At 36.0% G+C, this 144,179-nt stretch overlaps 5 protein-coding genes across 11 annotated transcripts; 4 read left to right on the top strand and 1 right to left on the bottom strand.

Annotated features, from left to right (window-relative positions):
• The first annotated feature begins 32,224 nt into the window (after window positions 1-32,224).
• Window positions 32,225-53,951, top strand: Hacd2 (3-hydroxyacyl-CoA dehydratase 2). The gene is made up of 6 exons (XM_089642803.1): window positions 32,225-32,631; window positions 33,291-33,410; window positions 34,823-34,943; window positions 35,740-35,945; window positions 44,557-44,696; window positions 51,959-53,951. The coding sequence occupies exons 1-6, from the start codon at window positions 32,437-32,439 to the stop codon at window positions 52,278-52,280; spliced, it is 1,104 nt and encodes a 367-aa protein (XP_089498929.1). The 5' UTR covers window positions 32,225-32,436; the 3' UTR covers window positions 52,281-53,951.
• A 17,884-nt stretch (window positions 53,952-71,835) lies between these two features.
• Window positions 71,836-76,640, top strand: LOC149425992 (U3 small nucleolar RNA-associated protein 15 homolog). Its single transcript, XM_089645441.1, has 4 exons — window positions 71,836-71,981; window positions 72,372-72,470; window positions 75,092-75,274; window positions 75,431-76,640. The coding sequence occupies exons 1-4, from the start codon at window positions 71,886-71,888 to the stop codon at window positions 76,607-76,609; spliced, it is 1,557 nt and encodes a 518-aa protein (XP_089501567.1). The 5' UTR covers window positions 71,836-71,885; the 3' UTR covers window positions 76,610-76,640.
• Window positions 76,641-79,509: 2,869 nt separating this feature from the next.
• On the bottom strand, window positions 79,510-102,291 carry LOC149425991 (arrestin domain-containing protein 5-like). 7 transcript variants are annotated; one of them, XM_089642769.1, is made up of 8 exons: window positions 102,218-102,291; window positions 101,161-101,469; window positions 99,994-100,149; window positions 98,083-98,294; window positions 96,092-96,274; window positions 92,129-92,317; window positions 88,245-88,533; window positions 79,510-84,349 (listed from the first exon to the last, which is right to left on the bottom strand). In XM_089642769.1, exons 2-8 carry the CDS (start codon window positions 101,273-101,275, stop codon window positions 83,652-83,654), a joined length of 1,842 nt encoding a protein of 613 aa, XP_089498895.1. In that variant the 5' UTR covers window positions 101,276-101,469; window positions 102,218-102,291; the 3' UTR covers window positions 79,510-83,651. The 7 variants fall into 7 exon arrangements, with proteins under 7 accessions (XP_089498895.1, XP_089498876.1, XP_089498850.1 ...); XM_089642750.1 differs by having other exon boundaries at window positions 102,163-102,278; XM_089642724.1 differs by lacking the exon at window positions 102,218-102,291 and adding an exon at window positions 101,719-102,126.
• A 16,486-nt stretch (window positions 102,292-118,777) lies between these two features.
• Window positions 118,778-135,554, top strand: LOC149425990 (arrestin domain-containing protein 3-like). The gene is made up of 8 exons (XM_089643994.1): window positions 118,778-118,915; window positions 119,989-120,297; window positions 121,601-121,756; window positions 124,772-124,983; window positions 125,406-125,588; window positions 128,495-128,683; window positions 131,093-131,381; window positions 134,947-135,554. Exons 2-8 carry the CDS (start codon window positions 120,183-120,185, stop codon window positions 135,552-135,554), a joined length of 1,752 nt encoding a protein of 583 aa, XP_089500120.1. The 5' UTR covers window positions 118,778-118,915; window positions 119,989-120,182.
• Window positions 135,555-140,313: 4,759 nt separating this feature from the next.
• Window positions 140,314-142,832, top strand: LOC149425989 (uncharacterized). Its single transcript, XM_089642713.1, has 2 exons — window positions 140,314-140,952; window positions 141,748-142,832. The coding sequence occupies exons 1-2, from the start codon at window positions 140,731-140,733 to the stop codon at window positions 142,684-142,686; spliced, it is 1,161 nt and encodes a 386-aa protein (XP_089498839.1). The 5' UTR covers window positions 140,314-140,730; the 3' UTR covers window positions 142,687-142,832.
• The last annotated feature ends 1,347 nt before the right edge of the window (window positions 142,833-144,179 follow it).

The following is a 144,179-nucleotide window of genomic DNA, read 5'->3' as shown; positions in this document are numbered from 1 at the left end:
TGATTCCGATCCTGAAGATGAGTAGAGTGTACCGTACCTACATGTCTACACGTATACGCATCCTAAGCCTTTTTTATTATTATAAAATATTATGAATGTGTCTTTCAGTAAACACCAATAATGATTGGTAATTATTATTATTTTTATTTGTAATAAAAAATATTAAAATTTGTATTGCATTCTTGGTTTTCATATTTATTTCTACTAAATATTACAAACATTGCGTATTTTTACGTTGATTAATGTTTTTATAATCTTTTTTATTTCCTCTAAACACACACATTGTTTATTTCTGATATTCGTCATAATATCTTTTATGTGATTATTATTATCATAAATATTTCTTTTGTAGCTTTGAATATCTGTACTTCAGTAGGTACCAACAATAATTTGTAATTATTATTATTTTAATAAAAAAACTACCTAAAAAAACTTTTGTCTCATTTAGAAATTATTACAAGAAATAATTATTGGTATTTAATAATTAAAATAATCTTAAAGCTATTTTGAAGCATTACAGTCAACAATTTGACAATAATCTTAACAAGCAAAGCACAATAAGTCATTATTGACCGGTAAAAACCACTAAGTCCGGCTAATTTTTTTGTAAATCTTTAATTAAAGGTTGCTGTTATTGCTTTCAACTAATATTGTGTATTGATAAGGTACTTAAGGGTTCAATCCAAATTATAAAATTTAAAAAAATATATATTTTAGCGATATTCATCCACTTATAGCCTTTCCAAAATCGCTAAATATTAAAATGCGATTATCTCAGGATTGTGTTTTAGTGACTTAGTGGACTTTGCCAGTAGGCCGACGATATGTACAATTGATTGATAAAAATGCCAGAGAGGAGTGGTTAGGATCGACTAAAAGAGTATAAAGAGTAGAGTAGTTCTAAAGGTTGTGGCCTTCGCTAATTAAATCTTAGTGGTCGTCACAGCCCGCGGACCACCAACAGCCCGCAAATGAAGGCAGCGCGTTGACCCCGCCCTCCCCAAAGTCGGGAGAGGGGGATTGCACAATAAATACGGCGAGCCAGCCTTCAGCAGGACTCTCTCTGCCTTGGACCGCCACCAGCTACTCTACTCCTGCTCTTCCTGACTGCTTCTCTCTGGATCTCAACTTGGATCTTCTTTGATTTGGCTTCCCCCTGGATTCCTGCCTCTGCCTGCCTCTTTCCGTACCGAGGATAAAGCAGATTCCGGCCCCAAACTGAGCAAGGATAAAGCAGATTCCTGTACCGACCGGAGCAAGGATAAAAGCAGATTCCTGTACCGACCCGAACAAGGGTAAAGCAGATTTCTACCCCGGACCTAGCGGCTAACTACAGACTGACCGGCCCCCTAACATACAGTCTGTGTAAAAGACCTAGCTGGTCGATTACACTACCGGAGAACTGGATGTAATTTGAGATTTTCATGACCAAAAGAATTATAGTGATTTATTATTGAGGATTATTCCGTGTTACGCTACCTCCTTCTTTAGCCAACATTTCGGACAGCATTACGGTGTCCATTATCAGGACAGATTTCTACCGGAGAGCTGTAGATAAATTGAATTTGACAAACAATGCTTGCTAAAAGCAATTAAAGATCTCTTCAATATAAAAAAAAAATCTCAAAGGTTGTGTTAGCGTAGGCGTATACCTCAATACGCAATGCAATACAATCACCCAGCCAATAGTTTTCTTTTGCAGCCAGAGGTTTTCATAAGTAAAGCCTTTTTTTCCATTTCATCTACTATATACTTGGGATCTCTAATCTGCTTATTGGATCCACTATTTCTGGCAAAACGCAATCTGTATGAAAACATTTCAATTGTTGTAACATTTTATTACGCCAAAACAAGTCGTCTTTTTTGTATACAATGGGTTCTCGGGACCAGTCCATACTGCAAATAAACAACTAGATTTTTCTGCTATGTGTAACTGCCCTTGTATTTGATAAAACCAATCATGGTTTTCATTTATTGTTATTTCATTTTTTGAAAATTTATTTTAAGGAATCTAATTTTCTGCTTTCTAATTGCATCTTTTATATCTATGCCAGATGCTGACGAAGGGCATTTAATTTCTATTAGTAAGTTATTTGATATTCCATCTGGTGTTGCACCCATATAATTATATTCACAATCAATAAACAGTCCACATTTAGAAATTTGAATAGACATTTGATTGGCAAGTTGGCGAATAGCTAGCTGTCTCTTCATTATCTTCTCCATATTTTATGGATCGAACATGTCCTAGATTTTTTCCGTACAACAATGTTTGAATTAAAGGAGCGCAACTAATATTTCTCCTTCTTTTACAAATTTTACCAAAAAATCTAGATGTGATCATTTTTCTGCGTAACTCGAGCCATTTTCCGCTATCCGCTTGCAAAATAGCGTCCCATTCAATTTTGAATCTTTGCAGATGTGTCATAGACAAAGATTCCATAAAAGTCTTCTTAGCTTCCGTGAAAACATCTGCATCCATATCGGGAAGTTGTGCGTTGCTGCCATAATCTGGGTCATTATTTGATTTGGCTCTCTCATATGTTCTTTTTGACCGCTTAGCTCTCAAACGCTTAATTTCTAACTGCTTAACTCTTTGACCGAAAATGGTTTGATTTGAGGTACAATTTATAAAATTTGTAATATACGGTTTTGAAATACTTTTCTGAAATAAGCTTACAAAGATTACTTGTTCTTTGGTCTCATCAAAACATGTTTTAGAAAAATGTTTCAAAATATTTCTCATTATTCCAGTCAATACAGAGTCGTCTTCACTGATGTCATAAAAATTGGCACATCAACGATATTCAGTGCTGTGTTATTAATATGGTCATATTGTGAAATCAACGATAAGAATGATTCTTGCGTACTGAATCCTGTAAGAAGAAGTGTGACGATGTGTTCGTTCCTCTCTAGGACGGCAACGTGAAGAGCAGTTTGGTTCTTCTGATTTCTAAACTTGGCACTGTCTTCAAGCCACAGTTGACTAATACATTTTGCATTTATTTCAAATGCTTCCTTTGACATTTCAATTTCGTTCAGTTGCACATTCATAAATAACCTGATTATCTTGTTGTCCAGATGAATTAGTATTTTAGGAACAAGTATTTCCTTGATCATTTGGCACGGGAGAAGTCTGTGTTGATGGTTTAGCCAGTGGACGACCATTTGGGTGCAGCAATATTCTGCGTAGGTTCGGTGGATGAATTGGAAATCCCCATCTCCAATGGGGTCAAAGTTCTCATCATAAAATTCAGGAAAGAATAATCTGGAAGCAAGTTTCATATTCAAGATATTTATTTATTTCTTCTTTGTCTAACTCTTCACCTTTGGATGTTTTATCGTGTAAATAAATGTTATATTTCATATCTATAAATTTCTTGTAAAGATCTGGCTATATTGATCTGTTTAATTAAAAGTTCCGGAGACTGTTGTAACAAATCACTTTGAGGCCTGAAGACTTCGGTCAGCATCTTAGCTGCAGGGGAACCCCCAGAAACGGTCCATGTCTGACCCAAGTACTTCGTTTGCTTATCGTAGCACCTCTCTGGCATACTCCATGAGTCGCCCCTCGTCTTCTTCTCCGTAATCTCCCAGCTCAAGGGAGAGGCAGGAATGCCAAATTACCACTAAGAAGCTCAGTTGCTCTTCTTCATTAATGGGTAAAAATGACGTAGAAAGTACACATGTTCTTTTCTAATGATCCTTTTAAATATTTGCGAGCGGTCAAGAAAATTCAGACTGTTGGTATATTTTTCAAGAAATTAAGGAGCCGGACGATCTTTTCTTTGGCACTATCTTTACCTTTGACATAATCATCCAACTCATCAAACCCATCTAACATTATAACAACCCGCTTGGAATTCATCTTACTTTGTAATAACTTTAACAACCCATCAGCCTGAGAGCAATCATCACTTGACAGAAAATTTGCTACGCTTTCAGCAGTCAGCAGATCTGATAATTTGTCCCTTATATGCTCTTGGGAATTCTTTAATTCTATGTAAATGACCAATGGTGATTCTATGAGTCTTGACAACCTTGCAAGGGAAGTTATTTTCCCAATCCCGGGCTCGTCTGTTATGATTACCAGGTTTCGTTCTGTTTTGCTGAAAGTTGTTTCATCTACAGGCTGGCAGGACTCTGTGGACATGCAAGGAAATAGACTTTCCACAGACCCATGGGAATATCGCCACTCTAGTTTATACCTTTTCTAATTTTTACATTTTTTTTATAAAATAGGCATGTTTATTCTGAATAATATCCACTTATTCTTCTGTGGGCGCAACAAGTACTTCTGTGGAGTCTCCTCCTTTCGTACAATTCTTTATGAATCCCAAGAAAGTCGACTTATCTGTCTCACTACAAATAGCAAATAGATCATCGGCGTGTTTACTTAATACGAACTTTCTTATATCAATAGATAATCGGTGAGAAAATTTCCTTTATAAATAAAATCTTCTGTCAAATATTTTTTTGCAATAGATATCTCCCCCAGACATATCAAGCAGATAAACACATTTGGCTTGGTTTTTCTTGCAAGTATCTCTAAAGGAGAGTTCTGCATCTCCCTCGGCGAGGATGATGTCCATCTCCTTGAGCTTCTCCCAGCCGGCCCCAGTCTGCAGGTCCTCGCGGCTCAACCCGCTCATCACCACCAGGATGTTAGTGTTGGGTGACTTTAAACAGCTCACAATATAGTCCTTACTAGTTTTAACATCTAAGGTAAAAAATGGCATTTGTAAATCATTAAGAGTGGGACGCGTATCCTTTATGTTGATCGCATAGTCTTTGATAGTTGCAAAATTTTTCAAGCATTCTGAACTTATGATCTGACTGATTTCACAAACGGAACAGTCATCTCCTAAAAACTCTCGGAAGCTATACGCTTTATCCGTAGTCATTATTACATCACCTGGGTTAAACATTATATTCTGTGAGTAAAGAGTTAGGTCGGAGAAATGAACTTCACTGGCAAAGTTTACAGTATTACTGAATTTAGGGGAGTCGGGTAAGTCCATTGACTGCGACACAATCAGTACAAGTTTTAGCGATTTCGTATGTGATATATTATAATTATATACTTCTTTAACCTTTTGAACGCGTACATATTTTCAAATACCTATGCACGCAATTTAATGTCAAATTATAGCATTCTGGCATGATTTATTAGACTATATAGACAGAACATATTATTCTCCACAATATGAAAACAAATCCTCGTGTGTCAACACTCTTAGATGTTTATAAAAACAAAAACATAAAATTTCATACAAAGACGTACCGTATCTTTTAAATGTGGTCCCGCCATTCACTCGGCGTGTGTGTACTTAGGCCACTGCATTGATAGACACAAGTGGGACACCATGATCACTTATCATTTTTAGTTATGAAAAGTTATGAATGACATACTAGTACTAACGCCATCCGTTGACAAAAATGTAAACTAAAGGACTAAAAGGCGCGAAGAGGCGCACTTGATTATCGACCTTTTTTTATGAAATACAATTTTATTTTAGAGAAATTCTTGTAGATGTCAGCATCGTGATAGTTCTACGAATCTCCAAGTGAGCAAGAAATACATTTATGACGAAAGAGCGCAGGAATATCGGCCGTCAAAGTTTCCGTATCAACTGTTGATACAGCCGCGTGTGAGTATAGACTTTTTGCCGTAACAACAGTTGATACGGCCGCGTGCAAAGAGTTAAGCAATTTGAGTATTAATGTAATGGAGGATAAAGTGCAGTCTACTGCCATCAAATATTCTCTCAAAGGGCAAACCTAAAGTGTTAACCCTTTAAATGCCAGTAGGTAGAAGTGTAGCTGTGCACAGCAGGCCGTAAATTTTTAATCAAAATAAATCATTTTTAAATCTTATTTTTATAAATTAAAAACATTACACCTTGAAAGGATATTTAAATGACTTACCAAATTTATTCAATATTCAACGTTTTTGCTTCCCTTCACTTAGATAAACATATTTAAAAAAAAACGAGACATATGTATGATACAGAGGCTCAAAGAAGAGCGAGTAAACTGGCTATTTTTCTATGGCTGGCAGCAGGCCCTGCTGGGCACGGCCAAGAATGCGAGATATCTCGCTCTTGGCACAGAAGCGGTTTTAATAAGGTTTTGTAGGTGAGATTGTTTCACGAATGTGTAGTGATTTTTACTGATATATTTGATAGAACCGTCGGAGGAGTCATTGTTTCTTTTAATTTGATGAAGGATGTTCCGAAGTCGGGTTATCTGAAATACAACGTCTTACTACTTGTGACTAGATAGAGAACTTGTTCTTTGTCGGAAACCAGGAATTTGTTGAAACCGTCGGAACCCGTAAAATCCAACCAACACTTTGGCAATGAATCAAGATAGCTCTGTCATTCCGCATAGTAGATGAAGTCAGCAGCTTGACTAAAGACTTTAATCTATTCCTCCACAGCCTGCGTGAAGTCATTCTTCAGCCACCGCATCAGCTGCTTCCACTAATGATTCTCCAGACTCGCATGTTATTGTTCGGTCAAAATGATACAAATTAAAATCGGGGAACAGTTTGGTACTTTCCACTTTAAGCTTATTCTTTTCGATGAATTTAGATAGTATGGCTTGTCGTATAAAATCCACAAACGTTGTGGCGGAGTTCGTGCACGATGTATATTTTATACGCAAGATGCCTTGTATGTCTGTATATAACGCTCCAAAGCATTTGGGATCGGTTCCGCGATGCGCCACGACCACTTGTTGCAAACCGATGTGGACGAACGCCGCACCGAAGTAACCCTTGGACGAATTCGTATTACTGACTGTGATCAGAGGTTTCCAGCCATCTTCTGCCATAGTAAGATCCTTCACCTTACTCGATAATATCCTGGCACCATAAGCTGCGTCCAGTTCTCCAGATAATTTCTTGGTGTACACCAGGTCGGCAAACATTACTAAGGTCTGGTCACTCAGGTGCGGCTCCGCATTCAGAATGTCCTCTGAACACTGCTCTGAATCCTCGAGGAGGGTATCTACCAGTTCTTTTAATTGCTCCGGCTTCATCAGCAAACTTTTGTCTAACTCTTTAAGAGTGTGGCGTTTCAATACTACGTGCCACTGCCTTACATGGCACTTTTTCATTGATATTTTTTTACAGTATAACAATATTAATACGGAAGTTAAAAATAAATTTTCTAAAAAATCCCTTAATAATAATGAGACTATTTTAACATTCATATGTGTTTTTTTTTTTTTTAGCAACGGGAATTTCTTTCTGTAGCTGGCCTGCCAGAAACAGAACTGCCCCTTAAGTTTTTTGTTCTTTGTTTTTTTTTATTTTTTTTTTATTATTTATACCCTCTAAACTGCTCAGGCAGTTTGTCAGCTTTGTCAATTTTGGAATTTAGTTTACTCCAGGAAACAGTAATTAGACATATGTTATATACAAATATTAATTATTTAAATAATATGAATAACAAATATAATGAATAAAAAAGAATAAAGATTACTAGCGCTCAGATATCCCAACACCATTTAAAAAGTGTAATTGATTAAGTTCTGGTTTGAATCTTCGGTTACAAAACAAAGACAAGACAAAGGAAAGATGAACAAATTAGAGGTTATAAACAAAATACTTGTTTCATTTAAGAAAAAGTTCAGATGTGGACTTCCTTGGTCGAGTGCTTAAGATTCTCGACTACGAATCCAGAGGTAGTGGGTTCAAAAATTGTAGGGTGCAAATAAATTTTATTTAATTTACAGTAAATTAATATGCTCTCAAAAATCTCATATTCGTTTATCTCTTCAGTTGAAATATCCCTTATTTCTGAATGGTGGTCTTACACCAGGGTAAGACTTTCACAGTACCCAGAAATGAACGTTGAAATTTGATGAATTGTCCAAATTCTCCGAAACAACCCGTCCTAAGTATATAATAATAATACTACTTGGATGACTTGTATAGCGCCGTTTTTGTGCAAAAACACCTCAAGGGCGTATATGAGTGTGAAATTACAAAATTTTGAAATAGCACAAAATTCATCAGTTAAATTTTATTTACGCACACCGTCATTGGAACCCGCAACATCAGCTTGCTAGTCGAGAGCCTTACCCCTCGACCTCCAGCTTGCTAGTCGAGAGCCTTACCCCTCGACCTCCAGCTTGCTAGACGAGAACCTTACCCCTCGACCTCCAGCTTGCTAGACGAGAACCTTACCCCTCGACCTCCAGCTTGCTAGTCGAGAGCCTTACCCCTCGACCTCCAGCTTGCTAGTCGAGAGCTTTACCCCTCGACCTCCAGCTTGCTAGACGAGAACCTTACCCCTCGACCTCCAGCTTGCTAGACGAGAACCTTACCCCTCGACCTCCAGCTTGCTAGACGAGAACCTTACCCCTCGACCTCCAGCTTGCTAGACGAGAACCTTACCCCTCAACCTCCAGCTTGCTAGACGAGAACCTTACCCCTCGACCTCCAGCTTGCTAGACGAGAACCTTACCCCTCGACCTCCAGCTTGCTAGTCGAGAGCCTTACCCCTCGACCTCCAGCTTGCTAGTCGAGAGCTTTACCCCTCGACCTCCAGCTTGCTAGACGAGAACCTTACCCCTCGACCTCCAGCTTGCTAGACGAGAACCTTACCCCTCGACCTCCAGCTTGCTAGACGAGAACCTTACCCCTCGACCTCCAGCTTGCTAGACGAGAACCTTACCCCTCAACCTCCAGCTTGCTAGACGAGAACCTTACCCCTCGACCTCCGGCTTGCTAGACGAGAACCTTACTCCTCGACCACGGAGGCCATCAATAACTGGTACTTGTGTCTAATACTATATTTTCTTTTCCTTCATTTCTTACATCTGATGTCTTTCTGTATTTTGTATTCACTGTCCTAATAATATTATCTAGATTTTATTTATTATTTTGTTTTTGTTTGAAATGTATAAGCCGGTAACTTAATTGGTTTATCTTATATTGTTTCACAAAGCATACATAGTTTACATACAAAGATGGTTATATATCATAAAATACAACATGTTTTTATATAATTTGTGAAATAAGCAAAAGAATAAATAAATATTTATTCGCCTTCGTCGGGTTTTGAACCCGCTACGTCTACTTCCAGAGTGAAGGAGCTTACCGCTCTCTAATGGGGACGGTTGTTTCACATTTGAATTCTGTTAAAACAGATATATTTGTCTCTGATTAGTCAAATAATCTAATAAACTGCTAATCAAAAATGACTCTCTGATACCAGACTAGAAACTACATCAGTCGTATATAATTATTATTTAATACGTTAGAATAATACTTGAGACAGGAGTAATTCCAAACCTGTCAGTCTGTCAGTGCTTCTCTCTCCGGTAGTGCTCCAACTGTGATGTGATCCCATCTTATGGAGTACAGACGTCTCACTTCAAGTGGAAATGGTTGTTTGAGCGAAGACCGCCTCACCATGAATATACAACAATCTCTCTTTGCCACAACTGTTTACTTCTGCAAAAGCACTCCCAGGAATACCTGATTACTTCTGTCGGAACTGATCCTTTTAGTAACTGACTAACTAACCATCACATTGTTTCCCAGAGGGGTAAGCAGGTATGGTAGACTGCCACATTACTTTGATTAGGAACACACTGCTTACTTCATTAACATTTGTACATCATCTCTTGCATACTCTTCTGTTTTTGTCTTGACTCGACATCATCGTGCCATCTCTCTTCAGACATTCGCGACTTCTACCATTAACTTCGGCGTCATATATATACTCCTGATACTTCTCTTCTTTTCTTGCTGTTAAGATTTGTTTGGGCTTGATAAAGTCTTCAATAACAGACACATGTTTTTTTTGTTTTTACTGCACAAAACTGCATTTCACTTTATTTAATGTTACAAAGAGTTAAATTATTCCCGACCCGGACAAAACACTTTTACTAATGGTCTGTAGACCATAATGACTGCTTGTTACTATTTTATAGGAGAGAAGAAGTAGGAATCCAGTCGGCGAGGCTTTTTATAATCTAACCAAGTAAAACACATTGACAAGCTAATTGTAAACAAACACTGTCAAAGAAAGCCAATTGATAAAGCAAAACATCTGTTTTATCTGTTAGCCCTAGTTTTACCTCTGACCGCTAGGTGCTAGGCAGGAGCCTGTAAAGTAACTGGTGGTGAACTTTGCTAATGGTTCGTACATTTTTAACAATTGCTGATTACTCTTCCCACATGATGTATTACTCGGTCTTACGTAGGATCTCATTTCCACAGCATTCAGTCTACCTTCATCCTTCCTCTGCTAGTTCCATGGCTGCCAAACATCAGGGTCGGTATAAGCACGCCATTGTGGACTGCTAGCCTGGCTTGTATTGAAAATTTTTTTCTAGCTTTCAGTCCTTCATGAATAGAGTTCCCTGCATTAACTCTTCGGCCAATATCCTTACCAGCCTTTCTGTCTCTCGTCAAAATGTTGCTCCAAGTATTTGATCAAAACAGATTTCCACCATCCCGATCCTTGCCCCCGTAGGACTTAAGGGGGTCATTAGCAATAAGACAACAATTTATTTGTGAAAAACAATTTTTTATTGAAAATTATTTTTTTCTCATTTAGTTATTTGTTTTATTTCATAAAACTAAAATGCGTATAATCTTGTACATCTAAGATCAAGTACTACTCTTGTATTAAAAGCTTTTGCTTGTGTAGAAAAGGAGTGTAGGTATGATTTGAGATTTTCACGGCCAAAAGTATTATAGTGATTTGTTTTTTGGGGTATTATGCCGTGTTGTGCTACTTCCTTCTTTAGCCAACGTTTCCGACAGCATTGCAGTGTCCATCATCAAATTGCTGATTACACATCTGCCCTGATATATTACACAAAAAAAAATCACTATAAAAAGGACTGTACTTTAATGCATTCATTTTATGTACAAAAATGTGTTAATTACATTTTTGGAAATTGTAGTTTTTCTCCTAATAATTGTAGTCATTAGTAAAGTAGCTATGCAAAGTAAGCAGATATAATCAATATGATGATTGAGTTTGTTTTATACTTACATTAAATTAGTTTTATCTATATTAAAGACAGAGTTAAATAATTCAGGGAAAATTAATGATTATTTATTTTAGTAATTTCACAATATCCAGAGCAGGAAAAGTTGTTTTGCCAAAACCAAAATCTCGTGTCTAACCAATAGTAAATAAGTATTTATTCTTTTTATATTGTACACATGTTCATAGTTTTTATTATTATCTACTTTATCATTAAATTCAAAAGACATTGCATTCTCTCGTAATACCTTTCATAAAGTGAATGTACTTCATAATTAGGAGCTCATATTTATATATAAATCCACAAGTGACATTTACAGTTAATACATAATTAACTTCTAGTCCTGGTACCAGTCCAAAGCACTCGGAGGTAATACAACATTGTATTGGAAATTATAACACTTAAGCCCAATAAAATAAAAAATAAAAAAACAAATAATGCACAGTACGAAGTATAATGGATAACACAGAAAAGTAACATGATGTTTATTTCGACAGTAAACATAGCAGAGGAATTATCATGTCAAATAAGACACAATGATAACAAACAACAATGATATAATGCTTATTTAAACAGAATTACAAAATTTGAAATTAACACTTTTTAGAAATTAGCATTGAGCTCTGTCAATAGTACGTGCAGACTATAGACTATATATTGGACAATTACATTCTAGGAGGCTTCTAGTTAAAGGCGCATACAACACATTTATTGTGTATTAATTTTATTTTATAAATCTTTGGAGATGCTAATGTTTCCTTGTAATGAAGAAAACAAAAGTCTAGGCTTAAAATGAGCATAAACTGATATATTATATTTATTTATTGCATCTATACATACATAAATCATGTTTTTTTCTGATAAAAATCCACCTCACTAGGAATAAGCCTGTATCGAGGTTAACAATGTACATTTGAGTGAAGGGAACATAGAGTAATCACAAACATAAAGTAATACTACAAACAAACACAAAATATTTCAAAAAGAAAGAAAAATATGTATCAGATTAGTTACCGGAAGGGTAATTTGACAGTATATTGTAACAATATTTGAACCATGTGTAGATGTGTTGTGAATATAGTTACAAGAAGGCTATAGTATATCAATTTTAAAATTAATATTTACATCTAATTTATAGTTTACCACACTTCATCAGATAGAAGAATTTTAACTGATATATTTTATTTTTATTAAAAATTATTAAATCTGTAATCGACAACCCTGAATTATTGGCATTTATTTATATGAATGTACCTGCTAGACTAACTCGAAGCAAAGGACACTTTTAAATGTCCAATTAATTTAAACCTCAATACTAACTACTCTATTTATTCACCAATTCCAAGAATTGATCACCGCGCAAACTAACGCTGTGATTGTTTGGTGTTAATAATTTCAGACCTATTTGCTTGTTATTAAGTTTTATCATTTCTTGTGCTTTTTAAAAGAAATCTTGTCTCTATACCTTCCTACGAGTACATCTCATACTCCTTACTGTATAACTGTATGCATGTATGAACATATTTGATTTATATATTGTTATTTTTTGTTGTTGTTTTAAAAATAAAATCATTCTGTTGGCACTGTATTATGCAGTAAATCATGTAAAATGTGTATCATGTAAAAGCCCATTAAGGGTTTAAATGAATAAATAACTAATCATAAATCATTATTCCCAAGAATAAACAGTGTAGATAATAAAGACAGCTAGGGGGACATTTAGTTTATGGCAAATGGACTTGTATAAAATCGTATTATTTAAGAAAGGACAAGGATGAAAAAATTTTAAGACTACAATACTACTTGTCTGTCGATACAAACATCTTAACTAACTTTTTAAATTTAACTTTAAAGGAATATTATTTATACATTTATCCTGACGAAGAAACCATTGGCTTTGCAACATGTCGATTATTTTGAATTAATAGTTGTGTACATGAAGATAATTATTTTCATTAAATTAAATAGAACGGGGTACCCCAGTAAGGACACATTATCTTATATAAAAAAATTGTTAAATAAAAAATAAAAAAAATCCTTAAAATAGACACCACAATTTGCGATTTTTGAAAAATATTGTATTATTCTTTTTTAAATTCATAATTCGGATATTTTACTTTAAATTCGGATAAATCCTTCTGTATTTGACTTTCTTTAACGGCTGCTCCTTTATTTATGAAAGCCTCCACTATAGACCATTCACCCCGCCATATAGCATTACTAAGAGCTTTACCACCGTCTGCATTAACATCCACTCCCCTCTCCAGCAGCAGCTGCACTACATCCCACTTCTCCCCGTGCGATGCCCCCGTTAGTGCGGTCCATCCTGCCCTGTCTACTCTGTCAAGGTCTACCCCCTGCTGCAGGAGGTATTCTACTACGTCGAGACAACCCCCTTGTGCCGTCCAATGTAGTGCAGTTCTGCCACTTTTACTTGTAGCGTTGACGTCAGCACCACTTTCAACAAGATACTTTACAGTTAGTAACTGTCCACTCTCGGCCGCATGCATCAGAGCAGACCTATCATATCCACTGAATATATGAATGTCTGCGCCGCGCTCCACTAAGTACTTGACAATATTCAGTTGACCCCACCAAGCTGCTGTATGCAAAACAGTCCTCTTCGTACTATCCATCTGTGCCATCAATACAGTAAAGGGAACGGCAGTTTGTTCCTCGAGTAGTTTGACCGTATCGAGGTGACCCCTCCTTACAGCAAGATGAAGGGCAGTTTGCAATTCATGATCTTTGTGTTTCATTAATAATAAACAATAACGTTCAATATTATTTTTTAAGTTTGTGAATAATATTTCTTTAACAAGATCAACATTATTATCCTCAATAGCCTCTCTAAATGGTTTAATTACTAATTCAACTTCTTTTACTCTATCAAATATTCTTGAAGTATAACTTCTAATAAATAGATAAAGTGAATTAATAATAGTGAATTGTTGCTTGGTCACTTGAGATGCAGAAATATTACTTCGGTTAAATAAACTTACAAAAAATATACTTTCCGTGATTTCATCAGAACATGTTCCGATACATTGTAAAATAGTCGTTGTTATTCTCTCCAATACTAAGTCACCTTTGCTGATATTATATAATGTAGGCTTATCCAAAAAAATCATTGCTGTGTTATTATCAAGGTCATATTGTGTTAACAAAGAGACAAAGGCTTCTTGTGTACTTTCTATGTTCAATCCACTGAGTAGAAGTGTGACGATGTGTTCATTATTTTCAAGGACCGCGATATGCAGACCAGTTTGGTGCTTTTGATTCCTAAATATGGCACTGTCTTCAAGCCATAGTTGACTAATGCATTTGGCGTTTAATTCAAGTGCAGTATTTGACATTTGTATTTCATTTAATTGCACATTCATAAACAACCTGATGATCTTGCTGTCCGGATGAAGCAGTATTTGAGGAACAAGTATTTCTTTGAATAATTCGTACCTGGAAAAGCTTTTAGGTTGGTTGAGCCAGTGGACGACCATTTGCGCACAGCAATACTCTGTGTAAGTACGGTGGACAAATTGAAAATCTCTGTCTCCCTTTGTTTGAACCAAACCATGTCTGTTTAGTTTATTCAGCCACTCATCTTCAATGGGGTCAAAGTTCTCGTCGTAAAAATCAGGAAAGAATGTTCTGATAGCAAGATTACCGTGTGTTTTTGTTACAAAATCAATGTATTTATTTATTTCGTCTTTGTCTAACTCTTCACCTTTAGAGGTTTTTTCTTGTAAATAAATTTTATATTTCAGATCTATAAACTTTTTGTACAAATCTGGCGCACTGACTATATTCATTTGTTTTAATAAAAGTACCGGAGACTGTCGCAACATATCGCTTTGCGGCTTGAAGACTTCGGCCAGCATCCTCAGCTGCAGGGGAATCCCCATGAAGCAGTTCATGTCTGGCCCAAGTACTCGCTTTGCCTCCCGGAGCACCTCTTTGGCATATTCCTTAAGTCGTCCCTCCTCTTTCTCCCCGAAGTCTCCCAGCTCGAGGGAGAGGCAGGAACGCCAGAAAACATATAAAAAATGCCATTGCTCTTGTGCGTTAATCTTTACAAAACATGTAGAGATTTGTTTTAATTGTTCTTCTAATGATTCCTTCAAATATTTTCTAGCGGTTATAAATGTTTGAACTGCCGGTTTACTTTGCAAAAAAGCAAAGAGTCTGACAAGTTTATCTTTAGAACTTTCTTTCTTTTGAACATAATCGTCCAACTCATCAAACCCATCAAACATTAATATGACCCGCTTGGGATGCGTCTTACTTTGAAGCAAATACTCCAATAATCCATGTACTGGGCTGCCATCAGTCCTAGTGCAACACTCGCTCAGCAGAAAACTTGCTACGCTTTGTTCAGTAAGCTTATCAAGTAATTTGTCTTCTATATGCGCTTGGAAGTGTTTTAATTCTATATAAATAACCCATGTTGTTTCCATAAGTCTTGACAACCTTGCTAGAGAAGTTGTCTTTCCCATCCCAGGCTCATCTGTTATAATTACCATGTTTCGTTCTGATTTGCTTAAAGTTGTTTCGTCTATAGGCTCCCAGGAATCTGTGGACATACAAGGGAGCAGGCTCTCTACAGACCCGTTAGAATATCTCCACTCTAGTTTAAAGCTTTCCCCAATTTGTACGATTTTAACAAAATGGGTATGTTTATTGACATATTTTTGAATAATATTTATCTCCTCTTCTGTGGGCACAATAAGTACACTTTCTATGAAGGCTTCTCTTTTGATGCAACTCTCTGTAAATTCCAAGAGTAACTTCTTATTTATCTCACTGTTAATAACAAACAGGTCATCTGGATGTTCAGTTTCTGCAAACTTTTTCACATCAATATACGCTGTATGAAGAAATTTCCTGCCTAAGTAAAAATGTCTATTAAATAATTCTTTGCAGTACACATCTTGACCTAACACTTCAAACAGGTAAATGGATTTATCCTGGTTCTTCTTGCAGGTATCTCTAAAGGAGAGTTCTGCATCTCCCTCGGTGAGGGTAATGTCCATCCCCTTGAGCTGCTCCCAGCCGGCCCCAGTCTCCAGGTCCTCGCGGCTCAACCCGCTCATCACCACCAGAATGTCAGTGTTGGGTGACTTTACACATCTCGCAAAGAATTTCATACTAGTTTTTATGTTTAATTTAAAGAAAGGCATCTGTATATCACTGAAGGTAGGACGCGTGTCCTCTATCTTGATCGCATAGTTTTCAATTGTTGCAAAATTTTTCAAGCATTTTGAACTGAGGATATGGTTGATTTTGCAAACTGAACGATCCTCTCCCAAAAACCTTTCAAAACTATTCTCCTTTTCCCCAATAGTTATGACATTACCTCGATTAAATATCATTTTCTGTGAGTCTGGAGTTAGATCCGAGAAATTAACATCGCTGGCAAAGTTTACAGTTTTATTGAATTTAGAAGAGTCTAGTGTGTCTATTTTTTCTATTCGCTCTGACACAATTAAAACAAGTTTTAGTGATTTAGAACATACCTCTTCAATAAATTCTGTGCGGTCCTTCATAGTAATGGAGGAAGAAGTGCAGTCTACCACCATCAAGTAGTTTTTCTCAACGGGCCAACCATATTTTTTAAGTTTTTGCAGCTGGGACCATGCTATGAATGTGAAGAGTTTTTTATCAATATATTTGGTGGAAATGTCAGAGGAGTCATTGCTTCTTCTTTCTTCGTCGCTGATTTGATGAAGGATGTTCCGAATTCGAGACATCTGGAACGCAACATCTTTACTAGTTGTGACAAGGCAAAGAATGCGTTCCTTGTCGGAAACTAGGAATTTCTTGAAACCATCGGAACCCGTAAAGTCCAGCCAACACTTAGGCAATGACTCAAGGTAGCTCTGTCCCTCCACGTAGTAGATGAAGTCCGCAGGTTGCTTTAACTCTTTAATTTGTTCCTCCACAGCCTGCATGAAGTCCTTCTTCAGCCACCGCATCAGCTGTTTCAGGCGCTTGCAGAGTTCCGCCAATGATTCTCCAGACTCGCATGTTATTGTTCGGTTAAAATGATCAAAATTAAAATTGGGGAACAGTTTGGTACTTTCCACTTTAAGCTTATTCTTTTTGATAAATTCTTTTAGAATGATAAATTCACTTTTCTGTTCCTGTAGTATATGAATTCTAAAAAGCATTTGCAATTCGACTTCTGAGAAAATTCGAAAAGAAGTTTTAAAAATGTCTATGTTTTCCGCCACCTTATACCGAAGGAACTTTTTAAGCTCGTCAGGATTATTAACTGTTACATGTCCGTGGTAATTATTTTCCCAATTTAAAAGGTTAAAAAGTTTCTTATATTCTTTAATACTTCTGGCCCAATCCAACACTTCTCCAATAGTACAATTATCATTTTTAAAAGCATCGACAAAATTATTCATTGCATGAGACTTAAAAGTGTATGTAATGGTTTTATCAATCCACTTGAAGTTGGATACATCGTTATGAATGCGATAAATCCTACCGAGATGTACGCCGCAGGTGTTGATATGGTTCGGGGCCGACAAGTAGAGCGTAATGTTCAGCCCGTCTAAGCGGGACACATTCATCTCATACCTGTAGTAATGATCATTCTGTACTCGGTCCAACATGTCCCGGGCCCCCGGACTATCAAAACCAACGGTCTTAGCATGCATACCAATCTCGGAGTTCTTTTCTAAGCTACTTTCAGTTTCTATATGTTTAATAACTAAATACTTGACAGAGAATGCAGTTATCTGAGCAAGCCACGCCCCCAGAGAGTGACCTGTGATTGTGAGTGTGTAGTGCCTATTGAGTTGATTGTTCGCTATAAGAATGACTTGACGGATAGAATCCACAAACGTTACAGCAGAGTTCATGCATGATGTGTAGTTAGTACCGAAGATTCCCGTTACGTCTGTGTACACTGCTCCAATGCATTTGGGATCAGTTCCGCGATGGGCCACCACCACTTGCTGCAATCCGGAGTGATGGAAAGCTGCACCGAAGTAGCCATTTAACAAATCGGTATTGTTTGCGGTGCTTAGAAGTCTCCATCCATCTAGCTTACCCGACAGTGTCCTGTTCCCATAATCTGTGTTCGACTCTCCGGATGTCTTCTTAATATAGACCAGGTCGGCAAGCATCGCCAAGGTCTGATCAGTCGGGTGTGGCTCCGCATCCAGCAGGTCCTCTGGACAGTGCACCGAGGAATCCAGAAGGGCAACTACCAGTTGTTGCAATTGCTCATCTTTCATCAGCAAACTTTTGTCCACTTCCATGATAGCTCCTGTTCCTGAAACAACTGAAAGTGGTGTGTTAGAAACACGAAGCCAAGGGGGTACAGGACTTTAAGGTAGTCAACAGATGGCTGGTAATGATTGCTAAAGCTTGTTAGCATTTTGACCATTCCTTCACACAGTGCAAGTGTGTCAGCATCCTGGCAGTCTGTTATAACAAAGTAGAGAACAGGTCGGCGGACAGAGGCGCCATCTAATGTTTCAAAACAAGATACCGATTACTGATTTCGATGAACTCTTATTTCTGATTTAATTTGTCATTTGGACCAACCCTAATATTCTGTCTCTGCATGCGCGATACCATGTAAGAGACAGCATTTGTCACCGGTCCAAAATACCTTTGACCATTTTCCCTATAGAGATAGCCATTATGTAAATTATTGTATGTATCCGAGGTCATTTGACAGTATATTTGAAAGTTACGTCAAAGTTTTCAATTGACAAGGTACAAAGGTTCTCGTATTGAGTGTGCAATACCTACTCTGTACTGTAATAACTACTAGACAATAATATAGGGCAGGGGTCGGCAGACTTTCAAGGATAACGAGACAAATAACTATCGTCTTACATGAAAGAGTTCTGAAAATACGTGAAAACATCTAGCTCTGAAAGAGCTGAGTTAGCATCACTGATCTCATCTCATAAGGCTGATTAAGTGGAGGTGAAATTGGAGTTGATGTATTGATTTAACATTTATATTATATTTAAGAAGAACAAAATCAGTCAAGTAACGAGCTTATCAGTTTTAATATAAAAATGGTGATTGCCGGACAGGAAACACAATTCTCATATGAATGTTATCGCTGTTTTATTCGGTTAGGTTTCCTGCTGAGTCATGTCATTCATTTGAATGTTTCCTTATATGTTTACTGTTTCAACTGTTCCCAACCATATGAAGCCAGTAGGAGTATGCAGTGGTGGCTCCAGAACTTCTTTGTTAATGGGGACCGAATTTTTTTACATGTACTGAAATCTCACTACACGAAGAATATAAAAAAATTTGTCAAACAAAATGTTAATGAACAAGTCATGCACCAAATAACCTGTTTAAACGCTAATAATTTTTTAAAACCTCACTAGATATATACTAACTTATATCTTAAGGCGATGCCATACGTAGTAATGCAAAATCATGTGTTTTTGGTTTGAAAATTTTGTCGCCTAGAAATGTTTCAGATGCTTTAATTAAATACTGCGAGTAGAATACATCTTGGCCTTTGGAATAATCGAGGATTTTTTAGATAAGTCTTTTTATAAGCCCAGAAAAAAATTGTATAAAGGCCTATGAAAACGCTTTAAAGTTCAAAATCTCCTACTTACGAACCCATTTTCGGTTATGATTTTTTTGTATAATGTGGCGAATTAAGTTATTTATAAAATGATCGGAAAAAATTTCATATTTATGCCTGAACATCCACAAAATAAAATAAAAGGCACTTTTTGGCCATGTTTTTTTCTTGCATAAATCAAAACAGGCGGATGGTGTTAAGCGGGAATTTAAAGCTTGTCGCCATTTACGTAAGGGTTGTTATTGATAGCGGCTTAATTTAAAATACTACGCGACGTAGTGCATCGCCTTAATTTAAATGTGCGCGAATCCTGCTAGAAACTGGGGATTTTAAAGTCTGTCCACAAACTCTATGAGATTCACATACGATTGAGCAAGTGCGGTAGGAAGGAATCCCTAAGGAACCAATCCAACGCTCTAAATACGACGTCCCTAACTGTGATGTGCGCGCTGCGCATGGCCAATGCTCTCAAGAAGTAGCTTGTTGTGAATTATTATGTTATTGTGAATGTATGCTTTAAACTACAAGAAAGGTCCGTCCATTGGAACTATTATATCATATTTTGTATTATATTTCTAAAATGTTAATTGCTTTTTTGTTTAAAGAATTTTGATGACTTTAAGGAGTTTTCGGGAATACCTGGCGGGGATAGACCATATCATCCCGCTATGAAGAACCTCACTGGGAGAATGGCATCTCTAATTGGTGTATGTTGTGAGGCAGAATGTACAGAGATACGAAAGTAGCAACATTATTTATTACTATTAACCTTTTGAACGCGTTAATTTGCTCCGTTTTATCTATACCCGTATGCGGTACATATTTTCAAATACCTATGCACGCAATTAAATGTCAAATTATAGCATTCTGGCATAATTTATTGGACTATATAGACAGAACAGATTATTCTCCACAATATGAAAACAAATCCTCGTGTGTCAACACTCTTAGATGTTTATAAAAACAAAAACATAAAATTTCATACAAAGACGTACCGTATCTTTTGAATGTGGTCCCGCCATTCACTCGGCGTGTGTGTACTTAGGCCACTGCGTTGATAGACACAAGTGGGACACCATGAGCACTTATCATTTTTTGTTATGAAAACTTTTTCTAAAACTGGACACTTAAATTTTATGTCACTTAATATAAAAACAAAATTGAACTAACGCCATCCGTTGACAAAATTGTAAACTATGGCACTCGAAGGCGCAAGGAGGCTCACTTGATTATCAATGTTTTTTAATGAAATACAATTTTATTTTCGAGAAATTCTTGTAGATGTCAGCATCGTCATAGTTCTACGAATGTTCAAGCGAGCGGAAAATAAATTTATGTCAAAAGACCGCTGGAATATCGGCATTCAAAGTTTCCGTATCAACTGTTGATACAGCCGAGTGTGAGTATGGACTTTTTGCCGTAACAACAGTTGATACAGCCGCGTGCAAAGGGTTAAAATACTAATCTTGATTGTGATTCCATTGAAATGCTTGTAGTATATAAGTATATCATATCGGCTTAAGTATGGGAGCCGGAACGTCAATAGTGACCAGCTGCTAAACCTGTACACATCTCAAATAAGCCCAACAATTGAATTTGGAAGCCCCCTCTGGACTGGAGCCCTAAACTACTTGATAAACCTACTCGATTCTGTGCAAAGGGGGGCGGTCCGTCTGATTGACGACCCATTGTTAACAGACCGATTGCCATCTCTAATGCACAGAAGAATGTACACATTCTGAGTCTGTTCTACAGGTATTTTAATGGAGCCTGTTATGAGGAGCTAGCAGCATTGATCCCCGGTGCACTGGTGCACGTGCGTGGAACTTGACGGACACAAGCAGAACACCCGTTCACAGTTAATGTTGACTTCATAAGAACAGGTTGTTTCTTCGACTCTTTTTTGTGTAAGTCAGCTCGAGTGTGGAACGATCTACCGGCATCTATTTTCGCATCAATATACCCCTTCCTATAGCCCCTACCTTAACCCGCCTCAGAACGCTGCCCAAACACGGGTGGCGACGTAGTTCCCCTGTCTCTACAATGTACAGAAAGGGGTGCTCTTGTAAAGTGCCAGGTAAAACAAAAAATTCCATCTGTCTATCTGTAACTCGGGTTCAACAAAATCTACAACTCGGATTTGCCGTGCGGTAAGTGTCATTTTTAAAATTCGAACTGATTGTGTGAATAATTTAGACAAGCGATAAAGTACTTACCTAATAATATCATATTTTAACCAAAATTTATTTTAATAATTGTCATTTTCAATAAAGCAATTATAATATCCTGTGATTTTTCATGGGTCTGCACTAATTTTAAATAATTTTGTTTTGCTTCCATATTTGTTAGGCTCGAGCGACATTGTACCTTTGACTTACATTTACATTTGACGGCCTCCAGTGTGACGAGTACTCTCAGTAACATCCTGGTGTAAGACGACAATTCAGAATTGAAACATTGTTTGAAATGGCTTTAGCCGTGTTTGGTGACCAGATCTGAATAGCCAGGTACTACCACACCCCAAATTGGGGATGCCATGACTCCAGACCTCTTGTGCGGTATTCAAATCTACTCCGGGGGTGATTCACCATATCCAATGAGGATTATATTATTATTATTATTACATCTCCATGACAAATCAGCAACTAATGGTGAAGAAACATGCGTACTCTTATCTACTTACTTCTCTTCTGTTTTTAGCTCACCATCTCTAAATCTATAAGTGACTCTAAACTTTCTTCCCCGCTCTATTATCCACTGTCTCATATCAAAATAACTCTAGAGAAGGTCAAGATGAAGTTGAACACTCTCGAACACATACGCCTCAGGGATCTCATTTCAATAGCATTCAATCTACTTTCTCTGCCAGTTCCATGCCTTACTTCCATACTTCAGGGTAGGTACCAGCACTCCATTGTGGACTGCTAACTTCGTTTCTTTGGACATTTTTTTTGTTAGCAGTATAATAGTTGTCCTTTACAGTAATTAAAGCGAATGAAAAGGTTTTATCTATAAAATATTCGTAGCCAGCAAATTTATCTGAAACCGACAGAAACCGCAAAGTGAAAATATTGGTAATATTACAGAAAACTTGGACACGCTTAATACACACTTTTAATATAAAACCACTGTGTATAAGTTAGATAACGATGAGAAGTTCCGAAAATTGAAAATAATACATTTTAGTCGCCATTTCGTTAAAAACATGGATAATTTTACGTCTTGTCTTCACGCCGTATTTTGACATAATTTTGAATTGTTTTTTATAGGCTAGTGTTTTTACATTTATTTACGTTTTATTTAAACCCAAACTAACAACCTAAGAACCCGTTTTTGGGACATAGATTAATAGTTCAGTTTAAATAAGAAAAGAAAAAAAAACTAACCTTCAATCTTTGACAAATAACAATAGCCGCCAAGTGATTTTGACGAAGTAACTAAAAATGCATTATTTTCCATTTCTGGAAACTGAAATTACTTACTTCTCATAATTATGTAACTACTAGGGTTTTTTTTAAATAAAATGTGCGTACTAAGCGTGTCCCTATTTTCTGTTTATTTACCAAAGATTTACCAAAATATTTTCCGCGCAATCTGCTTTCTGACAGTCCAGTGAGTTTCTTGAACATGAGTATTTCATGAGTACATCCTAAAATGTAAGAGATTTTATTGGTTAATTGTATTTTAAGAATCAGCGATGCCATGATGCATTATTATGTTTCGGCTAAGGTTAGTATAACAGGGGGTATAATATAATATATTTATATGTTAGTGCATAAATAAATGGTTAGTGTTCTATTTGTAAGTTGCGCGTGGCATTTGAGAGCACGCACCACACGCCACAGGCCACGCCCCGCATCAGATGGATGTAATAATAACTACATCAGAGTTAGTTTTGTGGCTAATCCAAAAATAATATATGTAATAACTTACAGCTTGCTGGTTGTGAAATAAAGGTTTCCTTCGTACAGGTACAGGAACTGATTTGAAACAAACAATCTAGCAAGGTGTAGTAAGGGTCTACTGTGGTTTGGGACGCCTGGGTAATAAATCAACTATCCGCAACTATCTGTCGGAGGTATATGGGCATAAATATACCACTCTATATTGTATGGGCGATATGGGCATAAATAAACCAATCACGATATGGGCATTGGGCGGATATGGATTTAGTCATAAACATGACATAAATAAACCACTTACGGGTGATTGATTTATTTATGGATATACCACTCAACTCGACTCAACTGGTTCAGTGGGTGGTTCTTTGAATTAGAGGCATAAATATACCACTCTCTAGATCGATATCTTCGGGCTTTTTGTATGTAACGGAATTAGTAGTGAGTCTTTCGCGAACGAGTCGGCTCAGTGAACCGGATCTTTACGCGGATCCGTAAGATCCGGTTCACTGAGCCGACTCGTTCGCGAATTGTTGCGGAGAGTAAGTATTTTGAAACTCTTTGGTGCGGAATTATGTTTTTACAGAAATTTTCTAACAACCCCCCCCCCCCCCACGGATTTCAAATATTTCGTGGGGAGTATGTATTTTGAAATAATTTTTTGAGGGGAATTACGTTTCACAGAAATTCTGTAACAACCCCCCCCCCATGGATTTCGAATAATGAAAGGGGGAATCAAGCTCACTTAGAATATTTGTGGGGAATATGTGGGCAGAATTACTGCAACTGAAAAACGGCGACATTAGGCCAAGATCCGTTGGCAACACTGCCGGTGACCCGCTCAATCGAGCCGGTTCACTGAAGCGGATCTTTCAAGTGAACGGGAACTAGTGAACCGGCTCCCTCAACTGAGCCGCTTCGCCCATCTCTAAACGGAATTATACAGTACTTAACCACAGATATACAATCAGTACCTACCGTGCGGAGCAGAGCAGTAGACAAGGTAGAGGAAACTCAAGGCCATTTAAAAAAAGATGCGATCATAGACAACATAATTGCTCTCAGCCTACTCTATTCATTCACTAGTCCAAAAAACTATTATAAAAATAAAAATGTCCTTGAAGCAGAAAAATGTCGAAATGTTTTCCAAGGGCAAGGTTCATCTGACTAAGAAAATAAACTTTTACAGTGCATTTCCTTAAGATGAAACTTGTTAATCTGAGAAGAAGACACCCAAAATGACAAGAAATTTGCAAAAACACTGAAGAAAATTTCCAAAACATGATTGTCCGACAGTACGACGAAGAATTCCGACATTTTTCAGCCTCATGAACTCATGGTTACCTATGTTTAAAAATCTTTAATTTCACCAAAACAATAAGATAATACAGGATAACACTAATCAATAACATGAATAAGTTTATCGATTTAATAAATAACATTTATACGCTGTGGAGGAAGACATATGCCAAGTATGAAGCATTGTTCAAAAAACCGAACGAATAACCTAAAAACTGTCAATTCACTTTAAACTTGAACTTACGTAGGTAGGTTGAATATATGTTTGTAATTCGCTAACACTATACTGGCTTATATTGTATTTTTATCACGAACAACTTTAACACGCAATATTTTCGACGGAAATGATAGTATTTCGGCAGCAAATGACAACCCGCGTGTATAAATAAACCACACTCATTTTGTTTGAATGATTTGAAACTGTCAAACGGCAAAATTCCGTCATCTCTTTCTGTTACGAGTCATCATGGTAGAGAGCATGTAGAGAGCGAGAGATCAAACCAATCATTCTGCTCTCACCAATGAGATCTGAGCTTTTAGCCATATTATTCGTTTTCTATAAGAATTTTGAGGTGGGCGTGGCGGTTTCAAATGAGTTTCAAGGCCAAAGCTGAGAGAAATGCCCCTGCTTTAGCTTTAGCCTTGAAACTCATTTCAAAAAGCCACGCCCATTTCATTATTCTTATAGAAAAAGAAAAGTGTGGCTAAAAGCTCAGATGTCATTGGTTAGAGCAGAAGGATTAGTTTGATCTCTCGCTCTCTACCATAGTAACTCGTGTAACAGAAAGAGAGGACGGAATGTTATCGTTATACCGTTTTCGAATCATTTAAACAAAATGAGAGTGATTTATTTATACACTCGGGTTGTCATTTGCTGCCGAAATACTATCATTTCGCGTCGAAAATATTGCGTGTTAAAGTTGTTCGTGATAAAAATACAATATAAGCCAGTATAGTGTTAGCGAGTTACTAATATATATTCAACATACCTACGTAAGTTCAAGTTTAAAGTGAATTGACAGTTTTTAGGTTATTCGTTCGGTTTTTTGTTAAACAATGATTCATACTTGGCATTAGTGTTATCCTGTATTATATTATTGTTTTGGCGAAATTAAAGATTTTTAACATGTAACCATGAGTTCAAAATAGTCAGAAAAATGTTGGAATTCATCGTCGTACTGTCGGAAAATCATGTTTTGGAAATTTTCTTCAGTGTTTTTGCAAATTTCTTGTCATTTTGGGTTTCTTCTCAGATTAACAAGTTTCATCTTAAGGAAATACACTGTAAAAGTTTATTTAGTAATTATTTACCTACGACTACCGTTTGAGAAAATATTCCGTACGAGACACTATTTTGACACACCGAGTTCTCGCATACTTCGCGTTTGTTTGTGTAGTGGCAGTGTAGGAAACACGAAAGGCATAATCGGCATAATAGACAATTTTTCGAGATCGCTAGACACGCACCCGTTAATTGTTAGGCGATCAACTTTGATACCAAACATCAGATGAATTTAGTTTCTTGATATTTAAAGGTTTACTACGATTTTTTAAAAATAAAACGTTTTCATTTTAGGTAAGGTTGGGTTATTATAGGTGATTACAGGTTAGATTAGGTTATGTTGGATTATTATATGTTAGATTAGGATAGGTTAGGTTGGATTATTATATGTTAGATTAGGTTAGGTTAGGTTGGTGTTTCTGCTATCGTGGTACGAGAACACGCCGTCAGATGGAATGCAGGAAAACACTTCTTCTTCTTGACATATAAATTTATTAATTCACAATATAATTGCAGAGGATCTTATTTTCCTCTGCTAAAACTTAAACTGAAAGAAATAAAGGTCTAGTTTCCTCTATTCTTCAGTTTTCCCTAGGTTTACATAAACCTAGTAATTATCTCACGATTGACTGCCTAGGTACGCATGTACCTACCAGTTATTTCAACACTCGCTCCTCCGTAGGTACGTCTGTACCTACCCGTTATAGCAATACTCTAATACTGTCCTTTTTCTGGGAGGTATCTGTATTTAAACTAAATTCTGAAGGACGTTTTACAAAAATAAAGATGTTCCACCCGCTCGTTGGCAAACAACATTCTTAACATAAATAAAATGCACTTAACTATTATTAATGATACAGACGTGACTTAAACAATACAAATATTTTAAAGGAATTATTTTAAAGGAGTTGAAACTTTATTTGGGGTTTTTATTACTATGGGACAGGGGTGGGAAAGGTATTGGCAAATATTTTTAGGCATAATGGTTTAACTAGGGTCATCATAAACATATAAAGCGAACAGCCCTATTTGAAAGCTGCCGCCGCTTGCAGTAAAATGTCACTAATTCTTAAATCATAAATGATACAAACAAGGCAATATGTTTATAAAAATACCAGGCCAATGAATTGTTTTATTGTAGGGTCGAATCTGCAAATGTGGGAAACTACACTAAACTTGAAAATACGAACTGTGGGAACTGGCTTGAAGGTTAAATTTTACTGAGCAATATGTAATAGTCGCATTCTGGAAGATACAGTTGGATTATTATAGGTTAGATTAGGATAGGTTAGGTTGGATTATTATATGTTAGATTAGGTTAGGTTAGGTTGGATTATTATATGTTAGATTAGGATAGGTTAGGTTAGGTTGGATTAATATATATGTTAGATTAGGATAGGTTAGGTTAGGTTAGGTTGGGTTATTATAGGATAGTTTAGGTTGGATTATTATAGGATAGGTTAGGTTAGGTTAGGTTGGATTAGGTAGAATTAAATCACAAACCAGTCTATACAAACCTAGCGTAGCCCACAAACTACTTGAAAACTGGGATATAACTCTAAAGGGGACGCGAGCAGGCGTTATTAAAGGGTCAATTTTTTGTTACAGAAAATAACATGGAAAATAGGTATTAGAATTAAATCACAAACCAGTCTATACAAACCTAGCGTAGCCCACAAACTACTTGAAAACTGGGATATAACTCTAAAGGGGACGCGAGCAGGCGTTATTAAAGGTTCCCCAACATTTATATTAACTTTTAGTAATAATTTATGTATAACTAATTAATTCAAAGTAAACATTCCATATTTACCGTGAAGCGGAATTCGTAACCTTTACCAAAAAACCTTCCCTTAATACGTTAATTTTAATAAATAACGGATTTTTTATTTAGAAGATTTTTTTATGTATAAATAAATTAACACATCATTTAAAAAAAAATGTTTTTCATTGTCTATGATATAAAAAACAAATTGTTATGTTGGCAGTGCCCTAGAATACGTAATAACAAACGCGAAGTATGCGAGAACTCGGTGTGTCAAAATAATATCTCGTACGGAATATTTTCTCAAACGGTAGTCGTAGGTAAATATTTACCTTTTAAAAATATTTTTTGGGCTAGTGAAAGAATGGAGTAGGCCGAGAGCAATTATGTTGTCTATGGTTGCATCTTATTTTTTTACATGACCTTGAATTTTTTCTACCTTGTCTACTGCTCTTTTCCGCACAGTAAGTACTGCTTGTATATCTGTGGCTAAGTACTGTATAATTCTGTTGGATACAAAAAGCCCGAAGTTATCGATCTAGACAGGGGCGTATAACTCCCGCATGACCTTGTAACCCTGATGGGAGGAGTTATTCAATACCCAAATTCTTATAGACAAAGCTGTTGTGGCTGAAAGCTCAGATCTCATTGGCTTAGAGCAAAAATTGTAGTTTGATCTCTCGCTCTCTACCATAGCGACTTGTGTAACAGAAAGAGAAGCTAAGCATGCTTTATGCTCCGATAAAAATTAACGGTAATTTCCAAGACGCCATTTCGTAAGTTGAAAAGTCAGTTGATGTTTTTACGTAAATATTTTGAATTTTCTTTCACCCATCTAAAAATAATGTTACGTGCTAGAATTCTTCAAGGTGATAAATTAATGTCGTATTGTGTTAAAGTGTGTTATCCGGTCTATCTCCACCAATTGAAAGAAGGACTCGAACCCGTTGTAAAATACAGGTACTAACCTCTCGTTCTTTGATACAATGTTCCTGATTTCTGAATGTACTTCATTGGCTAATAATTTAATTAATTTTCCTTTTCAGACCTATCCGTATTCCGACGCGATACAATACCACGTATTAGGATGCTAAAACTGCTAAAAAAAGCCACGATTACATCATACAAGGTCATTTAAACCTCTCCAGAATTGCATCATGTAAGTATTCAGATTTAACCAGCATTTTCCATGATGTTTGCTGACGACAGAGCTGTGGAAATTATATGAAACCCTTGCAGGAGAATTTGAATAACTTCTAGTGCTGTGGCAATAATAATGAACACTTAAATTTGTTGAATATGTATTTTGTGTATATATTCTTGTATTTTTGTGCAAGGTCAAATTAAATCCTATTAAGTTGTTGCAGTAAGACTGGGTTCGATTCCTAGTTGAGACCGTTACTTTTTATTTTTCTGTGTCTTGTTCTGTTTCATGTTTTGTTTAGATATATTAGTTTTATCTTCTACTTCAATGATAAATCATTGCTCAATACATCGGTTGTACTGACCCTGTTTTGTATTACTGTCCATTGTCTTTTTGAAAATAAAAAGTATTTTTATGTGTGCATAGCTGTGGGTTTTTTTTTTATTTTCCTTTTCCTGCATTCCAATATTTTTATTTTTAAAATATAATTTTTGTGGGCTATTGAATGAACGATGTTCGCTGGGTGTAGTTATATTGTTTATGGTTACACTTTTTTTAAATGGCCTTGAGATTTATTTATGGTCCACGATATATTTACCTGTCTGGACCAAACGACCGTTTTATCTGTGGTCGTCTGTGGTTAAGGGGGTGACAAAATGGCGCCATACAAAAACCCCGAAGATATCGATCTAGAGAGTGGTTGTGTGGTGATATGTTTATGTGTCTATACTGTCTATGGCCGTCTACCAGTGTTACCGAAGCTCCCGATTTTTCGGGAGATCTACCGATTTTTCACTTCATCTCCCGATCTACCGAAATGGCACCAAAATCTACCGATTTTTCGGTGTTCTCAGCGATTTATCGTTTCTCGTCGATTCTTTGTTTATGGTCCGCACAACAGGCAAATAATTGTCTATGGTTAAAAAAAAAACTAAAAAATTCCCCGGATTCGGGAATTGACCAGAATATTTACAAAATATTGCAATCTAAGCATATCTCTATTATACGCGGTTCACACGGGGCGACTTTTGTCGGTCAACTTTTGTTGGTTGGACAATTGAAAGCTAATCGCCACGTGTGAACACTCTGTCAACAAAGTTATCAACTTTTTTTGTTGCCTAGCAAAAGTTGAAAGCCCGTCTACTTTTGACGTTCGAGTACGACCATCGCCATTTTGGTTTTACTTGTCGTTCGAGTTTTTCACCGAATCGCCCCGTGTGAACACATGTTTCAACTCGCTTGTCTTTTTTAGTTACTCGCGGGAAAAAGTAAAATTTGAAACGGACCTCCTTCGGCGAGGAGTATTTTTATTGTAATTAAATTTAATCTAATAAAATATAACAGGAGGAACAAATTGAAAGAAGCTATGAACGTTATTAATTAGGCATTTATTCTATAGTTCCGATTAGAATGGGTTAATTAATTAATTTAATTAATTATAATTTTCAGTTGACGCCATTTTGAATGTCAAAATCGCTTCAACTTAAATCGATACGTGTGAACCAAATCTTGTTCAACTTTTTTCGTAAAATAAAAGTCGGCCAACAAAAGTCGAAACGTCAGAACGCGCCATTATAGACCAATACGAACCGATCAATTACGAGTTACGAGCTGTGCTGTGATTTATAATTTATTACGTATTAAACCCGATGGCTTTCAGTACACGCTGCTGTAAAACGTGTACTGGAACAATATTCAGCATTAAAACTTTTTTTCATAGATGCTACACAAAATAATGATATTCTAGCTACAGATAATATCCTTCAAAAAATTAATGATCCGGTCACTAAACTCTTTTTATAATTTTTGGATTTCGTCCTACCTATTTTTTAACAATCTCAATAAAGAGATGCAGGCGGAATATCCAAGAATTCATGTCTTGTACTCCGAAATAACACGGACTCTCAAGACTTTATTCGATTGTTATTTAAAGAGAACTTACATTGCAAGTATTCCTATTGAGGATGTTGATTATAAAAACCCAAGAAATTTTTTAGAGATTTCAACTGAGATATTTGTAGGTATTTCTTAATAAAGGATTAAGGATTACTAAACAGTGTACCTACCGTTATCAAGCATCTGTCGCCAGGTGACAGGTGTTTTGAAAAAGCCCATGAGGTGGTTGATTGGTTCCTAAATAAAATTAAAATTCATAAATTTTTTCGTTTCATTTAATTGTACACATCCCGATGACGAAGGTCGTTACTTGTATGAATGTCGCTCACTTTTAAAAGTAAGTAGGTATTACATGATTTTTGACGTCTCGCAAAGTGACAGGTGACAGTCCAAGGTCGATGTTTCACAAAAATTTGCGCCGAGTTGCCAGACGTAAAATAAGTCCCCGTTAAACGTTAGGGCAAATTGCGTTATTCCACGGGCAACATCTACAATAATCATATTGACGGCGCTGCTTATGGGTTTTTTCGTTAGTTGTTAAGGTTATGCTTCGGAATAATAAAAGGGATTCGTATTATTGACAAAGGAGAAATTTTGTTAAAATAATTCTAGTGATCTCCCGATTTCTAAGAAAATCTCCCGATTTCTCCCGATTTTTAGGCGTAAATTCTCCCGATTTTGAATTTTTGAGTTCGGGAACACTGCCGTCCAGTGTTGCCAAACGTACGAGGTTCCTCGTACAAATACGAGATTTGTGGCCTTCCGTACGAGGTACGAGGAGACAATCAACCTCGTACAATTATGTACGAGATTTTGATAATACCTATGGCTATACGAACATTTTACATCACTATTATATAACAGTAAAAACTAGTGCCATCATAGTTGTACTACGTTAGTACGTGTAGCTAATTGAAGTTTTTGAAAAGAAGAAGATTTTTATTGTTAAATACCTAGTCTTTTCGTTGTTTCGTCCAATTGTTTAGCGGTGTAATAAAAGAATCGCTATGAGTGATAACAACGAAAACAATAACAATAAAGATTTTTTTTAATACCACACAAAAGGATGTTTTATTTAGTAGGAAACTTGCAATACTTTATTTCACTGAGTAAAAAGTCCTAAATCCTACCCATAAAGCGGGTTTTGTTTGCCAAGATCTTGTTTTGTTCAAGGTTTGCGAAATGTAGGGAAATTCTAGGGAAATTTCGCCTCGAAATCTGGGGAAATAATTATTTTATGCATACCATCCTTGGTACGAGGTTTGAAAGTCAAAGTACGAGATTTTTAGCTGCATCCGTACGAGGGAATTTTTTTTACGGTTGGCAACCCTGCTGCCGTCTACAGCTATCTTCCGACGCCGACTGTCAACAAAGATTTTTTTTATCATTTTTTGGTTCGCGTAATCAATAAAAATATGCCTTATCAAATACCGGAATGATTTTTCACGTCACTGTTTATCTTTAACCCTAGCCTTAAGCATAGAGCATCAACTTTCTTACTCTGTTTTTAAATAACAGTATTTTTTTAAATAGACGTATGTGTTTTCTAACACCATGTCAAGTTTAACTCCAATAATTTATTGGGCTCAAACAGCAGACGTAATAACTCTCAAAATTGACTTAAAAGATGTAAAGGAGCACCTCTCTCGGACTTTGGAGGAAGAGTTTCATTTTGCAGCCAAAGGAGTTGGAGCCCATGGACTGAGCGATTATGCGTTCAAATTAAAATTATATTCCCAAATAAACCCGGTAAGTTTAGAAGCCGGTTTTGTATAAACCTGTTTAAAACTTACATATGTTGACCACTGTATATTTTCTCTAATTCTGATCTAAACTCAACTAATGCGTAATATTTGCGGTTCTGAGTTCTGAAATTTCATTTTGTGCAACATATATCAATCATTTTGCAATGTAATATCTAATTTGGGTAGACTCATTTATCAATATTTTTGGATTTTTGAATGTATGATCACTGTTTGTATGATATTGCAGACACCATTCTTATAATAGGTCAGGGGGGATTAGCAATACAAGATATTGCAAACTTAACGGATATATTCATGTTTTAATAAACCAGTACTAGATATCATACAATAAATTCATGACAATAAAGCTTTGTTTAAGAAAAACATATTTTACAAATGAATGGTTTTAACTGATGAAGAGAAACTAAAATGATGTTGATAAAGTAATTTTTTACAATCAATACTTGATAAAATATAATTTTGTTCTGAGCACCAAGTAAAGTCTGCCTGATAATCTATTTAAACATAGTTACTTTTGAATTTAAATGTAAAATTAAGACAAAAATGTATTTGTATTTGCCCTTTGGATATGGGTATTATGGTTTGTATGAATGATTGCATAATTTAAACCGTTCTTATCTGATTTTATTTTATCTCTTGTAGGAAGCCAGTGCTCCGTCTGTCAAGTTAAGCGATTCGAAGGTGGAAGTTTGTTTGAAAAAGGAAAAATCTGCTTGGTGGCCTAGACTCATTGCACAGCCCCAGAAACCGGGCTGGCTAAAGGTATTTATATCATTTTTATTACATTGCAGTCGAATTCATTCATACATTTTTATCAACACAATATTATTATGCCGGGTGGCAATTTCAGCAAACATGCTCAAGACAATAGCACTCTATTGTTTTATACCAAATTTTGTTAAAAGCATCGAAAAGTAGTTTAGTTTTATATACAGGTTTATTTAAAGTAGAGAAAATACAAAAGATATATTTAATTAATACATTTGTATTAAAATTTAACAAAAAAACTGTAAGATAACACAGCCATTTCTTGGAAGTGATATATTTGTCACTATCTATGAGCATTATTGAGAATACTAATATTATAAGACTTATCCAAATTTGTATCTTCTTATTTGTGCTTGTTATTGTCAGTCGCTTAGGATTTTTGCAAAAACTAAATATTAATAAGAGAGAAACATTCTCGGGTTACAAATAACCTAAAGATATTTGAAAACTCTGTCAATTTAAGCAGAGGATGTTTCTTATGCAATGATGGAGGACTTAGCCAGCAGTGGAATTTGACCCACATATCGTGGGTGGGAACCAGACTCATTTGTCATCTCGGTCACTAACAGGTGGTTATTTTCGAGGTATATGAGCAGTTTGTTATTAATCACTCATTCCTATACCTTATAGAGTATGTTAGTTGTGACTATGTAGTTGGAAAGATAGAACGGCCCCCCTTAGGGATTGGGCGAACAACTGTCTTTATCCAAATATTTGGCACCACACCACTATTAATTAGGCCCTTCGTAAACAGAGATATTTTCAAGCTACGTGACTGTGACTACTTACCGATATGCTACTGTTTAAAGCTTGTTTCTGTACACGGCGCTATCCGAATCATACTAATTTTGATAATTTTTCAAGTGTAGCCGTTGAATTAATGCGATGTTAAGTGACTAGCGACCAAGACAGTAATATTGTTCTTCTTGAATGTTAATTTTGTTCTGGAAATGAATTATCCAGAATATGTTAGAAATGATTTAGCGGAGAAGAAAAGTCAATATGGTCATTCTCATGTAGTCTCTTGGCGGCGACGTACGCCCTACTATTAACATTTATTTCGTTGAATGTTCCGATCGTTTATTTAACATTTATAACTGCTCGCACGAAACTCGTGTCGTTTGAAAGTGCGAGAGTTCTTCATGTGCGAATGGCCTTAAGTAACCGTTTAAATAACACTCGGGATAATGCCATAGCACACCGCATAAGGACCAAGGAAAGTATTCTGTCAAGCCCACTGGCTTTGTCGACTTTCAATTCATTTAAGACCCGGAAAACGTATTCTCTTTGGAATCTTGATGAGTTGAGTTTTCTGTCAAAAATTTTCCAAGTAACATTAGGAGATACGATAACACATGGCTATGGCTACCTACAATATGTACAACTGTTTACATTTTACATTCCAGATCGACTTTGACAGGTGGAAATCTGAAGAAGGTGACAGTGAAGAAGAGCGTAGAGACGTGATGACAGACTATCCGGGAATGTACGATAAATTACATAAAGAAGAAATGGGGTACAGAAAAGGTAAAACATGAAAAATATAATATTATTAATTAATTTTATTTCATGAATACATACATACACGGTGTCCAAAAAGCGGGAAATTAATGAATCTACATCACATTTGGAGTTAATTTTGTTGTTTAACTTTCTTGATTTGAGCTTTCGTTTTCGAGTATATTGAGTCAGTAGTTGAAATTTTTGGTAAATATTCAGGATCGCTTAATACAATTTACAATTTTTTTTAAATAAAACCTTTTGATTAAACTTAATTACTATAAAAGACAACTAACTATTTGCATTTGGGAAATTATTAATTTTAACATTCTAATTTTTTTTTAATGTAAAATGAACATTCGCTTTCGTCATATGGGATGACAGCCAAAATAATTTCTGTTGAAGATGTTTTATTATGTTGGTATTCCTGAAACTATAAGAGTGGCTAGAAGAGATGTTATTACCGTTTAATCTGTGCAAATTAGGTAGGTATTATTTTGGCAGAACTTGGAAATAAAATAAAATTAATTAAGTCATGTTTTTTAAATAAATAAAAATATATTTAAAAGGTTAGGATATTATAGGTTAGGTTAGGTAGATATTTTCAGATTGAAAAAAGTGGGTTCTCTATGTGATGTAGATTCAACAGTTTCCCGGTTGTACTACTAGTTTCCGGACACCTTGTATTTTTCACCGGAATTCCTGATTCTATTTCATTATTTAGATTCACAAGTATTTTGTATTAATTCTAGTACAAGTTGGTTTGCAAATATATTTTATTTGTCATAATATTGTATTAAAAATGAACTATAAATTTTTTCAGAAGACTTTAAGAAGGTCTACTTGATCTTTTACAACATGTTCCAATTTGTTGGCTTCATGTACGTCCTCAACGTAATGGGAGTGCGCTACATGAAATACGGAGTGGATTCGATTGAAAGCACGTACGAACACGTTGGAAGCGCCATGAAATTCTTACAACTAATAATGTTCCTTGAAGTTATGCACCCCCTGTTTGGATACACCAGAGTAAGTTTATTATTTATTTAAACTAACTAACCAGCCGCAGGGGTATGCAGAGAAAATGGACCGCCACACAACTCTGTATTGACTCATACACCCCATACTTCATTTAAATTCATACTTTTCTGTTATCCTGACTCTTGACTTGGCCCGACTCAAGTATTTGATTCACTTGATCACGCCATGTCTTCCTCGGGCGCCCCCGACTTCACCGGTCTGCTGTCCACTGGGTTGACTTATCTAAATGGTTCTAATGATAAATTAGGTATTTATTAATATAAACAATGTATTTGTAAGCAACTACTTAGTCTAGTCTAATTTTGTTTCCAGAAGAAATGCACACTTTTAACAAATTAAAATATTAAGAAATATAAATATAAATTGACAGAATGCTATAATAATAGAACCTCCATAGAACTTTGAAATTTGATGAATTGTTAAAATTTCGTGAAAAACCTGTCCTTAAAGTTTATTTTCCTGATTAAGATTACTGTGTTAAAAATATGTAAGTTTAATATTTTCATTCACATTTATTGATTTCAAAAACGATCTAAAACTTCGCATTCCGAAACGGTTCCAACTGGCTACAATGTCATTACGACAAATAATAGTAAATCGAAAATTGCTCTTTTTAAATTGTCGTAGAACATTTATTCATCAATATAAAAAAATCCCATTTCTTTTTTCGGGAGTAAAAAAAAAACTGATAAAATATCCTATTTGATATATAATCAGTGTGGCCATAGTTATTTTTAAATCCCATTTATCCAATTTTGATGTATTGTATGTATGTTTCCCAAGAAGGGTACCCTTTATTAGACATAATACATACAGTGAATACATCGCATCGTTAAACTGATTGTTACGATAGCGGTGAGTAATTATTCATTTTGTCTATTTTAAGGGTTTCATTAATGGCATCCGGTATAAATATTCAAGGCACAATGGAAAGAATTATTATTTCTCTTTACGTTAAAAAAAAAAAATACACATATTGCCACATGATGAAAATTTAATTTGTGTTAATAAAATTATTGATCTAGGCATTATGTTCGACAGTAAACTCACCTTTGTATGTCATATTAATAATATTATCAACAAGGCCCTAAAGACTCTTGGCTTTGTTTTGAGAGCTGCAAAAGATTTCAATAATTTAGGAACATTTATTATGTTATATAAAACCCTTGTCAGATGCCAACTTGAGTATAACTCTACGTTATGGTCTCCATTTTTCAATATTCATTCAGATAACATTGAAAAAATTCAACGGAATTTTCTAAGGCTTATAAATTATAAATTGCATATTCCTATACAAAACATAAATTACAATTACCTTTTGGATAAAATGTCTCTATTGAAACTTTCAGAAAGAAGAATAAGCACAGATTTAATACTGTTACAAAGAATACTATATTTTAAAATTGACTGTCCCGAATTACTTCAATGTATCAATATCCATGTTCCCAAAAAATCATGCCGACATTTCTTACCTTTTTACTTCAATAACACCAGGACACTAGCTTACCAAAATTCTCCGATTCCGAGACTTCACAATCTCGGAAACAAATATTCTGATCTGGGTGATATATTTCATTTGAAAACTAATCAGTATAAATGTTGTGTATTCTATCACTTTTATTCTTCTAGACACAAATAGACCTATGTACCCATATAACTTCTCCGCTTTGTAATGTTTCACCTTTCTGGGTGTTTATATTTATATAATTCTTTTTTTTGTTTAAAACAATATAGAATTTTCTTCTCTCTTGGCTATGATCGTTATTTTTTTTTCTAAGGCTTTACATATGTGTTCGTAGGGTTGGAAAGTTCTTCCCCTACAACATATAAGCCTCCATGAAAATTGGACCCTTAATTTCTTTGAAAACTACAGAAAGCTACTTAAAGCTCTCTTGTACTATATATCTTTATAGACATATGTACTTAACTAATTTAATACGTTATCTACGGCCTTGAACGCAAATATTTTCGTATTTATATTGTAATTAAATTCCATCAAACGTTGTGTAAATTTTTTGATTTATGATATAGGATTTTAATTACTTTCATTTTGTGGTAACCTTGGTTCTTTTCAGGTTAGTGATTGGGTAAGGAGATTGGATTACGTCGAGATATTGCGAACGCTGGTATCATTTAACCTAACTAAAATTTTCCTGAGAATCCCTATCCCCTAATTCTAATTCCTTTAGAAACCATAAAACCTGTGGAAATTACATAACATTTAATTTAGTGTCATAGCAAACATATATAGTTAAAACAGTCGAATATAGGTTAGTACAATATTAGTTATGAAACACATGTTCTCCAAAATTCTCTCCAGTTCTGCGACGACCTGTGGGGTACATACATGTAGATTTAATTCTTGTAAGTATGGTTAGTGTTTATGATTTTGTACGAAGACGAACTCGGAAAGCAATATTGCTGTTAATAATTTGGCGCCTCCTCCTGCAATGTAACCGGGTGAACCAAGGTCGAATAAGACTTTCACACCGTCGTCAGGTGCCTCTAGTGATAGGTACTTGCGAGGCTTTCCCACACCTCCAGATCCGCAACCCTCTAGCGCTACGATCGAACCTCCCCTGGGTCCAGTACACTCCAAATTCCATCACCTCCAGATTTACGGCTACTGAAGCGAACCGGTTTCGTCTTCTGAACAATCATATACTCACGGTTGTTGTAATGACAAGTTTCCTAGGCTTGCCACCACTCCAAGAAGCGATGTGACATGACCATTCTTAGGCCTAAAACGCCAGCTGTAGGCGGGTTCACATCACCCAGTGGATTATACATTCAAATACATATATGTATACATACGTTTTTTTTTATAATTCACAATGTAACATTTTCTCACATGAAACATTGGGAACCAAGAATCTCAAATCCCAGGGTTGTGAGTCCTGAGTCCGATATCTCGATACATAAATACTAATAGGAAATACGAATAAATACGATATACTAAGTAATATATTTGTTTGTTTGTTTGACAGTTTTGGTATCGCGGTCTGACAACCACATTTTTTTTGTTTTCGTTGATGGATTTTTATAAGGAGTGACCACCCCCTCCTCTTCTGGTTGAATTTGACTGAGTTATTTGACATTGGGTGGAAATAGGCTGTACTCATACGTACAAAATTATTATGACACTTAGATTTGGCCACTTTGGATATGATCACATAACTAGTATGTGCGACTTAATTGAACCATAATTAACCGAATAGGTATCTTGAGTGAGCTATTCATCTCTGACGTACGTAGTTAGGTATTTAGGATGTTTTCTTATTGATATTATTTTGACTTCTAGCCAGTGTATAAAACACACATGAATATGCTTGCTGTGATTTGGTATGAAGGACTAGCTTTGAGAAACCTGCCCTTATCAGACACGATGTTTTATTTATTTTAGAGTTCGACTGGAATGCAGTTCGTGTAATTAACAGGACTTTGACCTATTTTAAGGTCTTATGAATTCTTTGTGGGTTATATTTGTATCTGATATCAGTTACGTAATATCTACATCAGCTGATAGTTTAGAAGGCCAATCGTACATTATCGTTTTTGGATTTTCATAGTACATGTTGGTAAATAAGGTGTACCTAATTATGAAAGGATATTTAGAAGTAGGTATTTGTTTTTAACACGAATGTGGTAATAGGTATTTGAAGTAGACATTTGTGCATGACACAAGTGTGATAATAGGTATTCGTGATATATACATCTTTATATGTGAAATGGTACAAAGTTATACCATATTATAGGTATCATATGTACCTAATTCTTGGGATAGATCTAGTTGCTGAAATATCGCAACCAGAGGCTGGACCGAATTATAACCTGTATATATAAAATATAAAATATTATAAGATTTCATTTTTTTTGATTTCTCGGCTTTCAGGAACGTTGCCGCCCATGATTTTCTCTCCCCTCTCGGCTCTCAGGAACGTTGTCTTTTGATTTCTGATTTTTTATTTTTATATTTTGATTTCTTTTGACTCACCTACCTTAATCGATCATGCAAATATATCCATTCGGGTTTACACGAAATTTGCGATCAAGGTTCCAAAATATTACCTACTTGCTGTTTAAAATGTAGTCTTAATTAAATTGATTCGTGACTACCATTTTTTTTTTCCATTTGACCGCGGCTTTAAGGTATTGATTTAGCTTTCGTAAGTGTTGATTGACGTAAGGACTGAGGTTAATATTTTCCAAAATATATCGCAAATGATTAGATATTTAATATTATTATTTATACAAAATCTAAACTAGTCATTTATTATTATTACTTTTATCTTGAAACAAAGGAGAGTGATTATTGTTATTTTTCCCGAACCACTATTTTAAGACAAAGAGGTAACATTTATTTTTAATTTTAAACTTAACTTTAAAGTATCCGATGAATCCTTTATTTTCAAATTTATTTCATTATTACTTTTTAAACAAAGAGACAATATTTATTTTTATCATTTTCACTTTTTTTTAATCCTTCCGAGTTCTCTACGTACTTATTTTAACTGAACAATAAAATCACAAAGGGATTAAATTTAATCAAATCTAATCATTGATATTACTTTTCGAACTGTCTAAATTGTGTTTCTTTTTAAGCTAAGATGTACGTATCTACTATTAATATATTTTTTTTCAAAATTGATACTAAATTATAATCTATTTTTAAATATCAATACGCGATCACGTTCACTTTAGATATCCGATAAAACACTTAAATTGAATTTAAATGATTTTCACTTTGAATGAAATGATTAGTTTAGAATTTAAATAATCTACTAAACACCTTTTTGCACTTTCCACTTTAACACTCTTAAACACTGAGTTTAGACTCTATTTTATTATAAGATTTCACTGATGGGATTTTCAAAGAGGATTTAGAAAACTGAATTTAACTTTTATTGAAAATCACTGAATATAACTCGTATTATTAACACTGTTTAATTAATTAAAACTGACTTGTTCAAATTTCACTGATGGGATTTTTTTTTCAAAGAGACTTAAAACTGAATTTAATACCTTTACTTTTCACAAAAAACCTCTAAGTCCAGGGACTTATTGAAGTGAAACTTCTTTAGGCGCGTAATGGATTTTCGGGGACGGAGTAAAACCGAGTCAGGATCGACACGAAAATGCGGGTACCCCCACCACCGCTCACCGTTCACTGTCCCTCTCTCACCATATGCGCTTGTTGAGGTGGGGGAGCCGCTCACGAACGTTCTCTCTCTTCTCTTCTTTCCTCTCTCTCAGACACCAGCGAACTGCGCCACGCCAAGCATCAGCTGCTTGGTTAGTATACTGCGTCGTGAGTGTAATACGAGTGAAATACGTAATTGATTGTGGTTCATACGGTTTGGTACAGAATTTCAGTGTTAAAAATGAGTAGTGACGAGATAGAGGTGATGAACACATCATTGTCATTGTAATTTCTTTGTAATTTTTAATTGTAATATTGTTATTTATGTAATATTGTATACTTGTGAATAAATTGAAAATTTTTGGAACTATACATTAATCGAACGTCATTCATCTATAAGAAAATATTAGAAAAAGCAAATCCATGCTTCGTCGTTGAATTATTTAACCTCTAATTTTCAAACTAACCTAAGAGAGAAAATAGAGATGATGAAATGAAAATAGAGAGAGAGGAATACTAGAAGTTTCACTTCTGTCTTGCGTAGGCTTGACACACCCACTTTTTTAATTACCTGTCTCGACGTACACACACGCGTAATTCGTACTTCCCGTCCTTTCAAGCTCCACCAAAATCCCCGAAAAAACTGTCCCGAATCCTCTCGTGCGCTTGCTTTTATACTGTCTTCAATACCAAAATGACTTAAGTCGGTTTCACCCTTCAGGCAATTAGATCATCAATCAACTCGTAAATTTGAACATATGTGCCACTAATCTTGATTATTTAAATCTGGTCACTTATTCATACGACATAATCATATCTCGGCTACGCCTCCAGATTTACTGTCTTTGTCCTCTGCAGTTGCAGGGCTGGATCAGCATCCTTTAATTGTTTTCATAGAGTTCGTCGTAAGGTTAGATGTGTTTTTCTAGCTGTGCTTAATTTCGTTTATTTTTCTGGGAATATAATCAGTCCATTACCGTACTCCCTACGCACACTTCACATTCAACGTTCCTTATCTAATTCTTTATTTTATAAAGAATTTTCCCTCTAATTTTTGTTCTTTTCGGGATTGCGCTTCATAATTCAGTCACTATTGTTCCTGTCTTAGCAGGCAAGTTCATGTTCGCACTGGATTCCCTCAATCCAATCATGTTTATTAGTGTTTACCTTTATTTCATCTTTCCTCTGATTATTATGGCACTTCAAATTCGTCTCCACGCTCCTATGATGCCGAAATCAACTTCATAATGCTGCTATTTTCGTGTATATTCCAGTTCTTGCCAATCTGTCGGTCTGTAGGCGTCCTTTCTTCCAAGGCCAAACTTTCTATTCAAATCTCGCTTGGAAAACAGAGTTCAAATGTTTTCATTTATATTTTTATGCATTAACTCAGTTTAAGCGTACAGGGTAGTACTTCTAACCACCTCAATCTTCACCCACCTTAATGTCATTAGACCCGAAATGAACATTATTTTCGCCCCTTTTCACCGTTTCGCCACTGTAAAGTAATTAAATATTAAGGCGTTACCCGTATTGCATCTTGTTCCCTCAAAATTAGCCATTAATTTTTGATTTATATGGAGTCATTATTATGAAATCTTTGTACCTCAGCCATCAATTGTAGCTAATGTGTCTGCCTGTCAATCTAATGCATTTGGTTTTAAATAAATAGTTCCATATGTCCCATGTTAATTTTTATGGCTAATTCCAGTTTAATCGTCTCTCTAATGATCGTGGATCTGGTACTGTTTATTTCAACATAAACACATGCATTTATGAATCAGGCCATTGTATCCAATCTCACCGATCCAAAACCATTGGTTCTTCGGCCGGTAGTTTCCTAGTACGATCCTCTCAAATTTGCATATCGATTACGCGTTTTTCTTGTTGATCTGTAGATGTAGTTTCCCTCCATCATTCTAAACTATAATTAAATCACTTAGTTTTGTTTTGTTTTCACCTCTCTACACAGTTTTTTCCAGGTTCTCCTGAGTCTACTCTACCCTCACGCGTTAATTTCACTTATTAAAAGTTTCTTGTTCTTTCCAGATAACAGTCTATCATACTTTATTTGATTTCGAATGACAATCAATCCTTTTTTTCCATTTGTATCAATCTCTCTTCGTTTCTTACACCGAAAGTTTATGACCAATGTTTCCCCCGTGAGAACATGTTTACCTTATAGTGCATTACCCTTCGACTCGATGTCTTCGTTCCCAGATTAATAAATAATGTAGATTTCTTCTTTATCCTGTCAAAAGCCCACTGTGATTGGCTAATTTTAGTAATAAATTTGGGTAGACACATCCTACTAGAACGCCCCCTTTTTCCAATTACAGTCTCCTGCATTTATTTCAATAAAATTCGCTAGGTGTCTCTAGTGTGATGATTTCTTCGTAATTGAGGTTTAGCTTTCATTAAATACATTTTCTTATGGAGGAAACCTATCTCATCACAGCTTCTACTATTTTGTTTTGTTGAATCTTTTAAACTCAATTATATGCGTGAGGATTCATTTTTGCCATTATGTTTACACTCTTCTTTATTGTATTAATTGTTAAGTGTTTACTCTGATACAAAATGCTTGTATTTTTTTTTAAAGAAAATCCCACTAGGGCGTGTAATAAATAAATAAATGATAGAAAAAAATATAAAAATACTGATGGATTATATTATATATAGGACGCCCGGTCATATATGACACTAAAACGCTTTAGGGGTTAAGAATGTATGTAGCGTAACAAATTATTATAAGCATTAATTACTCGCCTGAAATATCCATACAAATTGAAAATATCTCCCAAGTAAAAATAAATGCCGCCGACGGGAATTGAACGATGTCTGGTCAGGTGCTCTGGACCACTGAGCTAAGTCGGCTTATTCTCAACCCGCCAAATAATTCAATATGTACTACATAGTACTTCAATCGACAATTACTGCTTACTATATTTTTTTCACCTGTAAACAACCAAGTATATTTTTGTACGAAAGGCTTTGTTAGTGCTAAATTTCCCACTAGATGGCGTCGAGATATATTATATCTACATTTGTTGGTGAAATATTTTGACTTGTCAAAAATTTTTTTTTTTTTAATGATAAACTAATGTTTATAAGACAAGGTTTTTATGCATAGCACAAAGGATAACAAATTAAAAACCTTTCAAAAATTAAAAGTTGTCCAGAGCACCTGACCAGACATCAGAAGGTGCGGGTTCAATTCCCGTCGGCGGCATTTATTTTGACTTAATAATTAATGCTTATAATAATTTGCTATCCTTTGTGCCATGCATAAAAACCTTGTCTTGTAAACATTAGTTTATCATTAAAAAAATAATATGTAAGTAGCGTTTTTTTTACCCGCTACCCTTATCCATGGTTTTCTCGCATTCATTGCTTTTTTCAACAGGTTCCTTCTAAAACGATAGAAGTGTCACTGATGGAATTGTTTGAATGTTTCAGGGAGGAGTAGTTCAGCCATTAGTGCAGACCTGTGGCAGAGGAATCATCTTGTTTGCAATGATCGAGGGCGAGGTCCGGATGCAGAATAAACCTGTTGTGTTTTACTTGTTTGTCGTCTGGAGCTCAGTGGAAGTTGTGAGGTAACTACTTCTTTGTCACAATATTCTTACTGCCCGGAGTCGATCTATCCATCCCAGAGGCTGGATGCAAAGGAAGTGGTGGAGGAGTCAAATGAGGAGAATAGGAATAGTACCATTCCAAATGGTGGTTGTACTGGACACCTACGCCAGTGACATCGACTGTAAATGCCGGTTTCCTCTCGGGGGTACCTTGGGTAAGGATTTTCAAAGAAACACAACTTGCGAATGTCGTCGGACAACTGACTGGTTGTGCCAGTTGTTTGCATATTTATTGAGTTCAAATCAAACACGTGTTAATGTACAGTAATTACATTACTTATCTCTAAACAGGATGCATGAGAGCATTAAGGAACCAAGAAAAATAACCAAATTTTAATTACTAAGGTTAAATCCCATTTGACACATGATACGTGTCCGGTGATAAGCTTCAAAGGGGATTCGGCGTTGTTAAATGCGTGATAACAGTAAATATTCATTTCTTTAATTATTTTAATAATCATTTATGTATATCGACCTGCTGTCCGGTACAGTGGTTTCTCCTGGAATACCTTTTACATAATACGAACACACTGCTCCTGTAAACCAAGTGCCATTTTTTTTTTAAATTTTCTTTCAGTGTTTTTTTGGTTATTACAATTATTGGGTTGTTAAGACCACCAAGCTTGGCACATACCCGTGTTGTGGTGGTTGATTTTTGGTTTTGGTTGGTTTGAATCGAATGAAAATTATGTTTCAATTCAATTCTATTAACATTATGTTATTATATTACTAGCCGACGTATGCCCGGAGTTGCTCGGGGTTGTGAATGATTTGGTTTTCGAGGTTTTCAATTCTATCAAAAAAATAAACTTTTCTCTACTTTCTATAAATATAATATTGTATGTACGAGGGTGGTCTGAAAAGTTTCCGACCTAACAATGAAACAAGGTTTTTTTTCTAAGTTTTTTATTTATTTTTCTACATAGTTTTCTTGTAACTCTACACTCTTCTCCCAGCGATGCTCCCATCTCTCTAACCCATCCAAATACTCTTATTTATTTATTTATTTAATACATGTTACATTGTTTTGAAATTTACATAAAGTAGTAAAGTAGGTGAATCACCATACTAGGCGGCTGCCTGTTTCATGGTGACCAATTGAGTGTAATTACTTTGTATGAAATCTAGTGTAAACATATGAAATTAGTAACTATAGATGAAGCTAAAATTTTGGAAAAATTGTAATAAAAAGTAGAAGATAGAAATTAGAAAGGAGAAAGAAGTAAATTAGCATTAGATTGTAAAAATGTACACTCTGAGTTTTTCTTTGCAAAATAATTGTTCACAAAGGTGATTGCCTCCTCATTTGATGAAAATCTCTGTCCACCGAGCGCAGTTTTTAGATTATTTATTTATTTATTTTGTAAGAAACAAACAGCTTTTATATAATATACAGTGATAGATATAAATATACAAGTTAACTGAAGTCAAGCCACAGAAGTTTCTTATGTTAAAGTGCATTAGAAATGAAGTTTTAGTATCTTAAAATTAATTTTGTGTTAAAGGAAGGGGAGAGGAAAAGGAAAATAGGAAGAGGATAGGAGATGCTGCCGATGCATTCCATATTAATAATCGATCGTACGCATTACTTCATTTCGATATTTCTTTAGGTTATTACCAAAAATGTCAATGCTGTAAAATTTTGTATTATATTGTGCACATATACGAGGAATTGAGGAATTTTTTCGAATGTTTGTTCTACACGAGGGTAGATAAAATAAATCAGATTGTCGGGTTGATCTAGACGGAATATGAAGATTTATTAAATTGGTAAGTTCTGGTCAGTCCAGACAATTATTTAGGATTTTAAATAGTAAGATTTGATCAAAAATTAGACGACGTGTTTGGAGGGAGTTAAAATTATGAAATTTAATGGATTCGGTATAATTAGGAAACAAAAAGAAGTCAATTGGGGCTAGATCTGGTGAGTAAGGCGGATGGTCAAGCAGTTCAAACCGTAATTCGTGGATTCTTGCCATGGAAACCGCTGAGGTGTGAGACGGCGCGTTGTCTTGGTGAAATAGGATTTTCTTTTTCTGCAAATGTGGCCGTTTTCCGCAATTTCTGTCTTCAGCTTGTCAAGTAATGATGCGTAGTATGCTCCTGTTATAGTTTTTCCTTTTTGAAGATAATCAATTAAGATAACTCCATGACTATCCCAAAAAACAGTCGCCATCACTTTCCCAACCGAGAAAACAGTTTTTGCTTTTTTTTGGAGCCCCTTTGCAGTCCACTGTTTTGACTGTATTTTTGTTTCGGGCGTATAATGGTGTATCCAAATTTCATCTACAGTAAGTAATCGGCGCCAAAACTCGGATTTATTGCGCCTAAACTGTGCCAACAGAGCGTTGGGAATGTTCATTCAAACACGTTTTTGGTCTAACGTGAGCAAACGCGGCACCCAACGCGCGGACGGCTTTTTCGTGTCTAAATCTTGATTTAATATGTGACAGACACGTTCTTTGGACATTTTCATAACCTCTGCTATTTCACTCATTTTAATTCGGCGCTATTCTAACACTATTTGGTGAAGTTTAGCAATGTTATCGTCAGCAGTTGCAGTTTTTGGACGTCCCGAACGTTCATCGTCTCCCAAGCTCCTACGGCCACGTTTAAATTCAGCTGCCCAAAATTTCAGTGTGGTAAATGATGATGCTGAGTCCCCATACACAGAGTCCAACTCATTTTTGATTTGCGTAGGCGTATTGCCTTTCAAAAACAAAAATTTAATAACAGCTCGATACTCAATTTTTCCATTTTCACAAAAACACACACATCGACTCACTCAAACGACTATCATCTAAAAACTGCACGTCCAAAATGGCCGAAACTTTGGTGAGTAACTGTCGAAAGATGCACAACTATATTCACTAAATTTTATTGACGAGGGTTTATAAGGTTAATTAATTTATTTATTAAGGTTTATACCTTCCGGAAGAAACTCTCTCGTAGTTTAGAAGAACCAAGCGCACAAACAGACAGACGTGGATGGCAACTTTATTTTATACTATTTAGAGATTTGACATACTTAACTGTAATACTATAGTTCGTTATGTGGAGTGAAAACGAAATAATCAGAATTTAATGTGTTGTCCTGGTTTGAGTCAGAATTGAATTCTACTGACTACAAACTGAGTAATAGTAATACATAGTTACTTTAAGTAATTCATAAATTACATGAAAATTTACCGACAAGGTCACATTAAAAGTTGTGACTTGGTTTTGATTCCACCAAACTGCAACTGTCGGTATGTGTCACCAAATACCCTAGAATATCAATAATACTTTCTGACTCCAGTTAAATATTGACAGTATGATAAGTGGGTAGGTTAGGTTGATAGAAGTTAGTTGAGACATGTATCGAACCATGTCTCAAAGGCCCCAAACAGCTTAACTAGACTGAAGGCTTAGTTAGTTAAATTTACGACGCAGATAGCGACTTTATTTTATACCATCTAGAGATTATCAGCCAGTTATTTCACAGGACTGAAATGATAACAAAACTTTAAAAAAATATATATATATATATATTTATACATATACAGGGTGTCCGGAAACTCGTAGTACAAGCGGGAAACTGGTGAATCTACATCACATTTGGAGTCGATTTTGTAGTATATTTTTTTTTTATTTGAGCTTTCGTTATCGAGTAAATCGAGTTTGAAGTTGATTTTTTTTTTTTTTTTTTAATCAAATTCTTATAAATTATTACTGAAGATCAAAGTACTCAACTAATTAAAACTGTTTGAAAGTAAAACAAATGAAGAAACTCGGATTTGAAGCATTATTTTGAAATCACCCTTCATTTAACCCGGTGTAATCATAAAATATTTCTGCTCTGCAGGGTTAAAACATCTGTTATTCAACCCTAAACACCAGAAAAAACTTTAACCCTAAAATAGCCGAAAAATATTTTTTTTTGTTTTTTTTTTTTTTTTGAAAATGCTCAAATCAAAAAAGTTTATGTTTTTTTGGGTTCCCCATGTGGTGTAGATTCTCCAGTTTCCCGCTTGTACTACGAGTTTCCGGACACCGTGTATACAGGGTGTCCGGAAACTCGTAGTACAAGCGGGAAACTGGTGAATCTACATCACATTTGGAGTCGATTTTGTAGTATATTTTTTTTTTATTTGAGCTTTCGTTATCGAGTAAATCGAGTTTGAAGTTGATTTTTTTTTTTTTTTTTTTTTTTAATCAAATTCTTATAAATTATTACTGAAGATCAAAGTACCCAACTAATTAAAACTGTTTGAAAGTAAAACAAATGAAGAAACTCGGATTTGAAGCATTATTTTGAAATCACCCTTCATTTAACCCGGTGTAATCATAAAATATTTCTGCTCTGCAGGGTTAAAACATCTGTTATTCAACCCTAAACACCAGAAAAAACTTTAACCCTAAAATAGCCGAAAAATATTTTTTTTTGTTTTTTTTTTTTTTTTTTGAAAATGCTCAAATCAAAAAAGTTTATGTTTTTTTGGGTTCCCCATGTGGTGTAGATTCGCCAGTTTCCCGCTTGTACTACGAGTTTCCGGACACCGTGTATACAGGGTGTCCGGAAACTCGTAGTACAAGCGGGAAACTGGTGAATCTACATCACATTTGGAGTCGATTTTGTAGTATTTTTTTTTTTATTTGAGCTTTCGTTATCGAGTAAATCGAGTTTGAAGTTGATTTTTTTTTTTTTTTTTTTTTTTTTTTTTTTAATCAAATTCTTATAAATTATTACTGAAGATCAAAGTACCCAACTAATTAAAACTGTTTGAAAGTAAAACAAATGAAGAAACTCGGATTTGAAGCATTATTTTGAAATCACCCTTCATTTAACCCGGTGTAATCATAAAATATTTCTGCTCTGCAGGGTTAAAACATCTGTTATTCAACCCTAAACACCAGAAAAAACTTTAACCCTAAAATAGCCGAAAAATATTTTTTTTTGTTTTTTTTTTTTTTTTGAAAATGCTCAAATCAAAAAACTTTATGTTTTTTTGGGTTCCCCATGTGGTGTAGATTCTCTAGTTTCCCGCTTGTACTACGAGTTTCCGGACACCGTGTATAAAGAGAATGAATATTTTTGTACTAGAAAAAAAACATTAAAATGATTTGCCTTATATTATGTGTATGGATGGCAGAAAAATTTAATTGAACTCATTTGTTATTGGGTTACAGGCGTTTCGCGTGTCTATACTTCTGAAAAGATCTCATAACATTTATTGTATTTTATTTGCTTTTGATTGACAGTTTGAGGAGAACATTATTCTTTATAGCAGATTTAATGTAAATGTGTAGTTGAAAAGAAAGTGACACAGCCAATTTGAAACAAGCACCTGACGGACAAAAAGCAATTAGTAACTTTGTGGTTTTTGCCAGAATAAAAATGTCTGGCAAAATAAACTAATTGCTAGCACTTAGTAAATAAACATAAAAACCGACTATTCGTAGTTAAAATTGAAAAAGACACAAATTATAAAGATATTCTTAACCTGTGGTGTCCCAGGAAATTCCAAGCTCATTTTCCAAAGGCTCAAATTCCAAAATCAAACGTCAAGTGTCCACTTAAATTTTTTTTGTGTCGCATTTTATAAGTATATGATAACAATTCTTCCAGATTTCGGTAGTTTATACAACTGTTGTTACTAATAATATTATTTTGTACAAGAAACCTGTAAATAAATAATGCTAAAAATATAATTATTCATTATGACGTAAAAATTTTGACATTTCTTACGAAGTTAATTTTCATCACTTATCTTGGGTGAAATATTATAAAAATTACATCAAAATAATGTAGATAAAACTATATTTCTGATGATACCTCAAATCTATTATTTCCACAATCAATTTATATCAAAAATAATGAAAGAAGACGCTTTGACACTAAAAACGCGGCAAATATTTCGTTGGCATTCCACAGAAAAATTCTTTGTAAAAAATCTGAAAAGCTAGAAGTCATTCCGGTATTTGCTGCGTAAAGAACGAGAATAGCCCAAGCGATTGTGACCTTGTTCTTCATACAAATTCCTTATACATAAGGGTCAAAATCGCACATAATTTTTTTTTTTTTTTTAATTCGTAGATAATGTGCTGCACTCACATATGCGGTCCCGGGATATGACGGGTTAAACGAACACGCATCATGACATATTTTTTATATCAATACAAACTTTTTTTAAACATTAACCCCACACAGGAAGCCCTGAAGAAAATAATTTCCCTCAAGGCCTATGTCATCTTTGAGAATGCCGTGTGGAGGGTATTTTTAAAGAAAGGAAGGAGAGGAAGTTCTGGGAAGGAAAAAGGTATGAGGGGTGGGTAGGAATCTAGAGAATCGATTAAGATGGGTCGAGAGACCAGTTGGAGAGGTCAAAGAGTCTCTTCAAACCAGCCTCTCCCGATCTGGCACGCCACGCAGCTGGTGGGCAGACGCATACTAAACACACCTCACCCGATGAACCCGGCATCCTTGCTAGATCACCAAAAGTAGCGAACCACTTGGGGTAATCTATGGCAGAGGGTTATCCAATAAATGAATCTCGGGGTGGCGGTAACCAAACCCACCTCCCAAACTGTATTTTATATCAATACAAATATTGAATCTGATGTATGTACCAAACTTAAATGCTTGTTTTCTCAGAACAGAAATTTTAGAGTTAAGGCGATGCACTACGTCGTGTAATATTTTAAATTGAGCCACTATCAATAACAACCCTTACATAGATGGCGATAAGGTTTAAATTCCCGCTTAACACCATCCGCCTGTTTTCATTTATGCAAGAAAAAAACATGGCCAAAAAGTGCCTTTTATTTTATTTTGTTGATGTTCAGGCATAAATATTTAATTTTTTTTCGATCATTTTATAGATAACTTAATTTGACACATTATACAATAAAATCATAACGAAAATGGGTTTGTAAGTAGGAGATTTTGAACTTTAAAGCAGTTTTCATAGGCCTTATACATTATTTTTTTCTGGGCTTATAAAAAGACTTTTCTAAAAAATACTCAATTATTTCAAAGGCCAAGATGTATTCTACTCGCAGTATTTAATTAAATCATCTGAAACATTTCTAGGCGGCCAAATTTTCAAACCAAAAACACATGATTTTGCATTACTACGTATGGCATCGCCTTAATGTATTTGCCAGTGTACCCACGGTATTTTGTTAGGTTCTTTGTCTTTGGCCGGTTATTATTATCATTATTCTTCTTGTGTCTTTTCCAGGTATCCGTTTTACATTTCCCAGCTGTACAAGAAGGACATCTACCTGTTAACGTGGCTGCGTTACACCATTTGGATTGTGCTGTATCCTTTAGGCGCCTTATTCGAAGGCGTAATAATCCTCCGCAATATCCCTTACTTCGAAGAGACCCAGAAGTTCACCGTGTCGCTGCCAAACGATTGGAACTTTGCCTGGCACATGCCCACGGCCATGCGATTCTACCTGATGGCACTGCTTGTACCGGGACTCTATTCCATGATGAGGCACATGTACCGAATGCGTAGCATCAAGTTGGCCACGTACAAGAAGCAATCGCGGGATTGACAAAGACCAAAGTTCTTCAGGATCAAGTGGGACAACTTCCTCGTGTGCTGTTTGACCCTCATCCTGGGGATTCCGTCATTGTACTCCTACATTTTCGGAGAAAACAACGGGGAATAAACATTTTTTATTGTGTTGTGTTGATTGATTTTATATATTTTTTTGTTTTATTTTTATACTTAAAAGAATTCACCATCTGCTTTTTCATAGATGGCACTAATTTAATTATTTTAGGAAAACGTGTTTTTTTCTAAAATAATTAAATTAGTGCCATCTATGAAAGAGCAGATTATGAATTCTTTTAAGTACACCCTTAAAACATGCTTTTCCTAATTCTATTAGGAACTTACGAAGAGTAACTAACAAAGTAACAACACTGCTGTGATTGTATTTTGTTGATTGGTTTTAAATGCGTATATTTTTTAATTTGTCCTTTTCCTAAGTCCATTAGGAACCAGTGAAGAGGAGCCGATATGCAGTCATAATAATAAACGCATGCTCGCAGGATTCATTTGTTCGTAGAGGCTGTTTTTCAATTGATCAAGGCAGCATTTTGACCATTTATTTTAATACTAGCTGTACCCCACCACGCGTTGCTGTAACTCGGTCTGTCCTGTGCACATAGATAATTTAAAAAATAGTGCATGTTTCTTTTAAGTCCAACAGATGGCCCTATTTAAAAAAACACGTTTTTACCTGTCACAGGTGACATCTGTATATTAAAGGTATATAATGTTGTGTAAAAATTTCAAAGCAATCGGTGAAAAACCTTCGGAGATTTAAGATTTTGAACAAACAAACTTTAACATTTTTATTTATGTAGATTTTTTATTTAAATTTATTTATTTACTATAACATACAAGAAAATTATTTAAATTAACATAATAAGAGCATATTTCAAATTTTTACCTTTACTAGAGTCTAAAGCTCGTGTGTAAATATGAATACTGTAAAAACTTTCCAACTGCTCCTCACTGTTCTGCGAAACCTTTGCATCCCTGTTTGTGGTACGTTGTGAAGCTGAAAAGAGTGGTACAAAGGAAGATTGGGAATATTCACTTTTCAATAGGAATATGTTCAGTTTTCACAATTTATTTTACATTCTACTCTATTGACCACTGCCCCTGCATGCTCAGATTATATATGGCTGTATAAAATTTGCAAAGTTGCAAAAGTTATTTGTGATTTTTAACAGTGATGCGAGTTTGTCAAAAATTCAGAATTTATTGCTTGCATTTAACATATTCTGAGAATTTTTTGAGTAGGTACCCAAATATTGGGTAATTTATTTACTATGTAATAGCAACACTACTTACGAGTTTTACTAGTCTTGCCGCTGAATGGAAATAATAATCCTAGTAAATTGGTACTTACCTGTTACCAAATATATTATGTATGTTTCTTACAGCAATAGTAATTTTTTTTAGAGATGTCCTGTTCTTTCTTTAAATATTGACCACCAAATTAGTTTTTAGTATTTCTTCCTATTTTAATAATAATTCAAAGAGATTATAATATGGTAAACTAAAATTCTTAACTAATCTTATAGGACAGCCATTTTAAATGATCTAAAATCAATGTAGATTGAAATATTATATGTAGATCCCTTTTTATTAATATTATTATGTACTAAGAACAAAGCTACTAGAGTGCAGTCCATTTTTCCAAGCTATTTATGACATAACATATTTAAGTATTTATACATTTCTAAGATAAGATGGTATTGAATCTAAATAAAAATATGTACAATAAATCATTTCATCTGAGTTTCATTTAAATATTTAAGTAATGGTACTTACAATTCATATCATTGAACACATCTTCAGTGCTTTGAACGTTGAGTTACTACGCCCGGTGTCACCCGAACTTGAATGAGAGACTACGAATTATCACCGACTCCGCGGGATTACAACAGCGCCTTGGTCTTGTGATATCATCCCTGCCTGCGCTTCCCACGCACCTAGGCCCTGCGACATCTTTGCTGGTCTGCGGCTTGGCCCTGTGTCATCTTCGCCGGCCTGCATCTCATCCTGAGATCATCCGTGCTCGCATCATCTGCCGACCAGGTCAACCCTACCTTCGGCTCTCTTACTTCACACTGGAGTACCAGAAAGACTCAACATCATCCCCAGTGCTGAACACCAAGTCCGGTCTCACATCAATGCGGTGTCGAGCCACCGACTTCATTGCCTTGACCACTCGACCACCGCCATCTCCGCTTACATCTAATGTCGATCTTCGACATGAAGGATTCGTCGCTGACTACCACCGACGTTGTGTCGATCTTCTTCGAAGCTAAGAGTATGGTGGTTCCGTGGTGCGAAACAACGAGACGTTTATCAATTCCATTTAAATTTATTCTTGCGATTCTATTTGACGATGATCTTTTACGCATTTTTTTTGTTTCATTATTCAGCTTTATTCTATATCGATAACAACATAAAGAATTATTCAAAACCTTTCCCGAACTGCAGTTGAAAAACAACCATTGTTCCACACACGACAAGCGTGTAAAATGAAAAACCGACATATGTTTATGTCACCATCTCTTTAAATATGTAATATTCTTCGTGCTTCTCCCTCACGGCAATGACCTAAGCTTTCTTCGGTACCTAATTTTTACTTAGGCGAAAGACATAGTGCCATCTCGTTTATTCTATGGCGCGCATGGAGACAAAAGATTTGCGATGTCGGACATTCTTTAAATTGACCCAGTGAATCGTGTGGACTTGTGAATGAAAGCTTCTATTAGAGACAACAGATGTCACTGCTCGTCACTCGCAGCCGCCGCTTGTAACTCCACTATTTCACGATACATTTCAAATAAATTAAGAATAAGACCAGTTTTTTTCATGCACATAATTTATTATTATTGTTGTATTATAATTTTGGGGGGTCAAACACCAATTGACCTGAGGGAAAAACTGCCCCTGATCTGATGTCAAATGTATTCCGCGTTAAGTTTGTACAGCGTAATAATTAAACATCTCATTCTGTTATCGCGACTAAACTCACCTTCTTGCCAATTTAAGGTTTTTGTAAAAATGATTAAGTAGGAACTCATTTCAAATTTACAAATTAGCAATGACAATAACCCAAAATTTTGATAATAAATAAAATACCCTTAATTTAGTTTTTGTTTAGTTCAAACAGTAAACATTAATAAAAAAATGCACTGGAATTCCTTACTAAAGAATAAAAAAAATCTCCATACAAAATGTGCACAGATGATGTCACGCACCCTGTCGCCTCTTACTGCTCAAATTGCAATTGTATTGGTGTGCTTGAAATTCAAACTTGAAGAATTAATTTAACTGTGAAAACTAACTTTAAAAAAAAAATACCAGTATTTGTGGATGTTGATAAAAACATATTTTAAAAAATGGACTTAAATTCCCTTTTTTCGGTGGTGTTCTTTAGTTCCGATTGGCAGTAGATTTCTTTGGGGAGTTGGTTACTTAGTATAAATTAGTTTTCATTCATCTAGTTTATTTCATACGAACGAAGTTGTACAACATACATTATAAATATTAAGTAGGCATGCACAAATGGTTTTTATTTGGTTAGAAAAATGAATAGGTACCTATGTGATAAGTAAAATTCTGAACACATTCTAATAATTGGTGCTGTACATACAAAGGCGCAAAACTCTACAATCAGGGAACCTCAATAAATTGGGCGAATCCCATCAAAAAGACGCCTGCACGATAAATTATTTGACAGAGTAAGAAATTTGAATATTGCCGCCAAATACGTTTGATTCACTTATTCGCCGCCAGAGGCGCTGTTCTTGACTCGTCTCGACGTGAGTGGTTTATTCATAAATATACCACTCTCTAGATCGATATCTTCGGGCTTTTTGTATCCAACAGAATTATACAGTACTTCACCACAGATATACAAGCAGTACCTACCGTGCGGAGCAGAGCAGTAGACAAGGTAGAGGAAACTCAAGGCCATTTAAAAAAAGATGCGACCATAGTCAACATAATTGCTCTCAGCCTACTCTATTCATTCACTAGCCCAAAAAAACTATTATAAAAATAAAAATGTCCTTGAAGCAGAAAAATGTCGAAATGTTTTCCAAGAGCAAGGTTCATCTGACTAAGAAAATAAACTTTTACAGTGCATTTCCTTAAGATGAAACTTGTTAATCTGAGAAGAAGAAACCCAAAATGACATTTGCAAAAACACTGAAGAAAATTTCCAAAACATGATTTTCCGACAGTACGACGAAAAATTCCGACATTTTTCAGCTTCATGAACTCATGGTTTATGTTTAAAAATCTTTAATTTCACCAAAACAATAAGATAATACAGGATAACACTAAGCAATAACATGAATAAGTTTATCGATATAATAAATAACATTTATACGTTGTGGAGGAAGACATATGTCAAGTATGAAGCATTGTTCAAAAAACCGAACGAATAACCTAAAAAACTGTTAATTCACTTTAAACTTGAACTTACGTAGGTAGATTGAATATATGTTTGTAACTCGCTAACACTATACTCGCTTATATTGTATTTTTATCACGAACAACTTTAACACGCAATATTTTCGACGGAAATGATAGTATTTCGGCAGCAAATGACAACCCGCGTGTATAAATAAACCACTCTCATTTTGTTTGAATGATTTGAAACTGTCAAACGGCAAAATTCCGTCATCTCTTTCTGTTACACGAGTCATTATGGTAGAGAGCGAGAGATCAAACCAATCCTTCTGTTCTCACCAATGAGATCTGAGCTTTTAGCCATATTATTCGTTTTCTATAAGAATTTTGAGGTGGGCGTGGCGGTTTCAAATGAGTTTCAAGGCCAAAGCTTATGGGACTGGGACACGGTCAAGCGGCTTGATCGCAAGCACGTAGTTTATTGTCTATGGCACTTTGTGTCAAGCATTTTGACCGTGTACCGAAGCTGGCTTGCAAGCATTGCGCAATTCTACGTGCTCAAGAGACTGGGACACGGTCAAGCGGCTTGATCGCAAGCACGTAGTTTTTTTGTCTATTGTTGTCTATTGTTGTCTATTATTGTCTATGCTTAGCGGCTTGACAGCCCGCATCAAGCCTCTCCGTCAAGCATGACCACGCCTTCCTGTGATTTCGTGGTGGTCTATGTATATGTACTTCTATGCCTTCCTGTCATTTCGTGACTCGCGGCAAAATGGAATCTGTCAAAGACGCGTTCTTGGCTCTTACGTTAGCTTTATGTTTGAATAAAATAATAAAAAGAAACGAATTTGGTGTCAAGAATGGTACAAGTTAAGGTACCGCTTTACCCATGAGCATTTGCAAAGTGTATTACAGGCTACAGCTATTTTTTGTATGAATATCTTGTGCGGTATTCATACAAAAAATATGTTTTCTCCATTGAAAATTCAGAAAATTATTTATTCTACAGTTTGATTATTAATGACCTTGAAAACCGCTGTCATAATTATTAAAAAATACTAAAATACTTCCAAAATTTTTAAATTAGATGGATTTCTACAAATTGAACACAAAAACAATAACTAAGTACCTATTTTACAACAATTTTATTCAATTTATATCATTGTTTATGATACGTGATATTTATTTGTCTATTGTCGTTTGTCTATTCCCACAAAAATATAAATTCGCATCAAGCCTCGCCGCAAGCACGTAGAATTGCGCAATGCTTGCAAGCCAGCTTCGGTACACGGTCAAAATGCTTGACACAAAGTGCCATAGACAATAAACTACGTGCTTGCGATCAAGCCGCTTGACCGTGTCCACGTCCCATTACGGCGAGGCTTGATGCGAATTTATATTTTTGTGGGAATAGACAAACGACAATAGACAAATAAATATCACGTATCATAAACAATGATATAAATTGAATAAAATTGTTATAAAATAGGTACTTAGTTATTGTGTTTGTGTTCAATTTGTAGAAATCCATCTAATTTAAAAATTCTGGAAGTATTTTAGTATTTTTTAATAATTATGACAGCGGTTTTCAAGGTCATTAATAATCAAACTGTAGAATAAATAATTTTCTGAATTTTCAATGGAGAAAACATATTTTTTGTATGAATACCGCACAAGATATTCATACAAAAAATAGCTGTAGCCTGTAATACACTTTGCAAATGCTCATGGGTAAAGCGGTACCTTAACTTGTACCATTCTTGACACCAAATTCGTTTATTTTTATTATTGTATTCAAACATAAAGCTAACGTAAGAGCCAAGAACGCTTTGTCTTTGACAGATTCCATTTTGCCGCGAGTCACGAAATGACAGGAAGGCATAGAAGTACATATACATAGACCACCACGAAATCACAGGAAGGCGTGGCCATGCTTGACGGAGAGGCTTGATGCGGGCTGTCAAGCCGCTAAGCATAGACAATAATAGACAACAATAGACAACAATAGACAAAAAAACTACGTGCTTGCGATCAAGCCGCTTGACCGTGTCCCAGTCCCATTAGTTAAATGCCCCTGGGTTTATTTATGGTCTCGACTCAGGGGCGTATAACTCTCGCATAACCTTGTAACCCTGATGGGAGGAGTTATCCTCAACCCAAATTCTTATAGACAAAGCTGTTGTGGCTGAAAGCTCAGATCTCATTGGCTCAGAGAAAAAATTGTATCTTGATCTCTCGCTCTCTACCATAGCGACTTGTGTAACAGAAAGAGAAGCTAAGCATGTGTTATGCTGCGATAAAAATTAACGGTAATTTCCAAGACGCCATTTCGAGGTTAACGTCAGTTGAAGTTTTTAGCGTAAATATTTTGAATTTTGAAAATCGTCTAACCCATCTAAAAATAATGTTGCGTGCTAGAATTCTTCAAGGTGATATATTAATGCCGTGTTGTGTTAAAGGTTTCTCAGACGGATTCGATAATCCGGTGCTAGCAAGAAGCAGCAAGAAATCAATGAGGTTATATAAATAGAGAAGCAAGCTTCATTACCGCGCGTCAAAAAAAGCATAACCACTATACAACCGCGACGACGTAGCTTGGAAACCAATAAACATTTTAAAGTAAACATATATTTGTCTCACTTACACAAGTCACGAGACCAATTCTGCCGCTACGATTAGACAACGACAGAAACACAAACCTGCGCTGGCGCGTCAGTGTTGCCTACCATTTGAAATTTTACCCGACATAAGCAATAAAATAGAGTGTTTTTTTAACGTTAGTTTGTAATAAGATAAACTAATTAAAATTATTTTAATATGTGTTTTTTTATTATATGACTAAAAGTAAGCATAATTAATTAAATAATAAAGACATTTTTTGTTCCAATATTTTGTATTATACCTAGCATACAATACTCAAACATCTGTCGAAATTATAGGTTTGATCGAAAAATACTCTTTTGAAGAGGTAGAAAGGAAAAATATATTTCTAAATGAGTTTATTTTTTAACAAAACTCACAAATAAGGGTAACATTTAAAAAAAAACATCAAATTTAAGAAATAAAACCAGCTACACCATATATGCTGACGTTGACAGTAAAATAGTGAACAACCTGTTTTCAAAATATTTCTCAAATAAAATTATATACAACAAGGACATTCTCAGACATAATACAAGGACGTGAAAGGAAATCAGGTTACAAAAAAGGACAAAGCTAATACGCAGAACAGTTTACTGTTCAAAGGGATGAAGTTGTAGTATAACACGCTACCAGAAACTTTAAAGTCCGCACAAATTGGAAAGTTCAAGATGAATTGTTGGAGCTACGTTAAACAAGAATAAATATAGTTTGCAATATGAAAAAATGTAACTAATTAGCAAATTATTATTAATCTTTTTTTAAAGAAAGACAAACATTCCCGGGTTACGAATAACCCAACAATGTTTGAAAATCTCCTACTACCACCACAGAAAGCCGAAAATGTTGCTTGTGTTGTGATGGAGGACTTAGCCAGCCGAGGAATCGAACACGCGACGCTCGGGTGAGACCCAAGCGCTATGCCCACTCAACCACTGACCGGTCATAAACCGGACCGGTTATAAACTCAAATATTCAATTTAACTAAAATATAATAGTAAATAAAAAAAAAGTTAAACTCCGCTATGAAGCATTAATTTTGTAAAAAAATGCCTTTTAGATTCATTTTTGTGAGTTTGTGTGAATAATTTGCTTTCGTGATACAGTCTTATTTTTAAATATTTGTTAATAATGGCATTAATTAATAAAAGAGAATGATCCACTTGTACTTTTGACAAATGATCCCCCGGGTGCATTGCAAATTCTTTTAGTAACTTTTTTCCTTGAAGCATTTTTAAAGTTTTTGTAGCTAATATTATGAGCCCAAATTTAGGAGGCAAAGACTTAGTGTCGGAAAGCGTTATTGCATGTCTTATAATGCCTTCACAAATCATACATATTTCATACACATGTTTCGATGGGTAACATAATCCTTCTTTATCTTTTACATTAATTAGCTTGTGAAACCACTCCAGTTCTGTAGCGAGCAAAGCTTTGATGCATATTTCGCATTTGAGTTCTTGACCAACTTTGTTAACAACATAGCCGGAAATGTATCCAACGACTTGTTTTGTTACGTTCGTAAAAAGGTTATCATTCGTTTGCTGCACGACCCATTCTTCTTCTAAATCTGTTACGTTTTGATTGTTCATTATAGTTTGAGATTTTTGTAAGTCAATTTCATGACTATCAAAGGAAGACTTGTTGATTTCTTCGATGTGGTCCTTTTCACTTGCAGAAGTTGTAGAGCACAAGATATTAATTTTTTCAAGGGGCACACAGTTGCCTCTAAAACCGTTTTTTAATTCAAGGTGATGTAATATTTTTTTGTAGGCAGATTTAAACTGCACAACATTCGGATTATTATTGTAACCACCTTTTTGTCGGATACAACCAAAAAATAATTCTAGATGGTCTTGTGAAAGTCTATATATTGCGATGTATTTCATTTCGTTAGTCTCAATCAACCTTGTATATAATACTTTGAAACTTTCCAGACAAAGCAGAAGACCCAAAAATCCCGTTTTAAATTTGCAATCTAACACTTTCTTCATATTTTTTTTATCAGTATCTTGTGTGTCTGGCCCTTCCGTTTAATTGTTTTTTTTTTTGTTATAACTTCTACACTTAGGTTCGTAACATACTTTTTTATCTTTCAATTAATGTGTAGATATCATTTTTCGTATCTGATTTAAGACTTTTTTTAAAACCATAAGCTTTGGGGTCCCCCTTAGAATTTAGGACATCAAAAATATCATTGTGTAATTTAATAAATTCCGCAGCGGGTTCACTTTCTGAAAATTCAGAAGACAACTCTTTGGCCAAATGAAGTGACTGAGCTACACTATTGATTAGCAGCTGTGATGCCAACTTCGCCTTCATAATTTGATTACGAAAATTAATATGGCGGTTGGTTAATTTGTTACCTGTTCTAAGGCCTTCAATTTCTTGAATCTCCTGTAAACGATTTACATACTTCCATTCTATCTTCTCATTATTTTTGTTTAAAAATATTTTTTTTGATGCAAAACTGTTTCTCACTAGCTTGAGCATGTAACAAGCGTCTAACAATAGCACCACATCGTGTCCTGTTGTAGGATGTTTGAAAGTTGTTTTCAGGTTGTTTGGGTCGTTTAGGTTACATCCTAAAACCCGCATTGCAGCAATATTTGTTTGACTGCCGTCACACGTTACTGATGCTACTTCGACGTTTATTTGTTCGCATTTTGTCAAAGCCAAATTTATAATATTGGCAAGTTTTACTGAAGATAACCCATGTGTAAAAAATAGCCAATAGGTACCTTCCATGTTTCATTCAAACACACGAGAAGTAAAACCAATGCGGAGGACGCTAGATTTTGCGTATCGTTCGTGTCATTTAATCCATAATCAACATACCCGTGGTGCTTCTTTCCATCGAAATTTTTTTCTTGACGGATGGCCATCTCATAGATAACTAAATTACAAATGATCTTGAACTTAGAATTATCACTTTTGACCTTAAGAACATTAAAGGCTTCCGATGTAAACCCCGGATCCCCGTTTATTTTGCTATACCAATTGACCAGCGTTCTTGGATGCGGTAATGAGTCATTAAATGCGGATCGGACATATTTATAGGCAGCAGGGGAGTAAAAGTTTAATGTTAGTGCAAATTTTTTTAGCTTATAAGGAAAATTTTTAAAAGTCCTTTTCTTTTTGAAGGATTTTTGAAATTCTTCCATCAATTGCATTGTTTCTTCATTAAAATTTAGCTGCATTTCTTCTTCTTCACTCAATATACGTTTTTTTTCAGTTCTTCTATAACATCTTTTAATTTTTTATTTTTTACTTCTAGTCTTTTATTTTTCTGTGATATATTTTTAATTTTTCTTAGTCTTCGTGCGGATACAATTTTCAAGCGGTGAATTATTTTTCTCATTTTGTGATTTCGCGGCGTTTCAGTTATTTCATTTATCTCTTCATCGGTTTCCACAATATCCACATCCATATTTTCTTCCACTACAAGTTCCACCGGCTCATCAGAATGAGATTCGTCCTGAAAAAAGTACATTATACTGTAGTCAAAAGAGCAACATCAAATCTGATTACTAAGTAAAAAAAAAGTTCATCATGGAAGCAAATTTAGTTTGAGTTGCATTAAAGGGGTCGTCCATTAATCACGTGAGGCTCGAAAGGGGGAGGGGGGGGGGGGGGGGGGGGTTCGGAAAAAAAATACGAAATATCACAAGGGGGGGGAGGTACAATGAGATATCACGTTGTTAAAAAACATTCAAAATCATTAAAAATGTTTCAAAAGTTGCTAAAAAACATCACGTGATTAATGGACGACCCCAAAGCAGGTTGTTGTTATTTGATGAGAATATATTTTAGACAAATATTAACTATGTTTTGACAATATAAATTACCTAGCCTATTAAATCTTTACTTACAAAAAGCATTGGAATCGCTTCGTTAGACAAAAAAACATGACCACCATCGCTTTTTGGTCTTAGCTTGTCTTGATCCCGGAAGTGTTTCGAACAAATGACTGTAGATTTAGTAGACAGCCAGTCTGTCTCTTTTCTAAGTAATCGAATAATTTCCACCCACTTCTCACGGCGTTCTGGATCTTTAGGCACACTGCAAAATTATTAATATAAAATACGTAAATAAATATAATTACTGGATTATTCATTAATAAACTAAAATAAGATTGAAGAATTCTTTTGTACGAAGATTAAAATATAATTTAATATTATTTCAAAAATATTTAAAATCAGAGGTTACCTCGATAGTAACTTATTACATAAATTATGTATTCTCCCATTAATGTGGGAAAACCAAAACGAATTTTTAGTGGCAACACTGAATCCATATTTATAGTATTCGATATTTTATTCCAATTTTAGCGCATTTTAACTTAATGTGAATATGTAAACATTAAACTTACGAGTGGAAAGTAATTCCGCTTGATTTATTATGTTTTTGTGACCTTGAATTGCATTCTTTAACGACGCATTTACCCATTTTGGAAATAGTTTTGACGGCGTGTCGCTCGGTTTAACTCGGTCGGCGACTCACTGACATAAATGAATCTAAATAAATAAATAAACCACTCTCTAGATCGATATCTTCGGGCTTTTTGTATGGCCCCATTTTGTCACCCCCTTAACCACAGACGACCACAGATAAAACGGTCGTTTGGTCCAGACAGGTAAATATATCGTGGACCATAAAGAAATCTCAAGGACATTTAAAAAAAGTGCAAACATAGACAATATAACTGCACCCAGCTAACATCGTTCATTCACTAGCCCAAAAAAAATATATTTTAAAAATAAAAATATTGGAATGCAGGAAAAGGAAAATAAAAAAAACCCACAGCTATGCACACATCAAAATATTTTTTATTTTCAAAAAGACAATGGACAGTAATACAAAACAGGGTCAGTACAACCGATGTATTGAGCATTGATTTATTATTGAAGTAGAAGATAATACTAATTTATCTGAACAAAAAATGACAGAGCAGACACAGAAAAATAAAAAGTAACGGTCTCAACTAGGAATCGAACCCAGGATATCTGTCTTACTGCAACAACTTAATAGGATTTAATTTGACCTTGCACTAAAATACAAGAATATATACACAAAATACATATTCAACGTGTTGAAAGATATTCATTATGTCAAGTAATAGTAACGCCTTTTGACTTTTACATGGTATAATTAAAATCATAATACATAAACCATAATATAAGAAATAAAAATCGTGTACATAATAAAAGCTTGTAAAGAAATATAGCTTGTAAAACAACAAAAGATATTATGAAATAGAAGTTAAGAACATGTAATTAATATTTCTATTTTAGATACTGACAATTCGTGGTGGAATCCATTATCTATAAATAGTATAAAATAAAGTGACATTCGCGTCTGTCTGTTTGTGCGCTTAGTTCTTCTTAACTATGCGACTGATTTCGATAAGGTTTTCAGCATCATTTAGAGAATTTCTTCCGGAAGGTTTAGATAAATAATAATAATAATAATAAATTTATTTCACATAAAAATCATACAATAAAACATGCGGAAACTTTGACTAGCCAACTAGGAATGGATCCTGTTTTAGGCCAGTCAAATTGACAAGTTTAGTTCATATTATAATTTAGTACTTAATATAAAACAAACCGGTAAAGTAAATAACAGCCAGAGTAGTAAGGTAGACAAAATGGGAAGGGTAGTTTATAAGTTTATAATATAGTTGGATGATTAGAAAATAATCGATAGCATTGATAAATAAAGTACAGATTAATACAGAATTGACAATTGTATTCAGAGATGATAAATAAGTGTTTTTGTATTGTATGTACTTATTATTATATATTATATAACCTCTCCAGAATTGCATCATGTAAGTATTCAGATATAACCAGCATTTTCCATAATGTTTGCTGACGATAAAGCTGTGGAAATTATATGAAACCCTTGCAGGAGAATTTGAATAACTTCTAGTGCTGGGGCAGTAATAATTAACACTTAAATTAGTTACTCTTTTAATTTTTATAAGATGTACCTACAGTACGCTTGAACAGTGTGGAATCCTCAGTTGAAGGAATATTCTGAAGGTATACACCTAATTTATATTTCAGTGAAACTCGCTCAAGAAGTTTTATTTTCGCTCCCTACAAATTCTGCAGAAACTGCATAAAACGCTGTTTTTTCCCATACAAGAAAGTTCAAAAGTTCAGCAGTGAATTAATCCATCACCATGTCCCCTTTTTCTTAAAATATTTTTAATTAATTTTATCCATGAAATTTATTAAATATGTGTACAATTAGAATAGTGTGCCCCATCATTGGTCTCAAATTTTGTCTTTTTCTAGGCAAGACGAAGGTCATTTTGAGCTGCATTGGTCTGACGGCAGCCTTTTCTCCCAGGAAACAGAAGACGCACTTGGAGATTTTGGGGACCAGACGGCAACTGCGATATGTATAACATTTGTATATTTATATATATAACAGACTTTTATGTAGGCCTTTTTAAGGTATACAATCCCGTAGTACATTATTTTGATATTCTCATAAGGTCTCGCCAGCGTTAGCAATGTAAGCGGCCAAAAATAATCTTTATATCGACTTTTCTCTGTTTTTTATAAATATGTGTCAATGCATGTGTTATTTATCTAAACCTTCCGGAATAAATTCTCTAAATGATGCTGAAAAACTTAACGAAATCAGTCGCATAGTTAAGAAGAACTAAGCGCACAAACAAACAAACGCGAATGTCACTTTATTTTATACTATTTATAGATAATGGATTCCATCACGAATTGTCAGTATCCAAAATACATATATTAATACTCAGTTTCTTTGTTTTTTTTGGGGGCATTTAGGCGAAAAGCGACCACTCTCCCCCTCAAGTCGATACTACTGGAGGTTCGTTTTGGCGTGCGCGGCGTTTCGGAAAAAGTTGCCTTTCATTTGTTTCGGTCTTCAGGCGAAAAGCGACCGAGACGCCTCTCTGTCGGCGTAGAACCCGGGGTTCAATTCGGCGTGGAAAAACCTAAAATACGAGTCAGCCTAATTTTGGGTTAACTCGACCGGATTCGTACGGGGGGAGATGTCGACAAAAATTTGAGGAACTTCTGGCGGCGGAAACTGGAAGCGCTCGCGGCGCGCCATACTGAAGCACCTCAGTGCGCTTTCCTGCCGCCAGGACGGCCCCACTCTGGCAAAAAGTCGATTTGCGGCCGTATAATTGTCAGAGCTTCCCGATTGGGAATCGACGTTTCCCGACGCGGAATCACGAGTGTTGCCACACGCGCGGTTTCGAAACGGCCAAATTTTGGTGCATTTTCGCAATGTTTCGTTTTCATCGATCGGGATGATTTGTAAAACTTTTTCTCCTTCACCGTTTATATTTTTATTCAATATCGAACGCACCCCGAACGCGAAATGATTCTTTTTTTTTCGTGCGCCTCTCTCGCTCGAAAATGTTTCGTTTTTTGCATTACTCTAACGTAAATTAAAAAGACGATTGATTTTGATCTAGCGTCGGGTCTGATTTAGTCAGGTAACGTTGATTTTTTTTTTAATTTCACGAAAAATTTTACGAATTTCCCCTGTTTCACGGAAAGTGGTTTAATTTAAGAGGAAATGTTTTTCTTTGCATAATGGTATCATTGGAAAAAAAATAGTCACGTCGTCACCACGAAACCACGTGGTACGATTTTTTTATAAAATCTACACGGTCAACCTGATGATTTAATTCCGTAGCAAACACGCAGTCTGCGGTTAAAATTATCGATAAAATTCATCCTCCGAAGGTTTAGGAACGTTAATCGGCCGTCCTACAAATGGCATTCGGTTCAAAATGTCTCACAATAACCGGCTAAAGTTTTGACATTTGCAATTTGAACCGAAAAATGCCATTTTAAAACAGTCGGGCTTTTGGCCAATCAGAAATAATAGCCGATCATAGACTAGCAGCGAAATGTTGTGAATTCAAAGAAACGATAAAATCTGTGTAGGTACTTACTTTGGCAGTAAATTTTTTTTAAATCAAAGAATGTCGGTGACAAAACCGTACATACGATATGTGTATCAAATTACGCGTCTCGACCTACACAACCCGAACGGCTCGGTGAAAAAATGATCAGTAAGCTCCTTGGCTCTTTTTTTTCTCAAAATATTCATTTCTTTCTAAACACACATATATTTTATTACATTTGTGGTCACACACTCATTGTTTCATTCATATGCAAACATACAAGATAGGTTAGAACATGGGAAAAGTTATTAGAATTAAATCACAAACCAGTCTATACAAACCTAGCGTAGCCCACAAACTACTTGAAAACTGGGATGTAACTCTAAAGGGGACGGGAGCAGGCGTTATTAAAGGGGCAATTTTTTTATAGAAAATCACGTTTAGGTTAGGTTATATGTATATATTAATTTAACATTTTCACTACATTTTTACGCATTACATCACATCATAAATATAAAAGTAGGCACACACCTCTCGCTCCACCCGCATTCAACGCCAAATCATACATTCAAAAGTATTTTTGCCCATTAGTTGCCTGCAACGGGCGAAAAGCTAGTAGAAATATTAACTACATGTTCTTAACTTCTATTTCATAATATCTTTTGTTGTTTTACAAGCTATATTTCTTTACAAGCTTTTATTATGTACACGATTTTTATTTCTTATATTATGGTTTATGTATTATGATTTAAATTATACCATGTAAAAGTCAAAAGGCGTTACTATTGTTGTTCGTCTAGTCAGGGTCGGCCCTGAGCCAAATGGCGCATGGCACAAGTAAAATTTTAGCGCTCCTTGTCAAAACCAGTAGATGCCTAGGACCTAGGTAGTAGATAGGCGATCACTGTAATCAATTATATTTTGATGATTTGTATGTATGCGTAGCGTGGTTTTTATGAAAGATAATCTTACGTTTGTTTAGGTATTATCACCCTTGGAAATTCAGCGCCCGAAGTGGGCTGCTCTAATTGCGCCCGCACAGGGTCGGCCCTGCCTTTAATTCTTTTTTTTATTACTTGACATAATGAATATCTTTCAACACGTTGAAAATGTGTATATATTCTTGTATTTTTGTTCAAGGTCAAATTAAATCCTATTATGTTGTTGAAGTAAGACAGAAATCCTGGGTTCGATTCCTAGTTGAGACCCTTACTTTTTATTTTTCTGTGTCTTGTTCTGTTTCATGTTTTGTTTAGATATATTAGTATTATCTTCTACTTAAATGATAAATTAATGCTCAATACATCGGTTGTACTGACCCTGTTTTGTATTACTGTCCATTGTCTTTTTGAAAATAAAAAGTATTTTGATGTGTGCATAGCTGTGGGTTTTTTTTTATTTTCCTTTTCCTGCATTCCAATATTTTTATTTTTAAAATATAATTTTTTTGGGCTAGTGAATGAACGATGTTAGCTGGGTGCAGTTATATTGTCTATGTTTGCATTTTTTTAAATGGCCTTGAGATTTCTTTATGGTCCACAATATATTTACCCGTCTGGACCAAACGACCGTTTTATCTGTGGTCGTCTGTGGTTAAGGGGGTGACAAAATGGGGCCATACAAAAAGCCCGAAGATATCGATCTAGAGAGTGGTTTATTTATGTCTTAAGCATCGATGACACAGGGTGATTGGTTTATTTATGCACAGGGCTAGTTAGAACAAGCTACAAGCCAGCGAGTTCGCTAGCAGCTTGTAAACTGGCCCCGTGTCATCGGCTTTTTACAATCTGCTAGTTGACTATCCGATTGTAAAAAAGCAGCGAGTAAAATAAAAAGACGGGCTAATTTACTCCATTCGCTGGCGTGTTAGCTTATAAGCTAGTTACTAGCCGTGTGTCATCATCGCTGCTAGTGAACTACTTGCGAGCATAAATAAATCACTCTCTAGATCGATATCTTCGGGCTTTTTGTATGGCGCCATTTTGTCACCCCCTTAACCACAGACGACCACAGATAAAACGGTCGTTTGGTCCAGACAGGTAAATATATCGTGGACCATAAATAAATCTCAAGGCCATTTAAAAAAAGTGTAACCATAAACAATATGACCACACCCAGCGAACATCGTTCATTCAATAGCCCACAAAAATTATATTTTAAGAATAAAAATATTGGAATGCAGGAAAAGGAAAATAAAAAAAACCCACAGCTATGCACACATAAAAATACTTTTTATTTTCAAAAAGACAATGGACAGTAATACAAAACAGGGTCAGTACAACCGATGTATTGAACATTGATTTATCATTGAAGTAGAAGATAAAACTAATATATCTAAACAAAACATGAAACAGAACAAGACACAGAAAAATAAAAAGTAACGGTCTCAACTAGGAATCGAACCCAGTCTTACTGCAACAACTTAATAGGATTTAATTTGAACTTGCACAAAAATACAAGAATATATACCTACACAAAATACATATTCAACAAATTTAAGTGTTCATTATTATTGCCACAGCACTAGAAGTTATTCAAATTCTCCTGCAAGGGTTTCATATAATTTCCACAGCTCTGTCGTCAGCAAACATCATGGAAAATGCTGGTTAAATCTGAATACTTACATGATGCAATTCTGGAGAGGTTTAAATGACCTTGTATGATGTAATCGTGGCTTTTTTTAGCAGTTTTAGCATCCTAATACGTGGTATTGTATCGCGTCGGAATACGGATAGGTCTGAAAAGGAAAATTATTTAAATTATTAGCCAATGAAGTACATTCAGAAATCAGGAACATTGTATCAAAGAACGAGAGGTTAGTACCTGTATTTTACAACGGGTTAGGGTCCTTCTTTCAATTGGTGGAGATAGACCGGATAACACACTTTAACACAACACGGCATTAATTTATCACCTTGAAGAATTCTAGCACGTAACATTATTTTTAGATGGGTGAAAGAAAATTCAAAATATTTACGTAAAAACATCAACTGACTTTTCAACTTACGAAATGGCGTCTTGGAAATTACCGTTAATTTTTATCGGAGCATAAAGCATGCTTAGCTTCTCTTTCCGTTACACAAGTCGTTATGGTAGAGAGCGAGAGATCAAACTACAATTTTTGCTCTAAGCCAATGAGATCTGAGCTTTCAGCCACAACAGCTTTGTCTATAAGAATTTGGGTATTGAATAACTCCTCCCATCAGGGTTACAAGGTCATGCGGGAGTTATACGCCCCTGCTTGCGAGTATCTTTGCGTTTTGGCAGTCAGCAAAAATGTCAACTGAAGTAGTTCGCGCGACAGTAGTTATCTTAGCCTGTGCTATCAAGAAGGATTTACAACGAAAACTAAAGAAAAACTTGAAGCAGAAAAGAAAATGGGCAAGATCAAGGATAGAAAAACGCGATGAATATGGTGCTTCCAGCCGTTTATTGAGAGAATTCAAGGACGAAGATCCTTTGGCTTTGAGCGAGTGGAAAGTTTTGTTGTCATCGACCATAAATAAACCAATCACTCATCGACACTCGCTAACTCGATTACTCGCTAGTAGAGGTGGGTCCTATGAGTACTTTTCGATACTGGGTACAATGAGTACAGGTACAAAAAATTACCGGTGACAAAATACTCAAAAGTATTTAATACCGACCTGAGGATTGATTCAGAATAAGTAATTCTAATGAACTCGCATAAATTCTGCCCACATATTCCCCACAAATATTCTACGGAAGCTTGATTCCATGGGGGGGGGGGGGGGGGTTGTTACAGAATTTCGGAAAAACATTATTCCCCATTTGAAATTTCAAAATCGGTACTCCCCACCAAAATCTTTAAAATCCGTGGGGGGGGGGGGGTTGTTACGGAACTTCATTGAAAAAAAAATTCCGCACAAGCAAAATATTCATATGTGATTCCCCACAATAATTGTCAAAAATACCTGGTAAAAGTACCTATTAAAAATATTTAGTCCCGATATAAAATACTCATGAGTATTTTGGAACCAGGTGTTTTACAGATCTGTCACAAGTACAAAGTATCGCATGGAAATACTCGGTACTTTTACTGGTACGATAAATACGCCTCACCTCTACTCGCTAGCTTGTCGACTAGCAGCTCGTAAACTAGCCCCGTGTCATCGATGCTTTATTGAGATGAATCTTGGTGGGCGCTTTATTTATGAACACGGGTTAATTGCGGGATCATTAAATGATCCCCAGAAATTTTCTGTAATTATTTGATGATAAATTAATTCTTAGGTGATGGAAATGGTAATGAATTTCTTAAGAAGACATAAAATTTTGCATTTTACGGTTTTGCTCAAAAATGTCTTTGATTAACTTATAATTTAATCTTGACAATAATCTTAATGTTAACAGTTACAATTTATGTTATTTACCTTTATAAATTTTATCTAAATTATAATGACAAGGCGTTAGCTCCTTTTTAGCTCCCTTTCGGGTGGCGCTGGCTTAATTTTAAAAATTGAGTTACCGACGCTAACATCGCATAAATAATGTTAACGGTACATCTATTATCTATGCATCAAATATAAACAGAATCTATGGTGTCAGCTCGGCGCGGAGATTTTTGATTCTGTCACTTTGCTTTGACAGATAATAAACCAAAACTTATTGCACGTGTTACGTATTATTTCTACGATGGCCTCCTTTCAATTCAAAAAGGTCGACATTAAATCGTATAAAAAGACTGCGATTCCTCTGACAACAGATAACATTTATTGGAAAAAGTTAGATGTAAGTTGGAAAAACTTTCAATATTTACCAATTGATTTAATTCATTTCGTTTTCGGATAATACATGTTGCTGAATTTCGGCACATTCTTTATAAAAGAGACATCATTATTGTATCTGTTTTCATGAGACACACTTTCAAAGGTTTAAAGGATGTATGAATAAAATAAATATACTCTCCGTCTTAACCTAAAAATAAATAATCTTTTTACCACAGTGTCCATGGCTTTAAAAACAGATTCAATGTAACCTCAATGAAAGCAAAATACTAAGAAATTTATAAATATGTTCGGTTTCAAATATCGGATATTTAGATTCTTATGATTTCGTTCAGATTTTAAAACTGCAAACTAATTAATATCATCTGTACCTTCTCTTTAATTATTATTTCAGGCGCCTGTACTTGTTAAGGAATTCGGAGCAATAGACTACATTGATTTTTCTCCTGTTGAGCCTCATTACTTTGCGGTGACATGTTCTGTTCGCGTACAGGTAAGAAACTACATTTTTATCAACCCGTGGATTGCGCGGGTAGCCGCCTGATAAATATCCGGGAATAAATTCGGTTTAGGGGAGTCACTCGAATAACCGAAATTGAACTTGATTTAGACTAATTTAGGGCTGGGGATCCGAATCTGTAAGAATTAGGTGGGGGTCGGCACTATTAAATGAGTTATAGGGTCTTGAAATTTCGTACGCGACACAGAAACCATGTTTTATATTTTTTTATATGGTGCGGTTTATGGTCCGGCGGAGTCATAGTCATATCTTTCCGGTGTACGCATTTAATTAAACCTTAAATTTTAATATTGTTATATCTGCCTTTACTTATGCAGACTTCCAGTGTTGGGAACTCAACAGTAAAAGGTTTTTAATATTAAAGTGTTTATTTACATTACAATAACCTGTCTGACTAGATACAACTGTTCGTTACCCGAGGGTAGGTAAATCTCTGAGCCTCCAGATGCTTGCTCTGTCCGATAATATCTCTCGCAAGTACCTTCTATACACTAGCGTCATCTGGCGGGCCCCGGCGTAGGCTTTATGTCTACCGCCATCTACTGATTAACTCCTCAACCTAATTATCATAATCACAAATATCAAACGTGAAAATTTTTGTCAAAAACGCTAACTACATTTTTTCTTAATTTTTTACTCCAATCGTAGAAAAATTGAAAGAACTCGATATTTCGAAAGCACATTAATTTTGCTTGGGAAATTTTGTAAGTTAAACCAGAGGCGGCTCTAGGGATTCAGTCGTGGTAGGTCATTTGAAAAAAATGTGTGACTAATCTTTATTTGATATTGTGAAAAATGCCCATATATTATTAACTATATCAATTTGTTATAGAGTTTTAGAGTCGCGGACTCTAAATAAATATTATGTTAATATAATAAATTGGAAATAAATACACAATCCATGTACTTACGGCAAATTATTTTTAAGATATTAAGTTTTAATGTAGTTGTCCACAACATTAAAATAAATAAAATCAGTGTTTGATTCTATTTGACAATGATTTTTTACGTTTTTTGTTTTGTTTCATTCTAAATCGATAACAACATAAATAATTATTCTAATCCTTTCCCGAACTATGCAATTGAAAAACAACCATTGTTCCACACACTACAAGCGTGTAAAATGAAAAAACGACATTTGTTTATGTCACCATCTCTGTAAAACATATAATATTCACCGTGTTGTCTCCCCCACGGTCATGACCTAAGCGTCCCTAAACTTTCTTCGGAAGCTAATTTTTACTTCGACGAAAAATATAGTGCCATCTCGTTTATTCTATGGCGCGCGTAGGGACAGAAGATGCCAAATTGGACATTCTTTAAATTGACCCAGCGAATCGTGTGGACTTGTGAATGAAAGCTTCTATTAGAGACAACAGATATCACTGCTAGTCACTCGCCGCCGCCGCTGTTTCGCGTTACATTTTAAATGTTTTGATGCACATAATTGATTATTATATTTATTATTGTTGTCTTATAATTTTGGGGGGTCAAACACCAATTGACCTAAGGGAAGAACCGCCACTGAGTTAAACCGATAAACGCTAAATATGAATTACATATTCATTATGACTTCAGTATAAATATTTGAGGCAAACTGGAAAGAATTATTATTTCTCTTTCTAACTTAAAAAAAAAGGATTTCCTCATGATAGAAAAAAGACAATAATACTTTTAAAAAATATGGACGCCCGGTCATATATGACCCTAAAACGCTGATGGGGAGGAGATTACGCACAGATTATGAAATTAATTTGTTTCAACTTAATTATTACAAGAAACAACTATTTACTTCAAGAGAGATGTTAAAAGATGCATTCAAATTCCATATTTACTTAAAGTTCAAAATTTCCCATATAAAATGATCCCTTCATCGCCATTTTGGATCTTTTTAGTATGGCTTGACATTGGCAAAAGTTTCTTTTTAATCTAAATACATGTAAATTTCTTAATTAACCGAAACTACGAACTTAATAACCTATTTCCTGCATGTAAATATTTGTACCTCGTAGTAATTGTTGAAACGAAGTTTAATTTTCGTAATCTGTGCCTAAAAGTGCGGCGGTTAGATTAGGTTAGTTACCAATAGGATTTATAAATAGGAAATGAGGTTTATCTTAATCTTAACCTCTAGTGTGCCAAGAAATCCACCTGACGTGTGTACCAGTCGTGTGGACGGTGTAGAATGGAATGACTTGCCTTCATTTTACGGTATTTTGAACCATGGAAATTGCTCCTAGCATACTAAAATATTGTTTATTTGCTTGGCAAGGTAATGTAATGTATCGTAATATTATTCTAGCGTGTCATTTCGTCAGATGCTTTTGTTTACTTTCATGTTTATTTTATTCAGTTTTTCAAAAGTCTTAGGACGGGTTGTTTCGCAGAATTTGAACAATTCATCAAATTTCAAGGTTTATTTTCAAGTTCTGTGCAGGTTCTATTCAAGTTCTTTCACCATTTCAGTTTTGTGAAACAACTGGCCAATAATGATACAATAACAGAACTTGAATAGAACCTTCAAAGAACTTGAAAATCAACATTGAATGATTGCACATGTCGTATGCTATATTCCACATTTATGTGTTTTTCAGGTATACAACCCAATCACACGACAAGTAACGAGGAACTTGTCTAGATTCAGAGAGGCTGCGTACGGTGGATCATTCAGGTCGGATGGCAAACTGATTATAGCTGGAGGAGAAGAAAACCTCGTCAGACTATTTGATGTTCAGTCCAAGAGTTTACTGAGGTTGTTCACCGGCCATACAGCACCAGTAAGATTTCCCTTTTTCCTTTATCATACATGTAAAACCATTTAATCCATTCAACAACAGCAATTTAGCTTACGGTTATTAAACGCTGTGTGGATATTTCTACTTTCAAAGATAATTTTCCAGTCACTTACCCTCGGTTTAACTTGTTATCTTTAGGTCCATAGAACTTTCTTCACTCAAAAGCAAACCACCGTGGCTAGTTTCTCCGATGACAAAACCGTTGCAGTGTGGGATATAGCCGCAGAAGAAAAGATCGCATCATTTGCCGAACACAACGATTATGTGAGAGCCGGCTGTGTTAGTCCCGTCACACCGGATATCTTAATGTCGGGAGGATATGATGGAGCTGTCAAGATGTACGATGTCAGAACCGGAAACTCTGTATTTTCAGTTGACCACGGAAGCCCTGTTGAATCTACTATATTCCTTCCCACCGGAGGACTGTTCCTCAGTTGCGGTGGTACCGAAATCAAAGTCTGGGACGCCTTCGCTGGTGGAAAATTACTCGCAAATATTTCTCAACATCACAAAACCATTACTTGCCTACATTTAGCAAGTAACAATAGAAGGTTGCTGTCAGGGTCTTTAGACAGACACGTCAAGATTTACGACCTTACAACATTCAAAGTCGTACACAGTTTAGATTACCCAAATGCTATTTTAAGTTTAGCCATCCCGGACAGTGATGAAACCTTAGTTGTAGGCATGGTGGATGGTTTGGTGTCCATAAGGAGACGGGACGAGCACTTTAAGGTGCCCGAAGAAGGGAAGAAAAGCAAAGCTATCGACTTTGTTCCGGCTTATGTCGATGAAATAGTGCCTCAGCAGACAACAGAAAAATCTTCAAAACACGATGTGTATGTCAGAAAATTCCAGTATTCAAAAGCTCTCGATGTTGTGATGGCTACGTATGTCTGCACAAAAACGCCTGAAGTTACAGTTTCTTTATTCCAAGAGTTGATCAGAAGAAGAGTCTTACACAGCGCGTTGGCAGGGAGAGACGAAAAAAGCCTTTGGGCGATTTTAAAATTCTTAATCAAAAACATTGGCGACGGACGCTTCACTTTGACTCTTTTAGAAGTTGGAAGCATTCTCGTGGATATATGTGAAGATAACGTCAGCAACTTCACTCCGGGGGTTTTGCGCGGTTTTAGAATACTGGAAGACAGGTTGAGGGAAGAAGTTGAAGTGGCCAAGGACATGGCGTCGCTGGAGGGGATGTTCAGCCTTCTCATGGCCGGCTCCTCCATCGAAGTAGACACAAACTGTGAACTTCCAACGTACCATAAGCCATCCGCAAAAGCAGAAAAGAATTTCGTCATAAATGTTTCATAAGAGAATAAATATAAATAACTACATACAAGAATACCTGTCTTTTATTTGTCACATAATGACGCACCCACATAGCCATTAGTAAGTACATCTATTTATAATAATTAGAAAAAAATAACTTTGTTTTTAATACCACTTTATTGAACGTTTTTTCAATGATTTTAATGTTTCAATTCCCGATTTTATCATCAAAGAGATCGCATTCAATTGGGTGGAGATTATGCACTAGTTCAATGTGTAAAATTCAGATTTTTAGTTTAATTTTATTACGTGGTTTATAAGCATTAAGTAAAAAAAAAAAAAAAAGTATATGTCTTCTTTTAACCAAGCTATTTTGGCTTTGTGAATTGAATAGGTCAGTGGTATATTATTATTAAAACTTAAATTCAAATATTTGGGGAACACTGTAATTTTAATACACTGTTTATAGAAGATGATATTCATACATGTAATTCTGTATTTAATTGAATATTTTTTATAAATAATTGCCAGTTTCGCCGTACTCGTCGATATTAAATTTTCATATGTAGCAAACATTTTGTGGATATACATAATTAGAATAAAATAACATTGTTTTTAATTCCACATATATAAATAATAATATATAATAATATAAAACCAACCAGGCTATTTCACAAGTCTTATTGTTTATTTTAAACATTTTCCCTCTCCACTTACTTACACCGCTACCTCCCCCTCGCCCCCCACTAAAATTGATTCTCCCTCTTCTATCTTACCTATAAAGACACTGTAACTCTGTTTTTTATATAACCCTGATGATGGTTCAGGGTGACCTGAAACCAGTTGGTTTTATATATTAAAAATACAGGGTTTTACAATAAGAGGTGTTATTTTGAATAGCCCGCTATTTCGGTAGATGTTACTTTTGAAGCTGTCATTTTTTGACATTTGACAAGTAGAAACTACGCCATTAATAAAAATGGAACTATACACGCTTCAACAACGCATTGAAATGATTAAAATTCACTTGAGTGAATCAAATGCAAATCATCTTGAGTGATGAGGCCCATTTCCACCTCGGTGGCTTCGTCAACAAGCAAAATTGTTGCATCTAGGGCTCGGAAAACCCAAGAGTTATTGTTGAAAAGCCTCTCTATCCTCAACGTGTGACTGTTTGGTGCGGTTTATGGTCCGGCGGAGTCATGGACCTTACTTTTTCGAAAATGAGGCTGGAGCAACAGTTACGGTGAATGGATTGCGCTATCGAGAGATGATTAATGATTTTTTATGGCCGGAATTGGATGGTATTGATCTGGACAACGTTTACTTTCAACAAGACGGCGCTACGTGCCACACAAGCAAAGAAACCATTGATCTTTTACGATTGAATATCAAAACAACACCTCTTATTGGAAAACCCTGTATTTACAACTAGCTGAGTTATACTTAGGAAATAGACATATATCATTGCAGACTTTCTGTAGGCCAGTTCAAGATATATAATTCCGTCAAACATTATTTTGATGTATCTTATAAGGTTTAGCCAGTGTTAGCAATGTAAGCGCCCAAAATTTTTTTTTCGATTTTTTTACAAAACATCGACTCTTCTCTACGTTCTATAAATATAATTTATATGTATTACATATATAAAACTTCGGGAAGAAATTCTAAAGATAGTGAAAACCCTATCAAAATCCGTTGCGTAGTTTAGAAGAACTAAGCGCACAAACAGACACACACGGATAGCGACTTTATTTTATACTATTAAGAGATAAAGTGGTATTAAAAACAAGGTTTATTTTATTTTAATTATGTATATCCACAATGTGTTTGCTACACGTGAAAATTTACATCTTTTATTTTTTTTATTTTATCTATTTATTCATATAATCACAACTAACTGCAAAACGATTTAAACGAAATATATCAATGGACAAATGATTGGCTTCTAAAACTCAATGTCGAAAAATGCACTGTCCTACATGTTGGAAAAACTAACCCTACACTTGCCTACAAACTTAATGGAACACCTCTAAAAGCAGTGACATTACATCACAGGACTTGAAATGGGAACCACACATCGCTGGAATTGTGAAAAGAGCAAATTCACTAACATATCTAATCAGGAAAACCTTCCTTGACCTAACACCGGACGTGATGTTAAAAATATATAAAACATATGTGCGACCTCTCCTGGAATATGCTTTCCAAATATGGAGTCTTTACTTCGCAAAGGATATAAATCTGTTAGAGAGAGTACAGAGACGTTTCACTAAAATACCAAGAGCTCTGAAAGATCTACGATACGAAGATAGACTCAAGGAACTAAGATTACCAACCTTACAAGAAAGAAGAGAAAGGGGTGACTTGATCGAGACTTTCAAAATTTTATCTGGACATTACAGTTGCCCTAACATCCAAGAAATCTTCACTACTAATAAAAATATAAATCTCTGTGGACACTCAAAAAAAATTACCAAAACGCCTTTTGCATCTAATCCTAGAAAACACTTCCTTGCAAATAGAGTAGTGGATGCTTGGAACAAACTCCCACAACATGTCATCGATGCAACAAATATAAATCAATTCAAAGCTCTATTGGATTCACATTTGGAGAGAAGAAAGGACTTAGTTCAAACTTAAAACAACTCAATTACTGTCAAACTTGTTGTGAAATCAGATATGAGCGCATCAGCAGAATGCTGCCTGCTCTGCACATAATAATTCCCATTTGATCTCTGGTGAGTTGACGTGTTGTTGTTCTTGTATTGTTTTGTATTTATTTTACTTATATAATGCACTTGCATAATGTTGATTGACTAGCTGATCATTTGTGGAAAAGTGAGTGGAAGGGTTTAGTTTTTCCTATGGGGAAGATTTAACCCGGACAGCAAAATCGGAAGCATTAAAAAAAAAAAAATGGACAGCATGAATTTAATTTTTATACAAATCTAGTTTAATTGCAGAACTGATAAAATTTTGCACACTTGACCTACAAAACAAGAAGAAGATCACTGTCTATAATAGATTTTGAAAAACTCTGTGTAATTTGTAAAGCCCGGGAAACGCCAGGGACTACCACTGGTAATAAAATAAATATCTACATATACAAAATTAAACAAACAATATAAAATATTAATAATTATTTTATTTGCAAAACAAAAGGCAATAAACAACGTACATAACAATAATATTATTATTTATAGGTATATATTTTGAACATGTAATATAATTTTATATCAAAACTGCCTAAAGCTAAGGCATTTATTGTGGTTTGCCTATTTTTATGGCCAAAATGTATGTATTAAATAATATAATTTATGTAACATTTCACCATACAAATATATCACATTCAGTTTTTATAAGTATGTAAATACGAATAGCACGAGTATTTAAAGGCCCACAGTGAATATAATAACGTATTTGAGGGTTTTCTCCGAATTGGCATTTAAGTTAACATTGTTGAACAGTGTATAAATAATTACATTATCTTTAAAAAGTAATCCAAAAAATAAATCTTAATATAATTTAAAACTTAAATTTAAGTAAAAAATATGTGTATACATATACAAAAAAAATGTATATACATATATTAAAATATGTATATACATACATAAAAATATGTATTTTTTTAAATGTCCCTTAAACCGGATTTGGCGTTCGAGGTGATCTACTTCAATGGATATCACCTGAAACCCCCATCGAATTTGGAGTTCCCCAGGGTTCTGTCCTGGGTCTCATTCTCTTCATTCTCTACACGAATCGTCTTCAACAATTCATTCGCTCAGCTGGCTTTGAATCACAAGGCTACGCAGATGATTGTTTGATTTTCAAGTTCCCCGGATGAAAAAGACATCCTTTAAAACGAGTTGGATGTCTGTCAATAAACTTAAACTTAATCGGACAAAGACAGAATTTATTTATATAGCTTCCCCTGGAAGGCAAGCCGTCCTTGACTCCAGCCCAATCCATATTCAGGATACAGATATAATTTCTTCGGAAATAAAATTTATGGTTTTCACTATAGACAATAAGTCTGTGTCTGGAATCGCAAATTTCAAAAGCTGTGAGTTCTGGCTTTTTCCATCTAAGGCAGATAAAATCAATCAAGAGATGTCTTCCCTCTGATGGAGCAAAGTCACTCATAAATTTGTAGATCATCTCATGTATTATCTTTAAGTTTCTTATAGTAAAGCGCACTTGAAGTGAAATAACACAAAACTGCTCTATGTAAATGTTATTTTACTATTATGCCTTAATTTCTATCATTGTATATAATAATATTACGTAATTCATAATGTATATTAATGTATAACATTTGGGTAGGTACAAGAGATTTATGCTAGTCTCCCACGAGCACTATACTCATAACATATGTGGGCTTGGCCTATTACACCATAGGCTGTCAATTATAATAATAAGTGTTTTATTATTTCTTTTTTCTCCCGTTCTATCAAATTGCTCTCCGGTAGAAAGAACCCTGGACAAATAAGCCAAGAGATATCATTACTTAAAATTGTTTGCATTCTCCAGCTGTGAGATACTATCACCTGTACAAAGCAGGTGTACAGAATAATTTTCATAGTCTTATTAGATATCATAAAATTAATATCATTCTTAAATTAATATTATACACGGTGTCCGGAAACTCATAGTACAAGCGGGAAACTGGTGAATCTACATCACATTTAGAGTTAATTTTGTAGTATAATTTTTTTTGATTTGAGCTTTCGTTTTCGAGATCGAGTCAGAAGTTGATTTTTTTTAATCAAATTCTTATAAATTATTACTGAAGATCAAAGTACCCAACTAATTAAAACTATTTAAAAGTAAAACAAATAAAGAAACCCGGATTTAAAGCATTATTTTGAAATCACCCTTCATTTAATCCGGTGTAATCATAAAATATTTCTGCTCTGCAGGGTTAAAACATCTGTTCTTCTAATATTCATACCTATCTCTGACATATACGCAAAATATAGCTTTCTCTAGTATGTTGGGTTCTACTAACATATGAAGGAAAGAGACACACGATAGTTTTCAAAAAGTGAACAGTATTCTAAGCAGATGTCCCATTTCTGTTAAATCATAAGTAGGTCAGTGTTGATTTATGGGTCGCCGCAGGTCGCCGTGTGCGGTTTATTTATGGGATTGTTTATACATTGTTTACATTGCATTTTGCTTTGAAGTTTTCTCGTTAATTTAAACATAAAAGCGAATTGTGGGCGAAATTTGTGTGTTTTAAAACGCATTATTATTGTTTTGATATTGATTCTTTAAGATTTATCATCGATGCCTTCGACTTGTTTGAAAACAATTGTACGTTTTTAATGTTTTGATTTTGAGACTTATCATTGATGCCTTCGACGAGGTAAAAATTAACTCCGATATGATTCAAAGAGTGCAATAATCAATCATCAGACGGACCCAACTGTGCTTGGAAGTTAACGAACATCGCTACATATTGTGAGTACCTACCTATGCTAATAATAATTCCTATCCTATACGAAAAAAAATTAACCCTGAAATAGCCGAAAAATATTTTTTTTGTTTTTTTGTGAAAATGCTCAAATCAAAAAACTTTATGTTTATTTGGGTTCCCCATGTGGTGTAGATTCTCCAGTTTCCCGCTTGTACTACGAGTTTCCGGACACCGTGTATAATTATCATAGAATAAAATTCTTTATTCTATACATCTTTAAATAGTATAAAACACAGTCGCTATCCGCGTCTGTCCATTTGTGGCTTAGTTCTTCTAAACTATGCAACGGAGTTTCATACGTAAACCTTCCGGAAGAAATTATCTAAATCCGTTGCGTAGTTTAGAAGAACCAAGCGCACAAACAGACAGACACATATAGCGACTATATTAAAAAGTAAAGTGCAAGTAGATTCTACGTGATAGTATTGTCATAGCTCTGTCAGTATACCAACAGCTACTATAATCTGCTGTTAATTTTACTAGTTAAAAGCTCAAAATTAAGCTCTATAATTTGCCAGTATTCATATATCACATTTAGTAGTCGGCCGTTTGTCTGGACCAAGTTTTGTACACTTACATTAGGGGTTATCTTACTGTTACACACTCAGTTACCACACTGCGTATCTAGCTCTCGCTGACCATTTTACCAGCCACCAGGGTTCATTTTATTTGATTTCTGACATTTCGGTTAGTTCTTGTGTATTCTAGCAACTGTCGCATGAGTTTTCATTGGTTTTGTTCTGACCTTAAAGTACCTTAATCATTTACGCTACCATTATTTTTGTTTGAGTAAGTTTACAAAATTAAATTTAAACCAAAAAATCAATAAAAGATAGGGCTGGAGACAAACCACATTACCACTTTTTGGCATCAGGAGGGTTCAAGAATGCTTTGAATAAACTACGTCAGTCGTACATTAACAGCCAAAGAACTTTCACATCGAAATAACCAGACCCTGTGCAGAAAAGTAAAGTTCACTAAAGTAAGGCAAAGGTCCGCAGCGCAGTCCATTGTGAGACTTTTCCGTGCAGGATCTGAATGTTCATTTTTAAACAAACCGCTTGGTGTAGCGACGCTAAAAATAAGTGAGATGAGTAAATTGTAACACATTTGTAAAAGTGTCTAACTAAACAGTGTAACAAAATATTCAATGTCTGACGGCCTCCATGGCCGAGGGTAAGACTCTCGACTAGCAAGCTGGAGGTTGCGGGTTCTAATCCCAACATGCACAAGTAAATTTGGTGTTATTTCACAAATTACTCATTTGTAAATTTGCAGCACATTTCAAAGTGGAAGATATTCTCAGTATCGCCCTGGTGTAAAACCACCATTCAGAATTAAAACATTGCTTGAAATGGCTTTGGCCGTGTTTGGTGACCAAATCTGAATAGCCAGGTACTTCCCCACCTTCCTCCTCACCATATCCTTCCCCTCCCCACTATCTTCAGCCTCACAACATACCTCACTGGGGATGCCATAGTCTCACTGACTCACTTCCAGTTGATCTTTGTGCTTGTACATACTATCACTCTACTAATCATCACCTGAAGTGACCGTACTTTATCTTCTGGACACCTTGTATAATTGTTTTAAGGGTTTTTCTTATTGATACGGGTAAGAGTAGCCTGCAAAGCTTGAATAAGGCAGTGGCATGCGGATCCTGTTCTGGTGATCAATTTCATCTTGGGTCATTCCCGTGGAAGACTGACCTTCTTGGAATGCAGGTGCTGGTCCAGTTGGTGATGAAATCCTTGTATGATGGTCAATTTCATCTTGATGGACGAATCCCATGGAAGACTGACCTCCTTGATATGGGGATGGTGATGTGATCCTGTTATTTCCATCTTGGGTGATTCCCATGGAAGACTGCCCTTGGAATGGGGATGGTGATGTGCTCCTGTTATTTTCATCTTGGATGATTCCCATGGAAGACTGACCTCCTTGAAATGGGGGTGGTGATGTGCTCCTGTTATTTTCATCTTGGATGATTCCCATGGAAGACTGACCTCCTTGATATGGGGGTGGTGATGTGATCCTGTTATTTCCATCTTGGATGATTCCCATGGAAGACTGACCTCCTTGAAATGGGTGTGGTGATGTGCTCCTGTTATTTCCATCTTGGATGATTCCCATGGAAGACTGACCTCCTTGAAATGGGTGTGGTGATGTGCTCCTGTTATTTCCATCTTGGATGTTTCCCATGGAAGACTGACCTCCTTGATATGGGGGTGGTGATGTGCTCCTGTTATTTTCATCTTGGGTGATTCCCATGGTAGACTGCCCTTGGAATGGGGGTGGTGCTAAAACAAACCAAAATTTAATTAGCACTATTCAAAAACAATAAAACTTTGTTATACTAGTGATTAAAGATAATAGTGATTAGCTGTACATAAGGATTATTTATTCATTTACCCACGTCGGGCTTTTACATACTGTAAATACATACTTATATAAAAAAAATTGTTACATATTGTATAACATAAATGTTAGCGAAACAAAATGTTAGAAATTTCTGATTTAAATTTTAATATGGAATAAATGAAAATATCTACAGAACCGAATTTATTTCCAAGGATATATAGCCTTTGGACTGGGGAATTAAAAAAATAGTTGGTTTTCGATGAATGAACAAAGAACAACTCAGGAAGTCTCGTGTTACGATTTGGTACTCGGAACGTTATTAGCTTACTTAAGTCAGGTGTATCCATTAAGCCATTAACTAATTTGAATAAAAGTTCCAAATTGCTCATAGTTTTTCTGTAAGATAAGTCGGTTAAATTAACACATTTCGGGCGGGAAAGGTAGTTCCACTCGTTCGGTCGATTGATGCCTAACAGCAGGAAAGGTAGTAACTTACCTTTTGCGCCGGCCTCATTTCAATGGCAGAAAAGATGGAATTATTCAATGTTTTTAAATAAATATTATAAACCAATCTCTTTGTAAAAGTCCCAACTGTATGAAATAATTATGGAATCGTAATGCAAGTCTACTTTTTATATTTATACGAAGATAAAGCCTTTCGTTTACATCAGTATTTCAACAAAAGAATAGTATATTATTTAGATAACACATTTTGTTATTGTAATCATTCAATTCCTGGAATGAGGGTTTTTATGACCGTCAAACCTGATTAGAATCTCTATCTTTGTTCTGCCCCACTCAACTCCTATGTGCAAGCGAAGCGAGAAATGTCGGGCGTATTTAAAGAATGCAGGTATGGGTAAATACCGATGGGCGGACCGTAATAAACATATTACAAGATTAATTGAATTGCATTTCAAATAATATTCGATTCTCGTTTAGTACTTTTCTAGCTTGGGTATGCTGAGTTACTACGTAGAAATTTTTATAAAAATATTTTAATTGTTTTCGAAGATATACTGATTTAAACAAATTAAAGAAATTCGCGTGTCCTTTATTTTCGTCCGGAGGCAGCGTAGCTCCAGCGCAAAAAATACACTAAATGTGTTAACATTATTAATTTGGTCAATGGGTAATGGATAGTTTGTAATTGATGAACCTTAAAAATTTGTGTTGAACTTTCTAAATTTTAATTTGATTTATTTTATTTTATTTATTAGCGTTATAAACAGTCTTTATACATGCATATTTGACAGTGATCAGAGTAGTTATGTCATTGACCAATAAAATAACGACAAAACAAACCATAACAGAAAAATACATAACAATGATTTGATGTGATTTATAGTATGGGGACCAGATAGTTGAATTGTATTCTAAATTACTTCTTACCAAGGTGGTGAAGAGCATCTTAAAAGAATAGGATAACGCAAAATCTTTTACTGTTTTTAAAATAAATCATGTTCTGGAAGAGATTCAAGCTACATTTAATCTGCAAAAAAATATATATACATATATTTTAAATGATAAACTCATGTTAGTTAACAAGACAAGGTTTTTATGCGTAGCATTCTTTCTCGGGAGATTTTTTCAATTTGTATGGGTTTTTCAGGTGAATAATTATTTAATAATATTTATTTTTTTGGAATAACTTAGTGAGTAAAACCTCAAATTGTAATATTTAATTATTGAAGACAATATTAGCGATTCCTACACGAAAATCTGAAACAGAAGAATCAGAAAAAGATACTGTAACATCTAAGACTCGAACCCAGTACCCTTACCTTGCTCTACCGCTGAACTACTGGCACCGCTCTACCAACTGAACTATATCGCGGACCCTATCTCCGCGAAGGAGATAAATGTGCGGTGAGAAAACTGAAGACAATGTTGGTAGTTCTTATTTGAAGTATGATACAGTTAAACATGACAGAAGGAGATAGGGTCCCATTAGCTCAGTTGGTAGAGTTGTGCCTCGGCAAGGGTCCTGGGTTTACGTCCTAGATGTGACCGTATCTTTTTCTGTTGCAAATTTTCGATTAGAAATCGCTAATATTATCTTCAATAATTAAATATTTACAACATAATTGTAAAAAGTTTTAGCTTCTACATAGTGTGTAAGGGATGCATTTGCACCCAAACTGAACATATTGCATTTATTTTAGAATTGATATTTTATAGGGTTGATTGATTGACATAGAATATACAAGTTTATGAGCCAAAGTACAGATGTTTCCAATAAGTAACTCTAGGATATGCATGCAGTGAGCACCTGTGTTTTCTAGGCTACGCTTGATGTATATGAAAGGTGTAAATCAAATGTGTTCTATTTTATAATATGTGTATGTATGTATGTATTACAAATAATTTGCCTTACTTAATTCTTATAACATAATAATATGTTTAAGAAATACAGAACAAACCAATATATACGGTGTTAGAACCAGAAATTAATGGACAAGCGGAAAAATGGTGAATCTACATCAAATTTGGAGTCTATTTTATGGTATGTATAGATTTTAAATATTGAAGACAATATTAGTGATTTCTAAACGAAAATCTTAAGTTAAAAGTGACCGAGGGGAATAGGGTCCCATTAGCTCAGTTGGTAGAGCACTGTCCCGGAAAGACAAGGGTCCTAGGTTCGAGTCCCAGATGTCACCGTTTCCTTTTCTGATTTTTCTGTTTCAGATTTTCGTTTAGAAATCACTAATATTGTCTTCAATATTTAAATATTACAATTTGAGGTTTTACTCAATAAAGTTATTCCGAAAAATAAATGTATAGATTTTATTTGTTTTGAGCATTCGTTATCGAGTAAATCGAGTCTGAATTGGAATTTTTCCATAAAATTGATTGCTATCCATTGTTTATTGCCTTTTAAAATGCGTCAAAACCTAGTTGCCCAATAAAATAAAATATTTCGGAACTTTTGTAATAAAAAAAGGATTTTTTAGGTTTTCTATGTGATGTATATTCGCCAGTTTTCCACTTGTACCATTTTTTTCCGGACACTATGTATAATATCGACGGCAGAAAGGCTAATTGGCAGAAGAACTAAAAAAAATAAATAATTAAGATTAGGTACCAATGTTTATCATATACAGGGTGTATCGGCACATACCCGACAAACTTTAACCAGCTATTCCTTAGCACATTTGGAGTAAAAAATGTTATAGGCACTTTGCTGTCCGGTAACATTTTTTTTCAATTAAAAACAAAAAATGATTAAAAAATCCACACTCCGTCACTGTCATTGGCATTGTTTCTCGTGTTCAACAGCTGTTATTAGCAAGTGTGTCAAAAAGCGTGTTCGCTCTTTCATACACACTAAATAATAATAGCTAAAAATGAGACGAATGGTGCCATGCCATTTCATTGTGATCGTAAAAGCGCGCTAATGTAGGTACGTACGTATATTATTCAACGAAACTCAAATAAAATATTGCCGGTGGGTTTTCAAACTTTGACAAAGGATAAAACAGTGGTGACATGTGGTGAAAATGTGAATAGTAAATTTTTTATTAAAAAAAAATGTTACCGGACAGCAAAGTGCCCATAACATTTTTTACTCCAAATGTGCTAAGGAATGTGCTGGTTAAAGTTTCTCAGGTATGTGCCGATACACCCTGTATACTCCTCGGGGAGACAGAACCACACAGTTTTATCAGTAAAGTTGCATCAGAAAGTGAAAATCTAAAAAAATGTTGGTTACGTCAATTAGCCTTTCTGCCGTTGATATGTTGGTCATCGCAACCGCTGTTGGTAATTGAAATATTATTATTATTATATGACGAGTATGACATAATTGAGGGAACAGGTAATGCATATTACCTTCATAAGGCGCGTAAGGAAAGAAGTTAGGGTCTGGTCCCAGGCTAGATGGCGGCATCATGGGGGCGCTTGGGAGAGGAAATTGTTGCGGGAGTGGCATTACTGGACTAAGTAACGGAAGCAACGGGAACATTTCCTTGGACTGCCAGTTGTTCACTTCAGGAGCCTGCACAGGTACGGGAGCCGGGCCGGGGGGCAAGCAGTCAAAGCCAACGAAGGGCACAGTTCCTAAGATGATGGCCTTCTTTCCCTCTGAATTCATATGGCACCCAGAAGGTACACATGTTATCTGAAAATTAATAAACTACTTTAAAACTATTCCATTACCTACGTAATAATACATATTTGGACTTCACAACATTGAGACATAACCCACGAAAAACTTAAAAGACTTTTGGCTTCCTTACCAATTAAAGGGAGTTCATTGAACATTTTGAAACCTTTATTTATACTGGGTTTTTACAGACGATCTCACTTACGTGAGAACAATCCATTTATAAAAACTCAGTTAACATACAAATACACATACAAAGACACATTAATTTTCATATAACTAAATAAAGATTAAAATATGAAATTAAATATATGAATCCTATAATTTCTATACCCGCTATATCCGATTTTTTGACAAAATTATCTGAGTATGACATCTTGTTCACATTTTTGCGAGCAACAAGAGCAGCCTAAAATTGAGTTTCAAAACCCTCCTTATCACAACCAAAAACCATGTTAAAACTGCGAGTGAGAAACCAAATCCGCTATATCATACAGAAAGTTACTATCAAAATGCACTATATCGGATTCAACCAATCACAAGCAGTTATTTTGCCAAAATACAATATACTCGTGTGTCAAAATGATCTACGCGTGTGTTTATTTTTTTATTTTTTATATTAACTCCACACAGGAGGCCCTGAAGAAAATAATTTCCCTCAGGGCCTATGTCATCTTTGGGGATGCTGTGTGGAGGTTCTAAACCCGCCATGTCGGCTCAGTTGACTTTCAAAAGCCTCTATATCACGAAGTGAGTATCAAAATCCGCTTTATCCATTTTATTTATCGAAATTACTTACTTATTGCTATATATAGAAAAATAAATGCTTTTCGAAATTTTATCACTCCAATTCATTATATAAAAAATTTTAATGCAATTACTTATGTACGCTAGAGATATGACAGTTTTTTGCGGTTTTCTCCAAATCAATGAAAGTTGATATAGCGGGTATAGAAATTACACGACTCAAATATGAAATACAAATATTACAGAAAAGTAAGAGACGCAAGTAATACATAATATAATCAGTGCAACATATTATTTAACAATAGCAGAATTTTTTTTCTGAATCCATACAAATTATCGACAAAAATATGCACTTCAGCACACTCAATCTTATTATACAGTTGACACATTTGGGTCAGAGGGCTAAAATAGGCGATATTATGTTTGAAAATATTCAGGTGAAAAATGCTATGGTGTCTTAAACAATGGGAATTAGGGACATTTATTTCAATATTGGTAAGACATAATGAGGTGTCAAGATGGCCATTGATAATTTTATGCAAACATATTAGGTCAGTCAATTGCCTTCTTATTTTAAGTGTATTAATCTTAAAGTATCCACATGATCTAAGATGGTCATGTAGTCCACATTTGAAAGATAATAGTCTAAACATTTTTTTTTAACTGATTCTATAATGTTTTCATACTTGCAATAATGTGGATTCCAAATAGTGCTTCAATATTCAAGTTTACTTCTAATTAAGGCATAGTAAAGGGTTAGAATTGATTGAGGATCTTTGAAAGGTTTAGTTATTCTGTGAATAAATCCCATCATTTTAAGTGATCTGGACTTAATGTCATTAATGTGTAAATCAAATATGAATTTAGAATCAAGAGTAATAGAAGACACTTTCTTAAGAATAATCGTATTAATGAAATAGGAAAAATTCTTTTTAACCTTATTTCGAGTAAAGTTTAAAATGTAACATTTTTCAACATTTTAGAGCATATCATTTAAAAATGAATATTGTTTTGTGTTGCCGATAAATTTGTCTTAGGAAGCCTAAAATCGTTGTAGCTTCTCGTAGGATAGCCATGGACTGTACTATTAATACTAACACTTTTTAACATATAATCTGGTGACATTTAAATTTTTAAATTGTATATAAATACTAGAGTATAAGAAATTAGACCAAACACACTTAGAATATTGAGTTGGCGTTGCATTGTTTTAGGGTCTTAACCCTTATGAGACGGATGAAGTTTAGTAATTTATCAAATCTTTACACACTGCACACTGCAGTGAAATGCAATTTTGAAAATGTCACATTCGTACGCGTAAGGAAATTATATTGTTTAACCCGAATAGGCTAATTTGTTCGCTTTTGGGAACAGCTCACATAGGTCTCATATAAATCTCCCTTACTGTCACCTAATTGGTGTTACAAAGAGAAAACACCATGCTTTATATTCAAATCTAGAAGTTAACCACAGAAGAATTCAAATGTACACATCTATGAAACCAAAATTTCCCGCTGCAATTTGAAAAAAATTTATAAAACTTTGTGAATTATTTTTACATATAAGAAATGACAAAAAATGAGCTGACAATAGCGTTTATAATGCATTAGTCTAATAAAATATGTGAGTGCATTTATTTTCATACTTGTAATTTTGATTTTAAAAGATTTGAAAATTGTGACCACAAAAATGTGCAAAACCTTGACTTTCTTCAGAAACAAAAATCCTGTTTTATTTGAATATTCCATCAATAACATAGCTTTGAAAGAGTCACGGAAATGAGAGATCTTGGAATTATTTTGGACGAAAAACTAAGTTTCACCAATCATATCCATCAAATTGTGAACAAAGGTATGAAAACACTAGGCTTCGTATTAAGAACAACTAAAAACTTTAATTCTTTACAAGCCATTAAACTATTATACGTATCTCTAGTAAGAAGTCTAATTGAATATAACTCAGTAGTTTGGTCTCCATCTTACAAAATTCACATTAACAACATTGAGCGAATACAAAAAAAATTTCTACGTTTTATAAATTTTAAATTAAATATCCCTGTCGAAGACTTAGAATGCAATTTCTTATTAAATACTCTAAAAATACATACATTAGAAGATAGACGTAAAATAAACGATTCACGTTCTTATTCAAAATACTTAACTCTAAATTCGACTGTTGTGAACTCCTGCAACTTATAAACATACATACACCCACAGTAACAACACGACAAAATACAATATTCTACAGCAGCACACATAAGCGTAACTACATTGCCCACTCTCCGATACAATGACTTCACACCATGGGAAATCATTACTTGGGTGATGTTGACATATTCAATACCAACTTGGCAAGTTTTGTGAATCATTTAAAACATTTATTTCAACAATACTCCTAAACACATCATGTAAACCAACAAATAGCTGTAATTTTCTGTTTTTGTTTCTTGTGTTTGTATGACTTGTTGCATAGCTTTTATCAAATGTAATTTTATTCTTATTTTTTATGTTTCAAAGTATCTGTCAAATTAAAATTATACTACCAACCATGTAAAAGCCCTCTGGGCGTTAAATAAATAAAAGCATGTTGTCTTTCAAAATTTTTAAATTTAAAAATTATATGTTTATTTATAATAATAAAATGTTAAAGCATATTTTATCGCTTTTCAAAAACAGTTTTTAGTTTTCAAATACATTTAGAAATATTTATTTGCATTTTATTACAAAGCGGAAATACTTGACCTTCCCGCAGATACGCTATAATTAATTAGTAAGAGTTAATTAACCATCGCGCCGTTTCTCGGTAGGGGTGGGCAGAGTAGATAGACCATCACACAACTCTGTAATGGCTATTTATTGTATACCTTTATGTTGTAGTCCAAATCTATAATTCCGCAGTCCTCGAGGTTGGACGGAGGCAGTTCGGGGACCTGCATATATTCCCTCCAGTCCTTGGAGCAGTTGGCGGATAATTGTCCCAAACTCAACTCTGCTATGACACCCTTCTCGGTCTTGGTTTTATGGCGAGGTGTTCTTGAGTGAAATTGCACGGTCTGGAAAAATATATATATTTCGTGCATATTATTTTATTTTATTTTATTCTCATTTAATTTTTTTTTCATATCCCTGTACAAAAATGGTAGGCTTTTAAATGAAGTAAAAATAAATGTCGAATTATTCAAATTCCGAAGTGGAAGGTACTCTCAAAGACCATCCATTCAGAACCTGAATAGATGTATACTTCCCAACCTTTCTCTCCCACATCTCCTTCTTCCCTACCAAATTCCGAAGTGGTGGGTACTCTCAATGACCATCCATTCAGAACCTGAATAGATGTATACTTCCTAACCTTTCTCTCCCACATCTCCTTCTTCCCTACCAAATTCCGAAGTGGTAGGTACTCTCAATGACCATCCATTCAGAACCTGAATAAATGTATACTTCCTAACCTTTCTCTCCCACATCTCCTTCTTCCCTACCAAATTCCGAAGTGGTAGGTACTCTCAATGACCATCCATTCAGAACCTGAATAAATGTATACTTCCTAACCTTTCTCTCCTACATCTCCTTCTTCCCTACCAAATTCCGAAGTGGTAGGTACTCTCAATGACCATCCATTCAGAACCTGAATAGATGTATACTTCCTAACCTTTCTCTCCCACATTTCCTTCTTCCCTACCAAATTCCGAAGTGGAAGGTACTCTCAAAGACCATCCATTCAGAACCTGAATAGATGTATACTTCCCAACCTTTCTCTCCCACATCTCCTTCTTCCCTACCAAATTCCGAAGTGGTGGGTACTCTCAATGACCATCCATTCAGAACCTGAATAGATGTATACTTCCTAACCTTTCTCTCCCACATCTCCTTCTTCCCTACCAAATTCCGAAGTGGTAGGTACTCTCAATGACCATCCATTCAGAACCTGAATAAATGTATACTTCCTAACCTTTCTCTCCCACATCTCCTTCTTCCCTACCAAATTCCGAAGTGGTAGGTACTCTCAATGACCATCCATTCAGAACCTGAATAAATGTATACTTCCTAACCTTTCTCTCCTACATCTCCTTCTTCCCTACCAAATTCCGAAGTGGTAGGTACTCTCAATGACCATCCATTCAGAACCTGAATAGATGTATACTTCCTAACCTTTCTCTCCCACATCTCCTTCTTCCCTACCAAATTCCGAAGTGGTAGGTACTCTCAATGACCATCCATTCAGAACCTGAATAAATGTATACTTCCTAACCTTTCTCTCCCACATCTCCTTCTTCCCTACCAAATTCCGAAGTGGTAGGTACTCTCAATGACCATCCATTCAGAACCTGAATAGATGTATACTTCCCAACCTTTCTCTCCCACATCTCCTTCTTCCCTACCAAATTCCGAAGTGGTAGGTACTCTCAATGACCATCCATTCAGATTCTGAATAGACGAATACTTCCCAACCCTTCTCTCCCACATCTCCTTTCTTCCTACCAAATTAACTAAGCCTCACAACATACCCCAATTCAGGATGCTATAGTCCCACTAGCTTTGGGCAGTTGGGATAGTGCGAATCTCTCTGTCCTGTCCTCACTCCAATCAGCCTAAGTTGAGACTCTAGTGCGATTTTCAAATAATCAGGGCATCCATAAGTAAAGCAATAAAATAATATTACCATGGAGAAAAGAAGGGAGAGGAGATAACTCTAGGGCCACTGGGTGCAACATATCAAACAAATTATACACATATAGCGTGGCTCAGTGGCCAGATTTCACCGCTCGGAGTGAGCAGACTATTCCTTAAGCTGCGATTGTTACCTTTAAACGATGAAATGCAGTGTAAAATTTTATAAAAGCCATAAGGAAGAAATTTAAAAACTAGGAATGGCATTCCTTTACGCGTGAAAGTATTTTAATTGTTGATTCGTTTATAATAAATTGCTTGTGTTTCTGACGCGTTTTATCATAGCAGACTCCTTTCTACAGCAATGTTATGCGATAATGGGTTTTGAAGTAAGTTACTTTAGAGCTCTCAGTTGTATATCTTTGGCTTGTCAGATGGAACAATGTTATTCCAAAGGGTCGGTATGCCATGTTGATTTCATTGTTTCTTTTAATTCTGCTAGATGCCCCTCTTCATAATTACGCAAATAAATAAAATAAAGATTAAAATTCCTTATTATTATCTAGTGCAGAGGTTCCCAAAGTGGTCTATATGGACCCCCAGGGGTCGATATCGGCATGCTGGGGGTCTATGTCAGCGAGAAAAAAATTTGGGGGTCCACGAGATTCAAATGGGGGTACATACGAGTGGACCACCATTTACCTCAAGTCAACATTTAGGAGTTCCGTAAATGACACAATAGACCTAATACAAATATAATAGACTGAGAAATTACTTATTTGATATTTGTATTTTTATATTTCGTAAAGTTGTTAATTGAGGTATATAAATAGAGTCTACGTTCCTTTTCTCGTCAGAATTAATATATTCAAGCAAAACATTGCACATTTTCGAGAATTTTCCTAGTTCCCCAACTTGTTTTTGAAAAACGTCCAGGGTAATAATGACGTTCAACATTTAAATGCACTTCACACAGACTTAAAACTAAGTTTGAGGACATTTTGTTTATGGAAATGCAACGTTGAAGAATCGGATATCATGTGACAAGAAGAACTGACCGGAATAAGCACTGACAAAGAACTTAAGGGGCAGTTCTGTAGGGCCAGCTACAGAAAGAAATTCCCGTTGTTTATCCTGCTTCATTTTCATTTGGTGTAATACCTCACAAGGGTGCCCCTGTCTGCACAATGTAAAGACAGAGCAACTATACCGCCACCCGATTGTTGGGCAGGCAAGGGAAGGGATTAAATGATTATCATAAGGGACGTTAATATTTTTAGGAAAATTCAATATTCGGCAGGGGGTCTACGGAAAAAAAAATATTTGGCAAGTGGTCTACGGGGTAAAAAAGTTTGGGAACCTCTGATCTAGTGTATATGTCGCCAGGCTTGTAAAATAAATGAGATATTTGAATCCTATAATTTCTATACCCGCTATATCCGATTTTTTGACAAAATTATCTGAGTATGACATCTTGTTCACATTTTTGCGAGCAACAAGAGGAGCCTAAAATTGAGTTTCAAAACCCTCCAAATCACGACCAAAAACCATGTTAAAACTGCGAGTGAGAAACCAAATCCGCTATATCATACAGAAAGTTACTGTCAAAACGCGCTATATCGGATTCAACCAATCACAAGCAGTTATTTTGCCAAAATACAATATGGCCGCCGCTCTGACGTCACGCTTGCGTGTAAAAATGTTCTACACGTGTGTTTCTAAACCCGCCATGTCGGCTCAGTTGACTTTCAAAAGCCTCTATATCACGAAGTGAGTATCAAAATCCGCTTTATCCATTTTATTTATCGAAATTACTTAATTATTGCTAGACATATATAGAAAAATAAATGCTTTTCGAAATGTTATTACTCCAATTCATTATATAAAAAAATTGTAATGCAATTACTTATGTACGCTAGAGATGTGACAGTTTTTTTGCGGTTTTCTCCAAATCAATGAAAATTGATGTAGCGGGTATAGAAATTACACGATTCATTTATTTATTTTCTTTGTTACACCTCACAAACAATTTTATTCAAAGTTTCAAATTATTTTTTAATTAGCGATAACCATCCATTGCTTATTTGACTAACACTTGACAAGCGTACCCCGATGAATGGGCATGTCGCAGACTTCCGTTCCCGAAGTTAGCGACAAAAGTCTTGTTTGTATGACCACCTCCCCTCCCATTCCTCCTATCATTACCTATTATATATTACCTTCCTCAATGCAATTTTGAAATCGTCGATGTGGACCTTGCTGCCATTCTCACAGCTGACGTCTACTGGAATAGCCTGTCCCGAGCAATAGCCCGAAACAGGGAGGTTAAAATCCAACAGTAGAGGGCCGGACTTGCAACAGAAGCAGCCGTAGTGCTTCTTCAGGTGGATATGGAATGGCAACTACAAATAAATTATAAATATCATTTAAATCTTCTTTGTATGTGTGAAGAGGATGGTTCAAGTGAGAAAAGAGCCAATTTGTAAAGGATACAGGAGAACAAATGTATCAGAGAGCCACATATATCTGATGTAACCCGCAAACGCCTATGCTAGATCTGCCGGTATTTTATTTCGTCATTGGATAAAACTTTGAAATGTCCATTACTTATTATTTTTTTAATGATAAACTAATGTTTATAAGACAAGGTTTCTTATGCATATCACAAAGTATAACAAATTATTATAAGCAATAATTAGTCGCCTGAAATATCCATACAAATTGAAAACATCTCCCCAGTAAAAATAAATGCCGCCGACGGGAATTGAACCCGCACCTTCTGATGTCCGGTCAGGTGCTCTGGACCACTGAGCTACGTCGGCTTAAATAAAGTTGGTTGTTTACATGTGAAAAAATATAATAAGCAGTAATTGTGAATTGAAGTACTAGTACATATTCAATTATTTGCCGTGTTGGAAATAAGCCGACGTAGCTCAGTGGTCCAGAACATCTGACCGGACATCAGAAGGTGCGGGTTCAATTCCCGTCGGCGGCATTCATTTTTACTCGGGAGATATTTACAATTTGTATGGATATTTCAGGCGACTAATTTTTTTTTTTTTATGTGACACCTCACAAGAGCGTCCCTGCCTGTGCAGTGTGCAGACAGGGGAACTATGTCACCACCCGGTTGGGCGGCGTTGTGAGGCGGAATAAGGTAGGGGCTGTAGGAAGGGATTTTTTAGTGCGGGCCTTGAAGAGGCTCGGATTATAGGAGGGAGGAAAAACAGATGCCGGTAGCTCGTTCCACATACGAGCCGACTTACACAAAAACGAGTCGTAAAAACGGCCCGTTCTCATGAAGCCAACGTCAACCGTGAACGGGTGTTCAGCTCGTGTCCGTCGAGTTTCGCGCATGTGCACCGGTGCATCAGGAATCAATGCTGCTAGCTCCTTGGAGCAGGCTCCATTGAAATACCTGTAGAACAGACACAGCATGCCTACATTGCGTCTATGCATTAGAGAAGGCAATCGGTCTGTTAACAACGGATTGTCAATCAGACGGATCGCTCTCCTTTGTACAGATTCAAGCAGGTTTATTAAGTATTTTGGGGCACCAGCCCAAAGGTGGCTTCCAAATTCAATAGTTGGGCGGACTTGAGACTTGTACAGGGTCAGCAGCTGGTCACTGTTGAAGAATCTCCTAGCCCTGTACAAGACGCCCAACTTCTTGGAGGCCTGATTTACTCGGGCTTCTATGGATCCCCGATACTTGAGCTGGTCTGATATAGTAACTCCAAGCATTCCAATGGAGTCTTTATTGGGGAGAGTGCTCCCATCAAATTGCACCAGACAGTCATTGATCTCCCTCTTTGCCGAAATCAGACACCCTTGGGTTTTTGTGACGTTAAAACTGACCAAGTTGGCCTTACCCCAGGCACGAACCATCTCGAGGTGGTGGTCAATTTATTAATAATTATTGCTTATAATAATTTGTTGTCCATTACTTAAACTTTTAAACGGTATTTTAAGGTTTCAGTAACATATTTGAACTTACAAATTAGCAGTATCTAAAAAATGTGTTTCTTGTTACATGTTAATAAAATATGCATATATGTATGTATACACATCAAAACTTCTAAGTCTATTTTCTCATGTTAGCATATTTTGAAGTACGGCAGTGTACGAAAAATTAATTTGAATATATCCATATCATATATACAGGGAGGAGTTTTTATCAAACGATTCAGTTTTCAATAGATTTACAAACCCTATAATCAGGATCAGAGTTCAGGTCCAAATGCGAGATAACTGTGAAGGGCAACTTGGTGTCCATGTTGAGTTTCCATGGCCGATCTAACGTGGATTTGATTGTGTAGCGGATAAATCCAAATGTCCCTTCGAACGAGGAGGGCAGAGAGTTGGGCAACGTGAAACTGAACGGATAGGTGTGTTTACCAGCTGACAACTCCATCTCATCTCCTAAATAAATATAACATTAAATCAATCAACAGCAAAAATCAGTACCTGTACTGTAAATAAATGGCGTGACTTTTCAATTGGGGGCGACTTTGATCATTGGGTATACCAGCATAATTCTTGCTACCACTCAGAAATTACTTGTTTCTTTTTAATTTTTTTTTTCAGGCAACAAGGATACTATGACACTTCCAAAATAAATGTCATATTAGTTGGTTTACAGTTATATTCAAACATATTGTTGGTTGAATTGTGTATCTGTTTTAGATATTTTCAGACGATTTATTAACAATTATAATATTCAAACTAGCGATAATTTTTTTAGGATTAGCGTATCATTGTAATAAGATTATTAAATAAAGGTATATCACCAGCTTTTTTTATTGATTCCCAAAATAATTTATAACATATGTATATTTCGCTGGTTTAATCTCTTAAATGCCAGCGTATTCTTAAAGATAAGTTTAAAAATCATTTCTCTGAATATAAGTAGTTATTTTGGGGAAACTACATACTATTTTTATTAATACATAAACATACCAGGTAAGTCGCTACAATTTACAAAAACAAGTAAGTTATGAGAAAAATAGAATCAATTGCGCAGTAAAATATTTGCAGCAGCACACCAAGAGTTAAGCATGTGCTATAAATATTACATAAAATTTTCAGACACAGATGTATTTATAAATGGTTAGTGGTTAGACCGGTCAGTGGTTGAGTGGGCATAGCGCTTGGGTCTCACCCGAGCGTCGCGTGTTCGATTCCTCGGCTGGCTAAGTCCTCCATCACAACACAAGCAACATTTTCGGCTTTCTGTGGTGGTAGTAGGAGATTTTCAAACATTGTTGGGTTATTCGTAACCCGGGAATGTTTGTCTTTCTTTTAAAAAAAATAAAAATAAATTATTTAGTTTCAAAATTGAAAATTGACAGTCACAACATTTTACGGTACCTAATAATATGCAAAATTAGTTGAACATTTCATAGGTCCCTTGAGGTGATTTTTCCATGAAAACGGCTATAGAAGTAATCCAATTATTATTATAGGCTGAACTTTTAACCTTCGTTACATTTGATTGACAATCAAAATGACATTCGGCACTGATTGTTGATTCAGAATTGGATCAAATTGTGATCTGCCATCAAGTATGAACGTTTACTTTATGGTTGATAACAATTTGAACAAAACGGACCAAGAATTGTAGTTTAATGTAGACTCTCAAATGTCAAAAATTCTAAATGGTGCTGTTCTTTAATTTTTTTCTATTCAAATATTTGTAATTTTAAAAAAAAAAACACTAATTTTAACACATTAGGGTTTTTCAAATTCGGAAGGGATTACATTTTCCACCGAAGGGTTGACATAACAATAGTATAAACATTTCCATTTTTGATACTGACAATTTGTGATGGAATTCCATTGAAATTATTATATATTGAAGTAATTTTAATATAATAGTGCCTACCCAAACTGAAAAATCTATGTTATATTTTTCAATCTATTTCTTTGAAAAGTTATGGACCACCCCTGATTATACCATAGATAATATTATAAACAAGAAAGATGGGCCATAAACCACTATCATTAATAAAAACTAATGCATTTACTTTCATTGGCCTCACCGCTTTAATAGTTCAGCGACAGTGGGCACTCTTCCATGTCATTTCTCCAATTATTTCAATTATGTATGGATTGTACTCACCGCTTGAGGGTCTGATTAGATAGATAGAGGTGGCAAAGTATTCCTCGTCTCCGGAGTAATGGACGGTTCTCCTGACAGACTTTCCGTTGGAATCTTTCTTACGGATAGTTTCGCTCCATGAAGTTGACGCTCTCCCTTTGAACTTGATAGAGATTTCTTGAAGATTAAATACAATATTGTTACCGATTTAATTAAGGGTTTTTAAGGAGATTTCATTATTAAATGGCAACACTTATTTACTTTATGTGGGAAACTTAGGCAGTCGTTCCACGGGTCGGTAGGGAATTGACAAAAACCAAGTGCTCTAAAGATGCGAGAAATATTGCACAATCGTTGTATGCGGCATGATCTCTGTACACGGCAGAAAAGCTTATCAAAAAATTATCGGTATTGCAGATTTCTGTCTTCGTATTTTACGCTAAATGTCTTAATCTTATCATCATCAAATTGACTCACGGGTACTATTGTAATATGTAATTTAACATAAATGTAAATTGTAATTTGATAAGAGATTCAGGAGCCAGCGAATGGCGCGTAAACATGTAAACAATAACAAGCGATTGTGAATCAAGTCAGTCACCAAGTGATGACGAGATTGTGGAATTTTTTGTAATAATATTAATGTGCCTTAATAATAAATTCTTTAGAATATTTAAAAATAATTTTGACTTAAATAAATGTTATTGGTAAAAATGGAAATTAGAAGTTCGTTATGTGGTGTCAGCGGTGTCAATATAAATATTGAAAGCCTACCGAAACCTGGTACCTCTTGCTGTATACGGAAAGTACATCGCATCGCTCACCGACCCGTTTGCGCTATTTGCAAGCCTCAATATAAATATATGTATCGGTGGGCTCTCGGTATACCGCACTAGGTTTTTGTTGATTCATTACCAACCCTCAAACAACTTAAATAAAACATTTAAATGGTGGCGTTAAACAAAGAACTTACTACTGATTTTTTTATATATATGAAAAAGAATCAATTTTTTAGCCTGTCGTCCAATTTGCTCGGTAACAGTAATGAATCTAAAAATAAAAATAACTTGCCACTTGGGGTGATCTACGACAGAGGTGTTGGTCATTCAATGAATGGTTCCCAGGGCAGCGGTGACTATACCCGTCTCCCTAAGTTAAAAAATTAGGGCTGAATAATATTTAAATTACCTTTGATTTTTTTTGGAGCATCGAAAGTATATTCGACTATCCCATTGAGGGTTTGTCCCGGACAATAAGCATCCCATGGATTGTCGAGGGTTATATGACAATCTTTTAGACCCATTTTGGATTCAAATAATTAATAATACAATTTATAGTTGACCCAAACAACACAAATTTAGGTTTATGTGCATTGGTGCTTATGTATTCACTTCAAACGGTAGTGTCCTTGTCATACGTCACTGAGAAGCAGCCTTTTATCTTGTTTACCCCTGCTTTTTTTAGTGAGTTTGAGGTGATTTACTCACGAAAACAGCGCTGTAGAAATGATTAACACATTATATTTGTTAAATGAACAACATTGTTGCCTCTTCCATTGATCCCACCTGATCTATTTTATAGAATCTATCAAATATATCAGTGAAAACCATGTTATATATCTAAATGAAAAAAATAGGATTTCCATGCGAAAGAAAATAGAACCAAACCCAAAGTTGAAATGACTTCAACTTTCATTCTTTGAATATCAATTTAATACCATTAATAAAATGGGAAAAGCAAATTTACCCCTATGCGTTCCGACATTTTAATACCAATTCGAAAAGTTTTAACATTTTTATTATTTCATTTTATTAGTTAGGTACTTTTCAATTTCACTGGAATTTTCATTTGCAGTCGAACGAGTTAACAAAGGATAATTACTCGGATTGCTATACTTATTATTGCCTATTATTACGAACAATATTATTTACTATTTTTAATTTTATTCAAGGTCTATCAACACTGATCAACACCAATCCCCGCTCATATTTATGTCCCCGCTTCTCCCAAGAACAAACGTCAGCGAGAGAGTGGTTTATTTATGGCCAGCGACTTCGGGTGCTTATCGGAAATATAATGTAAAATATATATGAAGTATAATCTTCCTCCAATGTTGGGTGACCACAGCCCGAAAACTGAGTTCTGTATTTATACTTAAAATGTACAATTTTACACAAATTTGCACGGTACCTATCAGAAGTGAACGCGGAAACCATAAATAATAGAACGCTCTACAACTACATACAAATACAATCCACTAATCCAGTACATAAATCAACAATCTATTAATCTACATTCCGCACTACTGGCGGCCTTGACCTGCTTGCAGTGTTGCCAACTTGGAATCTGTATTTCCGCTAAAATCTACAAAAAAATCCGCCAAATTCCGTCAAAACTTACTTGGATTCCGCCAGATATTCCGCCGAATTTGAGATCTGAACTAACATTACACAGTTTTTATTAATGAACTAAAACAGATTCACTAAACACAATACAAACGTTTTATTACAAATTATTAAATTTTTATGTTAAAGTTCACTTAAAAATTAGTTTTTTTAGTAAAATAAAGTTCAAATAGTATTATTTAACTATCATCATCTTCACTTTCCGCCGCCGCCGCATGTTGATCCTGTTGGTCATCAAATAGTACTATTGAACTATCATCATCTTCACTTTCCGCCGCCGCCGCATGTTGATCCTGTTGGTCATCAAATAGTACTATTGAACTATCATCATCTTCACTTTCCGCCGCCGCCGCATGTTGATCCTGTTGGTCATCAAATAGTACTATTGAACTATCATCATCTTCACTTTCCGCCGCCGCCGCATGTTGATCCTGTTGGTCATCAAATAGTACTATTGAACTATCATCATCTTCACTTTCCGCCGCCGCCGCATGTTGATCCTGTTGGTCATCAAATAGTACTATTGAACTATCATCATCTTCACTTTCCGTCGCCGCCGCATGTTGATCCTGTTGGTCATCAAATAGTACTATTGAACTATCATCATCTTCACTTTCCGCCGCCGCCGCATGTTGATCCTGTTGGTCATCAAATAGTACTATTGAACTATCATCATCTTCACTTTCCGCCGCCGCCGCATGTTGATCCTGTTGGTCATCAAATAGTACTATTGAACTATCATCATCTTCACTTTCCGCCGCCGCCGCATGTTGATCCTGTTGGTCATCAAATAGTACTATTGAACTATCATCATCTTCACTTTCCGTCGCCGCCGCATGTTGATCCTGTTGGTCATCAAATAGTACTATTGAACTATCATCATCTTCACTTTCCGCCGCCGCCGCATGTTGATCCTGTTAGTCATCAAATAGTACTATTGAACTATCATCATCTTCACTTTCCGCCGCCGCCGCATGTTGATCCTGTTGGTCATCAAATAGTACTATTGAACTATCATCATCTTCACTTTCCGCCGCCGCCGCATGTTGATCCTGTTGGTCATCAAATAGTACTATTGAACTATCATCATCTTCACTTTCCGCCGCCGCCGCATGTTGATCCTGTTGGTCATCAAATAGTACTATTGAACTATCATCATCTTCACTTTCCGCCGCCGCCGCATGTTGATCCTGTTGGTCATCAAATAGTACTATTGAACTATCATCATCTTCACTTTCCGTCGCCGCCGCATGTTGATCCTGTTGGTCATCAAATAGTACTATTGAACTATCATCATCTTCACTTTCCGTCGCCGCCGCATGTTGATCCTGTTGGTCATCAAATAGTACTATTGAACTATCATCATCTTCACTTTCCGCCGCCGCCGCATGTTGATCCTGTTGGTCATCAAATAGTACTATTGAACTATCATCATCTTCACTTTCCGTCGCCGCCGCATGTTGATCCTGTTGGTCATCAAATAGTACTATTGAACTATCATCATCTTCACTTTCCGCCGCCGCCGCATGTTGATCCTGTTAGTCATCAAATAGTACTATTGAACTATCATCATCTTCACTTTCCGCCGCCGCCGCATGTTGATCCTGTTGGTCATCAAATAGTACTATTGAACTATCATCATCTTCACTTTCCGCCGCCGCCGCATGTTGATCCTGTTGGTCATCAAATAGTACTATTGAACTATCATCATCTTCACTTTCCGCCGCCGCCGCATGTTGATCCTGTTGGTCATCAAATAGTACTATTGAACTATCATCATCTTCACTTTCCGCCGCCGCCGCATGTTGATCCTGTTGGTCATCAAATAGTACTATTGAACTATCATCATCTTCACTTTCCGCCGCCGCCGCATGTTGATCCTGTTGGTCATCAAATAGTACTATTGAACTATCATCATCTTCACTTTCCGCCGCCGCCGCATGTTGATCCTGTTGGTCATCAAATAGTACTATTGAACTATCATCATCTTCACTTTCCGTCGCCGCCGCATGTTGATCCTGTTGGTCATCAAATAGTACTATTGAACTATCATCATCTTCACTTTCCGCCGCCGCCGCATGTTGATCCTGTTGGTCATCAAATAGTACTATTGAACTATCATCATCTTCACTTTCCGCCGCCGCCGCATGTTGATCCTGTTGGTCATCAAATAGTACTATTGAACTATCATCATCTTCACTTTCCGTCGCCGCCGCATGTTGATCCTGTTGGTCATCAAATAGTACTATTGAACTATCATCATCTTCACTTTCCGCCGCCGCCGCATGTTGATCCTGTTGGTCATCAAATAGTACTATTGAACTATCATCATCTTCACTTTCCGCCGCCGCCGCATGTTGATCCTGTTGGTCATCAAATAGTACTATTGAACTATCATCATCTTCACTTTCCGCCGCCGCCGCATGTTGATCCTGTTGGTCATCAAATAGTACTATTGAACTATCATCATCTTCACTTTCCGCCGCCGCCGCATGTTGATCCTGTTGGTCATCAAATAGTACTATTGAACTATCATCATCTTCACTTTCCGTCGCCGCCGCATGTTGATCCTGTTGGTCATCAAATAGTACTATTGAACTATCATCATCTTCACTTTCCGCCGCCGCCGCATGTTGATCCTGTTAGTCATCAAATAGTACTATTGAACTATCATCATCTTCACTTTCCGCCGCCGCCGCATGTTGATCCTGTTGGTCATCAAATAGTACTATTGAACTATCATCATCTTCACTTTCCGCCGCCGCCGCATGTTGATCCTGTTGGTCATCAAATAGTACTATTGAACTATCATCATCTTCACTTTCCGCCGCCGCCGCATGTTGATCCTGTTGGTCATCAAATAGTACTATTGAACTATCATCATCTTCACTTTCCGCCGCCGCCGCATGTTGATCCTGTTGGTCATCAAATAGTACTATTGAACTATCATCATCTTCACTTTCCGTCGCCGCCGCATGTTGATCCTGTTGGTCATCAAATAGTACTATTGAACTATCATCATCTTCACTTTCCGTCGCCGCCGCATGTTGATCCTGTTGGTCATCAAATAGTACTATTGAACTATCATCATCTTCACTTTCCGCCGCCGCCGCATGTTGATCCTGTTGGTCATCAAATAGTACTATTGAACTATCATCATCTTCACTTTCCGTCGCCGCCGCATGTTGATCCTGTTGGTCATCAAATAGTACTATTGAACTATCATCATCTTCACTTTCCGCCGCCGCCGCATGTTGATCCTGTTAGTCATCAAATAGTACTATTGAACTATCATCATCTTCACTTTCCGCCGCCGCCGCATGTTGATCCTGTTGGTCATCAAATAGTACTATTGAACTATCATCATCTTCACTTTCCGCCGCCGCCGCATGTTGATCCTGTTGGTCATCAAATAGTACTATTGAACTATCATCATCTTCACTTTCCGCCGCCGCCGCATGTTGATCCTGTTGGTCATCAAATAGTACTATTGAACTATCATCATCTTCACTTTCCGCCGCCGCCGCATGTTGATCCTGTTGGTCATCAAATAGTACTATTGAACTATCATCATCTTCACTTTCCGCCGCCGCCGCATGTTGATCCTGTTGGTCATCAAATAGTACTATTGAACTATCATCATCTTCACTTTCCGCCGCCGCCGCATGTTGATCCTGTTGGTCATCAAATAGTACTATTGAACTATCATCATCTTCACTTTCCGTCGCCGCCGCATGTTGATCCTGTTGGTCATCAAATAGTACTATTGAACTATCATCATCTTCACTTTCCGCCGCCGCCGCATGTTGATCCTGTTGGTCATCAAATAGTACTATTGAACTATCATCATCTTCACTTTCCGCCGCCGCCGCATGTTGATCCTGTTGGTCATCAAATAGTACTATTGAACTATCATCATCTTCACTTTCCGTCGCCGCCGCATGTTGATCCTGTTGGTCATCAAATAGTACTATTGAACTATCATCATCTTCACTTTCCGCCGCCGCCGCATGTTGATCCTGTTGGTCATCAAATAGTACTATTGAACTATCATCATCTTCACTTTCCGCCGCCGCCGCATGTTGATCCTGTTGGTCATCAAATAGTACTATTGAACTATCATCATCTTCACTTTCCGCCGCCGCCGCATGTTGATCCTGTTGGTCATCAAATAGTACTATTGAACTATCATCATCTTCACTTTCCGCCGCCGCCGCATGTTGATCCTGTTGGTCATCAAATAGTAATGAAGACGTAGGTGGTTGGTCTAGGTCACGTTTCTTGTTATATATTTTCCCAGTTTTTTTTTTTTGTTTTTAATTTTTATTGAAACATAAACAAGGTTACAATTTTATAACAATATAAACACCAATATTTCAATCACTCTCCTAATAAAGCAGCTGCTTGTGTTTAGGAGAGGACAGCAAAATATTTTTACATTTGTTTAAATTAAACAAAAAATATTTGTAATTTAACAAAAAATAACAATAAAAGTAATAAAAATATAGGTTAGTTAATAAATGATTCAAAGAATTGAAAAGGCAAAAACATATTTCTAAACAATAAGTAAAGTTATGAGGTGGTACAAGAGTATTTTAATTTAATTTTTTTTAATATTTTTCGTAGTTTTCTTCCGATCGTATATCAAGGGGTAATTTATTGAATAATTTTACACCCTTGAATATATAGTGATGTTGTGCTGTTGTGGTTCGTGCTAGTGGCACGGTTAGTCCTCCAACAGATATTATTCTTTTGCTAATATTCAATTGTGGTAAATTATTTTTACTAAAGAAATCTTTATGTATTTGTAGAAGTGCAATTTTGTCATAAATTTTTGTAAGTGGGGGAACCGGGAAATCTTGAAAAACATTTATAGTTGGGTAGTAATATGGCTTTTTTAAGATGATTTTTATTAATATTTTTTTGAATAGTTTCCAATGGGAGTAGGGATGATTTATATGCACCCCCCCAAGCCACGATTCCATATTGTAGTGCAGAGTGCGCAAGTGCGTGCATAATAAATATCTTTTAGTATTTTTAATGATACAATATTTCTTAGTCTAAAAATATATAGATCAGTTTTTTCATTCTGTCTACTGTGGAATTTATTTGACTTTTCCATTTGATGTTATTATCAATAATTATTCCAAGATATTTTATTTCTTCTTTACTACTAATGTGTATACAGTTTGAGTTACAGGGTGCGATTCTAAGGAGGCAATTTCTTTCGTGAATTTTTATGTTTAGATTTACATTTGAGATATTCCCTGTTAGGCTATAAGGTTTAAAATGGGTTTTTTCAACATTTAGTGTCAATAAGTTTTCGTCAAGCCATAGTTTAACGATATTTATGGCATTATTAGCTGATACTTCGACCTCATTCCAAGAATTTCCTTCAATAGTTATCACTGTATCATCTGCGTAAGATATAATGTTTCCAATGATTGGGAGTTCAAAAAGTGCATTTACATATAATATAAATAGTAAAGGTCCCAAAACAGTTCCTTGTGGAATTCCAAAATCTATATTTTCTATTTCACTTAATTCGTTGTTTACTTTAACCTGTTGAGTTCTTTGATAGAGATAACTTTTTAACCATGTTTTAGCTTTGCCAGTAATTCCTATATTATTTAGTTTATTAATTAATTTTGAATGTGAGACACTATCAAAAGTTTTACGGAGGTCAATGAATATACTTAAGCATTTTTTGCTTCTATCTAATGTTTTTTAAATAAGCTTAGTTAATTCTGCAATTGCGTCTTGTGTGCTAAGTTTATCTCTGAAACCGTATTGACTAGGGTTAATACATTTTTGGTTATCTGTATAATCAGTAATTTGTTTTTTTATTACTTTTTCGTGTATTTTTGCAATGTTGGATAATAAAGATATTGGGCGGTAATTGTTTACTTCTTTTGAATCTCCGGATTTATATACTGGGATTATAATGGCTTTTTTGTAGTTAGACGGGAATATTCCGTATTTAGTACTTACATTAATCATATGTGTAATCGGTTTGGTTAGAAAATTGCAGTATTTTTTCAAGATTTCTGTAGTTATACCGTCGTATCCTGGCGCACTACCATTTTTAAGTGATTGTATTATGTTTTCAATATTGTTTCTGTAGTCGGTTTAAAAAATGAAAGATGGATATTTGTTATTTTATCTTCATGTATGTCATCAGGTTGATAATTTTGATCAATTTTATATGCAAGTTTTTGACCGAGGGTAGCGAAAAATTTGTTGAAAATATTTGCGCATATTTTTGGTTCACGGATAGCATTTATTTTAGTTCCACTATTGTTTATGACATTTATTTTAGTTCCATTATTGTTTATGACATTTATTGTAGACTTATTTTTATTATTTTTATTCATTATTTCATTTATAGTGTTCCATGTTTTTTTAGGGTTCTCCTTTGTGAGGATTATTTTCTCCCTGTAATATTTTTCTTTTGTGTCTTTGATAATTTTAATGAGTTTGTTCCGGAATATTTTGTATTCGTTTTTTACTTGGCTATTGGTAGGGTTTTTTTTGTATCTATGAAAAGTTTTTCTTTTTTCCGGATAGATATGAGTAATCCTTGCGTAATCCATGGTTTGATTTTCCTTAATTTAGAACTAGGTTGATTATTTATAAGGCTGCTGCCACACGCAAAGCTCACATCAAAAGTTAATGTACAGCGCATCATCTTTTCTACCGACACACGACGCTATCAAATATTTCTTCCTATGGTAGGAGAGGGGGTCAGTTGAATTCGAGAGCGGCCGAGGAACATAATTTCATCTGTCAAAGTGACAACTTTACTTACTGACAGCTTGAGCGCGTTTTCGAAATGGATGATACTTGTCGCCTATTGCTGGATCTGTTGGACAGCTCATCCTCAGATGATGATGCCGCCAACTATATAATTATAAATGCTATTTATAAACTTTTTAGATTTTAAACAATCTGCGCGTAAATAGCGCATTTTCACATAACCTGACATAACCTCTCCGTCGAATCAGGAAATTCGCAGTTCGCACGCCGATCGACGAAAGCGACATATAATAAATTATTGTAAAATAAGTTCACGCCGATTTCCAAAAATGTCGAAGGCAAAGGCGGCAAGGACCAACACCAGGGCAGGGAATGAGAAGAGAGCACGAGAGCTGACGAGAGCAAACCAGATTACCCAGGAAAACAATTGAAAACAATCAACAAACGAACAAACTAGAAGCTTCTCTATGTAGGTATCAGGCCGTCCAACTTTATCAAAAAACCGAATGATATTACCATATAAACATACTGAGTTAAAAATATGATTAATTTTGAAAGGGCGAAAATTTGTTTACTTCAAATTCAAATATTGATTATATTTATATTTTAAATATATGTGAAGTATGTTTGCCAAATAAAGTTTTTTTTATGTTTCTAAATTTACTAGCACACATGACGATATGAGCTAACATAATAAATAAGAAATGCATTATTAGGCTGCTTATGTCATGGCTGTCAAAGGGAACACGGAACATAGTTGGTAGCTCCGTAATTAAAATGACCCCCTCTCCTTTTTACGGCGGAGAGGGGGACGCATAACTTTTCAAATATCGCGTCGGGAGCGGTTACGTAAAATAAATTCGGTTAGCGAAGTTCAGAACCACACTTATAGCGCGTTATCTTTTTACGTGTGTCGGGTCTGTATGGGATTGTATGGCGAGCGCTATTTTGCTTTATATTATCTGTTGATGTGAGCTTTGCGTGTGGCAGCACCATAAAGGTTGTACAGTCTGCGATATGAGCATTTAAAGTTTCTTCTAAGAAGTTTGCGCACATGTCTGGGTTTTGGCAATTTAGTATTGAGGACCAAGATTCGTTACTTAATTTATTATTTAATTTTACATTGTTCAATTTGGAAATTATGTTAATATTTTTTCTAGAGTCATTTAATCCTAAGTTTTTATTTAAATCATAAATATAAATATTTGTATGGTGATCTGTTATATCATTTTTCCATATAATAGATTTAATTTTTTCTGTGTGTTTAATATTGCTCCATATGTGGTCCAGGCATGATGACGATTGGTTTGCAAATTCTCTTGTGAAATTATTTACACATGATACAAAGTTCATTTCATTCATAGCATTTATATCATCATCTATTTTATTTTTACAGTGGTTATTTGGACCAATATTAATATTTAAATCACATATTACGATACAATTTAGATGGTTTTTGTTACATACTATTTTTTTTAATTCTTCTTTTTTTTATAGTGAATACCTCACAAGAGTCCCAACTGCTCCCGTCTGGAGCCAGTGAGACTATGGCATCCCCAATTGGGGGGTGTTGTGAGGCTGAAGGTAAGTGGGAAAGGGAAAGAGGAAGGTGGAGAAGTACCTGGCTATTCAGATCTATACTCGGTCCAATATTAGAACAACCCGTGGACGCGCATGTCTCCGCCCCTTCGCCCCACTCCTAAAAAGACGAGCGTTAACACATTTAGACCCACTTTTTTAACAAATTAATTATTTAATTTATTTTCCTACCGATAAATAAAATAAAAAATTAAAACATTTTAATACATTCAAATAATGATGATGATAGTATTACAATACATATTGTACTTTATTAGGCCTCAGATTTATCAAATCGGCTAAGAAATCAATCCAAAGTTGAAAATAAAAAAATGCCATTAAAAAAAAAAAAATTTCATTGATTTATTTGAAATTTCAAAAGCTAACGAATTATCATTATTGTCCTCGAGTTCATCAACAATGTGATCGATATTCCAAAATTTTTTTTTGATAACAACAATATGTCGAACAAAGTAACTCCAATGTTCCGGTGTAACTTTTTCCATACCTTCTTGAATGAGTCGTCTTACGTCACTTATTTTGAAGGAGGTATTGTTAACTTTGACCGGTTCTTGTATACCGCAATAACGTATATTTGATGGTATGTAGCCCAATACCCGTTTGCTCAGAAATTAAGTGAATGGCACATGTTTGTGAGATATCAGGGTCACCAGATACAATATTTTCATACATATTTATTATCATTGTCCGTTGAGGTTTGTGCACCACCTATAAACATAAAAAAAACGATCAACACCAGCATTCACAAATTTTATACATATATTACCTATCTATATCCTTGAATTATAAAAATGCATTGTTGTAAATCGAATAGTCATACAAATAACACATAAATAATGTTTACCTGTCCTTTTTTGTTTTCGTAATTGGTGATAATGAATTCGGACATATCGGCTGAATATCCATTTTATAGCAGGGTTTGAATGGGTTAATTTCTCTAAGCGCGGGCACTAACGACTAACGAATTGTCAGCGAAGATTGCCGGAGATAGCCGAGCGATGGTGAAGGAAAGGAGCGGGGGGGTGGTATGCGCAGAACGAACCTAATTTGGTACTCCAACAGGTCGTTCTTATCGTGGACAGAGAATAGTCACTAAACACGGATAAAGCCATTTGGAGCAACGTTTCAATTCTGAATGGTAGTCTTACACCAGGGCGATACTGGTAGTATCTTCCACTCTGGAACGTGCCGCAAATATACTATATATTATTTTAATTAATTAATTGTGAAATAACTTAATAACTAATAACTCTTAATTAATTGTGAAATAACTAATAACTCTCTTAATAACTCTTCTATAAATAAAGATACATCAGAGCTCTGTGTTCGATATATTTTGCGATTATATTGAATGGCATATTATTTAAAACAAAATTTAATGACAAACAGTTTGCTTTGCATATGTGTATTTCGGTAATATTGATATCAGTAAATTTTTCTTTAGCGTATACTATAATTCCACTATTTTTATTAATCTGATAATTTGTATTGTAATTTTTGTAGTTTGGGATGATTGGTATATTTATGTTTGCATGTATGTGCGCCTCGGATAGTATTATGAAATCTGGCTGTGAACATAATGTATTTAGGGATACCAGAGGATGAAGGTGAATTTCGCTAACATTCGCGGTCTGCACACCAACCTAACTCCCATCCACCACCACTTTCTCTCACAAAATCCCCATCTCCTCTTCCTTACGGAAACACAGATTGCCGAGCCCCCAGATACCTCCTATCTGAACTGCCCAGGATATCATCTGGAAAGCCTTTTCAGGCCAAAAGGAGGTGTCTGCCTTTACAGCTACGCTCGTCTCGCAAATATCGAGAGCGCAAAACACGAAGTGTTATGGGTACGTGTGGATCTCACCGGTATGATGAGAATTTATGCGTGCCTATATCGCTCACCAAACCTTGCCGAATCAGACACTGTTGAGTTGTTTAAATACTTGAGTGACACTGTAGATATTCTCTTGCCCCGTTACCCATCGGCCGAGTTTGTAATCCTGGGGGACTTCAATGTTCATAATGAACAATGGCTGAAGTTCTCGGGCCCAACAAACTCTGCCGGTAGATCAGCGGAATCCTTTGCTCTTATCCATGGACTAAGCCAACTCGTAGAATCTCCGACTAGAATACCAGACATCCCATCACATCGAGCCAACCTACTCGATTTGTTTCTCACTAGTGAGCCACTCGGGTACAGAGTGGAGGTGACAGCGCCCTTAGGATCCTCTGACCACTGCCTGATTACCACCTCTGTCCCATCCTCCATGAACCGTCAACTCGACAAACATGTAAAGAGGAAGGTATGGCACTACAGGGCAGCAAAATGGGACGGCATGCGGTCTTTCTTCGGCACCTTTCCTTGGAGTACTGTATGCTTTAGCTCCGAGGACCCATCAATTTTTGCACGCGAGGTAGGAGAAGTAATCACATCAGCAATGGATTGCTACATTCCCTTCTCCGTCAAATCCTCTGGAAACAAAAAAAAAAAAAAAAAAAACAAACAAAAATAATTGCACAAAACCGTGGTTTGACCATCGCTGTGCTGAAGCTGTCAGACTCAAAAATACGGCTTTTAATGCACTCCGGAAGATTAGCTCCATGAATAACCTTTCGGAATACCGAAAACGGGCAAGGGATTGTAAGAGAGTTCTAAATAGAGCTAAGAGCGATCACGACAAGAGAATTGCGAAAAAGCTGGCTGACTGCCCCACTGGTAGCCGTGCTTTCTGGTCACTCGCTAGCTCGATCGGAAGAAATTTCTGCAGAACCACTTTCCCACCTCTGACCAAGCTTGATGGTCGGCTGGCTAACTCGGCCCGCGAGAAAGCTGATTTATTAGGCAAAATTTTCGCGGAAAACTCAACTCTTCAAGATAACGGAGAGACTCCCCCTTCCATTCCGCACTGCGGTTTTCAAATGGAGTAACCGAAGATCCGGAACAGAGAGGCTCTCCGAGTCTTGTACGAGCTGAAAGTCGACAAAGCCAGTGGGCCGGACGGAATACCTGCCTTGGTCCTCAAGAGGTGTTCTGCAGAAATGACTCCAGTGCTCGCGAAATTATTTAGGCTCTCTCTCAAAGGTGGAAAGGTGCCAGATCTTTGGAAAAAGGCAATCGTCCACCCAATCCCAAAAAAGGGGGACCGCTCCGACCCTTCTAACTACCGCCCCATAGCCATCACTTCCATACTCTCGAAGGTATTAGAAAGGGTGGTTAACAACAAATTGCTCACATATCTCGAGAATAACAATATCCTATGCGATCGACAATATGGATTTCGTCGAAACCGATCGTGTGGCGATCTACTCGGATATGTGACGCATATTTGGGGGCGGTACATGGAACGTTTTGGTGAAACTCAAACCGTTGGGTTGGATATCTCCAAAGCCTTTGACAGAGTCTGGCACCGGGCGCTTATCGGGAAGTTACCATCGTATGGGATCCACCCAACCCTGCATAGTTGGATTGCAGACTTTCTGAGGGGAAAACAATTCAAACCGTGGTTGACGGCTCTTCTTCCTCACCGCACTAAATCAATGCGGGGGTGCCACAAGGATCTGTGCTGTCTCCGACCCTGTTTTTATTGCACATCAACGATCTCGTTGAATGTGCACCAATTCACTGCTACGCTGATGACAGCACCGTTCACGAGGGTTATCTTTTTGACAGGCCCCCTTCCACCTATGTTGTCCGAACAGCTCGGGAAGTTTTGAAGCAAAAAATTGACCACCACCTCGAGATGGTTCGTGCCTAGGGTAAGGCCAACTTGGTCAGTTTCAACGTCTCAAAAACCCAAGCGTGTCTGATTTCGGCAAAGAGGGAGATCAATGACTGTCTGGTGCAATTTGATGGGAGCACTCTCCCCAATAAAGACTCCATTGAAATTCTTGGAGTTACTATATCAGACCAGCTCAAGTATCGGGGATCCATAGAAGCCCGAGTAAATCAGGCCTCCAAAAAGTTGGGCGTCTTGTACGGGGCTAGGAGATTCTTCAACAGTGACCAGCTGCTGACCCTGTACAAGTCTCAAGTCCGCCCAACTATTGAAATTGGGAGCCACCTTTGGGCTGGTGCCCCAAAATACTTGATAAACCTGCTTGAATCTGTGCAAAGGAGAGCGATGCGTCTGATTGACAATCCGTTGTTAACAGACCGATTGCCTTCTCTAATGCATAGACGCAATGTAGGCATGCTGTGTCTGTTCTACAGGTATTTCAATGGAGCTTGCTCCAAGGAGCTAGCAGCATTGATTCCTGATGCACCGGTGCACGTGCGCGAAACTCGACGGACACGAGCTGAACACCCGTTCACGGTTTGACGTTGGCTTCATGAGAATGGGCCGTTTTTACGACTCGTTTTTGTGTAAGTCGGCTCGTATGTGGAACGAGCTACCGGCATTTGTTTTTCCTCCCTCCTATAATCCGAGCCTCTTCAAGGCCCGCATTAACAAATCCCTTCCTACAGCCCCTACCTTATTCCGCCTCACAACGCCGCCCAACCGGGTGGTGACATAGTTCCCCTGTCTGTACACTGCACAGGCAGGGACATTCTTGTGAGGTGTCACATAAAAAAAAAAAGAAGTTCATCCATGTTTTTATTTATACTTCTAATGTTTAGGTGCAAGATTGTTAGTCTATTTACTATATTGTCATAGATCTTATTGCATTCACTGGCTGCTTCACATACGTATTCTTCTATATTTAGATTTTTATCAATTTCGCTTAAGTTAAAATTTTCCATTGCATTTATTTAAGTGTGATAAAATATGTATTTATAATTCTACGAGTAAATGAATAAGTAATAATGCTCATAATTAGTGTAACACTATTCTTGCTCGATTTCAGTTCATATCTGAAATTGTAGGTTTTGATTTTTTCTACAAGATTTATTTTATGTTTAGATAATACTCGGAGACATAGTGAGTGTTTGTTTAATTGACAGCAAAAAATAATTTGATTCGTTCTTCTTTTTATAATAATTACAATAAAAAATAGCGTGTGTAAGAATATATCAATAGTACAAGTGAACATATAGTGTCGAGATTTATTGCATATAGAATATTGGCAGCATGATATATGGGTTAGTAATGTATATAATAATAATTTTGACAAATTAATATATCTATAATTAGACTTTAGTATTCTATAATTTACTAGCCTTCGATAAACGCAGTTGTGGATTGTTATTGTACTATCTATTTTCTGGTAGGAATATACAAATGTAGAACGTAGATGTAATGTATTGTAAAAATAAACATAAAAGTGTAGTATGTAGAGATGTGGTATCATGAAGAAAATATTTAGGTTTTTTATCTTCAATATAGAGAATGATTTAAATTTTTGGTTTTGAATACATATATCCTGACTTTAAAGTATGTACAATGATAAAAGATTTGTCGGTTTTTTAATGTATAGACTATAGAATTATTATTTTTTTTATATCTTGTGGATATTCAAAAATACATGCGTATTTGTAAGACATTGAGAATAGACATGAGATATTTTTATAGACATCTTTAAAATTTATAGCAATATTCCAATTTTTGTTGCGTAAGAGCAAATATTTTTTTGTAATATTGACAGTTAGTTTGATTATGGACATTTTTTTTTAATTGTTAGTATCATTTTTGAATATTTCTTAGAATTTTCAGTTTTAATAGTAAGTATACTTGTTTTATATACTGGAGATTGATAAGAAACATCATGTTATTTTAAAGCATATGTCATAGCATTATTAATTTTGTTAGTTTTTAAATTTATGAATGTGTAGGTACATGCATAATATATTGACAATAAACATGAGTTACTATGAAAAATATACCTTGAATCCAAATTAGTATTCAATTTTCTGTTGTGCGAATGCCAGCATTTTTTTATAATATAAACAGTTGGTTTTATCATTCGCATTATGATTGGTAGGAAATGACAGTTGAAATCTGTCATTTTGGAAAAGTGCAGTTTACACACCTCGGTTGATTTGTTGTAGCTTGACATTCTTTGAACAAGTGAGCAGCTCAACAGTGCGAGCAGGAAGGCAAATTGTTTTTCTCTTTCTGGTTGCAGTTTCTTGATTTATGTCCGTAGCGTAGACAGAAGTAGCATTGTATTACTGGGCAGGCGTCGCCAACCGTAACTCGCTGGTAGCCAATGTTTATTTTTTCTTTATTTAATAGAATCTTCCTGGTTGTGCTATCTACTTCTATTATGTAGTTAGCGGTGTCATTGTATTTGTTTTTAATTATTGCTTTTATGTTAAAAATAGATTTTTTTTCTGTTTTTTGCGTTACAATTTTGATATCCTCATTTTTGTCCAAGATATCGTCAGTAAAATCTTCTTTGATAAAGTCGTTGAAAGTTTCTCTTGAATATCATTGCTAATACCTCTGGGGGTAATGAATATGTATCGCATATTTTATTCAATCGTTGCAATCCTGATCGAACATTCAAAATTGCATTGACCATATCAGTTTTCATTTTGTTTCTAGATTTATTTTTTACAATGTTATCATACTAAAAACTCTTTCCACATCTGCATTTAACTGTGGTAATACTAACATTGTAAATACGAAATCACATAAATTCTTAAAGGGATTCACATTGGCAGGATCTTCATAGAATTTGACTTTCAGTCCAGAATTCGATTGTGCTATTTATTTTTGTTCATTTGATGAAATGTATCATTTTCCAATGGTGGGAGAAATTTCATCTGATGGATATTTGAATAATACCAGTAAAGGCGTTATAGACTTTTTGTGTACTTTCAATGTGTTGCTTACGCTGAAAACATTAATTTTTCCAAAATTTAAAAGTTATCAGGAAGTCTCTGACGTAGTTCTTTTATTAATTTAACTGTAAAATCAACACATCGTTTGATTTCGTAAAGTTTGATCCTCTGCTACAGACACAATATTATTTTCCCTTAATGATGTCATCTTGGATTCAAATTGGTATCCCAAATATAGTCTGGGATCTAGATGACTTTCAATATTGATCGTTAACGGATCAATTTTTTGCATTGGAATGGCTACTTTTGACACTAAGAAACTTAATAGATTCTTTAGGTCACCAAATAATTTGCACGGGTCTGCAGTTTTCGATTCAAATAATTTATTAACTCTCTGAACCTGTTCCAGTACTGGGCGAATACAACAGAATATAAGAACATTGGTATCGTCATGGTACATGTTATATAATATTTCTGTATTATAACAATGTTGAGTATGCCTCGTCATATTGAAATGAGCTTTTAATTCTATCCATTGCTTTAAGATTCGATCGGTACCATCGCTCCGAAGTGGACGTGTAATTGCCGGTATTGTTTGTTTGAAGAAAATGCCAGTGCGATAAAATGATGAAACGAAGGACTCATAATTTTTTCAGTAATTAGTAATTCCGGGCTCTATTCGATTCCGCCAGAATTTTGAATTCCGCTAGACACAAAATTCTTCCGCTTCGAGGGCACTCAATCCGCCAGATATGGCGGAAAATCCGCCAAGCTGGTAACACTGCCTGCTTGACCTTCACCAACCGCCAATGGCGCCAATATGGCGCCAATCTACCATACCCATGCTATGTTATGTGTTATGTATTTACTATTTAGTGTGAGTCGGTGTGAGTGTGTTTATGGTGTGAGAAAGGTTTATTTATGTGTGAGAGTGTGAGTGGTTTATTATGTTTCAGGGGGTTTCGCAGGGGGTTTTGTATGGCTTATGGTCAAGGCTGACAGCAAGATACGCCGACGCTACGAGTGTGGTGGAGAGAGGTATATTCAGGTATATTTATGACGCCGAGTATCGATATAGTTGTAAAGCGTTCTTATTTGTGGTTTCCGCGTTCACTTCTGATACCGTGAAATTTGTGTAAAATTGTACATAAGTATAAATACAGAACTCTGTTGGGCTGTGGTCACCCAATATTGGATGAAGTTTTTACTTCATATATATATTTTATATTCTATTTCCGATAAGAGCCCGAAGTTGCTGGATATAAATAAACCACTTACTTGCTGACTTATGTTGCTGACGTTTGTTCTTGGGATGAGCGGGGATTGGTGTTGATAGACCTTGAATAAAATTAAAAATATAATAATAACATGGCATTTATATAGCGCAGTTTAGTGTCATTTCACTTCAAGTGCGCATGCAATAAATAACATTGTTCATAATAATAGGCAATAATAAGTATAGCAATCCGAGTTTACCAGTTTATTTATGGAGTTTACCCTTTGTTGATTCGTTGTTCGACTGCAAATGGAAATTCCAGTGAAATTGAAAAGTACCTAACTAATAAAAAAAATAATAAACATGTTAAAACTTTTCGAATGGGTATAAATTATCGGAACGCATAAACTTGGTAAACGGGTAAACTTGCTTTTCCCATTTTATTTATGGTATGGTCCATAAATGAACCACTCGTATGGTCTATTTCATTATTCATAGAATGAAAGTTGAAGTCATTTCAACTTTCTATTTTCTTTCGCATGGAATTCCCCTTTTTTCGTTTAGATATATAATATGTATTTTTTTTTTTTTTTTTTTTTCGGAATAACTTTATTGAGTAAAACCTAAAATTGAAATAGTATTTAATTATTGAAGACAATATTATCGATTTCTAAACGAAAATCTGAAACAGAAAAATCAGAAAAGGATACGGTCACATCTAGGACTCGAACTCAGGACCCTTGCGTTGCCGGGGCACCGCTCTACCAACTGAGCTAATGGGACCCTATCCCCTTCGGTCACTTTTAACTGTATCATACTTCGAATAAGAACTACCAACATTATCTTCATTTTTTCACCGCACATTTTTATTGGCAACTATCTTTATGTATGATCACAAGATTCAACCCGAACTAAATGCGATCTAGACAGCGTCTTTTTAGATAAACCTATCTTAACTTTTTTATTTTTTTTAATGTGCGACATCTATTGACTTTTCTGCAAGTCTAGAATGAGTATTTATTTTTTGGAATAACTTTAATGAGTAAAACCTCAAATTGAAATAATTAATTATTGAAGACAAAATTAGCGATTTCTAAACGAAAATCTGATTTTTCTGTTTCAGATTTTCGTTTAGAAATCGCTAATATTGTCTTCAATAATTAATTATATATAATATGGTTTTCACTGATATCTTTCATAGATTCTATAAAATAGATCAGGTGGGATCCAGGTTGATGGGATCCAGTGGGATCAATTGAAGAGGTAACAGTGTTGTTCCTTTAACAATAATAATGTGTTAATCATTTCTACAGCACCGTTTTCGTGAGTAAATCACCTCAAAATCACTAAAAAAAGCAGTGGTAAACAAGACAAAAGGCTGCTTCTCAGTGACGTATGACAAGGACACTACCGTTGGAAGTGAATACATAAGCACCAATGCACATAACCCTAAATTTGTGTTGTTTGGGTCAACTATAAATTGTAATATTAATTATTTCAAACCAAAATGAGTCTAAAAGATTGTCATATAACCCTCGACAATCCATGGGATGCTTATTGTCCGGGACAAACCCTCAATGGGATAGTCGAATATACTTTCGATGCTCCAAAAACAATCAAAGGTAATTTAAATATTATTTAGCCCTAATTTTTCAATTTAGGGAGACGGGTATAGTCACCGCTGCCCTGGGAACCATTCATTGAATGACCAACACCTCTGTCGTAGATCACCCCAAGTGGCAAGCTACTTTTGGTGTATTAGCAGGGGTGGATGGGTTCAGCGTGTGAGGTTTGACAAGGCTTGGTGGTGGACGTCACTGCCCACCAGCTGCGTGGCAGGCCAGATCGGAAGAGGCTGGTTGAGGATGACTCTTTGACCTCTCCATCCGGACTATATCGAGCCAATGCCTTGTACCGCAATAGGAGGGAGGGAAGGAGTTAATGTAAGCTCGTCGTCCCTCTGGCTCAGTAAGGGTAAGGAATCAACAAAAACCGGAGACCCTTCGCAGAAAAGACCTATAAAGGCTGCGAAATTTACTTTTCTATCTTCGGTTTTTGTCGATTCCTTACTGTTACCGAGCAAATGGGCTAAAAAATTGATTCTTTCTCATAGATGAAAAAAAAAATCAGTTGTAAGTTCATTGTTTAATGCCACCATTTAAATGTTTTATTTAAGTTGTTTGAGGGTTGGTAATGAATCGACAAAAACCTAGTGCGGTATACCGAGAGCCCACCGATACATATATTTATATTGGGGCTTGCAAATAGCGCAAACGGGTCGGGGAGCGATGCGATGTACTTCCCGTATACAGCAAGAGGTACCAGGTTTCGGTAGGCTTTCAATATTTATCTTGACACTGCTGACACCACATAATGAACTTCTAATTTCCATTTTTACCAATAACATTAACAATAATATTCTAAAGAATTTATTATTCAGGCACATTAATATTATTACAAAAAATTCCACAATCTCGTAATCTCGTCATGACTGACTTGATTCACAATCGCTTGTTATTGTTTACATGTTTACGCCCCATTCGCTGGCTCCTCAATCTCTTATCAAATTACAATTTACATTTATATTAAATTACCTATTACAATAGTACCCGTGAGTCAATTTGATGATGATACTGACATTCAGCGTAATGCGGTAAATACGAAAACAGAAATTTGCAATACCGATAATTTTCTAAGTAACACGCTTTACAGCTTTTCTGCCGTTTACAGAGATCATGCCGCATACAACGATTGTGCAACATTTCTCGCATCTTTAGAGCACTTGGTTTTTGTCAATTCCCTACCGACCCGTGGAACGACTGCCTAAGTTTCCCACATAAAGTAAATAAGTGTTGCCATTTAATAATGAAATCTCCTTAAAAACCCTTAATTAAATCGGTAACAATATTGTATTTAATATTCAAGAAATCTCTATCAAGTTCAAAGGGAGAGCGTCAACTTCATGGAGCGAAACTATCCATGAGAAAGATTCCAACGGAAAGTCCGTCAGTAGAACCGTCCATTACTACGGAGACGAGGAATACTTTGCCGCCTCTATCTATCTAATCAGACCCTCAAGCGGTGAGTAAAATCCATACATAATAGAAACATAAGGAGATATGGCATGGAAGAGTGCCCACTGTCGCTGAACTACTACCAAACTGCACGAACTATTAAAGCGGCGAGGCCAATGAAAGTGAATGCATTAGTTTTTATTAATGATTGTGGTTTATGGCCTATCTTGTTTGTTAATAATATTATCTATGGTATAATCATACGACATTATTGTTGTAGCTGAATTGAATTTTTTCCCAAAATTTCGATTTTTTATGTAGATTTTTCAGTTTGAGTAGACACTATAATATTAAAATTACTTCAATATGTAATTTTAATGGAATTCCACACAAATTGTCAGTATCAAAACTCAGTGGAAAACGTAATCACCTCCGAATTTGAAGACCCTAATGCAGTGTTTCCCAGCCTTCTTTATGCCATGCCCCACCGTAGTCTTTTCAAAAGTCAGATGCCCCACCGGCATCTTTTTTATGAAACAACAGGTAAATTTTAAAATCATAATCTAATATGTTTGTAAACATATGAACCCCTTATGAAATTGAATAAAACCTTTTCTAATACATATATTACAACTGAAATTAAATTCAGTTACGCTTGCTACAAAAAAATGTTATGTCCGGATCTAACTTAGTTAATTTCGGTCTTAGGTCCCCTCTATTAGTTATTTCCAAACGATTTAGTTTTTTGAGTAAATCGCTTATGGCGCTAAAACCAAATTCCACCAAATAAGTTGAGGGAAAGGTTAATGTTAGGATATTTTGTGTTAGTTTCTTTGCAAATTCTTAGTGTAAGTTTCTTCTGCCTTAATTTCACATTCGCACTCAAACTAAGCAAAAAACCGTTATGTTATTACTGTAATTCTTCATATTCACGCAAGCCAAATTAAATGGCACACGTGGTCACTTATACGAGGACTCTTCTGTCATTATTCATTTTCACAGAAGTCACAGCTATTGCAACACGTTCTCACTCATTCTAAGGAAACATTCTTCTTATTTTCTTACTGTGATTATTCATGGTCAAGCATAATAAGACACATTCACACTCATACTAAGGAAAACCCGTCTCTTTTCTCGTGTTCTTTCTGTAACTATCCATGTTCGCAGAAGTCAAGCTTAATGGCAAACATTCGCATTCATACTAAGGCAAAACCATTATCATGTTCGTACTGTAACTATTAATGTTCACAAAAGACAAACTTAGTGACTCCCATTCACATTCACACTAAAGATAAACCGTTTTCATGTTCTTACTGCGATAATTCATTTTCACAGAAGTCACGTTTAATTAGAAACAATAGCACTCATACTAAAAAAAACAATTCTTACGAAAATTATTCATGTTTATGGAAGTCAAATTTGACGATCTACATTATCACTCATATTTAGGATAAACCATTTTCATTTTATTAGTGTAACTATTCATGTTCACAAAATCATACTAAGCAAAATCCATTCTCATGTTCTTACTGTGATCATTCGTGTTCACTAATTTCCAGCTTAATGTCACTCATGCTTAGGAAAAATCATGTATCATGTTCTAATCGTAATTACATATTTTATTTTAGGAAAATTAACAGTTACTTGGTTCGTTTATACATGTGCAATTTACATAACTGAGAAACCAACTATAGATTTCCTCACTATACTTATACATTATGAAGGTATAAACAAATTAAACCATCCTGTCACTTCGAATGCAATCAACAATGTTCTCAAAATTTGACAGCATCGCCATTCCATTGTAAGAATATTATGTACTAAATACCTAAATATCTCCTTTATATGTGGAATGCCTAAGTGTCTCACCTCTGAAGCGTGGTGCCCCACCACTGAGGCGCCATGCCCCACCGGTGGGGCGTACGCCCCACCGTGGGAAACACTGCCCTAATGTGTTCAAATATTTGTAATTTTTTTTTAAAAAAGGTCCCCCCTACATTGGAGCCCTAGGCCGCGTCCGGCAGAAGTCCGGCGAAAATTTAAAAAACAGCACAATTTAGAATTTTTGACATTTGAGAGTCTACATTAAACTACGATTCTTGGTCCGTTTTGTTCAAATTGTTATCAACCATAAAGTAAAAGGTCATACTTGATGGCAGATTACAATTTGATCCGATTCTGAATCGACAATCAGTGCCTATTGTCGATTTGATTGTCAATCAAATGTAAAGAAGGTTGAACGTCCAACCTATAATAATAATTGGATTACTGCTATAGCCGTTTTCATGGAAAAATCACCTCAAGGTACCAATGAAATGTTCAAATAATTTTTTATCTATTATTAGGTACCGTAAAATGGGGTGACTATAAATTTTCAATTTTGAAAATAAATAATTTATTTATAAATACATCTGTGTCTGAAAATTTTATTTAATATTTATAGCACATGCTTAACTCTTGGTGTGCCGCTGCAAATATTTTACTGCGCAATTGATTCTATTTTTCTCATAACTTACTTGTTTTTGTAAATTGTAGCGTCTTACTTGGTATGTTTATGTATTAATAAAAATAGTATGTATTTTCCCCAAAATAACTACTTATCTTCAGAGAAATGATTTTTAAACTTATCTTTAAGAATACGCTGGCATTTAAGAGATTAAACCAGCGAAATATACATATTTTATAAATTATTATGGGAGTCAAAAAAAAAATCTGGTGATATACCTTTTTTTAATAATCTTATTACAATGATACGCCAATCCTAAAAAAATTATCGCTAGTTTGAATATTATAATTGTTGATAAATCGTCTAAAAATATCTAAAAGAGATACACAATTCAACCAACAATATGTTTGAATATAACTATAAACCAACTAATATGACATTTATTTTGGAAGTGTCACTGTATCCTTGTTGCCTGAAAAAAAAATTTAAAAAGAAACAAGTAATTTCTGAGTGGTAGCAAGAATTATGCTGGTATACCCAATGATCAAAGTCGCCCCCAATTGAAAAGTCACGCCATTTTTTACAGTACAGGTACTGATTTTTGTTGTTGATTGATTTAATGTTATATTTATTTAGGAGATGAGATGGAGTTGTCAGCTGGTAAACACACCTATCCGTTCAGTTTCACGTTGCCCAACTCTCTGCCCTCCTCGTTCGAAGGGACATATGGATTTATCCGCTACACAATCAAATCCACGTTAGACCGGCCATGGAAACTCAACATGGACACCAAGTTGCCCTTCACAGTTATCTCGCATTTGGACCTGAACTCTGATCCTGTATATAGGGTTTGTAAATCTATTAAAAACTTAATTGTTTGATGAAAACTTCTCCCTGTATCCATATTGCTAAAATGAGAAAATAGACTTTGAAGTTTTCATGTGTATACATACGTAATTGGATATTTTATTAACATCAATCAAGATATGTAATAATATCGTCACCGTTCAGGCAAACCAAACCACACATTTTAAAGATAATATATAGATTAAATATGTTACTTAAACCTTAAAATATCGTTTAAAAATTTATGTAATGGACATTTCAAAGTTTTATCCAATAAAAACTACTAAATAATACCAGCAGGTCTAGCATAGGCGTTTGCGGATTACATTGGATATGTGTGGCTCTCTGATACATTTGTTATCCTGTATCCTTTACAAATTGGTTCTTCTCACTTGAATCTAATAATATACTAATTTATTTGTAGTTGCCGATTCATATCCACCTGAAGAAGCACTACGGCTGCTTCTGTTGCAAGTCCGGCCCTCTACTGTTGGATTTTAACCTCCCCGTTTCGGGCTATTGCTCGGGACAGACTATTCCAGTAGACGTCAGCTGTGAGAATGGCAGCAAGGTCCACATCCACGATTTCAAAATTGCATTGAGGAAGGTAATATATAATAGGTAATAATAGGAAGAATGGGAGGGGAGGTGGTCATACGAACAAGACTTTTGTCGCTGACTTCGGGAACGGAAGTCTGCGACATGCCCATTCATTGAGGTACGCTTGTCAAGTGTTAGTCAAATAAGCAATGGATGGTTATCGCTAATTAAAAAATAATTTAAACTTTGAATAAAACTGGTTGAGGTGTAACAAAGAAAATAAACACATATCTCATTTATTTAATAATATTTTACAAGCCAGGTGACATACGAGTACACTAGATAATAATAAGGAATTTTAATCTTTATTTTATTTATTTATGTAATTATAAAGAGAGGCATTCCAGAATTAAAAGAAACAATGAAATCAACATAGCATACCGACCATTTGGAATAACATTGTTGGTGTCGCGATGCTGCGACTCCACTATATTTTTAAAGGTGGTGCAGAGCAAAGCCCTATGCCACACGCCCAAAGGACCAGTCCCAAACTACACCAAATGCTAGGTTATGGGACGATTTATGCATCCGACAAACCCGATGGACAGTGCAATAGTCAAAAAGGTATAAATCTGGGCTTCTGGAGCACAAGATAAGCCCAGATTGGAATGCAGGAAAGATGGACTCACCCGTTGATGATTACCACACGTCTCCAGGAGTTTTGGATGATTTCACTTCACAAATATATAATCGCCCTGTCTGATATTAGCTATCACTACGAACTCTGATGAGCAACTGACACCACTTGTCCGATTTTACGTGTGTCGCAACAATCATTTTATTATGGTGACATTTTGGGATGGGTAAAAGGGTGGGTAGGACATTTGCAGGATTTTGTATTGACATTACACTTGTCCATTAAGCCTGTGGATGCATACCTAACAATCCCCTATATATTGCGCGAACAATTGTCATATCTGACAAGCCAAAGATATACAATAGTGAGCTCTAAAGTAACGTACTTCGCCATTATCGCATAACATTGCTGTAGAAAGGAGTCTGCTATGACAAAACGCGTCAGAAACGCAAGCAATTTATTACGAAACAACAATAAAAATACTTTCATGCGTAAAGTAATGCAATTCTTAGTTTTTAAATTTCTTCCTTATTAATTTCACAATGCATTTCGTCGTTTAAAGGTAACAATCGCAGCTTCAGGAACAGTCTGCTCACTCCGAGCGGTGAAATCTGGCCACTGAGCCACGCCCTAGTAAAATTTGTTTGATGTGTTATACCCAGTTGCCCTAGTGCTATCTCATCTCTCTCCATGGTAATATCATTTTATTGCTTTACTTATTATTTGAAAATCGCACGAGAGTCTCAACTGAGGCTGATTGGAGTGCCCAAAGCTAGTTGGACTATAGCATCCTGAATTGGGGTATGTTGTGGGGCTTAATGAATTTAGTAGGGAAGACGGAGATAGGGAGAGAAAGGTTGGGAAGTATTCGTCTATTCAGGTTCTGAATGGATGGTCATTCAGAGTACCTACCACTTCGGAATGTGGTAGGGAAGAAGGAAATGTGGGAGAGAAAGGTAGGGAAGTATTCGTCTATTCAGGTTCTGAATGGATGGTCATTCAGAGTACCTACCACTTCAGAATTTGGTAGGGAAGAAGGAAATGTGGGAGAGAAAGGTTGGGAAGTATTCGTCTATTCAGGTTCTGAATGGATGGTCATTCAGAGTACCTACCACTTCGGAATGTGGTAGGGAAGAAGGAAATGTGGGAGAGAAAGGTAGGGAAGTATTCGTCTATTCAGGTTCTGAATGGATGGTCATTCAGAGTACCTACCACTTCAGAATTTGGTAGGGAAGAAGGAAATGTGGGAGAGAAAGGTTGGGAAGTATTCGTCTATTCAGGTTCTGAATGGATGGTCATTCAGAATACCTACCACTTCTGAATTTGGTAGGGAAGAAGGAAATGTGGGGAAAGGTTGGGAAGTATTCGTCTATTCAGGTTCTGAATGGATGGTCATTCAGAGTACCTACCACTTCGGAATGTGGTAGGGAAGAAGGAAATGTGGGAGAGAAAGGTAGGGAAGTATTCGTCTATTCAGGTTCTGAATGGATGGTCATTCAGAGTACCTACCACTTCGGAATTTGGTAGGGAAGAAGGAAATGTGGGAGAGAAAGGTAGGGAAGTATTCGTCTATTCAGGTTCTGAATGGATGGTCATTCAGAGTACCTACCACTTCTGAATTTGGTAGGGAAGAAGGAAATGTGGGGAAAGGTTGGGAAGTATTCGTCTATTCAGGTTCTGAATGGATGGTCATTCAGAGTACCTACCACTTCGGAATGTGGTAGGGAAGAAGGAAATGTGGGAGAGAAAGGTAGGGAAGTATTCGTCTATTCAGGTTCTGAATGGATGGTCATTCAGAGTACCTACCACTTCGGAATTTGGTAGGGAAGAAGGAAATGTGGGAGAGAAAGGTAGGGAAGTATTCGTCTATTCAGGTTCTGAATGGATGGTCATTCAGAGTACCTACCACTTCTGAATTTGGTAGGGAAGAAGGAAATGTGGGGAAAGGTTGGGAAGTATTCGTCTATTCAGGTTCTGAATGGATGGTCATTGAGAGTACCCACCACTTCGGAATTTGGTAGGGAAGGAGGAGATGTGGGAGAGAAAGGTTGGGAAGTATTCATCTATTCAGATTCTGAATGGATGGTCATTGAGAGTACCTACCACTTCGGATTTGGCAGGGAAGGAGATGTGGGAGAGAAAGGTTGGGAAGTATTCATCTATTCAGATTCTGAATGGATGGTCATTGAAAGTACCTACCACTTCGGAATTTGGATAATTTAACATTTATTTTTACCTTATTTAAAAGCCTACAATTTTTGTACAGGGATATGAAAAATAAATTAAATGAGAATAAAATAATGTAATATACGTGATATATATATATATTTTTTCAGACAGTGCGATTTCACTCAAGAATACCTAGCCTTGAAACCAAGACCGAGAAGGGTGTCATAGCAGAGTTGAGTTTGGGACAATTGTCCGCCAACTGCTCCAAGGACTGGAGGGAATATATTCAGGTCCCTGAACTTCCTCCGTTCAACCTCAAGGACTGCAGAATTATAGATTTGGACTACAACATAAAGGTATCAAATCTGCAATGTATAGCCATTACAGAGTTGTGTGATGTTCTATCCTCTCTGACCACCCTTCCTGTGAAACAGCACAGTGGTTAATTAACACCTCACGCCTCTAGCATATTCTGTCAGAAGGTCAGAGTATTTCCGCTTTGTAATAAAATGGAAAAAATATTTCTAAATGTATCTGGAAACTAAATACTGTTTTTGAAAAGCGATAAAATATGCTTTGTCATTTTATTATTATAAATAAACATATAATTTTAAAATTTAAAAATTTTGAACGACAACATAAACAACTTTAAAATGGCTCACCTTTTTCAAATCTGTTAAAATCAAAATTATTGATAACGAAAAAAAACACACACATATTTTATTAGACTAATTCATTATATAAGCTATTTTCAGCTCATTTTTTTGTCTTTTAGTATAAAAATAAATCATAAAGTTTCATAATTTTTTTTCAAATTGCAGGCGGGAAACTTTGGTTTCATAGATGTGTACATTTTAATTATTCTGTGGTTAACTTCTAGATTTGAATATAAAGCATGGTGTTTTCTCTTTCTAACACCATTTAGGTGAGGGTAAGGGAGATTTCTGTGAGACCTATGTGAGCTGTTCCCAAAAGCGAACAAATTAGCCTAACCCCTTAAACAATATAATTTCCTTGCGCATACAAATGTGACATTTTCAAAATTGAAACTGATGTACTGAAATTAAATTATAAAAAGAATCTTTTCAAATCCAGAAAAGCGATTAAGTACCTACCTATAATATATTTTTCAAGATGATTATTTTTATTTTGTATTGTACTGTAGGAAAAAAATTCTCAGTTTTTTTATGGGTAACAAACAACTAAGTTCAAAGTGGTAAAAAAATATTCACTTTTCACTATTTATGATTAACCTTTAAAGCGCGGCTGGCTACATTTGCAGTCCAGTGAAATTATGACTACCTTGAGGTGCACTGCAGTAGCAGTGTGGAAAGCTAAGTTTAAAATTATGACTACTTTGAGGTGCACTGCAGTGGCGGTGTGGAAAGCTAAGTTTAAAATGTTTTGAATGTATTTCATTACTGTCAATGAAAATTCCAAACTAAAAAAGTTGACACTTTAGAAGTGTGTCAATTCTAAAGTTCTGTAGGATCTTGGTAGTTAGACAATAAAATATAGTGTTGTGTGGTGTCACGGCATTTATTGTGAGTCAGTATAACACATCAGTTGTGTTGCGCAGTTGGGAGATGGCTCTGGATCGATGATGATGATGACACCAGGCGTAGTCGACGATGACTGCTGTAGAATGGTCGAGATGCGGGTCAGTGGGTCGACACCGCGTTGATAGAGATCGGACTCGTGGACTTGTACAACACTGAAGGTGCGATGGACTGGTCTGCAGATGAGCGGAAGATGCTGACCGGCGAAGATGCCACGGGGCCGAGGGGCAGACTAACATTATGCCAAGTCGGACTTGTTGACTGGAGTGATGATGTACTTAGGTCCTCCACCGCTTATATAGCTGCTGATTCCTTTATACTTGTCTGCCACGGGTTGGAGTAGCGTCTGGACTTCAAACCCGCAAGATCGCTGACTCGGTTCATTGTATAAACGTTTGCATCACCCTGTATGCAAACATCCTCTTATCAGCAGTTTACGTATTGCGGTCCCGATATTTCAATTTAAGTTTCGCAAGACTGATTGCTGTCTCAGCTTTTTAACTCGTGCAGTCTGGTTATGATATGATGACCCTAGGAGCGGTGACGTAACCGCTACAGTTCTATTAGTTCTATTCAAATTTTTTATATTATATTTGGATATTGGAGAAATTTACTAAATTTCATCCGTCTCATAGGGGTTAAGACCCTAAAACAATGCAACGCCAACTCAATATTCTAAGTGTGCTTGGTCTATAATACCCTAGTATTTATATGCAAGTTAAAAAATTAAATGTTACCAGATTATGTGTTAAAAAGTGTTAGGACGGGTTGTTTCGGAGAATTTGAACAATTCATCAAATTTCAACGTTCATTTCCGGGTTCTGTGAAAGTCTTATTCAAGTTCTGTTATTATATCATTATAGGCTAGTGGTTTGACAAAACTGAAATAAAAACAGAACTTGAAAATATATTTCACAGAACTTGAAAATGAACTTTGAAATTTGATGAATTGTTTATTAATAGTACAGTCCATGGCTATCCTACGAGAAACTGCAACGATCTTAGGCTTCCTAAGACAAATTTATCGGCTACATAAAACAATATTTATTATAAAGGTTACAAAATGTTCAATAAACTGCCTTCAAATGTTAAGGAAGCCAAAAGTCTTTTATGTTTTTTGTGGGTTATGTCTCAATGTTGTGAAGTCCAAATATGTATTAGTACGTAGGTAATGGAATAGTTTTAAAGTAGTTTATTAATTTTCAGATAACATGTGAACCTTCTGGGTGTCATATGAATTCAGAGGGAAAGAAGGCCATCTTCTTAGGAACTGTGCCCTTCGTTGGCTTTGACTGCTTGCCCCCCGGCCCGGCTCCCGTACCTGTGCAGGCTCCTGAAGTGAACAACTGGCAGTCCAAGGAAATGTTCCCGTTGCTTCCGTCACTAAGTCCAGTGACGCCACTCCCCCAACAACTTCCTCTCCCAAGCGCCCCCATGATGCCGCCATCTAGCCTGGGACCAGACCCTAACTTCTTTCCTTACGCGCCTTATGAAGGTAATATGCATTACCTGTTCCCTCAATTATATCATACTCGTCATATAATATCTGGCTAGCCCATTTAATATGCAATATTTCAATTATCAACAGCGGTTGCGATGACCAACACATCGACGGCAGAAAGGCTAATTGACATAACCAACATTTTTTTAGATTTTTTCTTTCTGATGCAACTTTACTGATAAAACTGCGTCGATCTGTCTCCCCGAGGAGTATACAGGGTGTATCGGCACGTACCCGACAAACTTTAACCAGCTATTCCTTAGCACATTTGGACTAAAAAATGTTATGGGCACTTTGCTGTCCGGTAACATTTTTTTTAATAAAAAATTTACTATTCACATTTTCACCACATGTCACCACTGTTTTATCCTTTGTCAAAGTTTGAAAACCCACCTGGCAATATTTTATTCGAGTTTCGTTGAATAATATACGTACGTACCTACATTAGCGCGCTTTTACGATCACAATGACATTTCATTGCCAGATGGTTGCGATGACCAACACATCAACGGCAGAAAGGCTAATTGACGTGACCAACATTTTTTAGATTTTCACTTTCTGATGCAACTTTACTGATAAATCTGTATACCCGAGGATTATATATGATAAACATTGGTACCTAATCTTAAATTTTTTTTTAGTGTTTAATCAATCAATTAATACATCACATAGAGAACCTAAAAAATCCTTTTTTATTACAAACATTCTGAAATATTTAAAAAAAAAAACTTTATTTTATTCGGCAACTATGTTTTGACGCATTTCAAAAGGCAATAAACAGTGGATAGAAACCCCATAGCGACCCATGTTTTTTCAAATTTTACAGAAAAATTCCAATTCAGACTCGATTTACTCGAAAACAAAAGCCCAAAACAAATAAAAGTTATACATACCATTAAAAAAGACTCCAAATTTGATGTAGATTCACCATTTTTCCGATTGTACCATTAGTTTCCCACCTTCCTCTTTCCCTTCCCCACTTACCTTCAGCCTCACAACATCCCCCAATTGGGGATGCCATAGTCTCACTGGCTCCAGACGGGAGCAGTTGGGACTCTTGTGAGGTATTCACTATAAAAAAGTTTCTGAACACCATATATATTGGTTCGTTCTGTATTTCTTATATTATTATGTTATAAGAATTAAGTGAGGCAAATTATTTGTAATACACACATACATACATATATTATAAAATAGAAACACATTTGATTCACACCTTTCATATACATTGGGCGTAGCCTAGAAAACACAGGTGTTCACTGCTTGCATGTCCTAGAGTTACATATTGGAAACAATTATTATTAAATAATTATTCACCTGAAAATCCCATACAAATTGAAAAAATCTCCCGAGAAAGAATGCTACGCATAAAAACTTGTCTTGTTAACATAACTTTATCAATTAAATTATACATATTTTATTGATTAAATGTAGCTTGAATCTCTTTTAGAACAGAATTTATTTTAAAAACAGTAAAAGATTTTGTATCACTCTATTATTTTAAGATGCTCCTCACCCATAGACTAAATTAGACTAGACACGGCATAATCAATTAAAAATAACCCCAACACAATTTTGGTTTGGTTTACATGCACATTTATGAAAAGGCCCACGCATTGTGTCGCAATGCGAAATGGGCACTGTGCATTGAGTTTTACCTTTTGTTGGTCTAGAGTAAGCTATTTTGCTTCTCAGCTATGCTGGGCAAGTTCATTTTTTCAATCACAAAAATAACCCAGTTCCAAATATTCAAATTTGAATTATGTCCATATTACAACACCTCTGACAACAAATTCTCCGTGGTTTCGCTTACGAGTTTGAACGCTTGTACAAGGAGTTTAAACAGAGTTGGGTTGTTAAGTTTATCTCCATGTTTGTGACGTAAGCTACGTGGCGTTATTTTTTAAATTATTTTAACTAGACAGGGCTAATCTAGTATAATACATCAATGTCCTCACCACCTTGGTAAGAAGTAAATTAGAATACAATTTAACTATCTGGTCCCCATACTACAAAGCACATCAAATTAAAATTTAGAAAGTTTAACACAAATTTTTAAGGTTCATCAATTACAAACTATCCATATCCATTGACCAAATTAATAATGTTAACACATCTGGCGGGTATTTTTTGCAGTGGAGCTACGCTGTTTCCGGGCGAAAATAAAGGACCCACACAAATTTCTTTAATTTGTTTTAAATCACTATATCTTAGAAAATTATTAAAATATTTTAATCAAAATTTCTACGTAGTTACTCGACATACCCAAGCTGTAAAAATACTAAATGAAAATCGAATATTATTTGAAATGCAACTCAATTAACCTTGTTTATTAAGGTCCACCTATCCTTATTTGCCCATACGCTTTCTTTAAATACGCCCGACATTTCTCGCTCGCTTGCACATAGGAGTTGAGTGGGGCAGAACAGAGATATAGATTCGAATCAGGTCAGTCATAAAAACCCTCATTCCAGAAATTGAATGATTACAATAACAAAATATGTTATCTAAATAATATACTATCCTTTTGTTGAAATACTGATCTAAACGAGAGGCTTTATCTTCGTATAAATATAAAAAGATGACTTGCATTACGACTCGATAATTATGTACGTATAGTTGGGACTTTTACAAAGAGATTTGTATATAATATTCATGTGGCGTCGAGAAGAATCCAGATTGACTAATTAATAATAAACAGCTCGACCTACTTAGTACCTACTCCCGAGTTACGTACTTGCAGCCGAAATCAAAACAAAGCAACCTACCTACAATACGTCGCAGTCCGTCTGGCACATGACGACAACTCGCCAGAAGGTTCGAGTCTACCGCCTCTGCATAATTGCCGCGCTGTCGAAGATTCCCGAAAGGCCCAGACTGTGCGAGTACCTCGAATTTAGTTGCAATTCATCTACCTACTGTTGCCACCAGCCGTATAGTATAAATAAGCCCGACGCAGCGAGTCCCCCAATTCATATAAAAACATTGTATAACTCCGTCTTTTCTGCCATTGAAATGAGGGGGGCGCAAAAGGTAGAACTACCCTTCCCGCCTTTAAGCATCAATCGACTGAACTGATAGAACCACCTTTCCCGCCCGAAGTGTGTTAATTTAACTGAATTATCTTACAAACAAACTACGAGCAATTTGGTACTTTTATTCAAATTAGTTAATTGCTCAAAGGATTACGTTTCAAGTACCAAAGCGTAACTCAAAACTTCTTGAGTTGTTCTTTGTTCATTCATCTAAAACCAACTATTTTATTAATTCCCCAGTCCAAAGGCTACATATCTCTGGAAATAAATTCGGTTCCATAGATATTTTCATTTATTCCATATTAAAATTTAAATCAGAAATTTCTAACATTTTGTTTCGCTAACATTATTATATTATATAATGTGCAACTTACTTTTTTTATATAAGTATTTATAGTATGTAAAAGCTCGACGTAGGTAAATGAATAAATAATTCTTATGTACAGCTAAGCATTATCTAATCACTAGTATAACAAACTTTCAGTGTTTTTGAAAAGTGCTAATTAAATTTTGGTTTGTTTTAGTACCACCCCCATTCCAAGGGCAGTATTCTATGGGAACCATCCAAGACGAAAATAACAGGATCACATCACCATCCCCATATCAAGGAGGTCAGTCTTCCATGGGAATCATCCAAGATGAAAATAACAGAAGCACATCACCACCTCAATTTCAAGGAGGTCAGTCTTCTATGGGAAACATCCAAGATGGAAATAACAGGAGCACATCACCACCCCCATATCAAGGAGGTCAGTCTTCCATGGGAAACATCCTAGATGAAAATAACAGGAGCACATCACCACCCCCATTTCAAGAAGGTCAGTCTTCCAAGGGAATCATCCAAGATGAAAATAACGGAAGCACATCACCACCCCAATTTCAAGGAGGTCAGTCTTCCAAGGGAATCATCCAAGATGAAAATAACAGAAGCACATCACCACCCCCATATCAAGGAGGTCAGTCTTCCATGGGAAACATCCAAGATGAAAATAACAGGAGCACATCACCACCCCCATTTCAAGGAGGTCAGTCTTCCACGGGAATGACCCAAGATGAAATTGATCACCAGAACAGGATCCGCATGCCCCTGCCTTATTCAAGCTTTGCGGGATACTCTTACCCGTATCAATAAGAAAAACCACTTAAACAATTATACAAGGTGTCCAGAGGATAAAGTACGGTCACTTCAGGTGATGATTAGTAGAATGATAGTATGTACCAGCATAAAAGATAAATAACTGGAAGTGGGCCAGTGAGACAATGGCATCCCCAACGAGGTATGTTGTGAGGCTGAGGTAGTGGGGAGGGGAAGGAGATGGTGAGGAGGAAGTACCTGGCTATTCAGATCTGGTCACCAAACATGACCAAAGCCATTTCAAGCAATGTTTTAATATTGAATGGTGGGTTCTGAATGATACTGGGAGTATCTTCCCCTTTGAAACGTGCTGCAAATTTACAAATGAGTAATTTGTGAAATAACACAAATTCATCAAATAAAATTTACTTGTGCATGTCGGGATTTGAACCCCGCAACCTCCAGCTTGCTAGTCGAGAGCCTTACCCCTCGGCCATGGAGGCCGTCAGACATTGAATATTTTGTTACACTGTTTAGTTAGACACTTTTACAAATGTGTTACAATTTACTCAGCCCACTCATTTTTAGCGTCGCTACACCATGAAACTCATGCGACAGTTGCTAGAATACACAAGATAAAATGAACCCTGGTGACTGGTCAGCGAGAGCTAGATGCGCAGTGTGGTAACTGAGTGTGTAACAGTAAGATAACCCCTAATGTCAGTGTACAAAACTTAATCCTGACACACGGCCGACTACTAAGGGGGTATTTCACTATGTCGGGCTAAATATCTGACTAGCTATCCGTTGGCTGGCTTTAAAGATCAGAATAACTTCGTTATTCAACGGCGACCGTTTCACCATTGTTTCGAGCTTCCGGATAGATAACACTCAAAATAGTCTGGCAACATCGCAAAATGTTTGCAGTTACTCCATCTACTGCCACGGCTGTCATGCGTCACAGTCCGCACACCGCGAAGTGTGCATTTTTTTGGTTATGTTATGTTGATTATCAGGTCATTTTAGATAGATTCGTGTCGAATTAATACATTGTTTCTTATTTTGAACACAATCAAATAATTCAGGATGGATCATACAAGCATTCAAATTCATTCAACAAAATTCGACTCACTTCTCAGCTGTCAAACTCGGAATGTTTTGACGCCATCTTTGATTCGAGGAATAGCGCCTAACGTGAAGTTCGAGCACTGATTAGTCAAATCGAACTTTAACCCGAGCGTTAGCGTTATTCAGATATAGTGAAAACGAAAAAATGACTAATCCGCGGATTAGTGCTTAGTCAGAACATAATCAGAGATAGTGAAATACCCCCTAAATGTGATATATGAATACTGGCAAATTATAGAGCTTAATTTTGAGCTTTCAACTAGTAAAAATAACAGCAGATTATAGTACCTGTTGGTATACTGACAGAGATATGACAATACTATCATGTAGAATCTACTTGCACTTTACCACAGGACACCTTTTATAATAAGTAATAACCTAATATAACCATAAATACCTCAAGTAATGTGCTTAATGTTGATGCTACTTTTGTACATCATTAGCCATCTCTGTCTGTCTGTTTGTGTGCTTAGTTCTTCTAATCTACGCAACGGATTTAGATCATTTCTTCCGGAAGGTTTACGTATATAATACATGCTCTTATGATTATAGAAAGTAGAGAAAACTACTTTCTATAAATATAACCCTATGAAACTCTGTTGCATAGTTTAGAAGAACTAAGCCCACAAACGGACAGACACGGATAGCTACTTTGTTTTATACTATTTAGAGATGTATAGAATAAAGAATTTTATTCTATAATAATTATATAATATTCATTTAATAATATTAACTTTAGAATGATATTAATTCTATGATATCTAATAAGACTATGAAAATTATTCTGTACACCTGCTTTGTACAGGTGATAGTATCTCACAGCTGGAGAATGCAAACAATTTTAAGTAATGATATCTCTTGGCTTATTTGTCCAGGATTCTTTCTATCGGAGAGCAATTTGATAGACGTAAATGTCTCTCAAGCCGAGCTTAAAAAGCAACTGATATACTGGCCGTAAAAGTTATTATTTTACAACGTTTTTGGCTTCCACCCTTCAAGAAGTTGTTGGTTATCGTTTCAATGGAAGGCTAATTTATATTTTTTGTAATATTTAAATGGGCTAATTTTAAAATAATATGGAAAATTGGAGTCGAGTTCAGACATAGCCCCACCGTACACATAAAAATCGACCCAGAATATGTTACTATTATGGAATTTTAACATATGAAGGTTCTCCCCACAAAATTCACTATCAGTTTGAAATTAAACTGAACAAACTGAACCAAAAAAACCACCATGTAATTTATTTATAATTATTTCATAAAAACACATTTAAAAAAATATACATTTTTAAATTATGTACTTTATATTATCCGTACTAGTAAATTTTAATCATATGTAAATTAAATCCTCAGCACGGGAGAAAAAAAAGATAATAAAACACTATTATTATAATTGACAGCCTATGGTGAATATGGAGAAATAGGCCAAGCACAGGTATATTATGAGTATGTATAGCGCTTGTGGGAGACTAGCATAAATCTCTTGAACCTACCCAAATGTTATACATTATGAATTACGTAATATTATTATATACAATGGTAGAAATTAAGGTATAATAGTAACATAACATTTATATAGCGCAGTTTTGTGTTATTTTTATTTCACTTCGAGTGCGCTTTACTATAAGAAACTTAAAGATAATACGCGAGACAACGGACTAATTTGAGTGACTTTGCTCCATCAGAGGGAAGACATCAATGGATTGATTTTATATGCCTTAGATGGAAAAAGCCAGAACTCACAGCTTTTGAAATTTGCGATTCCAGAGACAGACTATTGTCTATAGTGAAACCCAGAAATTTTATTTCCATAGAAGAGATTATATCTGTATCCTGAATATGGATTGGACTGGTGTCAAGGACGGCTTGGCTTCCAGGGGAAGCTATACAAATAAATTCTGTCTTTGTCGGATTAAGTTTAAGTTTATTGACAGACATCCAATTTGAAACTGTGTTAAAGAAGCTAACCACCTCGTTTTTAAAGACGTCTTTTTCATCCGGGGACAAAACTTGAAAATCAAACGATCATCTGCGTAGGCTTGTGATTCATAGCCAGCTGAGCGAATGAGTTGTTCAAGAAGATTTGTAGAGAATGAAGAGAATGGGACCCTAGACAGACCCCTGGGGAACTCCAAATTCGATAGGAGTTTCAGGTGATGTACATTTATTGAATGTTACTGAGACTACTCGTCCAGACAGGTACAATATCATCCATTGAACATTTAACAGCACTAAAACAATGCCAAAATAACTCGATTCAACTCCAGATGGACAAAATAGCAGGGGACCTAGATAATCGTGACTTCAAAAAATTTTGGAACAAGTCAAATAAATTTTTAAATATGTATTGTAAAATCTCGTGCAACATACACGGAGAGACGAATCCAGAATTAATTGTAAACATTTTTAAAGAACATTTCGCAACTACCACGCCGACTATCGACTCAAATGAATCACATTTAACTGCTTATGATGATATCGTTCCCATCGTCACAACTAACATGATAAAATTGGCCATTATGTAGCCTGAACCGTCATTTAAAACCTTTATTGAGAGAAGCATTCTCAAATTCCCTTTCGCGTGGCACTTTCCCGCTCTTTTTCAGCACCTTGTGTTGGTCAAGTGGTCACCAGATGCTACACAAAAGTAAAGCGTCCCCTATGCGACTTTTGTTTACGGCATTCTTTCTCATTAGCGTTTTAAATTCCGTCGCTGGCGTTGTCGTTGCGAAGTAGCTCCGAATTTATAACGATTTTTCCCGTATATAATTATTTTAAGTGTATAATTATTTCAAGATAATTCATTATATTATAACAGCGAGGCTGTTCGAAGTATTTTTAAAACAGAAATAATTTTTAACTGTTTAAAAAGATAAAACACGTGGTGAACACGACGGAAAAGTTCGTCAGTTCGTCGGCCATTTTGTGTTGTTTGTTTATTTACATTGTGTTTTGTGTACCTTGTGTTTTGTGTTTTGGTTTCTTGTCCAATTTAACAATGAGTGGCTCCGAGATGTCATCATCCGATTCGGTAGAGATGACGGTAGAAGAAGTTAACAAGATCATTTTGCCAAAACAAAATGAGCCGAAACGAAAGTTGCCGAAATCGACCAAATCTACGAAAAAACATCGCATTGATAAACTCACGGCTCAAGTGGAGCACATTAGCTCGTTTATTCAGGATTTTATGGCGGCTAAAACATACGAAGATAGGAGAAACTTGGATTCCGACGAGGACGCATCATCGGAAGATCAAGAGATACACGTGGAGAGAAATTCACGATCTTCGCTAGGGATGGGATTAGTAAATCCTAATCATGAATTCAAGGAATTAAACCTATCGATGGCGGAAACCACGTGTAAGGAACCTACAGTTCCTAAGGCGGACGCAAACCGCGTAAAGAAAATCGAAGATTTACAACACTTCGGTTCGCCTGAATGGAACGAAGTAAGGTATGGGGAGGTCGTAAGAAAATATCTGGCCAACCCCATGTTCAACCAGTTGGAGGTTAATGGAGAGTTTCTGCATTTGAATAAGGCAGAGCAATACGCGGGGTCACTTGACAAATTTTGCGGGTCACTAAGCCATGCCCTGTTGCAGCAAAATGAGTGCCTCAAGAAATCTCTTCAGGAACTGGTAAACTGGAGTGCAGAGGAAGGCAAGGAATTATCAGCAGGTTCCCTCTTCAAGAAAGTGGAGTCGCTATTTGCCCCGGATACGCAATATCAGACAGTGACCAAAGATGTCCTGCAGATGGTCTGTGGAAGGAGAGCAAATGCGATCCAGCATCGTAGGGATGCAATCCTTAACGAGATAAAGAGCCGCTACGTACGGGAGGCAGTCAAAAATATTCCTCCAGCAGCGGGTTATCTTTTTGAACCAATGAAGCTAGAATCCCAGATTCAGCGGATGGGAGGACTGGATAAATGCTTCCCACATTCAAGCTTCGACCCTCAGCCATCAACCAGCTCGCAGATGCCCAAGAAAGTGCCAGTGAGGAAGCCTTTTCGTGAGAGCAGGCCCTTTCGGGAAAGCAGGACGTTTCGGGACAACAAGCCCTTCCGAGACAACAAAGCCCCCCGCGGAGGGCGATCTAATCAAGATGCAAGAGGTGCGGACAAGAGGGGACCAGCCAAACCAAGAAGGAATTTTGGCAACAAGGATAGGCTATGACTATCCGGAGAAGGCGTTTCAGGGGGGGCAATTGCAGCACTTCATAAGCAAATGGGAAGAATTAGAAGCACCACCAGCACTGCTAACCATGTTGCGAGGGTACAAGCTACCCTTTCGGCAGAAACCCCCTCTAAGTATAGTGGCAGACACGGTAAGCTCAACTTATAAAACCCAAATCACAGACGAAATGACACGACAAATAGACAAAATGAAAAAGGAAAAGATATTGGAATCAGCTTCAATATCGCCTTCCTTTCTGTCACGGATGTTTCTCATACCGAAGCAAGACGGGTCATTTAGGCCGGTCTTCAACCTTCGTCGTTTGAACAATTTCTTAGCTATTAGCAAATTCAGACTTATTAATGTTAATAAGGTTGCAACATTTATTCAACCAGGCGACTGGATGGTTAAAGTGGACCTTTCTCAAGCCTACTTTCACCTTCCAATTCATGAAAATCATCGCCGTTTTTTGAGACTGATTTTTAATGGAGAACTGCTTCAAATGACATGTTTGCCTTTTGGACTAGCCTCAGCTCCAAAGGTTTTTGCTTCACTTACCAATTGGATAGCGCAAAAATTAAGAGACAAAGGTCTCAGAATAATTGTTTACCTAGATGATTTTTTGATAGTACATCAAAATGAAAATATATTGAAAATGCATACATTCGAAACTATTTCAATGTTACAAACTCTTGGGTGGATAATACAATTCAGTAAATCCACTCTGTGTCCAGTTCAGAAAATTGAATATTTGGGAATTTCATGGAATTCAAGGGACGGCTTAAAAGGCCTCCCGCAAACTAAAATAGCGAAAATAACAAATTTACTGAAACAATACATTAATCTAGGAAGGTGGTCACTTGAGCAGGCCCAGAGCCTCTTGGGTACCCTCCATTTTGCTAGTTTCGCCATTCATAGAGGCAGGCTTAACCTTCGCATGTTACAGTGTGCCAGTCGCAAGCTGCCTGCATTCAAACCGAGACGACTCCATCCCATTCCTCGAACAGCGATAGAGGAGCTGAGATGGTGGAGCAGGTCCCTGCAGACGTGGTCACCAATGCATCAAGCAGTGATTCGTCATACCCTCACGACCGACGCCTCGGACTGGGGATGGGGTGCGCAGCTAGACGACCTCAGATTGAGTGGAGCTTGGTCCCAAACACAGCAACCTCTCCACAGCAATGTCAAGGAAATGCTCGCCGTGCTGGCAGCACTTACTCCTCACGGGCCAGAGCTGTCAGACTCGGGTCTCCTGATCCAGTCAGACAACAAATCGGTGGTTGCGTACCTTCGCAACGAAGGCGGCACACGATCCAAGACATTGCTCGAAGCGACTCGTCAAGTCCTTCAGATGACAGACACGTATCGCATTTCACTGTCTGCTCACTACCTACCAGGAAGGTTCAACGAGGTGGCAGATCAACTCTCCAGAAAACGCGAACCTCCGGAGTGGCATCTTTTACCAGCAGCAACAAAATTGATTTTTGCAAAATGGGGGAGACCAACTATAGACCTGTTTGCATCGGAGACAGCTCACGTTGTAGAAGATTATGTGTCCCTAAATGTATTCGACAAAGAGGCAAGTTTTGTCAACGCTTGGACTCGAGAGTGGGATTTTCCTCTAGCTTGGGTGTTCCCCCCTCCGTGCCTCATGCCGAGAGTTCTCGCACACCTCAACCGGGCCAAGGGCCTATACCTGATTGTAGCCCCGAGATGGAAGAAAGTATTCTGGAGACCAGACTTGAAAAGTCGAGCGACGAGCCCTCCTTTCACCATAATGAACCTGACAGAAGTGCTGATAGACACCAGAACCTTGAAACCCCCTCCACAAGTAGAGGATTTTATTTTGGAGGTGTGGAAGTGCCGGGGTGGAGTCAGTCATTAACAGATTGGTCGGACAAACAGAAAGAATTTTTAAAGTCAGGTTGGAGAGAATCCACACTTAAAACATATAAACCGGCATGGCTTAGGTGGCAAAAGTGGGCATTAAATCACGGGGTAAACCCGAATGTCCCTACAGGAAGTAACCTGGCAAGATTTTTAACAGATCTTAGTTTAGAAGACAATTTCTCTCCCAGCACAATTCGACTCCATAAATCGGTAGTAACAACTTTCAGTAGCCCGGAAGAAGGAAACCTAAGCTCACACCCTCTAGTCAGACAAGTTCTCAAAGCCGCAGCATTAAAGCATCCTAAACTGTCTAAGCCTCCTATCTGGGATCCCAGAATGGTGTTGACCTGGTTAGAAGCTAACCCACCCAAAAGGTTGAGTCTCTTTGAAGTCTCGAGAAGGGCAGCGACTTTACTTTTGTTAGCTTCGGGACGAAGAGTGCATGACCTGACCTTGTTACAGTGTTCGCCAGACAAACTATTCATAAATGAGGAAGGGGTCTCGTTATGGCCAGTTTTCGGATCCAAAACTGACTCTGCTACATACCAACAGTCAGGTTGGAGGTTGAGAAACGGAAATCAGCCAAATATAGACCCAGCATACTGGATTAAGAAACTGATTGAAACCTCCAAAGAACGGAGGGAAACAAAGCAGAATTTAACAGAACTCTTCATCACTACATCGGGAGCAGTTAAGGCAGCTTCAAGAACAGTCATCGCCCGTTGGGTCAAAACAATTCTAGAAGAAGCTAAGATCACAGCTGCCCCGGGAAGTGTACGGGCAGCAGTGGCGTCACTTAACTGGCTGGATAATTTTAGATTGGATGACATCCTGGCTCGAGGGAACTGGAGGAGCCGGGACACCTTTGCCAAATTCTACAGAAGGGAAGTTAACACTCCCCTAGAGGTAAATAGGGCATTGTCTGTAGCCTCCCTATTCCACCCACTGTAACACGTGAGTAGGTATTCCAGTTTTTTGACGTATTATAATAGATCACATTAGCGTTAGTGGTCACCAGTCGATAACAAACAGATCTCAATAAAGGTTTTAAATGACGGTTCAGGCTACATAATAAAATAGTTTTACCTACCAATAAAACTTATATTATGTACCTAACCTCATTTAAAACCTAGGCAATCACTGCCTGGTGAGAACTAATGAGAAAGAATGCCGTAAACAAAAGTCGCATAGGGGACGCTTTACTTTTGTGTAGCATCTGGTGACCACTTGACCAACACAAGGTGCTGAAAAAGAGCGGGAAAGTGCCACGCGAAAGGGAATTTGAGAATGCTTCTCTCAATAAAGGTTTTAAATGAGGTTAGGTACATAATATAAGTTTTATTGGTAGGTAAAACTATTTTATTAGTAACATGAAATCTGGAACGTCTGCAGGGCATGATGGTTTAAGCACCGAACACGTCAAACATGCAGGGGCAGCGATTATGGAACTTCTGGCAACACTGTTCACCGACATCATAAAGAGTGGCT

The sequence above is a fragment of the Hesperophylax consimilis genome, chromosome 2 (genome assembly GCF_061612785.1).
Source record: "Hesperophylax consimilis isolate HC1 chromosome 2, BYU_Hcon_1.0, whole genome shotgun sequence".
NCBI lineage: Eukaryota > Metazoa > Arthropoda > Insecta > Trichoptera > Limnephilidae > Hesperophylax > Hesperophylax consimilis.
The sequence above is the reverse complement of the archived record's forward strand: the minus strand, read 5'-3'. Positions and strand labels throughout refer to the sequence as shown.

Bases quoted from the DNA above. Each gene is read 5' to 3' on its own strand.
- Hacd2 (XM_089642803.1), top strand. From the start codon at position 32,437: ATGTCAAGTTTAACTCCAATAATTTATTGGGCTCAAACAGCAGACGTA. The intron at 34,944-35,739 runs GTAAAACATGAA...AAATTTTTTCAG, and splicing joins AGAAATGGGGTACAGAAAAG to AAGACTTTAAGAAGGTCTAC. The intron at 35,946-44,556 runs GTAAGTTTATTA...TGAATGTTTCAG, and splicing joins CCCTGTTTGGATACACCAGA to GGAGGAGTAGTTCAGCCATT.
- LOC149425992 (XM_089645441.1), top strand. From the start codon at position 71,886: ATGGCCTCCTTTCAATTCAAAAAGGTCGACATTAAATCGTATAAAAAG. The intron at 71,982-72,371 runs GTAAGTTGGAAA...TTATTATTTCAG, and splicing joins TTTATTGGAAAAAGTTAGAT to GCGCCTGTACTTGTTAAGGA. The intron at 72,471-75,091 runs GTAAGAAACTAC...TGTGTTTTTCAG, and splicing joins CATGTTCTGTTCGCGTACAG to GTATACAACCCAATCACACG.
- LOC149425991 (XM_089642769.1), bottom strand. From the start codon at position 101,275: ATGGGTCTAAAAGATTGTCATATAACCCTCGACAATCCATGGGATGCT. The intron at 92,318-96,091 runs GTAATATATAAT...ATATTTTTCCAG, and splicing joins TCAAAATTGCATTGAGGAAG to ACCGTGCAATTTCACTCAAG. The intron at 84,350-88,244 runs GTAATATGCATT...GGTTTGTTTTAG, and splicing joins TCCTTACGCGCCTTATGAAG to CACCACCCCCATTCCAAGGG.
- LOC149425989 (XM_089642713.1), top strand. From the start codon at position 140,731: ATGCAAGAGGTGCGGACAAGAGGGGACCAGCCAAACCAAGAAGGAATT. The intron at 140,953-141,747 runs GTAAGCTCAACT...CGCATGTTACAG, and splicing joins TAAGTATAGTGGCAGACACG to TGTGCCAGTCGCAAGCTGCC.
- LOC149425990 (XM_089643994.1), top strand. From the start codon at position 120,183: ATGAGTCTAAAAGATTGTCATATAACCCTCGACAATCCATGGGATGCT. The intron at 120,298-121,600 runs GTAATTTAAATA...TTAATATTCAAG, and splicing joins TGCTCCAAAAACAATCAAAG to AAATCTCTATCAAGTTCAAA. The intron at 124,984-125,405 runs GTTTGTAAATCT...ATTTATTTGTAG, and splicing joins ACTCTGATCCTGTATATAGG to TTGCCGATTCATATCCACCT.